The sequence below is a fragment of the Danio aesculapii genome, chromosome 14, assembly GCF_903798145.1.
Source record: "Danio aesculapii chromosome 14, fDanAes4.1, whole genome shotgun sequence".
Lineage (NCBI taxonomy): Eukaryota > Metazoa > Chordata > Actinopteri > Cypriniformes > Danionidae > Danio > Danio aesculapii.
This window is the reverse complement of record NC_079448.1, coordinates 34,484,953-34,610,356: the sequence shown is the minus strand read 5'-3', so window position 1 is coordinate 34,610,356 and position 125,404 is coordinate 34,484,953. Positions and strand designations below refer to the sequence as shown.

The following is a 125,404-nucleotide window of genomic DNA, read 5'->3' as shown; positions in this document are numbered from 1 at the left end:
CAGTTATTTGCATATTTTAAAGTGAGTTGAGCTGCTTGGTTTATTGTGAATGCGTCCATTTTATGTACCAGGCCAGTGCTTAAAAACATGCCTTCACCTCCATGCAGACAATACACTTTTGTTTGTTTGTTTGTTTGTTTTTTAGAGAGAGAGAAGTTACTAAATGAATCACACTGCACTGACAGATAACACTTGTGTTTCCTGCTTATCAGAGCTTGTTTTCTCCCATTGATCATGCTGGGTCTGTAATGTGCTGTAATCCGGGTTATGCTTCTGTTTATTGGCATCTGTTGGTGCAGTGTGACTTGTCCTTAATGATGGTCAAATCAGAGCTGTGGCTCTGGTAAATATTAAAGCCTGCCCTCTAGTGGTTTGGAGGACATGCGATCTTCTTTCTTCGCTTTTGAATACATTCCATTACAATCTACGTGCCATAATTTCAGTCACTTTTTAGAATATAATTGTTTTTGTAATTCTATTTGACATATTTATTGTACCTATTGTTGTTCTACTCACAGATGCTCTATTTTTGTCAGAGGTATTTCATTCTCTTTTTTTAATTGTGAATCATTATCAGCTTGTGCCAATTGTTTTGTTGTTTTGCCTGTGCAATCCGCTGTTGAACAGATTGGGTTTCTGTCTGCCTGAGCAGACCCTGTAGACCAGCAGCTCTGGGCTCGTTCTCTGATCAGAGATCATCTTGTAATATATGGTGTGAATGCAGCTGAAATCTGCATCCCTTTAATATGAATGATCTGTTACTCTGTTTGCTTCTAGTCCAAAATGGGTGTTAAAAAGCCAATGTCTGGCGTTTTTCTTGATTATGTTTCTCTTAAACGATGCCATATGAAAGATGCCCCATTCCAGCTTCAGCTATATCTTCAAGTGTGCGTGTGTGTGTGGATTATCTAAGGGGAAGTGGTGTGTGTTAGACCTCTGACTGTGTCATGATGCTAAGCATCTTAAGCTCAGCTCTCAATCTTGGGCTGAGTTTAATCCAGCTGTATCACAGCCTTGCGTACCGCCAGGCCTTCTTTTCATTTCTGATTGTGAATCAGCTTTCCAAAGGAAATGTATCAGAGCTCTGGAATGGATATATTTGCTTGTCAGCTAGACGGGTGTCCGGTTGGAGAGGTGCTTCAGTGTGAACATTAATCCAACATGAGCCTTTTTTCATTTTTGTCAGTGCATGTGTGACCACTAATGCCACCACTGGATTGAACCCTGGTGAGCTCATACACACATTCTACATCACATCTTCATGCGTTTGCTCAGTTCAGGAGGGGGAAACAGAACTTGCCTGCAATGTTTGAAATTTCCAAACAGACCTTTAAATTACTTCAGAGATGCTATTTTCAAAGCTTATGATAATTCTTGGATTCTCATGTTGCCTGAAAAAAAAAAATCTATATAAATATTTGATTGTATTTTTAATGAAACTTTTTGAGGCACTTTTTATAAGAAAAAGAAAATGACTATTTAAAAAAAGCTATGAAAGGCGGCCTGAATGTGGAGCGTGAGACAGGGCTGAGGTGTGAGGTGAATCAGGCATCATCACAGTCAGCCCTCCTCCCTCCATCATGTCCCTCAGGCTCCAGCTGATCTGAATGTACCTCTCAAGACCAGTCTGTTTCAAACATGTTTTCTTTAATAAAAGCTGTTTTAAAAGAAGACTTTTGTGTGTTGAATCTTTATCTTATTTGTCTCTAAGATGACAGTTGTTGTTTGTAATTTGTGTTTGTGTAATTATGTGTGCGTGTGTGTGTGTGTGAGAGAGAGTGAGTGTGCATGCATGTGTAAATACATGTAAATATATTTTTTTAACATACCTTTATGTGTCTGTGCATGTGTACATTTGTATTTGTGCCTGGTCGTAATGCAAAAACAAGATATGAAAAATATTTGCTTATGTGCATCAAACTTTTCAGCAGTACATATTATTTATACTATCATTAAAATAAATAATATAATGAAACAATTTGAACTCAAATCTATGAATTTCCTATACCTTTGTCTAAATACTTGTATAATAATAATAATAATAATAGTTACAGTATAATATAACAATGTTCATAACAATAATTGAATTTAATAATAACAATAGTAACCGTGTAGGATGAATATAATAATTATTTGTATATATTATAAAATATAATTGATGGTGATGATGATGTTGATAATATTTTTGTATTATGCAGTATAATTATTAGTTAAAGGTAGGCCCACACGGAATCTGTGTGCACAAAATTCTGCAGATTTCCTCAGATTTTTAGCCCATCATTAATTCTGTTTATTTACTTAAGTAACTGTGTGTAAATCTATATTTATTCAGTTTTTAAACTAATTACAGTAATATTATTGACTAATATGAAAATGTTCATCTGATTTATGTACAATGCGGTTTGTACAGTGATATAATATTTTCTGTCTTTTAGTAGTAAATCATATAAGAGACTTGCTCTATTTACCAATTAAAGTGGATCTAATTGAATTTGAATTTTAAACATTAATTAAAATTTAAAACGGAATTACTTTTTATTTCATAAATTAAGGTCTTAGTTATGATACTCCTAAAATAATTCTGCAGAAATCTGCAGATTTTCACCAAAATTCTCTGCAGAAATAGCAAAAAACGTCCGCAGACTCCGTCTGGCCCTAGTTAAAGGGCACCTATGATGAAAATCAGCTTTTGTAAGCTGTTTGGATAGAACTGCGTAGGTAAAGTGTGTCCACATATCATATTGGGGTAATATGAAGACAAACAGTCTCTTTTTTTTTCTTTTTTTTTCTGATGTTAAAATGGGATTCAAATACCTCCCGTTTTGAGGCCCACTGTAACGTGACATAGTAGTGCAGTTTCCCCACCCACTGAATTTATTCACGTCGCGTTTTAACATGTCTTCGTAATAACGCATATTATAATCATATCAAGACAGGACGTGCGCAAAGCAACCGGGATTAACAGATCTGTTCAGCTCGCTGTGATCATCAATCATCATCAAATGTGATCAAGAATGAGTTTTACAAGTTTAAAACGTTTTTAAATCAGTGCATGTTTGTAATGAATTACAGCAATTTTACTGTCTTTATCACTCTAGCCGCATGTCAGTACAGTTATAAAAGAAGATGCTTCAATCCCGGTTTGTGGACGTTAAATCAGGTTTATTTTGTACAGTAACATAACGGATATCCATACAGCAGTGAATAATAACGTGTATCCTGTCACATTTGCCGTGCAAAAACAGTGCAAAGTTAAACACGCATACTGTGTGCGTGTTTTTGTCCCCACTTTGTGTGATTGTGTGTGACTCATCATTGCAGAAAGGCTTGAATTAACTTCACAACAAATACATCAAATAATCATTAGGAAAGTTCTTACTGTAGTATTTCTCACAAATGTTACGTGAGATCTGCTTCCTTCATGTCTGTCACTGTGCTGTTTATCTGTCGTACTCAGATAAACAGGTAATCAGCTGTAGATTGAGCACACTCTGACAGGCACGTGAGAACTAGCATTAAAGGCACAGACAACAAAAACAGCTACATTGTGTTCAGAGCAGAAGATTCCAATATTCTGAAAGGTTTAATAAATAATTTAATGAGTGTTTTGAGATGAAACTTTACAGACACATTCTGGAGACACAAAAAAACTTACTATTCTTGGATAGTCCTTTACTTAGCTATACTTGGATAGTCCTTTACTTTTACCTACAATTTTGTTGTTCATGTGTGAAAGTTGAATTCAATGACAAATTTGTATAAAATAATACTGTTGTTAATGTATTTTATTTATTTTAAAATTAAAAGTAGTCCATTTTATGTTATTTGTGCTATATTTGACCAACAATTGCAGAGCATGTGCATACTGTATGTCCCATATGTAATTTAAAACCACTAGTGTGAGAAGGACATGAGATGTGGTTGTGGAAGCATAAATAGTCTGATCTCTGATAACAATGCCTCTTATTCATGCAGCAGTTTGTCTTTGCGCAATTTTCCCACGCGTCATACTTTTCTGTATTCCGAACAATGAAACTCCTCAGTCTAGGAAGAGAAAATAGTTTTGCTGTCAATAGTGATATTCAGAACAGCTTGCCTTTCTCTCTTTCTGTTTCTGTCTCTCTCTCTGTGTGTGAGTGTGTTTGTAAGAGCGAGTAAGCCTGAATCTGGGTGTAATACAGCAGGCAGAGATCCTTTACAGCAGTGAAAAGAGAAGCCACTCCCCTTGACCAATGAAAAACCTGGAAATCAGCAGGAGGCTTGCCCTCAACTCCACACTGGAGAAAGTCAATGGGGAGGGAGTTGGCAGAGTGTCAATAGTCAGTCTAACAGCGATGCAGATCTGACGCACTCCAACTCAGGAGTTAGTGTGTTTTCAGACCGTCAGCACTGTGGACAGGAAACCCTTTTAATCCCATTCACTTTGTGTGTGTGTGTGTGCTTTTTGTAAGCTGAGATGTGATGTTGCAGTGGCACCTGGAGCTGCGGCAGACTGATCTTTCCGGATAGCGGTTTTCCTCCAGCGTTTGGAGTTTGCGGATGCACTTGCTCCTGCTCAAGGTGACTGAAGCGAATCCTCATTTGGGATCTGTGGATGTTGTCCACAATGAATTCTGGGTGGAGTAGTGGGATGTGAAGGCCTGGACGGGCTCAGAGTCGAGTCACTCCTCTCTCCGGGAACAGCCAGGGAATGGGCTCAGCCTCTCCTCCGGAGCCCCAAAAAGACATGGAGGGCTATTATAACCTTTTGCAGGCAGGCTCAGAGCTAGAGAGCACACTGCAACGTGAGTATTTTAATAAGCTCTTTTCTATAAGAAATGCCTGTTTTCAGGATGTTCACTGGTGGTTTGTGTGGTATTGCAAGGATTATGTGTGCTATTTATAACTTGATGGAGTTTTAGCCATAACCTAGATTTGATATTTGATAATCTGGTTGAATGGACGTGCAGGAGGTCTGTAATGTATTGCAAAGGACTTCTAGAAGCATATTCCACATGGATAAATATTTTATTGGGAACACTTTACTATAAGGTCTTATTATTGATGCTGATTAAATGATTATTATTTTTGTAAATTATGGTTTGGGGTCCCTCATATTTTTGCAAGAAAACTGCAATGCAAAAAAAGCTTTAAAATTGAGAAAAAAACACAAGTAAAACAATGCTATACAATACTGCTATGTTTAAAATCTATAGAAAACAACAAAGGGATCAGTTAATTAAATAGAAAATAGCAAAACTGTCAAACGTTTTGCTAAAATGATTAAATAAATGGATATTAAAGAAATGTATTTGTTTAAAAAGCAATAAAATAGTCTAACTATTGCAAATCACTAAAAAAAGATTCAAAAGTATGCAAATTGTGATTAAAACACACAAAAAAGAGTTAATATTTTTATTTTCTATATATATATATATATATATATATATATATATATATATATATATATATATATAATGTTGTTCTTCTAAACCAGCAGCGGCATTCTTCAAAAGTTCTTGTTTCTTGTTTAACAGAAGAAGAAAAAGAAAAACTTTGGAACAGCTTGAGTATTAAATTGGTTGAGAATTTTCTTTTTTTGGTGAACTGTTCCTTTAACTAGAGTTAACAAATACATTTGACATTGATTAACTTTATCTAAGATTTTAAAAATACTGTAGAAGAATTTTTCATCGTTGATTGATGTTAACACGTATTGCTACACTGCTCTCTGTAATACTTGATTCTGATTGGCCAATCACAACATTTCAAGGTGTGTTATTGCCAGAACTTTATTCTGTGAGAACAACTGACTGAATATACATTATCACTTGCTTAAAGGTATAGTCCACCCAAAAATGGAAATTCCATGATATTTTACCCAGCCTCCACTTGTTTGAATTCGGTCTTGGTTGGTTTCTTCTGTTGAACAAAAAAGATGATATTTTGAAGAATGTTGGAAACTGGTAACCTAGTTTCCATAATATTGACTTCCACAGTGTTTTGCCTACTACTGTATGAATGGCCACTAGTTACCAAGATTCTTCAAAATATATTGTCTTTTGTATTAAAACTGTAAATAAATAATAGGTTTGGTTTTTAAACAATAGATTTTTGTGTTAAAATAAATTTTAGATAAAAGGTTTGATTTTCAAATAACAGTTTTTTTTTTGTTCAAAAAATTTGAAATGACAAAATTTTGTGTTCAAAAGATATTAAATAATAGGTTTCTGTGTTAAAAAATTAAATAACTGGTTTTTATATTTGAAAAATATTAAATAATAGGTTTGTTTTTCAAATAAGTTGTGTTAAAAAATTTAATAATAGGTTTTTGTATTCAAAAAAAGAAAGATTTTAAGGTTTTTATTATTTAAAATATTAAATAAAGGTTTGGTTTTCAAATAATAGGTTTTTGTGTTCAGAAAATATTAAATAATAGTTATAGCTTTTTGTGTTAAATAATAATAATAATAATAATAATAGGCTTAGAACCAGTTTAAATTTTAATTTAAAGATAAAACTGTGCACTACACAAATACTTATCCATACAGAATTCCAACATATGGTTCCTGAATTAATCTCCATTTAATTTTCAATATTAAGAGCATTTTGAAGGACAGATACAGTAAGCTGTTTGTTTATAATCACACACTGTGAATTTGGGCCAGCGGCGAGATTAAAGGATGAAAATAGAAGTCCTGTCCATATTACAAACTGGGTTTCGAGACGCAGTTTAGTAGATCACCTGTTTTCAACCCCATGTCCTGCTCCTTTGCCTCTGTTTAGCATTAAGCCCACCGAATATTCTTCAGACAGTGACTCAGCATCTTCATTTTTAGCTGGCGTGTCTTTCCTCAGGCCACAGTTAAAAGCATTTAAAGGTGTGTTTGAGTCACTCTGCTGTGTGTTATGTAATATTTACTGCTTGACTTCACAATGCTTGGGTTTCCTCAGAGTGATTGTTGTAGGATTATTGGCAGTGTATCTCAGGTTGTTGGCGTAGGGTGGTTTTTATGTGAGTGTGTGCTGTTTGTTATGTTGTAATGATGCACTGTAATACGAGCAGCTCCTCTCAGGCTGATCCAGGTTTACAATGATAACGTTCTGACGCATTGTGAACACTACAGAGAACACCCATGCTTGAGGTTACTGAAGAAACTGTTCCTCACTTTATTTGAATTGATGATTTTTTAATTTCAATACAAATAAAGGGACAGTTCACTTTACTGAAGCAAATGATTAATTGGTATGTGGTTGCAAACAATTTAAATGGGCTGAATTTAAAAAAACTAATAAAATTTAGTATGTTTAACTTAATTTGTTTGTTTAAATTTAGCCCATATTAATTGTTTGCAACCACTTACCTTACAAATTTTAGTAAATCCATTGAATGAAATTTTTACAGTGTACAGAAATATGATATTGCTCTTAATTTGCTCCATCCAAGATATATTGTCTTCAGTAGAATAATAAAGAAGATTTTTAGCAAGAAGGGTGGTCTTTGATGATTCATAAAATGGAAGATAATGCTGGTCAAGGAAAAAAAACGATGCAGAACAAAAACAGATATGCAGTTTAATGACACTAAATAGGTTGTTTTCAATCACGTGGTTCTGGCGATGCACGAAATTCAGATGGAGGGCAGGAAGTAAAAAGATGAATGGGAGACATAGAGGAATGTCCATATTTTTGTGATTTATACCATATTTCAAAGGAGATATAAATAGAAAATAAGCACATATGTTGGGCATGATCTTTATATCATAAAGAGGGCCGGGTTTTCTACTGAACAAATATTATATTTGACTGTCATCAAGGTGGTAGATACTGTATAAGCTGTTACGTTACATGAAAAAATACAATGGTAAATACTATAGTGTTTGGAAGCATACTATAGATAGCTACTTTAATTAAACTGTCACAGTAATTATAGCTGTGGGACAACACGACTGTGTTATAAACAAATTATTCAATATGCTTCAGTTTTCTACATTATTAATTATTTATTTTTGTAACGGCAAAAAACTGCTCCACAATAATAACTTTATCTAATTTTGTCATAAGAGTTGCATTTCTTTTTTGTTTTGTCGACTTAACCATCAACATGCATCACTGCTGCGCTTCTCGATGTTCACGTTGCGGTTGTTTGTTCTGCTGAAACGCCAGTAAAGACATGGATTATTGCAAAAAACAAAACGGAGATTTCATTGCATCATTTACAGTACATGGCAGGGTGCGTTATTTATATTCTCCTGGATTTTGTAGAAGTGTGGTGGTGTATGTATCAGATTTTTATATAACACGTTAACAAATAATACACATAACTAGGCCTGTGTTTAATCTTTATTAGTGCTGTCAAATGAATTATCGTGTTCAAAAAGTTTGCACACATGGATGTATTGAAAAAACGTCTATTACATGCCTTTTCTTTCATTTTTAAGCCAGTTTCTTGAACTTTCGTACTTTTATAAGCTAAAACTTTTGGAAGTCTAAAAAAGCTGATCAGCATTTCTTATTTTGGTCGATTTAAACAATTATAAACAACACAAAACAGAAACATTTTGATGTTCTGATAGTGATTCCTATGTAGAAGAATCACTTCCTGCCCTCCATCTGAATTTTGCACATCATCAGTGACGTCATGTAAAAACAACCTATAAGCATTGAATCATTGGAGATTTCATATTCGCTTTAAGCAAATGGAAATCAATCAGGTGAAGAAATAAATTCACGGTTTATAAATGTTGAAATTCAATCCATCGTATTGACGTCCTGCTTGACACTTATGCCCAGGGCTTGACATTAACTTTTTTGATCACAAGCCACTGTGGCTAGTAGTTTTCCAACATTACTAGCCACTTGCCATTTTCACTAGCCAGAATTTATTGTTGGGAAAATATATTTTATACACATTAATATGACTTTGGCATGCTAAAATGACTTGATTGAGATTTTGCATTATCTCCACATGCCTCCTCATTCATTTCACTTTTTGTGTGTCGTATATGAGCTTGCTCAATCATGAGCAAATGGGTCATGGTTTCATATTATTACAATTTGTTTTTATTTCACATAATTTTCAGAGCTCAAAATGAAGGATTTACCAAATTTATCTCTGACCACACCAAACATAAACAATTAACTATTTCTTAGCCACAAATTGACGCTGCTTACAATAAGTCAACTCTGGAAATCTGTGCAGTAAGACTGTGGGTGCATGTTCATCACTTTTTTGTCTAGTCTATTTGAAAGATAACCGATTGCATCAGTTGTGTTTATAGAAACAGTTGCTTCACGCAAAGAAACGGGAGCGTGCACGCGGTTTAAACAGTCGCGCGCATCATCTCAGCTCACAAGTGATCATCCTCTCATTCGGTATTCACCTGCTTTCTATTGCTCGCGCAAACTCAATTAATTTTGTCAGTCGAGTCAGGGGTGTTGCTCGGGTTGTTGTTAGATCGGATATGGTTGCAGCCGGAAGTTAACGAGAATTATTTATATTATTTATTAAATTTCCCATTAATTGTATTTTATTAACGTCTACCCCCACCCTAACCCTAAACCCTAAACTTCCGGCCGGCCGCGTATCCTATCTAGACTTTACCCGTTGCTCGCTGCAGAAATTGGGAATTTCTCAACTTTTCATGCACCAACAGAATGGTCAGCCTGTCAGACAGTAGCCGATTGTGAACTTATTTTATTGGCTGTTGCTACTATAACGATCACATCAGCCCCAACTTCAGACACACCCTCCGTCAAGCATTGACACTGAAGCCCAGTGTAAATTGGGCATTATTGTTCATTTTCTCCATCTTCTGCTTCATCTTAAATTAGATGTCACTTGAAAGCTTATCTGTATCCACTTTAAAGGCACTTTATCGTGCCCCATTTTACAAGATGTAAAATAATGTTCCTAAAGTGTGTATGGGAAAGTATCCGCTTGAAATATCCCACAAATAATCTTTTATAACTGTTTGAAACTGTCCCTTTTAGGCTTTGATCCAAATTATGCTGTTGACTGTCGCTTTGAATTTACATGAGATTGTGCTCTTTTCAAAAAAGGGCGGAGCTACAAATGCATGTGTGTCAGCATGGTGGCAGATGGTGGCAAAACGAGACTGAAGTCCTATGCTAAAAAGGGAGAGATCGTCACTGATGGGCGGGGCTTTCCCTCTCTGATGACATGTACAAAGGGAGAATGTCAATCAAAGTGTTTCTGAAGAAAAAATTAACCAATACATTTTTATTATTAGAAGCTGGTTATATTTACAGACGGATGCCACAAAATTGTGTTTAAACCCCATATAAAAGCAATTTTTGTATAATAGGTCCCCTTTAAAGCCTGTCAGTGAGCTCCTCCCTCTTGTGGGCAGTGCCATATTACAATATTTAAAATGCTGTATTACAATCAAAACCTTTTCCAATCCTGAAAAATCATGTATCATCAAAGAGGTTTGTCAGTCACAGTTGCAAATTTTGAAGAAAAAAAATAATCAAATGAATAAAAGCAAAAAAATGGGGTGATCAGAAGAAAAAAAATCAATTTATTTCTTTGCTATTTTTTTATTGTGCAAAACATGAATCTCACATGAACCTCATTTTTTAACAAGGATAGTTTTACATTTGGAGCATGACTTTATTATTAACTATGAATATGTGCTTTATTATGATTTCATAATGGCTAATTATAGAGCATAACTATTAATTTCTGAGCTCAGCCTTATTAGATAAAATGACTTTCAGTTCTTTTGAATGGAAGTTCCTAGAAGTGTTAACGTTCTTATTTGCTTATTACTGGTGTCGTCGTTGCTGATTGGACAAACAGCAGGCAACCTTTCTGCATCTTGTCATCTATAAAAAAATGCTGCCACAGTGTTTAGCTGTTTTAACCCTCATAAGATGCACAAAGGCAAGAAAACAAAGACATGTACAAATGAATGAAAACAATGATACAGTAAATATCATTTATCTTTCTTACTTTTCTTTCTCAAAATGCAATGCTGTTGCATTTCCTGTTACTGACATGACATGGTGAACCTTGCTGCTCAGTTTCTAATGTTGCCAAATGTCAGGCAACAACAAGCAAATGCTGCTCCATTTCACCGTACAAACTTCAGCATTACAATGAGGGGTTAACACCATAAACGTGGCTTTCAAATTACAGGTATGAAAGCTGTTTTTACCCAAGGTGAAAAGCGGTGTTTAGATTAATGATAACTCGGGGTTAAGCACAGTGTGAAAAGCATATCTGTGTATTTAATTCTCAGGAATGAATTCTGACACACTGACTGTACCGTATGTTTATCTATTCATATTGTATGAAATACCCTTACTTACAGTAAATATGGCTTTAAAGTTTTAGATTTCAAAACTATAACCTAATGTTAATCAAAAACATTGATTTAGTAGCTATTTAATCGCTTTAGGGAAAACACAGATTAAATACACTCACCGGCCACTTTATTAGGTACACCTTACTAGTACCGGGTTGGACCCCCTTTTGCCTTCAGAACTGTTGTGATCCTTTGTGGCATAGAATTCACAAGGTACTGGAAATATTCCTCAGAGATTTTGGTCCATATTGACATGATGGCAACACAAAGTTGCTGCAGTTTGTTGGCTGCACATCCATTATGCGAATCTCCACCACATCCCAAAGGTGCTCTATTGGATTGAGATCTGGTGACTGTGCAGGCCATTTGAGTACAGTGAACTCATTGTCATGTTCAAGAAACCAGTCTGAGATGATTTGCGCTTTATGATATGGCACCTAATCCTCCTGGAAGTAGTTATCAGAAGATGGGTACACTGTGGTCATAAAGGGATGGACATGGTCAGCAACAATACTTAGATAGGCTGTGGCATTGACACGATGCTCAGTTGGTACTAATGGGCCCAAAGTGTGCCAAGAAAATATCTTCCACACCATTACACCACCACCACCAGCCTGAATCGTTGATACGAGGCAGGATGGATCCATGTTTCCATTTTGTTGACTCCAAATACTGACCCTACTATCTGAATGTGGCAGCAGAAATCGAGACTCATCAGACCAGACAACGTTTTTCCAATCTTCTATTGTCCAATTTTGGTGAGCCTGTGCAAATAGTAGCCTCTGCTTCCTGTTCTTAGCTGACAGGAGTGGCACCCGGTGTGGTCTTCTACTGCTGTAGTTCATCCACCTCAAGGTTCAATGTGTTGTGCATTCAGAGATGCTCTTCTGCATACCTCAGTTATAACGAATGGTTATTTGAGTTACTGTTGACTTTCTATCAGCTGGAACCAGTCTGGCCATTCTCCACTGACCTCTGGCATCAACAAGGCATTTGCGCCCACATAACTGCCGCTTAATAGATATTTTCTTTTTTTCAGGCCATTCTCTGTAAACCCTAGAGATGGTTGTGCGTGAAAATCCCAGTAAATCAATAGTTTATGAAATACCAGCCTGTTGCACATGCCACGTTTAAAGTCACTTAAATCACCTTTCTTCCCCATTCTGATGTTTGGTTTGAGCAGATCGTCTTGACCATGTCTACATGCCTAAGTGCATTGACTTGCTGCCATGTGATTGGTTGATTAGAAGTTTGAGTTAGCGAGCAGTTGGACAGTGTACCTAATAAAATGGCCGGTGAGTGTTTCAAACGTATGCAAACCAATAATGCTTGATCAACTAGATGTTGTGTTTATGTGAGTTTTACTGACGTGATTTTTAAAATTTACATAGATTTTTTGACAACCAAAACAGCTGTCTTTATTTTAAACACAACTTGTTTTGATTGAAAGATGGAATTAATTTATCCTGCTCAGTACTACAATACACTAACTGTAATACAAGTGTACAAACTTTATCCTCCTGACGTTAAAACCTATTTATTTAGTAAAAATGTCTATTGTTCCTCAAAAAGGGTGAAATTTGTGTAAACATTCAAAATTATAAATTTTTTACTTTGTTTTTTTTTACTAGTATTTTTTGTGTGATTTCATTTATTTCACTATCTAAAATTCCACCCTGAACCTGAATTTGAGAAAAGTTAAGACAAACTCGTGAATCTCTCAAGTCTGGGATCAGTTCATGTGTATCTGCTAATGCAGTGCAGGTTTATTGTTTATTTAGTGAGAAGCTCTCAGACTGGGTTGACATGGACACAGAAGATTGTGTTTGTTTTACACAGAGTGATTTCTCTGATCATTTCCACAGAGGAGTGTAGGGTGTGTTTTCTCTGTGTGTTGTTTTAGCAGGGCGATGCTGCCTAAAGTTAATAATATAAGGGCAGCAGAGGCCCTGAAAAACATCATGTGCAAATATACAGTGCTCATGTTATTTGTGACTTTGCTTACTGAATGATTTTTTTGTTTTGTTTTTAAGTTTTGTAGTAATAAGAATAATGTTTTTGCTATTTAGATAGGAATAAGTCTAGTAATGTATACATATATTTATTAAAAAAAAAAATAATTATAACTAAATATGAAAATAAATCCATCATAATGTTTCATCATCATTCAGTGTAGCAGATACATTTATTTAAAAAATTTAAAATCCTATTTGTTTTTTACTTTTTCAAACCTGCATTTAATAAAATATTTAAAAGAAAAAAGGGATCATATTACATTTTAATAAATTTTCAATTATTTCAAATTTTTTGCTGACAACATATGGGTAAAATCTAGTGATTTGAAGGATAATGGAAAAGTATAAAAATTAAGTCTTTAATTTTATTTTGTGGCTGAAATGTGATCATTTAATGTCATTGAATGATGATTGTTTTAAATAGATGTTTTGTAATAGAAATAAACTATTGTTACACTGATTAGCATTTTAGTATTTATAGCAAAAGTGTGTATGATAGTCATTAAATTTTACTCACAGAATGTATTTGTGCATGCATAAACGCATGCATACATATTTAATGGTACAATTTGATACAAGAAGATTTTTTAAATAATTATATGAACTGCTAATGTACTTGCATAGATGTACTCTGCACAAAGCTTAAGCTATATATTTATTATTATATTAATATTATTATTATTATTACTACTACTACTACTGCTACACTCAAAAAAAACTTATTTGAGTGCTAGTTCAAACTACTTATTTAGAATGAGCTGAAACAACACAATTCTTTTTTTTTAATAAATATTTTTGGGGGTCTTCACCTTTAATTGATAGGACAGTAGAGATTATAGACAGGAAAGCGGGGGGAGCAGAGAAAAGGGAAGGATCGGCATAGGACATCGAGGCGGGAATCAAACTCTGGTTGCTGTGAATACAGTAGTGCCATGTGTCATGTAACATGTAACTAACCACTACATGTAGTCATGTAACTAACCACTACACCATTGACGCAAATGAAACAACACAATTCTTGAGAGTTTGTTGGGACAACCTAATTGTTTTGTGTTCAATCCACTTAAATTTGTAAAAAATAGTAAGCTAACTTAATTCCTTCGTTTTGTCCCAACACAAATGGATTGTGTGGAACCCCGGATTTTTTTACAGTGTAGCCTACTACAGGACAATTTGTATCCTTCAACATTGTAAAAACTCCTGGGTTTCACACAATCGATTTGTGTTGGGACAACATGAACGAATTAAGTTAACTTATTCGTTTTTTTTCAAGTGTAAGTGGCTTGAACATAAAACAATTAAGTTGTCCCAGCAAAATCTCAAGAATCGTGTTGTCTCAGCTCATTTTAAATAAATAGTTTGAACAAGCAACAAAACATATTTTGAGTAAAAAGGTAGAAATGTGAAACATCCTTTGTTGCGTTCAAGTTTGAAAACAACTATCTTGTTTAAATGCATCCACTCCATACTTAAGCTACTGAGTCTGTCTTGAGTTCTATTAAATATTCAGTTCTCACTTCATTCATCTCTGCCTAACCTGTTGGAAACTCATTAAACATTAACCACGGCATTCATTTCCTATTATAATAGGTCATATAGCTAGCATTTTCTTGTATAAAACAATTGCTAGCATTCTGCTAGACAGGACTCGATATTTAGGATGAATTACATGTTTTGTAATCAATAAATGCTACAGTATATCTCACAGGAAGCCTTGGTCAAAAAAAGAAGAGGAACTTCAATGTAACTTGATAGAAACCTAAAATAATCAATTAGCTCTCCGGCGTATTGCATTACTCTCTGCAGAACGCGTTTGTTTTTCTTTACTGCAGGAAGTGTTCATGGTAAAGCCACCGGAGATGTTGGTCTGTGTGTAATTTGAACACATCCGCTATTGTCAACCTCCATTTTCAGTGTATTGTATCCTGAGATGAGGCTCAGAGGAAACCAAACCATCTTCTTGAGTCCACACTGATGGTTCTTCACACATTAATACATTAATCTGACTGCTACTGTAACTACAAGTGTTACCAATTTCACTGTAATGCGTTAACCGTCTGTATTTTATAAAGCACCGCAGTTTATTGTAGTTTTGATATGAGAACACTAGGTGGTGCTGTTCCTGAAGTTTCACACACGTATGGCTTTGCTGCTGTGTTATTTATGTGTGGCTCTTCATTGTCTCCTCAGAGGTTACAGTATCTGTGAGTCTGCAGGAGGTCGCCGGATACATTGAGAAACAAGTGGCCTATTTATCAGGTGGGGTTTTCAGTTTCTGTTTACTAGATGTGAAAGAAAGGTGGCATAATATGGATAATTCACCAATAAATGTAAAATTTGCTGTTAAAAGAACTACTCACCCTCTCGACATTCTAGAAGTTGGCGACTTTTTTGCCTTAAAAATTTTTTTAAAGCATTGTTCACCCCAAAATGAAAATATAATCAAAATATCTATTTTTGTAGTCAAAAGAAGAAACCAACTCAGACAAGTTTGTGACAAGTGAAGATTGAATAACTGATAGAATACTCTTCAGTTTTGGGTGAAAAAAATATATATACTGTATATAACACGCACATCCTGACAATAAATTGAGGTCTTATGAAGGGAATTGGTCCTTCTATGCAAGAAACTGTATATTGTTTTTTAACAGATCTTCATACCCTTAATGCATACCATCAGTAAATGGACTTGAGTATATAAACAGCAGTCTCAAGCTTCCTATTGCATGACTAAGTGGCCATTTCTATGGCTTCTTTCAATTCCAGTGCGCTTCTTTCCAATGTTTCTTAATGTAAACACACGCTAGACAGACATGTGTGACAATTACGCTCATGTCTCGTGTTTTTTAAGCATGTCTCGTGTTTTTTAGATGCCGTGTCAAGTTAAAAGAACTTCAACTTTTACACACAGCTCCTTTCCGGGGTGACACTAGCAATTATGGACCCTATTTAAAAGAACATTTGGGTTTGTGCCCCCTGCTAGTACTGGTAATACTAATAAAGTAGACCTGAGGCCTTCAAAGTGTGTGGGCCCTTAGAATTTTCCTAACTTACCCCCGCTTAGTGGTGCCACTGCCAGTCATTAATGTGAGTTCCAAAGCTCACATTTGGACTTTGGAAATGCCCCGCCCCCTTCAAGACCTTCTCATTTGCTTTTCATTTGATGGTCTTGATTTCAACCACTCACACTGGTATAGCTGAGGTAAAAACAAAACTCTATTGGCTGTTTTTTTTAAAGAGGACTATCTATTCTGTCTCACCTCTTTTAATTTTTCAGTTGAGATTATATCCAACATTGAATAAAGAATTTCAAAGCACTTCACGAGTCCTTTAAGCTTTCTAATTTCTATTCATTCATGTTAGCACAGCCTTGTAAATAATGCTCTTCTTTATAGTTTCTTGTCCAAGCTGATTGTTCCACTTCATTATGCCTGAATGTATTATCAAGAGCAACGGGTATTATTATCTTCTTTTTTTTTATTTCCAAAGTAGCCATTGACTCTTGAAAATCTTCTTAATGTTATACACCTCGGCTGACATGATGTGTAATTTTACAACAAATTTTCATATTAGTTTGAACTGTCCCTCTAATGGCTCGTCTCAACATGTTCAACAATCATCATGGGCATGAGAATAAGTCTGAAGAAGTGAGAGACTGATAATTTGCTGTGTTTGTGTGAATTGCAGGGGGACGTGGTGAGGACTCAAGTGTCATCATCACTCTCCCAGAATGCTCGGCTTTCAGTGACATTCCTGAAGAAGCGCTGGCCAAAGTTCTTTCATACCTCACACTGATCCCGAGGTCTGTGTCTAAAATATGCAATCCTCTCCATCTGACTGCATTGCAGCACAGCGACAGTTCTTTATGTATTCTCTTCACATAAAGCTTTGCTACGGCCCTTACACAAATTGAGCTATTCAAATGAATGTACAGTATCGCCATGTGCAATGCAGAAAATAGAGATATGCAATGTATGTACACTACTGGTCAAAAGCTTTGGGTCAGTTTTTTTTTTTTCATGTTTTTTTTTTTTCAAGAAAATTATTTCTGTTCATCAAGGTAGCATTAATTAAATGTAAAAAAAAAAAGAAGTTAAATTGTTAAATACTTCAATTCATTAATTACTTATTGTATGTAGTTTCTAATGAAATTATTAGTCCAATCATTATTGCTTTTATTACTATTACCAATAATAATAATAATAAAAATAATAATAATGATATAACAATAATAACAATAATAACAATAATTAATATTAGATTGATTTCTAAAGGATCATGTAACTCTGAAGACTGGTGTAATGAAGCTGAAAATTCATCATTAAAATCACTGGAATAAATGATTAAATTTAATGATAAACTAATTTTTAACAGTTCTTTTAGTGCAATAATATTTTACAATTTGTACTGTATTTTTGATCAAATATATGCAGCCTTTGTGAGCAGGAGAAGCTTATTTTAAAACATTTAAAAATCCTACTGACCCTAAACTTTTGATCTGGGGTGTATGAAAACATGCAAGAAAGAAGTTCACTTATCCCTCCATACAATACAAACAAAAATTCACATTTATTGTCCAGTAAGAGTAAAACTAGTTACTTTGATACATGATGCATTTCACATGTTTTCAGAGCACGACAACCTGGTGTCAAATTTATCATCATTTTAGACAGAAGATTGGATACTTGGACATCAATCAAAACAGCACTGGCAAGGATTGCGGTGAGAGAAAATATTTTTGATTAATAATCATTTTTATTATTGAAGGAAAGATTCCATTGTTCTATTTAATAAGTGTGCACTTGAATGTAATAGGAAATTAATTTATTATGAATATTAATTCATATATGGATCAGAGAAGGAGGAAGTTTTGTGTGTGTCTGTGCGTGCGTGTGTATTTACATACAGTTACATGCATGTGTTAGAATTATCTGTTAGAATTTAATTTTACACTTTAATTGCACTTTTGATGCATGATTAATGATCATTCTGCAATGATTATTTAAAAAGTTTAATTATAATTAAAGATTAATTTTGATTTGTACTGATCCCAAGTTTAAGATTAACTCCAGTTGACTTGAACAAAATGTACTTTGTATTAGAAGTACAGAATCTGTGGAGCTTTTTAAAAACATAATGACCTTGACACATCAGCATGCCATTTATATTTGCATCCTTCTATTAGAATAAAACATGCGCTACAATTTGAAAGCCCCATAATTTAATTTAATTAAACAAAAAGTTTAAAGTTTTCAATTTTAATTTAGAAAGTGAAAATAATTGCAGTGGATACGTTCAAATCATTTATGAAATGCATTAACAGTGTACATTTGTATAGCCTAATTGAACACTTGACCCTCCTCTTGAGTCCTTTGGGGGCTTCAGTGTTGACCGCGTGCTGAACGTCGCTGTCCGCGGTGCTGAAGTCAATCACCGCAGTTCAGAACAGCATGTACTCACAGCCCAGTCTTCTGAGCTTCAACCTGAATAAATAACTGAATGCGGCACCTCTGACTGAAGATGGCCGGTTTTAAAGCAGCTCGCAGATCAGTGTGTGAAACCCGAGCCCAGTGCCTGAGTTTGCACAAACCATGCGCAGGTTTGTACACGATGACGCTCTTGAGGCGAGAGAGCGGTGAAGAGACCGCAGGACAGATGAATCCCGCAGACCGGCCACTGCACCGGCCACCCGGCTGCCACAGCAGGATGGGCGAGGTCTTAAAGCAGCCTCATAATAAAACGCCGATAACTATGAGCGAGCGAAACTACCGGCGAGGACTCCCGAGGATCCGCCGCTCCACGGTAATGTTTGCGAGTGAGGAGTTTGACTGAAGTTTGGCTGAGCTCAATGCGGCAGCGGTACTGCGGCGCGACGGGCGGCTTTAGCTTAGTCATTCCACCTGGGAACAGCCAGACAAGGCGGTGTTTATTCACATAATCTTTAAAGTTGTGCTTTGTGATGAATGTAAGCGATTTCCGAGTCGATATTTTTCACTGGAGATGTTTTGTTTACAAACACGTAAGGACGAGTCAATGTCATGTGTGGCGTTCTTTCTGAGCCGGGCTAAAATATCGCAATGTCTGTCGAGTTTCTGTTTGATGAGGTAATAACTAGGCTTGTCAGACAGGTTTTGTTTTAAATGCTTGACCTGCTATTTAGTTAATGTCTGCTTTGACGATCGATTATCTGGGCACGTACAGGCGCCGTCATCCGGAGCAGTTAAGCTGGCGCTTTTAACGTGTTAACTAGTTTTAGTGACGTCTCGTCAGTTTGATTGACAGCTTGTCTCCACAGACTCATTCTCAGATCTATCTATCTATCTATCTATCTATCTATCTATCTATCTATCTATCTATCTATCTATCTATCTATCTATCTATCTATCTATCTATCTATCTATCTATCTATCTATCTATCTATCTTTAATCGACTTTATTGAAATCTAAGTTTCAAACTAATAAGCCGAAAACATTCCATGAACACTTCAAATGCTGTAATTAAAAATGAATGAACTAACGATTATTATATTTAAGTTTTACTATAATTACAATTACAAAAACAATTACATTTGTGCAGTCATCTGTAGTCTTCAGCCTCGCTAAAATAGTACAGCTTAGTTTTGCAGGCTAAAAACTGTATGGCATATTTAATCATAATTTTATGGAATAAAGTGTAATTCACATACAGTGTTCAGCATATATAAGTACACCCCTCACAAATCCATCTTTTAAATTAATATTGTTTTCATAGGAGGCTATACAATATTATATTTGTGCATATTCATTAGATTAGTTAGTACTGAAGCCAAATCTGGAGCTTATCTAACAAAATAACTTACGATAACAGTCCAAAAACTAGTACACCCAAATTTATATGTTATAGAAAAATATTAAATACAAATTAAAAAACAGGAAAAATCAAGAGAAGCAAAAAAAAAAAAAAAAAAGTAAAAGTTTTGTTGAAATTTTGTAGGTTTTGTTTTTTTTTCAATATTTTGCTTGAATTTAATTGTATTATCTTTCAATTTCTCAGTATGTTTGGTGGCTAAAATATTACTTGAATAAAAAAATCTGTTTTATTTAAATGCACTAAATACATTGCCTATATTCACTGAAAAATTGATAAAAATATTCATTTCCAAGATGCAAAGTGTACTCAATTATGCTGAGCACTGTATTTGCTTTTAAGTTACACTTTTTTAAAAAGTCTTAACATAATTGCAGACTTGAGGCATTTAAACTTTATAGGCTATTATTTTTCAGTTTTTGATTTTAATCAATCATTTTCGTCCAGTAAGTGCTGAAATGGTTTATGTCATTTGTTACTTATTATAATTTTATATTCTATAAACTTATATTTATTTTCTTTTATAGTAAGGTTCCATTTTTCTAACATTCTTTAACTATACCAATGTAAATGAACTAACATTAACATACTTATTATATATACTTATTATATAAAAAGTAATATATACATTTTGTACTATTTATGATGTAATAAACGATAGAGTAAATACTGGATACTTATTATAGAATATTTCATTATTAATAGAAGTAGTATTAGCATAACAACTATATAGCATTTATTATTTTTATTAATGTTAGTGTCATCAACATTAAGTAATATATTAAAACTTACAGTTGCATTTGTTAACATTAATGACTGTTATGTAATATGATTAAACATTTTCAAGAATTTTATATTAATCAAAGAAAACTGAAAATTTCCCCTCAACATAATAATCATAATAAAAATATCAGAATATTACAATAATCGCTGAAGGATCATGTGACTGGAGTAACGATACAAAAAAATCAGCTTTGAATTGATTTACGTTTTAAAATAAAGTAAATAGAGGCTTGATGAGCAGAATAGACTTAAAAAAAAACATTAAACATCTCTCTCTGTGAGTGTGTGTGTTTGTGTGTGTGTGGGATAATTTTTTACAGTGAAGGGTTAAACTTGAGGAAATGGATAATATAAAAACCTTTTCTATGTTGCATTTCTCATGTTTTGAGGGCTAAGCATGTCTCTATATGCCTCTAATTCAGTCTGTATTAGTATTTATATGTCTCTGTCTTAGGCCTCATTTCCTGGAAACCTGCATTTGGTCTTGGTGTTGAGACCGACCAGCTTCTTCCAGCGCACCGTCACAGACCTTGGCTTCCGCTTTAGTCAAGAGGACTTCATGCTCAAAATGCCTGTAGGACTCATTGCAGACCCTCATTTTTTGTTATTGGTGATGTTTCTGAACTTCATTACCACCCCTGACCTGCATGCTTGTCTTTTCAGGTGGTGATGCTGAGCTCAGTCACAGATCTACTGCGGTACATTGATGAAAACCAGCTGACCTCAGAGTTTGGAGGGACTCTTGACTACTGCCACAGCGACTGGATCGTCCTGAGAACAGTAAATACAGCAATGGCATTATAGAAGTACACAGAAACATCACATTATACTGAAGACTGTGCTTTTGCTCTTTACAGGCTATTGAGAGTTTTGCAGTTATGGTTAAGGACATTGCTCAGATGCTGCAGGCGTTTGGTACAGAACTGGCCGAAACACAGTTATCAGAAGAGTGCAGTGCTATTGAGTTCCTCTTGCTATCCCACACTGAGAAATACAGGAGGCTTAAGGTAATTTAATGGCTGTGCATTTGCAATTTTAACGCTCAACAGTTACTGGCCACATTATTAGGTACAGCTTGTTAGAAACTTGCTTTAACTTTTTTTTAGCAAAGTTCTGGAAACATTTTTCAAAAATGTAATGGGCTTACATGGACGCAGAGAAATCTTCAGATTTTTTTACTTTTGTAATTGTGTATATTCATTCATTCATTTTCCTTTGGCTTAGTCCCTTTAGTCATCAGGGGTTGCCACAGCGGAATGAACAGCCAACTATTACAGCATATGTTTTACACAGCGAATGCCCTTCCAGCCGCAACCCAATACTGGGAAACTCCCATACACTTTCACATTCACACACATTCATACACAACAGCCAATTTAGTTCATACAATTCACCTACAGATATGACTACTGAGAACGCGCGAGTGTTTTAAAGAGAAATCGCACACCTCCGCAGTAAAGTGCGTGAATCCGCAACATGGTCTAACCAAGCGGCAACCTCCCGCTCTCCCTCGGGAAGCCAATACGGAAGTAACTGAAACTGCAATTCATCAAAATTCCGCTAGTCCTGGCTCCATAATAGAGCAAATTGCAATTGAGCCCACTGTTAGAATGGCCAACTTTACAGCAGAATAAATGGTGTTTACAGCCTGGTACAAAGAACGATTTTGGTTCATATAGCTATTATTACCCTCTATGACAACTGTGAGGGGGTGAATTTTTTTATAACTCATCCATTTCCTTTATATTAGGTTTGCATAATTAAGGGCGTGGCCACTTGAGTGACAGCTAGGTCTCGCTGGTCGCCGTCACTTCACCTTAGCTGAATCCGGCAGATTAGCCACTGATCTCTGCATATTCATCGTATTTTTGTGTTGTTTTATGTGGCTTTACACAGTCAGCTGCCTTTTGGACTTATTTCTTACAATTATCCGATGATATGGGATGCTGTGTGCACTTAATTGTGCTCATAAACCATTCATGTGGCCTCCGTTTCCCATGTGAGTAAAGTTATATACTTGTATATAGATCATTTATCATTAATATTTTTCTTTAGACCCGTAAAGCACTCCAGAATGTGACAGATTGGTTAGTTGTAGGCTATAGAAAAGTCATCTGAAGCGTTGTTATACAGTGTTATGCTGGAGTTCATCAATAGTCTTGCATTTACTAACACACACTATATCTGAAGTGTTTGGAAGTAATTCGCGTTTTCCTCCTGTAGAAAAACGTCATAAGAACAATGTTTAGTGGCTCAATGTATTACAACAGTGTTTTTAAAAGTCAAAACACTTTATTGATATAGTGTACAGCCAAGCACATGTGGTCAGAACACAAACGAGTCGCAGGTAATAAAGTATCAAGCGTTTCTCCCAAGGTAAAGTCTGTCTGCCAGGTCTAAGCAAAGTGCCAGCAGGTGTCTGTAGCTCCGCTCACTCTTCGCCTCTTTGCCCTTGTTTGGTATCCCGCCGTGGGTGCGATGACGCGCGAACAAAATGGCGATGGTTGGCCGCGCCTACTTGTAGCTTCTTTTGCAGTGTTCAGAAACCTATGGGGGACGTCACGGATACTACGTCCATATATTTTACAGTCTATGGGTCTAACACAAGAAATACATGGCCAGCAGGGGGCAGTTATGACATGGTGAGCATACTGAACTGATACAGTATACTGAGCACGTGAGCTACCTGTAAACGGTGTGAAAACGGCATTTTTTAGGCAGCTGTGCGTGTTTACTTATACTATATAGTTTAACTGTTAAAATGCCAATTTTGGAGTGTCTATTTAGGCTAAGTGCTGATAGCGCACCTCTTTGGAATAAGCTAGTCGAATGCTTTCGCCATCCGCACAGTTTGATCAACAGAGACAAGAAAAGCAAAGAGCACTGCTAACAACAGAGTGAGTAGCTTAGCTCGTAAAGCACATGACAACACAATTTAAGGCCTTTGATCATGACTCTGTTCGCATCTGGCGAACATGTTTTTTATTTTTCCCCACTACATATCAGATTGGACATACAGTTATTTTTAATAGAAAAGAAATATTTTTGTTGAAAAATTTAAATAAAATATATAAAATGAGATACAAAGTCACAAGAATAAAGTAACCAAATTATAGCCTCAAAAACACTGACGTGTTTAAAATTACACTTTATTACAATTTATATTGAATATAAATATATTATATTAATTATATAATATATATTGTATAATATTAAATTACAAATAAAAATAAAAGGACAAATTAGGACCTTTTGGCCGTATATCTGTATAGCACATGCCTTTGGACTGTTGGGGAAACCCGAGCACTCAGAGAAAACCCACGCGAACACGGGAAGAACATGCAAACTCTACAAAATGCCAACTCGCCCAGCCTTGCTGTGAGGTGACAGAGCTAACCACTGAGCCACCATGCCTCTTTTTCAGTAATATTATTGTATAATGTGCAGTTATTCAGATTATAAACAATACAATTTGTAAAGCAAAATTTTCTGTATTGTGTATAGTTGATGTATTATATGAGACCTGCTAAAGTTTTAGTTTACTGTGAGACCTGCTGTAGTTTTTGTTTACGATGAGACCTGCTGTAGTTTTTGTTTACTATGAGACCTGCTATAGCGACGTGGTTCTTATTGGATTTTGATTGTATTTATTTGTTATTTATGTGTTAATATATAAATCTTCAGATTTCTGGTAGATTTAAAGCATTTTTACCCAATGAATTGCTATTCACCTTTTTAGAATATTTTCTGAAAACCCTACAGATGGTAATGTGTGAAAATTACAGCTGATTAGTAGTTTCTGAAATATTCTGTATGTGTACAGTATGTACATTTACATGTGTAAATGCTTTTGTGTTTTTGTACACAGGGTAACACTTCTTGAAAGTACTTAAAGGGCACCTAGGTTAGCCGTTTTTCCAGATTTAATATAAGTGTTTTGCGTCTCCAGAATGTGTCTTTCATGGCACTACATATGCTGGGGTATGAATTACAAATGAATGATGCTTTAAACGGTCCTTGAATCTGCTGTTTGTGAAAACGTGGGAACAATATGTGTGTATGAAATGTTCTAATGTTAAGAGATCTTCAATTTTTTTGGTGAGTGTTGGTATGTACAGTATGTATGTTGTTATGCGTGGTATCTGTGCAAACCAAATTTCCTAAGTGGTGAGATAAAACAAAAAGAAAAGAAAAAAATTCCTGTTTACATGTATTTTAGAATGTACTTTATCCATGTGACAGCATGCTGAATTCTCTCATTACTGCAGTGCTCAGTCGTTCAGAAACCATAGCATTCAAAAATATGTATTATGATCACCAACAACAACAATATGTATGTTTAATAATAATATAGTTACATTTATAATTGTTTTCCATTTTGAAGGATGCCATCAGGTCTGTGATGAGGGAAGGCCGGCAGCTGCTCTCTAACCTGGAGACCTCAAGGAAAGAGGGGGACGTGGACACACGCTGGGACATCACACAGGACTGGGACACCATGCAGAGGTGAAGAGCTTCACAAAAACACACATTACATGATTATATCCTAAAAGGAGATTCCTAATGTACCTGTTTGTGTGTGTGTGTGTGTGTGTGTGTGTGTGTTTGTTTGTTTGTTTGTGTGTGTGTATTCCTGCAGGCTGCTGGCTCAGCTCACTGATATGGAGATTGCTTTTGACGGCTTCTTTGATAAACACCACCTCAAACTGCAGCAGTATTTACAGCTGCTGCGATACGAGCACAGTTTTCAGGAGGTGAGCTGCTTTTCTGGTTCCACCTTTGAAAACTGGCTGCTGAGGCAGAACTTTGGCTTACAAACATATGCTAATGCACAGTCAGTGCTGGCATTTGATCAGGAATGAATCTGATTATACCCACATCTGCTGATTCATTTTAATCTGTCAAGGCAGGAAGTAAATTTGCATTATATTTACATTTGATCATTTAATGTGTGACTTTTAGACTAGCTTTTCAACTAATTCATATTTTTAATTTTGCCATTGTATGCCAGTAATACTGCTTATACAGTTGAAGTCAGAATTATTAGGCCCCCTTTGATTTTTTTTTTCTTCTTTTTAAAATATTTCCCAAATAATGTTTAACAGAGCAAGGAAATTTTAACAGTATGTCTGATAATATTTTTTCTTCTGGAGAAAGTCTTATTTGTTTTATTTCGGCTAGAATAAAAGCAGTTTTTAATTTTTTAAAATCCATATTAGGGTCAAAATTATTAGCCCCTTTAAGCTAATTTTTTTTCCAATTGTCTACAAAACAAACCATCATTATACAATAACTTGCCTAATTACCCTAACCTGCCTACTGACCTAATTAACCTAGTTAAGTCTTTAAATGTCACTTTAAGCTGTATAGAAGTGTCTTGAAAAAACCTAGTAAAATATTATTTACTGTCATCATGACAAAGATAAAATAAATCAGTTATTAGAGATGAGTTATTAAAATTATTATTTTTAAAAATGTGCTGAAAAAAAATCTTCTCTCTGTTAAGCAGAAATTAGGGAAAAAACAAACACGGGGGCTAATAATTCTGACTTCCACTGAATGTCTGAATAACACCTTACAAAAAAGTCTCACTATTCAGTTTTAATTTATTAATTTATTAGCCATCATTCTCAAGGGAATTTTTGAGTCCAAGAACATCAATATCGAAATAAAAACCTCCATTACCTGCTCTACTTGTAATGTGTTCTATATGTTAAAATGTCCGTGCCAAAATATATATACAGTACAGGGAAGTCATCACGTTAGTTGCGAATTAGTGAGCGTAAATCAAGTATACAACCACAAGATATAACTTTGGCAATAGCAAGACATTTTATAGATTTCGGACACGACATTAAACAACTAGAATGTAGGAAGTATTTGAGGAAGTATTTGAGTCACATAGAGGAGATATCTGAATAAAAGATTATTACAAAGAGAAGCTGAATTCTGGATTCATAAATTAAAATCACTTACACCAAGAGGAATAAATGAGGAATTGGACCTTTCTGTGTTTCTTTAATGGTTTGTTGTTTATCTATAATATTGTGAATCATGGGTTTGAAGTATGTAATGATACAAATAATGAGATGAAAATGTATTTTTAATGTGTCTGACTGTCGGAATTTCATTGCGTTGACGTACACATGAATAAGTGATTGATGGTAATATGCTATTTTCCTGTGCAATGGAGGTGCTTTTAAATGTGAAGGAAAATATTTCTTTTGTGGTTAGTTGCAGTATATTGAAACAAAAATGAGATTGTTTTTAACTATTGAGTGGTCGTCTAACTAATGACGCAATATAATTGACTGTGGGATAAAAGGCTGGTGTGAGAGGATTGTGTCACGCACTGAGGAAGGCATTGTGCCAAAACATCTGTGTTTTGTATCCCCTAAGAATGTAAAACAAAGCTATACAAAGTAATTATTTATTCAGAGCAAATCATGACGTTCAGAATAATATCATTAACAAGGAGCAATACTGTTGATTTTAGCTAAGAGTAGCTTGTTAACCCTTGGATTTGGATAACCCCAAATTATGTCAAAAATGGTGGCAATGCTATTTTTTTAACTATTATAATCGTAATCATGCATTTTATGAAATATTTAGTTACAAATCCATGAATGCTCTACTTTCGTATTAATTTCTACAGTGAAAATAAAGGTTATTTACAGGATTTACAAATATAAACAGTGTTGCAATAGCTTATTTCATTGAATGTAGCTTTCCCAACATTCTCTCTGCATCAGATGGAGTGCTCTTTAGAGAAATTAAGAGCACAGGAAAGGAAGATCAGCATTATAGGAGAATCCCTGAACCAAACAGAACATTCGGTCAGAGAGCTGGACGGTCTGGACAAACGTGCGCAGGTAGATGCGTTACTCTTCTATTTTCGTGGTGTACAGTGTATCGAGTAAACAGATGCCTCTGACAGCAGCGTGTTTGTTTTTCAGGAGGAGATGAGTCGAGCTCAGGTTCTCATCCTGCACGGGCATCAGCTGGCTGCTGGACACCACTATGCCATGGCTCTGATCATCCAGCGTTGTAATGAACTCAGACATCAGTGTGACACCCTCACCTCCGCACTCAGCACTAAACGCAGCTCTCTGACACAAGCTCAGACTCTATTGCATCGTCTAGAAGAGGTCAGACTACGCGTTCACTCATTCACTTATAAAGTGTATTTAATGAAATACTATTTAAACCTTTTATTTATTTGAAAACTAATATTATAGGCGATGCAGTGGGACAGTAGGTAGTGCTGTCGCCTCACAGCAAGAAGGTCGCTGGTTCGAGCCTCATCTGGTTCATTCCGCTGTGGTGACCCCAGATTAATAAAGGGACTAAGCCGAAAAAAAAATGGATGAATGAATAATATTATAAAATATTTTTACAATTTAAATGTTTTCTATTTTAATGCTTTAAAATGTCATTTATTAGAAATCATCAGTGTATTGGTCACCAATATTTATAGACATATTTTTGATGAAATTGAAAACATCTGAATAATGACAAAAGTCCAGCCATTTTAAAGGGGAAGTTCACCCAAAATGGAAAATGCTGTCATTGTTTACCTTGTATTTGTTCCAAACCTGTTTTATGTTCTTTCTTTCTTCCGTTGAATAAAAAAGAGATATTTCGAAGAAAGTTGTAATCCTGTAACCATTGACTGCCATGGTATTTGTTTTTCCTACTATGGGTAACAGGTTTCAGCTTTACTCAAAATATCTTCCTTTGTGTAAATAATGAGTAAAGTTTTCTTTTTGGGTTAACTATCCCTTTAAAAATGAACTTTGTGAACGGGCCCGTAGCCAGCCTGGTGTAAGGGGTGGTTCTTTTTTCTCAAAATGTTGACGTTTTTGCAGTTATACACCTCATTTTCTATTTGATTATGAGATTTAAATACAGCATTTTAGTGACATTTTAAGCACTATTCTGAATTCGCTTGTCGGATGGTGATCATAACCACACTTTTTGACTATTTAAGCCAAAATAGTATTCAAATCAATTTTAATATGCTACGCTTTTGGTGCTTTACAGCTTTTTATTGGTCATTTTTTTGTTTAAAGAATAATTTTTTACATTTAAATTTTTTTTTTTTTCAATAATACAGTATCGAAAGATGACTTCTCTTAAGTCAGATTGTATGTGTTCTTGCACAGCTGGATGTTGGACTCATGAAAAATTTAGTTAGCATTGGCCAAAACTGTCACACTGAAGCGACAGCCAACAGAGGATTCTGCTTGATCTTAAAGTCTTTATCGATAAGTTATTTTTACCATGATGGCATTGCAGTCGCAATAGTACAAATGAGCTCATTTCTGAAAATTTCTGGACCTTTGTCAGTAAGAGGTGGGTCTTCCGAAAGTACTGAGTTTTATTATCTCTGCTGCATAACCCAATGCTTTTCTGTTTGTAAAATAAATAACTCAATATTTTCCTAAACAAAAAATAAAGCCGTTCAAAATATATGACACAATAAAACAGCTAGTATACTGTACATTCATAGATCTATTTTTGATATTTGGTTATTTAAATCGATTTTAATGAAAAACGTTCAAAAATGTAACAAATATTGCTATTGAAACAGCAAATAGTTGTTTATTAAAATACATTATTTGTATTGACTAAAAATTTGATATAAACATGGAATCTTTAAACTGTATTCCTGATTTGGCGAAGCTGAATTTTCAGCAGTTGTTTCTTTAGCATTCAGTGTCACATGGTTCTTCAGAAATCATTATAATAGGCTGATTTGGTGTTTCTTACTATGGGCCTTATCAAACACCCAGCACAATAAGGCGCAAGACGTGCTTGCCGTGAGTTGTTGCTATTTTCAGACAAGCGCAAACCTAATTATTACATTTTGTGCCACATTATTTTTTAATAGCAAATCCATTTGCGCCCCTTTGTGATCTCATGTGTGTGCCGATCTATAATAGAGGTGTGCAAAGGCACATTGCTGTCATGTTGCTATTTTTAGCAACAAATAAACTAAACCGTATAAATAAACTAAAATAAACCGCGCCATTGACCAACTGAAATCTATTTTTTTACATAAATATAAAAACCACTACCTCCATGCTTTCTTCATGTCGGATTTTTTTTTTTTCAGTTTATTGATGACAATTTGCATTTTTATTATAATGTTATTATTATTACCAGTATTATTTATTATATGCATATTTATATTTGTTTTAATAAAAATAAGTTTAGATTTGTCCACCTGTCAGGTTTTGGAGACGTATGCGTCACTATATGGGGCATAAGAATAGGACGTGTGTTTGGATATTACACACTTTGTTATTATTGTTCATTTATTAATTTGCTGGAAATTAGAACTGAATTTAGAAATAGTTTTGAAACAAATCTTTGCCCTAAACAAATTAAATTAAATATGTAGGCTAATAGATGTCTTCAGTGGAGTGAGTTTCCAGTTTCCTCATCCACAAAAGTAAAGGAGTAAAGTAAAGAGTACAAGTAAAGAGGCCGAATGAAGGGTGCTCTGATGCTGCAGATGGTCTGTTTAACTGTTTTCTTGCTAGTGAAACGTTAAGTTTTTCCACTTACACTTAAGTCTGCTATGTAAATAGCAAATGGCGCAATGCAACTGACTCTTAAAGCGAATGGGAGATGAGACTCTGATTGGTTTAATGCACGTTTTGCTTAAAACACACCCATAACTCATTAAGAGAATAAGCACAACCCTGTTAGACCATTCTCCAGGGCGCATAGTGTATTTTTCCATCCTTAAATTATTGAAAGTGGATTCGGACATGCCCTTAATGCTTTTGTGCCACTTGCTTTAGACTTTGCACCTAGATTGTTAAATTAGCTTTTTTGCTGAATTGAAATTTCAAAAGAACAGTGTTTTATATAAACCTTCTCCAATATTATATCCGTACTCAATCTTTTGCTCAACATGTTCTTGCAGAATTTCAAATAAAACTAATAGAAAAATAGAAATAATATTAAAAAAATAAATAAATCAATAAAAACTTGAACCCAAACTTTAAAAGTTATTATTGAAAATTGACATTATTCCAGTATTACATTATCTATGTATCTTCATGGTTATTTGCTTGCAGGCTCAGCGATGGTGTGATGATGGGGCGTATTTGTTGGCCAATCAGCAGGTAGAGAAATGCCAGTGTAAAGAGGGTGTGCAGACAGCTCTGCGAGATATTGAGAAGTTCCAGGAGGCGGCGCCACCGCTTCTCACTGCTGGCTCTGATGTGCTCTTTCTCGAATATGAGTCTGTGCTCACTCCTTATCTACAGGTGAACACTGACAGACTGCAAAAATGACACACAAACCGCATATTGGCCCCTGTTATACACTAAACTCAATGCAACCCCAGGCGCGATGCAAGGGTGGTGCTTCGGCCAGTTATAATTTTCACATCGTGCACTACTATGTCCAAACAGCAAACAGACTTGTGCTCATGCGGTATGTGCTCCCATGAGCAGCGGGCCTGAAAATGAGGTGTGTTTAGCAGATTTTTGGTGCATTTCTGTTTTGAGGCAACTGAACTAGACTGTACCATTGACCAACTGAAACATGGTCTGAAGTAAATGGTGCATATTTTAGGTTGTTTAAGTATTTTGCTCCTATAGACGAGTCCACTATGTGCATACACTCTGCTTAATACAAAAACAGGACACGCGGTTCATAATGCCTAAATGTTAGTTAGTTAGTCTTTATTCATTTCCTGAAGGCAATTTGGTTGAAGCATAAAAGCACATCATTGTTAATACTCAAACCCATTATACAATAAAAATCCACTCTAGATTTAAAAACATTACCACCGAGGGGATAAATGAACGTTTGAACTGATTTGTTTTACTTATAGGAGTTTTGTATCAAATACCAGGGGAGAGAAGGTCAATCTTGTGGGTTATAGGGTGGGAATCATCTGAAAGAATACTCTGAGCTTTACCCAAAATTTGTCTATGGTATAACTGAGCCATAGTCATTTGTTTTTTTTCTTCCTTTTATTTTTTCTCCTAGGTTCACAATTCTCTCCAAACATCCATTAATTTTTACACTTAAAGAATTGAACCAACAAAGCAATTCTCTATTCTTAATTCTCTGTGTGTCTTTGATGTGTTTCAGGCTCATATAGAGAAGACGTTTCAAAAGTACAGCTCCGTGCAGGCTTTGATTCAGTCCAGACAGATCTGCCTGAAGAAAATGGCCGACAAACACATTCGGCCAATCCAACTGGTGGCGCCTCGACCAGAGAACCCACCACGCTCAAAATCTCCCCTCTTCTCCCCTAAGCATGGTACGTGCCAGTACAGGACTACTTTAATTATAGATCTAATTATCCTCACTGTTTTGCACACCTCAGTCTTATAAATAGTTAATGCTTCTTCACCAAATTCTCTTATGCGCATCACTTTTGCTACAGTATAAATGTATAGTAACTCGTACACTATAAAGAAGCTGTCAACATGCAGATCAAAGCTTCACTTCTGTAACATGAAGATGGTGAGAAATCTGCAGTGGAGATCAAAATTAGAGAGCAGACCGTTTTCTTTATTTCGAGGTTCAAGCTTAGTCATATTTGAAGCTATCCTGACAGTTTTTTTTTACTTTATATGATAGGTTATATTGTGAAGCGCATAATTAAAAATCTGAAATTTGAAAACTGCGGCATGGTGGCTCAGTGGTTAGCACTGTCACCTCACAGCAAGAAGGTCGCTGGTTTGAGTCTCGGCTTGGCCAGTTGGCATTTCTGTGTGGAGTTTGGATGTTCTCCATCTTCCTCCAGTTTCCTCCACAGTAGAAAGATATGTGCTATAGGTCAATTGGGTAAACAAAATTGGCCATAGTGTATGAGTGTGTGTTTGTGTGAATGTAAATGGGTGTTTCCCAGTACTGGGTTGCGGCTGGAAGGGTATCCACTGTGTAAAGCATAGATTGGAATAGCTGGCGGTTCATTCTTCTGTGGCGACCACAGATAAATAAAGGACTAAGTCGAAGGAAAATGAATGATGTTTGAAAACTCTGCTTAAAATTAGAGAAGATTTTCAGATTCTCCTAGTTCTTGGTGTTCCCTGGTGGTAAATTTATTAATTATCTGACAAACCCTATTTAACAGACGATTTTAGTCAAATTAATGCCTTTATGTAAATTAGAAAGTACTATTTCTTGTGTTTTAATGCCAACTTTTCTGATTAGATAATGGCGGCCCTTCTGAATTTTTTTATGTGATCAGTATTAAGCAGGACAGTATGCTTCATCAGTGACTAAGGCAGCTGATGTTGCTGAATATCTAACTCATCCATTTAGTTGAATATGAATGGAATAATGGGAGAGAGAATGACATCTGAAGCTCATGTGTTCAGTATTTTTGAGAGAGCTCTTAAAGATCAAGGACTGAAGCTATAGAGACACGCGGAGCTCACCTGACAGACTGTGATCTTCAGCGCAGCAGGATAACAGCCATCAGAAATCACCTGACAGGAGCGCTACTGTAAAGATGGATCTGAATCTGAAACGGGGGCTTTAGAGAGGAATTTATTCACTTACAGTGGTTGTAATCCGGTGGTGTCTTCTGAATGACTTACAAAGTCAGAGCATGCTGAAAATCATAGCATTTGTTGATGTATTTCTAGTGGTGTGTGATATAGATTGTGCATAGCATTGTAGATAGGTTTGTCATTGGTTTAATTTTAGTAATGCCATTTATAAAGAGAAGAACAGCTTCTTGTCAATGTTTGACAATTTTTGGTTGTACAGTATGTAACTTTTCTTTTTGTTTTTAAAACAGATTTTAATTCTGGTTTAAAGTTCACATTCGACCTCCCACTGCCAGGCAAAAGAACATCAAGGAAAAGCCCAAATTCTAGGAAGGTAAAAAATACAACTTATTCAATCATTCTTCTTATACAGAGTTTGAAAATTCTTGTAATACTGATAATTTACTGCAAGTAAAAAAATATACAGGTGAAGTCAGAATTATTAGCCCCCCTGTTTATTTTTCTCCCAATTTCTGTTTAACGGAGAGAAGATTTTTTCAACACATTTCTAAACATAATAGTTTTAATAACTCATTTCTAAAAGCTGATTTATTTGATCTTTGCCTTGATGACAGTAAATAATATTTGACTAGATATTTTTCAAGACACTTTTATACAGTTTAGAGTTACACTTAAAGGCTTATGTAGGTTAATAAGGTTAACTAGGCAGGTTAGGGTAATTAGGCAAGGTATTATATAGCGATGGTTTGTTCTGTAGACTATCGAGAGAAAAAAAATAGCTTAAAGGGGCTAATAATTTTGACCTTAAAATTGTTCATAAAAAATTTAAAACTGTTTTTATTCTAGCCGAAATAAAACCAATAAGACTTTCTCCAGAAGAAAAAATATTATCAGACATACTGTGAAAATTTCCTTGCTCTGTTAAACATAATTTGGGAAATATTTAAAAAAGAAAAAAATCAAAGGGGGGCGAATAATTCTGACTTCAACTGTTTATATAATTATTATGTGGATGTTTCTATGATATGGAGGTGTCTATGATCCTGTGCATTTTAAAAGATGCATTTTCACTTGTGAGCTTTTTATAAATCAAGTCAAAAGAATTATTTCATTCTGAAATCATGTCACATCTTAAGGAATTTATGTGGTGGAAATGATGGTGATGGTCGTGCCCTCTAACCCTGCTTTGCAGATTAATTTTGTATTTTGTAACATAAATATAATTCATCACAGTTGAGTCTGAATTAATGTTTAACAAATCAAAAACCTAACATTTTAATGATGTTTACTGAAATATAGTGATTTATTTCTTACACCTGACCTTCTAAGAATGTTTTAATGTGATCTTAAATACAAAAACATTCAATTTAAAGTGTGTTGTTATTATGTTACAAGTGATAAAAGTTGAGTATAGTTATAATTATGGCTGCACAACAACTTTTGAGGATCGATATTGCTATCTGTGTAACTGCAAGTCACATTGCAGGATTAGATTGTTTATTAAAGATTAAAAGATGAAGAAATTATTATTTTTGTATTATTTATACAATTATGACCATGTTATGTTATATTTGATTGTGCGATTTCTGTGCTTGAATACTGTTAGAATTCCTGGAAAATTATAAAGGCCTGTTTTTTTTTTTTGATAAATTCTGTATATTTTATGTATATTGTATGTATAATTATGTATATTATAATTTATCCAGATGCGCTGTATAGAAACATACTTGATCATCCAAACCAATCTAAATGAGTGGAACCTTTCCAAATAGAGCTATTCAATTCATCTAGTAAAATTATATTTATATCTCAACATATATCACAGTTAAGCAAAATATCACAATGTCAGATTTTTGCAATATCATTCAGCCAGAGTTATCACTAACTATGGTAGTTTTAAGTAATATATCCAGTTACTTTTTTTTAGATACACTTATAGTAATTTGATTGTTTTGAGCATTTATTATGCCGATATAATTTTTATTTCATATTTGATCTTTTATACTTAAACACTAAAAATGTTTTTTTTTTTTTTTAATATTCCTGAAATCAGTTTATTTAAATTTAAGTTCAAGTAAAATACGCTGTTTTAATTCAATTAACATTTATTTCAAGTGCACTAATATATAGGTAAATCTTTTATTTTGTCACAATTCACAGTATTAACGAACCATTAACTCACAATACTATTGTAATAAACTACTAATTAGCTGTTTATTAATAGTTAGTAAATTGGGTTTAGGATTAGGCATGCAGAATAAGATCATGCATTATAACCACTAATTAACAGTTAATATCTAAATATTAGGCAGGTAAAAAGCCAATAGTAAATGGCATGAATTATGACCCAAACTAAAGTGTTACCATAACATACAGTATGATTAATAAGCCTATACTATACTATACCATACCATACTATACTATACTATACTATACTATACTATGCTATGCTATGCTATTCTATGCTATGCTATGCTATGCTATGCTATACTATACTACACTACAGGTATGTGCCAAAAAATTAGAATATCAAGGGAAACTCCAATAATTTCAATAATTTGTTTCAAAAAGTGAAACTTGTGTGTTATATTAGTTCACTACACACAAAGTGAAATATTTCAAGCCTTCATTTGATTCAATTTTAATGATTATGGATTAAAGATGAAAAAAAACCAAATCCAGTATTTCACAAAATTAGAATATTTCTTGTGACCAATAAAAAAGGATCTTGGAACACATGTTGGCCTTCTGAAAAGTGTGTTAATGTACTGTACTATGTCCTCAGTACTTTGTCGGCCCTTCTTTTGCACTAATTACAGCATCAAGGCGCTGTGGCATGGAGGCGATCAGCCCTTGACACAGTTGAGGTGTTATGGAAGCCCAAGTTGCATTGATATCGGCCTTCAGCTCATCTGCATTTTCCGGGTCTCTGTTCCCTCATATTCCTCTTGACAATATCCCATAGATTTTCTTTTCCACCTTATGGAGGGTTCCAACAATAGTCTTCTGCACAACCGTCAAGTCAGCATTCCTACTAAGCCAGACTGAGACAATTTCAAGGCTTTGTATTAATTAGTAGACTAGATTGAGACACAGAGAGCCTACAGAGTTGAACTTTGTCATCATCTTCTAATTTTGTGAAATACTGGATTTGGGTTTTTTTCATCTTTAATCCATAATCATTAAAATTGAATCAAATGAAGGCTTGAAATATTTCCCTTTGTGTGTAGTGAACAAATATAACACACAGGTTTCACTTTTTAAACACAAATTATTGAAATAAATAGACTTTCCATCGATTTTCTAATTTTTTGGCACACACCTGTATACTATACTTTACTATACTTTACTATACTATACTATACTATACTATACTATACTATACTATACTATACTATACTATACTATAGTTTGGTTTTCATACTGAAAGAATGATGTAGAAATGACAAGCACAGTTTGTAGGAATTGATTGAATCATTTGCCACTTTAAAAGGGAATCCTGCGTTGTGTTTTAGATTGAGGTGATTCACAACTATCAGCGGTCCAGCTCTCTCCCCTACAGTATAGATGGAGAAGACGGCAGTGACCTGCTGAAACGGTGAGTCTTCTGCCTGACACTGTCTGTTCAGATGAAGCACTCATGTGTCTGATGAGTCTGTGAATGTGTGCGACTGCAGACACGTGATGAAGGAGCTGATTGAGACTGAGAGGATCTATGTGGAGGAGCTGCTAGCAGTGCTGCTGGTAAGATCACCCTCATTCTTCTCAGTCCAGCAGTCACAGAGGTCTTGATTACTGATGCACCGTTCTTCATATTTCATCACTGCTTGTGATTGCTGATTTTTATTTTCTAAGCAATTGGCCAATTCGGATTAAAATATGTAAAATTCGGATTCCAAGTTCAGATTTTTTTTTATTTATCACGGGCGTACATGGTGCACTCTTTGCTGTGTGGTTTTTGTTGAGTGATTTTTCATCAGGAGAAGCACATGGAAATCATTGATGCTCATATGGTTGTGTATTATCTCGAGAGCAAATGCTTGAAGACTTAATAGGGCATTCATTTTCAAAAATGTACATTTATACATGTTATTCTGGTTTTAATTCTGTGACTATTTATTGGCCTTTTGTTTGTTAACTCTGTACAGTAGGTTACATTTTTTTAACAGTTAATCAGTTAAATAATTAAAGCTAATTTAATAACTGTAAAAGTATTTATTAATCGTAGGTGATGTTAACGTATTAGTCAACACCTAATAACCCAGTAGTCATAATCTTTTTATTAAAAGGTGTTAATAACTGGTACAATTTAGTTGCATTTTTTACATTAACTTTAACACATAATTATAATATGGTTATACTGTATCTCCCTGTTTATTAACTAATGTTAACTAAACTAATGTTTACTAATGTGACTATTGTAAACTGTAGGAATATTTTACAGTTTGAACCTAAAAATGACCAATCTGTCAGATGAAGAAGAGCCGGAGTCAGAAATTCAAATAAACCAAGATTACTGAAGATAGTTTGCAGTTTCATCAGCAGAAGCCAGCTTCAACACTTGCAATGAGTTTGTAGGCTGCTCTGCTTACAATCACAAAATCAACAACAATTATACTCTTACACAGGGGTGGACTTAACTAATAAGCGAGGTAAGCAGCCGCTTAGGGCCCTGGGGAATTAGGGGGCCCTGACCAATGCCAAGAAGCCTATAATAATCATGTTGCTCTTTTATAAATGTTCTAGCATATGTTGTAAAATCTGTCTATAACCATTAAGATTCTAATGTTATTACTTCTTGATAATAACAATGAATAGTGGAACATTTCTTCTGTAGTGCACATGCGAATTTAAAATCTAACCACAAATATGGCTAGTTAACTGTACATAGTAAGTTTGTCAACTTCTTTTTTTATTTGTGAATTTATTGTATTTAATTTTACATTAAGAAAATAATGGTTACACTTGAAATATATTTTTTTAACATGCAGTTTGTTTTCAAACCCCTGAAAGATAATGTTTTGAGTTTCAATGCTTGTGCCCCATACCTAGAATTGCTTAGGGCCTCCAAATAACTGAGTCCGTCCCTGCTCTTATATAACGTCATTAACTACATCTTAGATATAGGTGTTTTAACCTGAATGGTTAGAACACAGATAGACTTCGAAAATTTCCACGTGGGTGCTATAGAAAATAGGCTGTTTAGAGCTGACCCCAGACCTGTGAAAGGATCCACAATCAAATAGAACACACACACTCAAAGTACAATATGTTTCTTTCCCAATATTGAGTGTGCTCTCAGCCGTCTTTATCAAAACTGGTTAAAAGCTGGGATAGTCTTCATTCAGACCGCTAAATTCTTACTACACAAAGTCTATGTTTAATAAAAAGGAAAATCACTTTAAACAGAATTAACACATAATAATAACATCAAACTTGCTTTAGACAGTATTAACACATAGAAATACACATAGGAAAGCAGCTGTTTTAAATCATCAAGCCCTGCAGTTCCACTCAAGAGGTCGGCGTGACTATTGACTAGGTTTGGTGGCTCCTGAAAATAGAGTTACAAAGAGACAGGCATATGCACTGAACATTCTTATTTTAAGCAATGTGTAACTTTATTCATTAGTCAAAATCATTTAAAGATTAAATACTGATTCAAATAATCATTTTAATAAAGTAATGAGAAAAGGGATAATGAGAAAAAGATAAACGTTGATCCTTGCTGAGACGGATTGGAAGACAGAAATCCGAATGCATCAAATGTTTTTCTTATTGTACTTCATTATCCTTTTGCAATTTAATTTGTAAAAAGGATTTATTTTCTCTGAAACTGGACAGTAAACCAATGTACTAAGTTGTTTTTTTTTATTTATACCCATTAAAGTAAACTTTTTTGCAGTTTAGGTCAATATCATAATAATAATATAAAATCATATATATATATATATATATATATATATATATATATATATATATATATATATATATATATATATATATAATAAAAGCTTCATCAATTAATCGTAAAATGAAAAATGAATACTTGCTGAAGCCTACTTGTGACCTGTGCATGGACACACTTTCTTCTGAACAGAGAAAGAATTTGCACAGAGTAAGTGTAACCCCGCCAGTCCTACACCACCCAACCCGCTCTGAGCTGGGATAGAACCGGCGACCTTCCGCAAGGGAGTCGGTTGCTCTAACACGGAGGTTAAAGACCATGGCCTATAGCATCTGTTATTAGAGCACCTTTAGAGGTCAGAGGAGTGAGTTTTACCTGCACAGCACTTACTAGCTGACTTCTGTTACATAAACCCGCATTTAAAGTCAGAAAGTTAGAATTGAGAACACGAACAGGGTGTTTATTTGTTTTATCACAAACCGAACTTTCTGCAGTGATTCATGATTTCATCCACACAAATATATTAGCTTGGACAGATGTTTTTAATGTTAGTTAATGTATTTAAAATCATAATGATTGATTAGCTTTGTAAAATTATATCATAATATATTATAATAATACAAAAAAAATTTTACAAAATAAAAACAGCAAGCTGAAAAAAAGCTAATTCACTCTCTGGCAATAGATTTTCGAAATCCAACCAAATAATCAACACCTAAGATAAAACCAGCAGACACACAATTTGATTGAATGAAGCCCATCTATAGTAAATAAATATTTTCACAGATTTTTTTTCAAGTAAAACTCCAATTGATCATTTAAACATGAGTCACAATATAATGAAATCGGCCCCAACCCATTCCCCCAAGGTTGAATCAGTACAATATTTTTATTTTAAGGTGACCTATTATGCCCCTTTGTACAAGAGGTAAAATAAGTATCTGATAAAATACGTCTTAAAGTGTGCATGTGAAGTTTCAGCTCAAAATACAACACAGATCATTTTTCCTAATTTTTTAAACTGCCCTTTTAGGCTATGACCCAAATTGTGCTGTTGCTTTAAACTCAAATGAGATTGTGCTCCCAGCCAGAGGGCAGAGCTACAAACGCATGTTCATCAGTGAGATCAACACTAATCGGCGGTACTTTCTCCCTCAGATGACATGTAGAAAGGGAAAATGTCAATCAAAGTGTTTCTGCAGACTATTTATGAAGTGTGATTATATAAAATAGAATAAATATATATTTTTTACTATTAGAGGCTGGCTATAATCACACACTGTTCCCACACAACTGTTTAAATGCCTTATAAAAGTGATTTGTTTGCATAATAGTGACAAAATATGGTGACACCCTTTGTCACCCTTTAATGGTGACAAAATCACTGATTTGTGTATGTATGGACTTATTAAAGTCAATATTTGTTCAGTACAGTAAAGTATAGTTTAATATGTCTGCTGTCAGTCTTCAGTGTTCTGTAGTATAAAATCATTGCAGGGCAGTTTGCATGCAAGTCCACAACAGGGGTTGGAAAAATTAAAACAAATAAAGTGTTGCTGTTTGATCAATCTGATCAATAACTGCGTCTTTAGAATTGATGCTTTGCATTTGTTTACAACTTTTAACGTCATCAAATTATTCTTGTATTAAATATGCCTTTGGTAAATAATCTATTGTTTCCTGGATGTCTTCAAATCAGTGTAAATCATTTTTCTCTCTCTCAAATTATCTCGTCTGTATTCTCAGGGCTACAGGGCTGAAATGGACAATCCGTCTCTTGCTCCGCTTTTGCCAACAACTCTTCGCAACAAGAGAGATGTGCTGTTCGGAAACTTGCCTGATATCTACAACTTCCACAGCAGGCAAGGCCACACACAGAGAACTTTAGAACAGCAGGAGTGAAATATAAACAGCAGCTTCAGACCACAATAATGATTCTGTTTCCTCTGAGATAAAGCAGCTAAATCCATTTCTGACTTCAAGACACCTTCATGAAACATCTTTTTTTAATAAAACTTATCGGTTTATGCAGCTGTGTTTGTCAGTGGCTCTGAAACCTGTCGTGCCTGCTGGGTCTTCAGCCCTGGGTAAGGCAGATTGCCAAATTGGTTGACTGCAGGAAGCCGTTACGCCAATTAAAGCACTTTAATTACAGCTAAATGGCTGTTGGTCAAATAAGGATTTGATTAAGCCAATGAGAGCTCAGCTGGAAGGGAGAGTGTCAGGCTGATAGACAGCTGCGTGACCTCTCATTGACTGTCAGTCAGTTTTATCTACTGCTGAGACTAAAACAGGCCTGGTACGACTGAGAAATAAAGGAACTAGAATAGTTGTTAGTCTGTTCATGCATGCTTGATATTAGGAATATGAAATGTAGTGCATACTAAAGTAATGCACACTACATATGTAGTGCGGAGTAATTGAATGCATGCTTATTGGAGCACATAATGGATATTATACATTTTTTAGTATAGTTCTTTTTTGACAAATGGGTCAAATCTAGTGGTTCTTCTGTGGAGAGAGGAGAACCTTACAGAACGACAACTATCTGTGTTGCAATCCTGAATGAAAACCTGCTTCAGAGTGCTCTTGACCTCAGACTGGGGCAACGGTTCATCTTCCAGCAGGACAATGACCCAAAGCACACTGCTAAAATATCAGTGGAGTGGCTTCACAACAACTCGGTGAGGCTTAAAATCCTATTGAACATCTCTGGAGAGATCTGAAAATTGCTGTACATCGTCACTTCTCATCCAACCTGATAGAGCTTGAGAGGTACTGCAAAGAGGAATGGGCAAAAATTCCCAAAGACAGGTGTGCCAAGCTTGTAGCATTATATTCAAAATGTGCTGCATATGCTGCCAAAGGTGCATCAAAAAAAGTATTAAGCAAAGTCTGTCATAGCCTGTAATAATATTATCAGATTTCTACTTTAAATAAATGTTGTTGTTTTTTTTGTCTTTGTATTCATCAAAGGATCCTGGACAAATCTATGTAGCACAACCAGTTTCAAAAATGAAAAAGTTTATTCAGCAACAATTTAGCATTTTAGACGATTTCTAAAGGATCATGTTATACTGAAATAGAGGCTGCTGAAAATGGATTTTATTTTATTTTTTAGATTGTAATAATATTTCACAGTGTTTCTGCTTCACTGTGTCAATGCAAATAAATGCAGACTTTTAACACAAGAAAAAGGCAAACAAATGTATGAAAACATAAAATAAAATGTTAAAACTAGCATATTACATGAAATAGAGTTGAGTTTTAATCAGCTTCCCCAACATGTTCTCTGTCCTCCAGTGTTTTCCTGCAGGATTTGGAGAGCTGTCTGGAGAGTCCAGAGGCAGTAGGGGCCTGTTTTCTGGAACGGGTGAGACAACTTTAAAACAGCACATGAGCCTCATTTTAGCACAGTAAATAGATTTCTCATGTCTCTTTAGTTAGAAAAAAGAGTCCTAACAGAACATGTGTATTTCTAGAAAGACCATTTCCATTTGTATGAATGCTACTGTCAAAACAAACCTCGATCAGAGTCCTTATGGAGGCAGTTCTCAGACTGTCCTTTCTTTCAGGTATTAAAAACCACCTCGGTCTATTAAAACACCTGCTCTACACTGACATACATTTAGCAAAAAATTAAAAAAGTGTTCTGTGTGTTTCAGGAGTGCCAAAAGAAGCTAGAACACAAACTTGCTCTTGACTCTTACCTGCTTAAACCAGTCCAACGCCTTACAAAATATCAGCTCCTATTGAAGGTAAGAGATTCAGATAAAATACAGTTTGGCATTTAGGCTGTTTTTAATACAGCATTCTTTGATGCCAAGTTTATTTGATCAGAAAATCTTTCATGAAAACCTGGTATTGGATACAAGCCATGCCATGGGATAAAAAAAAAATCTCATCTCATAATATTTTATAAATGTGTGTTATAAACTTTCCATTCAAATTAAGATGAACATTAATAATTAAGCAAACCGCTATTGTTAAACAAACCGAGATGTACACTCAGAATGCTTGAAATATATTCAGATTTTCAAAATGTCGAAATCCAAGCTGTGTGATTTTTAGATCTGAATAGGAAGATTCAAAATGAACTCTGAGGAACTGCGAGATATGAATTCAGAATACTAAGAATGCACTTCTGAAAAATCTTAATTCTGTGATTTAACTCTGAACACAAAATTCTTCAGAAAGATTTCAGAATTGTGTGACTGTTGAAAACAATGGGATGTATGCACATCATAGGCTCTTTTTTAATGATATAGGTGCATAGTCTAAAGCGCATGGTGCAAAAGCATTAAGGGTGTGTCTGAGTCCATTTTTGCTATTTAAAGGATGGAAAAATACACTCTGCACCCTGGTGCATGGTCTAACAGGGTTGTGCTTAATCTCCTAATGAGTTATGGGTTGGTTTTGAGCATAATGTGCAATAAAACAATCAGAGTCTCGTCTCCCATTCCCTTTAAGAGTCAGTTGTGTCGCTCCATGCTATTTACATGGCGGACTTTGTAAGTGAAAAAACCTAAATGCTTCACTTGCGAAGAATGAGCCTCCTTCATTCAGCCTTTTTACTTTCTCTTTACTTTTCTTTTTACTCTTTAATTTAATGCTTTACTTTTGTGGGTAAGGAAACAGTGGAAACTCACTCCACTGAAGACATCCTTTAGTCTACATATTTAAATTTCAGTTGTTAAGCGCAAAGATTTGTTTCAAAACTATTTCTAAATTCAGTTCTAATTTCCAAACAATTAACAAAAAAAAAAAACAATAATAATGAAGTGTGTTAAAATAAACGAGTTATATCCAAACACACGTCCTATTCTGTCCAATATGGTGATGCAGACGTCTCCAAAACCTGACAGGTGGACAACTGAACTTTTTTTTTTTTTTTTGAAAAAACTTTTTATTTTAAATATTGTCATACAAATTGTCAAAGGTTTAAATTTTCAGTTTAGCTTAAAAAAAAAAAAGAAAAAAAAAAAAAAAAATATATATATATATATATATATATATATATATATATATACACATATATATATATATACACATATATATATATATACACATATATAATAATAATAAATAAATAAATAATGAAAATACAGCCACCATTAAACTTCTGTTAATGTTTTCAATTTTGTAAGGTTCGTTTTACAGCGTCGATAATGTAATTTAATTAAAATATATTGACTTAAATAGACAGTTAAATGGACATTCATTTAGCTGTTCAGGTGTAAAACGAGATGAAAGAACACAATCATCATCAGGAAAATTTTGTGGTGATATAAAAGTCTATATTTTAAAGACATGGAGTGGAACAATAGAATTTAATTCTGTGCTTCTTGTCCAGTCTGTGATCCACTTCATATTGTATATCATTCAGTCAGTGCATGGATTTTTAAAGAAACCAGATCTTAAACACTGTGATTTTGTAATAAAATGACTGTTCACCTGAAGCCCTGGAGCTGGCTGACTGAAAATTAAAAGTCCCTATACATATAGCCTATTCTAAGTAAGCAATTAAAAATGTTTGATCTATATTAATTCAAAGAAAAGTATTCAAAAATGTGCAATTTAAATTTAGAACGTCATATAATTGTAGTCCATACAGAGTTTTTTTTGTGATATTTTTGTCCAGTAATTCAGATGAATTTGTGATTGTTCTTACAGGAGCTCCTGAAGTACAGCTCAGGCTGTGAGCGAGTTTCTGAGCTGCAGGGGGCGCTAGAAGCCATGCTGGATCTGCTCAAGTCGGTCAATGATTCAATGCACCAGATTGCCATCACCGGATACGAGGTGACATTTTTACCAGCTTAAAGTGAGTGTGTGCGAATAGAAGTGTCTCTGCTAGTGTAAGTGCATAGTTAACATGCTGTGTGTTTCAGGGGGATCTCAGTGATCTGGGCCGAGTGCTGATGCAGGGCTCCTTCAGTGTGTGGATCAGTCATAAGAAGGGCCCAACCCGTGTGAAGGAGATGGCCCGCTTTAAGCCAATGCAGAGACACCTGTTTCTGCATGAGCACGCTCTCCTCTTCTGCAAGCGGAGAGAGGAACACGGAGAAAATGCTGACAAAACGCCTTCCTACAGCTTCAAGCACTGTCTGAAGGTAAAGCGGAGCTCCTGCTGTGAGAACATATGCACTGTCGAGGCATCGCTGTATGTCAGCATGTTTGCTTATCATAACATTCCTTACTTGACGGTAAAATGTGCAGTATGTCACAGCACATGAAATGGTTATAAAGAAAGTAGCTGAATCTTGTCTGTGAATAAAAAAAACACCTTTTTATGCCTGCAGATGAGTGCGGTTGGCATTACGGAGAACGTCAAAGGAGACGTGAAGAAGTTTGAGATCTGGTACAGTGGCAGAGAGGAAGTCTATGTGATACAGGTACAGAATGAGGGTTTAAAATCTCTCTGAATAGCATCAATGTGCTAGTCTTATAGTTATCTTTAAACTAGTGTGCTCCAAAGTGAGCTTTTAGAAGGCAAAATCATTCAAAACATACAGTTTATGTGAAATTTTACTTCTTTTTCATTCATTTCCCAAGTGATGTTTGACAAAACAAGAAAATTCTCATAGTATTTCCTAAAAATTATTTTGAAATTATTTTTTCTTTTAGTTATATGTGGAATAAAAGCAGTTTTTAGATTAAAAACAATCATTTTAATGTCATTATTATGTGCACCCATAATAATTAGGTTTTTCCATTGGCTACAGAACAAATGCTTCTGTCCAGCGACTTCTCTAATTATCCTTATTTGCCTTTAAATTATACATTCACTTGAATATTAAGATCTTACATAATAACCAGTAAAATATTGTTTACTGTCATGATGGCAGAGAAAGTAAATTAGTTATTTGAAATAAGATATTAGTTATTATGTTTAAACATCTGTTTTCTTAGTTGAACATCGCTTGGGAAATATTTTTTAAAGAATTACAGTTAACACTAATAGCTACACACAATGAATCATCTGTTAAACATTAGCAAATAGTGAATTCATTATCTGTTAAGCATTGTCTATATTAATGGACGTTAGTAAGCAGTTTCTAAATACAGATACAAATGCTGTATTCTTGACTTATGAGCACATTTATGATTTTTCATGACTAAATCAAGTATCGCATACAAATCATTTGTATTTAAGAGTAGTCAATGGTTTTTAAGATCATTCAGAATGAAATAGTAAATTATTATTAAGCTATTCAAATCAACATTTATATCTTATTATTCAGACATACAGTATATTAACAGTTACTTTGTATGTTAATAAATGCTATATTAACTTAACTTTATCCAATTTTGTTATCTAAAGTGAGGACTATTTATGTGGTATAAATCCCAAATAAATGACAATTGTAAACTTAGTATGAAATGAACAGTAAATGTTTGAAATCTTATATAAAAAGTCAAATTACTGTAAAGTTTAAACATCGCCGACTAACAGGAGTGTTAAAATATGACATAAAATTGAATAAAACTAATAATTTAATGATGTATTATGATAACATTTCAAAGTTATTTAGCAAAGTGTAAACTGTACTGTAATTCTACGTATTTTAGATAAGGTTGCAAAGATTTGTTGTTCTGTTTATTTGTGTATGTTCAAATGAATAGAAATGAATAAAGTCATTTATTTTCTGTTTTACAGGTTTAGAATATAACAGAATATATTAGAATAGTCCTCACTTTAGGTCACAAAACTGGATTTTAAGTTAATAAGAATTTAATTTAATGAAGCATTTATTAACATACAAATTATCTATTAATAAATGCCTGAATAATAAAATACATAAATGTTGATTGTACAAGTTTATTAATAATTTACTTGCACATTCTGAATATTATTTAAAAAACCAGCAACTTCTCTCAAATAATTGGTTTGTAAATAATGCCATACTTAATTTAGTAATGAAAAAATAATAATTAAAGTATGAAAATGCAATCATTAAGCACATTATACTGTATATGGGCTTATAAGTGAAGAATAGAGCATTTGTATTTGCAGTTATAAACTGCTTACTCACATCTCTTAATATAGAGTTAATGCTTAACAGATAATAAATTTGCTATTTTGCTGTTTGCTAATGTTTAATGAATGATTCATAGTGTGTAGTTATTAAAGTGTTACCGACTTACAATCTAATAATTTGGATTTCAACTTTAAATTTCCCACCTTCTACTAATACGAATCAACCATTTTTATGACATCACACTTCATCAGATCTTCTGACCAATCATATGCTTTGTAATATTTTGTCATACTGAGGATTCATCTAAACACTTGCAAATATGAGACAATAATAACTGTTGTTGATCAGAACTCCATAGTTATTAATTATTAGTCATAACAATGAGGGGGGACCACAAAAATTTGGGATGCTTGCATACACGGATTTGCAGTTTCCATTTTTCATATAGTTAATAGCATATCCTGCGTTATATTTACAATTCAGACATGGCACTATGTATGGAGTGGTTCATACGAACAAAATATATGGGTCCCAATAAAATTCTACACTGAATGTTGTGTCTTACAACGTGTTGAGAAACATTTTAACTTTACAAATGCATCCATTTTATATACATTTTAAAGAGGGAGAGTCTATTCAGTATTTCCCACCCTTTTAGTTTTTAGTTGAATTTGAAGTTGAAGCTGCATAAATTAGGGGACCTTAAAGTGGTAAAATAAATGCAACAGCATTAAATTATCCATCAAATTTCATTACCCGATTATGATGCTAACCATGAGAATTATGATCTTGTGATTCATAAACAAGAACAAAAGACGAATTACAGAATGGGCAGTAACCATGATTAACGTTTTGTACATACTGTATGCAGTTGAAGTCAGAATTATAAGCCCCCCTTTCTTTTTTAATTATTTTCCAAATTATGTTCAACAGAGCAGGGAAATTTTCACAGTATGTCTGATAATATTTTTTCTTCTAGAGAAAATTTAATTTGTTTTAGTTTGGCTAAAATAATTTATAAAAGAAAATAAGTTTTTAATTTTCTAAAAAAAAACATTTTAAGGTCAATATTATTAGCCCCTTTAAGCTAAATCAGTTATTAGAAATGCGTTATTAAAACTATTATGTTTAGAAATGTTTTGAAAAAATCTCTCCGTTAAGCAGAAATTGGGGAAAAAAATAAACAGGGGGGGCTAATAATTCTGACTTGACTGTACGTACCATTATTTTGCAAAAACTTCTTATAGGCACCCACCGTGGAGGTAAAGATCGCCTGGCTGAATGAGATCAGAAAGATCCTGACCAACCAGCAGAAACAGCTCAAAGGTCTCAACACATCACATTTCCTGTAATTAAACATCACTACATTTTCTCCACAAGTGCTGTGAGTGATACGTGATGTTCTGTCATTCAGAAGAGCTGTGTCTTTCGACTGCAGTGTCCGAGCAAATGCAGATGCAGATTTCTCCTCCGTTGTCTGTCAGGTAAGATTCCACCAGTGTCCACCATCTCTAATCCCTGATCATATCCATCCTCCACACACACACACTTTCTCTCTCTTCTCCACCCTCTGGCTTAGACCAGCTTCTGCTGCTTTCAGCTCTGTTAGATCTCTCACAAAACACTTCCTTCCCAAAAACCCTGCCCATAGATTTAGTTGCCCCCTCCCCTGCTTCAGCAATGCATAAGATGTGTAAGCAGAGTTAAAATGAACTGTTTATCTGCCTTATAGACACATTCTATACATTTTAGATTGTGTTTATTTTTAGAATACAAATTTAAAATACAATAAGCATCAGCTGTATGTAAAGTCAGCCATTTGATTTTTGACTAAATGGATGAGTTTGATAAGCTATTTAATATCTATGATTAATAAAGAAAAGCTTATTAATGGGATACTTTAAGGATATTTAGTTATCTTCTGAAAAATAATATTTTTAGTCTCAGTTTTTATATCTTGGCCATATTTTACTTCTGTGCATTTGCATTTAATAAAAGGAAATACAGTATTTATTTAAACATTACTCATTTTATATTGAAATGAAATATTGAATACTGATTATTTGTCACTCTAACGTCCCTATGTACAAGAATCAGCTGTATACAAAGTAACCGATATTAGGTTTTGGACACAAAAAGCATTAAATTACTTTATCTTTGGTAATGAAACATACAGCACCCTAAAATGTTTACGTGTTAAAAGAAAGTTTGTTAAAAAACAAATCAAATTGGAAACATTTCTTGTGTTACAGGTGTGCAAAATAGTCTTTCCAAAATCTTTCAATTATTTATGTTATTGCTGGCATGCAATGCAACAAAGTCTACCAATTTCAGTTAAAGACCTGCCAATCTCTGCATAAAAATAAGATGATAACGCCTTTTTAACCCCACTGTAACTTACTTGCAAATCTCTTGAAAATGTCACATTGACACCTTCAATAGTGAATATAAATCCATGACATCTGATTTCATTATTATTGTAATTAATGTTTATATTTGGCTTTGATCAGAAGCATATTAACTAGCTAATACTAAGCAAAATTCTTATAATAATATAATAATAATAATAATAAGCAAAGTTTCTGATTTATTGCATTGCATTTGTTGTGTGTGTGTATATATATATATATATACTGTATATATATATATATATATATATATATATATATATATATATATATATATATATATATATATATATATATATATATATATATATATATATATATATATATACACACACACACATTTGAAGTCAGAATTATTAGACCCCCTTTGAATTTTTTTTCTTTTTTTAAATATTTCCCAAATGACGTTTAACAGAGCAAGGAAATTTTCACAGAATGTCTGATCATATTTTTTCATCTGGAGAAAGTCTTACTTGTTTTATTTTGGATATTTTGCATCATTATACAATAACTTGCCTAATTACCCTAACCTGCCTAGTTAACCTAATTAACCTAGTTAAGCCTTTAAATGTCACTTTAAGCTGTATAGAAGTGTCTTAAAATATCAAGTTAAATATTATTTAATGTCATCATGGCAAAGATAAAATAAATCAGTTATTAGAGTTGAGTTATTAAAACTATTATGTTTAGAAATGTGTTGAAAAAAATCTGCTCTGTTAAACAGAAATTGGGGAGAAAACAAACAAACAGGGGGGCTAATAATTCTGACTTTAACCATATACATATAAGCTATTCAAAGGTTTGGGGTCAACTCAATACTTTCAGCAAGACCACATTACATTTATATGACAATAAAGACAGTACAGTATAATACTACAACATTTCAGTTCATTTCAGTTTTTTTTTCTTTTAAACTTTCTATTGCTTAAAGAATTCTGCAAAAAAAAAATAATAATAATAAATAAATATTAGTCAATCAGTCAAGGCTTCCCCAAAATAGATTGCAGCACATGGCATCGTTCATAATAAAGTTACCTCGTTGCCTAGTCTTCACTTTAAAAATATATATATTTTTGCCACTCATTTGGCTGATGGTTTATTTTGGACCTCATGTTTAATCTTGACATATTTTTTGTATTTTGTATATTTCCATACATTGAACCTATACACATTCAAGATTGTTGAATTCCCATTTGATCAAATCCTAAGTATATGCCAAATATCTGCTGCTGATGGTGATGATGATTCAGGGGATAAAGCCGCTGTGTGTGGTTGCCTGTCCTCCCACAGGGCCGTGCGGCCATCGTCCCGTGGTGTTCTTAAGGGCTGCCTGCCCCGTCTGGACCTTGTGTCCCTGTCGGGTGGCGTGTGTGTGTGCCTTCGCGCTCGGAGCCCATGCCTCACTCGCCCCTCCAAGCGACAATGACGCTCAGTGGTAAAGCAGGCGGGACGGGAAACTGGGCGCTCCGATATTGTCACATACAGGGCTGCTCCGGCCATACTTTAACCACCATCGCCGTCCCCTTCATACACACCTGCTCATCACTAAAACAGACAGATGCTTTGTCAGTCCCAGGGACGGTTCTAGGGACCCCCCTAATTTTGGGATTATGGATTAACGTCAACGCTTTAACAAAAACTGCATGTATTGCGTATGGACCCCATCTTATCCACTAGCTGTTAGTGGTATATTTTAGCACACATCAGATGTGTCTGTCTTCTGTATGCATAGACAGCAAAAGAGATATGAACTTTGACTTATTTATGTTTTGGCAGATCTTGGTGGAAAGAAAATGCAAAAAAGTCCATAATAAGCAAAAATAAATCCCAAAGCATTATAAAAACTATTCCAAAATATGGCGACCTGCCAATGACCGCTCAAATAAATTCAATAACAGACCAGTTATATATTAACTTTAAACCAGGCCCATAGTCACTTATAAGCAGACATGGCAACACTGTGCAATCCATGATGCATTGTTTTTGTTGTTGTTGTTGTTGTTGTCATGTTCAAATTCAACAACAAAGTGCTTGGAGCTGTAATATCAAATTGGTAAAAACAAAACATGCAAATACCAAACATCCAAGACAGTTACCACGGTAACATTTAGAGCCATGTCCTGTATTCTATTCTGGCTATTTAAATGCTTTATATAAAGCATATATAGTGTATATATATATATATATATATATATATATATATATATATATATATATATATATATATATATATATATATATATATATATATATATATATATATATATATATATATATATATATATATATACATTTATACAGTGTTCAGTTGTATACAGTGTATTAAATACAGAACATTTATAGTATATAAACTTTATCGTGTTAATTACTTAAACCAGTGTTTCTCAACCACATTCCTGGAAGACCACCAGCTCAGCACATTTTCGAGGTCTCCTGAACCAAACACACCTGATTTAGACCACCAGCTTATTAGCAGAGTCTGAAAGAACTGTAATTAGGGATGTTTTTTTGCCCTCGAGTCCGAGTCATTTGATTTTGAGTATCTGCCGAGACCAAAACACGATTCGATACTTCTATAATACATAAATAAAAGAATAAAGAAGAGCGAAGAAACAGATCCAGCATGTTCCTTATTTTTTATTGAATTCACCTTATTTTAACATTCAACAACTCCGTTAACAAACAGAGCACTTCTGTGAGGTAGCTTGAACAATCAAGTAATAAATAACACCAATTCTTCACTTTTGGACTTCAGTGCAACAGTAAATATAAAAAAAATCTAATACAAAAACAAATAGCACCTCAACTTAAAATACCCGGCAGGCAATTCAAAGTTTACATATCTCACAGTTTGCTATGTCAATGTTGTCGTCATCAACTTTATAATGCCTCCAGACCGCAGATATACACGCGCTTACAGCTTCAAGCTGCTTCCTTGTTCTACTGACATTTAACCAATAGCGTCTCTGCAACAAAGTGATGTCATGCCGCACACGTTGCTGTTTCTGTGTGAAGTCAAGAAAGAGGTATAATTCTGTGCAACTGCATAACTATAGAGGTGTTAAAAAATAATGAGAATATATATATATATATATATATATATATATATATATATATATATATATATATATATATATATATATATATATATATATATATATAAAATACAGTATACATTCACCGGCCACTTTATTATTCCAACTGCTTGTTAACGCAAGTTTCTAATCAGTCAATCATGCGGCAGCAACTCAATGCATTATTTAGGCATGTAGACATGGTCAAGGCAATCTGCTGCAGTTCAAACAAAGCATCGGAATGGGGAAGAAAGGTGATTTAAGTGACTATGAGGCTGATCTAAGTATTTCAGAAACTGCTGATATACTGGGATTTTCACACACAACCATCTCTATAGGGTTTATAAAAAATAAAAGGAGAAAATTTCCAGCAGCAGTTCTGTGGGCCGTAAGAGCCTTGTTGATGCCAGAGGTCAAAGGAGAATGGCCGGACTGGTTCGAGCTGATAGAAAGACAACAGTAACTCAAATAACCACTTACAACCGAGGTATGCAGATGATCATCTCTGAACGCACTACACTACTTTCAGCAGGATAACACGCCATGTCATGAAGTGCAAATTATCTCAAATTGGTTTCTTGAACATGACAATGAGTTCACTGTACTCAAATGGCCTCCACAGTCACCAGAGCTCAATCCAATGGAGCACCTTTGGGATGTGGTGAAACCAGTGATTTGCATCATGGATGTGCAGCTGACAAATCTGCAGCAACTACGTGATGCTATCATGTCAATATGGACCAAAATCTCTGAGGAATATTTCCAGTACCTTGCTGAATCTATGCAATGAAGGATTGAGGCAGTTCTGAAGGCAAAATAGGGTCTAACACTGGGTTAGACCCTATTTTAAACTTAATAATTTAATACTTAACTTATTACTTAATAAAGTGGCCGGTGAGTGTGTGTGTGTGTGTATATATATATATATATATATATATATATATATATATATATATATATATATATATATGCATATATATATATATATATATATGCATATACATATATATATATATATATATATATATATATATATACATACACATATATATATATACATATACATATATACATATACATATATATACATATACATATACATATATATATATATATATATATATATATATATATATATATATATATATATATATATATATATATATATATATATATACATATATACATATATACATACATACACATACATACATACTCGAGTCGGCAGGTAACATTTGATTCCGATCAAGTCTAAAACCGTGTGATCAGGCCCGATTTACGATCATGTGATCGGATCTAGACATCCCTACCTGTAATGGATGTGACAGAGAAAGGAGACATCCAAAACATGCAGTGTTGGTGGGCCTCCATGAAAGTGGTTGAGAAACACTGACATAAACTATCCAAATTTCTGCTTATATTAGACATGTGTTTTAATAGCAATTTAAGACTATGTATATACAGTAATGATAACTATGCAAACTTTGCTAATAATTAAAGAATTTGCTATTAGAGAATGTTTTATTAATTATAATAAAAATATGTTTCATATTCTGTATTTATACTTGGATGTTTTACTTTGTCTTCTGGAGGGAGCAGAGTTACAGTGAATGATTTGCATTGAATGGTCCTGAATGAATAATATGAAGATGATATAAATGTTAAAGTGTCACCCCTAAAAATACAAGTGGCCCCTGCGTTACTGTGGTCTAGAACCGCCACTGGCCAGTCCATCTCTGCATCTGTTTTGCATGACAAGCAAACAAGAAGATTTTGGTTTGACTCCATTATTTTGGCTTTTTGGGCAGGCCTCTTTTTAGATCATGTCAAGTGGTGCTAACCAGCTCGGCCTGTTCAGTCATACTGTATCCTGACAAATCGAGACCTCCTTATGTTCGCTCCATTCACTTATCAGCACGTCTGTTATGAAAGAGTCACAAATTTGCTGCCATCTGTCCATATCTGCCAGCTTCTTACATGGTTTGTGCTGAGCTGATGGCTGGTTTGGCTCCTGTTTCATGCTTAAAGAGATGGTGTGAGTGTGTGTGAATGAATTGTTTATTTACTTCATTCTACGCTCTTGTGCCACAGCAAACAGCAAAGAGCGTCAGTGAGCTCCGATGGGACTGAGTCGGGCCACAGCAGTCCAGATGCATTCAGCTGCTCCAGCCAGCAGCAGCGCAACAGACGCAGTACGTGTTACACACAAACACCTGCAAATTCAGAGATCAGTGTGTTAGGTCAACATAATGCATGAGGTGTCACTTTTTTTTTGGAAATAGGCTCATATTTCCATGTACCCTAGAGTTAAACAGTTGTGTTTGACCATTTTTAATCCATTCAGCCAATTCACAGGTCTGGTGGGAGCACTTTTAGCTTAGCTTAACATAAATCATTGAAATGGATTAGACCATTAGCATCTTTTTTTTTTTTTTTTTTAGATTTATTTTTGGCCTTTTCGTCTATATTAGATAGGACAGTAATGAGACAGGAAGAGAAGTTGGAAAGAGAGAGGGAGGGGTAGAGTTGGGAAATGTCCACAGATTCGATCTTGGGATGCCCTGACGGGCTACTGCACCATATGTCAGCGCGCTAACCACTAGGCAATAGCGCAGACAGACCATTAGCATCTTGCTAAAAAAAAAATAAAAAAAATCAATCATTACAAAATGTAATAATCAAAGGACTTCCGCACCGATATAACTTTACTATCTTTTCTTTTTTCATTATTTAGGAAGAGTATGATATCAAAATACATTTACTTTCACCCTTCAACTTGTGGGACCATTTGCGGTTACATATTTAAACCACAATATTATAATCTAAACATAAAGCAATCGTGACAAACCATATATCATGTTTTTGGTGATTTTTGATTGAGTTATTTATCATTTCATTCATTTTTAAATTTATCATTATCATTTAAAGCAAGGATACTCAGTAGTAAATTAGTTAGTTGTAAAGCATTACTTTGCTACAGAAATCCACACATAAACTAAATTTGAAGGTGTTTTTAGAGGCTAAATTCAAATATTGTCAAAAGTATGAAAATTATGGTTTATAATCATGAACAGGATTCAAAACATGCTCAGAAATCAGGGACACCCTTATATGGTCACCAATTTAAACTGAAAGTCATCTGGTGGTCATATCTGGTACTGCCGCCAAACTAAATATTACTGAAAGCTTATTTTTTGAGATATCAACTTTAAATTTGGAATATAAATTGTTCAGATATTTATCTTTTTTTCTGCTTTTTTATTTTTTGTTTATGTTATAGATTTTTTTTTTATTGTTTTAGTTTTTTTTTTTTTTTTTTTTTGTTATTTTCCTAAATATAAAGACACATAACCTTTGTTTTATTTAAATTATTTAACTTTTTCACTTCAGCTTTTTCAATCTAGCAAGTGTCTTCTTTAAAATGTAACCAAGCTTAAATCTATGCACCAAATCGTTGCAGATCGTCAGTCATTTAAGTTGTCTATGTTCAAAAAGTGGGAGCGAGTTAAGGGGTTGTGATACTGCCTATTTAACATAACCTTGAGACACACTTGCTACTCTAAAACATTATATCTGTCACTACAGTCTTCTAGCTGAAACTCAGAATCCACACATATAGTATACTACCATAAAAAGAAAGCTTAAATCATACAGTAAATGAAACGTTTGTGGTATGTTTGTAGGCTGGCCAGGCGCACCTTATTCTGTAGATATCTGTGAAGGTCTGGAGGACTGGAGTGGAGCAAACAGCCTCTCGAACCCGTCTGACACTGAGGAGGAGGACGCTGTTCATCTGGTGAGAGCTGAACATCCCACAAACACACCACTTATAACAGTTATAGAGTTATCTAATGTAGGATGACACACTTTTTTATAGCTTTCACTATAGTTTGTCTGTTTGTTTTAGGTTCCAGGCAGATACAAGGTGTTCATGGACTGGAGGAATAACGGGCTGGACAACTTGATGATTAAGTGTGGTGATGTCATACAACTGCAGCATGAGGAAGACCATGGCCAGTGGTGAGTGATGTGTCCTGGGGAAGACTTTTTGTATTTTTTATTTTCATCTGCTGCCCAGATTGAAATGTACATGTATAACCATTCCAGTTACATACCTTAGAATTCACTAAGCATATGTTTGAATCAAGTATTTAATGTTTTTCCCGTATAAAGGTCTGATAACATTGATTTTAAATTTCAAATAGAAATATTGTCATTTAGATTCTTTTCTTTTAATGAATGTTGGACAAAAAAAACAAATATTTTCATAAAATCATGCTTATTCACCAAATATCAATTATTAGTTTGATCATATTTTTATCAATATCATTTTACAGTATATCAAAAGGATTTTTTCTGACATTGGTATTTTGTTGTCTAAATATTTATGTAAACATGTCATCCTTTTTGTTATGACAAAAATGCTCTAAATATTAAAGTTTTGTTTTATTTCTAAAGAAAAGTCATCAGTATGAAAAATTTTCAATATTTATCATTGATCAAATTGTTTATCAGTGTTGTTGTTGTTGTTATCTGTGTGTTTTTCATATAATGCATGTTTATTAAGAAGCAGTTATGAATGTAAATGATAAACGGAATATTTATTACCTATGTTGTCATATATATAGTCAATGCTGCTGATATGGCATAAATAAATAAATAAATAAATAAATAAATAAATAAATAAATAAATAAATAAATAAATAAATAAATAAATAAATGAATGAATGAATGAATGAATGAAAAAATAAATATCAGTTGTTTTAGAGCTATGGTTGAAAGGTGTTTAAGAAATAGTTTTTACATCAGATTTTTAACAGCATATTGATTATTAATAAAGTCAGGAAAGGTTTAAATATTGAGCTGTTTACATTAATCTTAGGATTTAAAAGCCAACTTACATGACTCTCGAGCACTGTTCCTCATGAGCATTTGAGTGTACTGTTAAAATCTAGCCTAGTGTGCCATCTGTTCTTTAAAACTCGTAGATATACAGTTGAAGTCAGAATTATTAGCCCCCCTGAATTATTAGCCATCCGGTTTACTCCCCCCCCCCCCCCCCCCCCCCAATTTCCCCCCAAAAACTTGTATTATTATCGGCTAAGTGAACGTTAGTTTTTTAAAAGTAATTTATAATGAGGGTCAGAGAGAATCTGATATTTTGATCTTTCTGCGCAGAATTTTGTAAAAAAAAATCTGCAGATTTATGCTGAATCATTTTGGGAGTATCAAAACTAAAAACTTAATATATGAATAAAATACCTTTTTAACTTTTATTTAATGTTTACAATATAAATCCAATTAGATCCACTTATTTGGTAAACAAAGCAAGTCTCTAATATAATACATCTACTAAAAGACTGAAAATATTACTTTACAAACTGTATTGCAAATAAATTATATGAAAATTTTCATATTAGTCAACAATATTTATGAAATTAATTTAAAAACTGAATAAATATACATTTACTCAAGTAAATAAATAGACTCAATGATGGGCTAAAAATCTGTGGAAATCTGTGGATTTCTGCATGTGCAGATTCCGTGTGGGCCTACTTACAGTATAAGGGTGCCTGATAACATAACATAATAGTGCCTGCACCTCAATGTTCATACATTCCACCATAAATTATTGAATATTAAAAATGCTATATACCATTTAGATCAGAAAGGTGAATATGTACATTGAGGCGCAGGGATATGGATGGTTTACACAAATCATTCATTCGCAAATGAATCGCTCCTCCGTTACACTTAAAAGTAAAAGGGGGTGTGTTTCTGGATGTGGATTACATCAAATTTAACAGGGAGGCAGGATAATACATTTCCATGCACACAAACACATGCTTTTTGTCGGCAATGACCCTGCTGTCACTTATCCATCAATGTAGAAATGTAAAATTATAATTTTCATAATTTAAAAAAATATTTGCCACTGGGAAAACTCTCGATCATAGATATATGTACAGTTGAAGTCAGAATTATTAGCCCCCCTGTTTATTTTTTTCCCTAAATTCTGTTTAACGGAGTGAAGATTTTTTTCAACACATTTCTAAACATAACAGTTTTAATAACTCATCTCTAATAACTGATTTATTTTATCTTTTCCATGATGACAGTAAATAATATTTGACTAGATATTTTTCAAGACACTTCTATACAGCTTAAAGTGGCATGTAAAGGCTTAACTAGGTTAATTATTTTAACTAGGCAGGTTAGGGTAATTAGGCAAGATACTGTACAATGATGTTTTTTTCTGTAGACTACCAAAAAAAAATTTGCTTAAAGGGGCTAATAATAGTTTTTAAAAAATTAAGATTTTAGGCTTTTATTCTTGCCAGAGTAATACAAATATTCTTTTCTCCAGAAGAATAAATATTATCAGACATACTGTAAAAATTTTCTTGCTCTGTTAAACATAATTTGGGAAATATTTAGAAAAGAAAAACAAATTCAAAGGGGGGCTAATAATTCTGACTTCAACTGTAAATATCTATGGCTCCATAGTGTCATTACACCTTGATTTCACATTCATTTCAAAGGAGTGCTACCCTGTACCAAAATGGCAGCTCTATTGACACATTCCCTTCAATAGACAACAATGGCCTAGGTGCCATCTAGTGTATATATTTATGTTAAAAACTAAGCTCAAAATCAATTCAAGAGAGAATACAGACGCATTTGGAAACCTCGGAATCGAGGTTGAATCAGTTACAGAACAGAACTATAAATTGTAAATCCAAAGAAATTGGTCTTTTAAATGGTGTTTAAATTATTTGCATCGCTTTAAAAATAATATATGTATGTGGCATCAGATAGCGGTTCAATGTGAATCTGTATCATTTTCAACTATCACAGGCTAGTGAAGAATCTGAGTCGTAGACAGGAAGGCCGTGTCCCTACACCTAACCTGCAGTGCATCTTGGGAGAAAGCATGAAGAATCACTCCAGCCGGCTTGGAGGTCAGTCAATTTAGACGTCGTCTGTCTATTTATAGACGAATTACCCACCTACGTCACACGGGTCCCCAATTGCAAAAAAAGACTGGCTGCAATAGCAAACATGTCGTGTTGTGGGGTAGGATACCGAATTCGAAAGTCCAAAAATAAAAAAGTTATTTTTTACAGTCTATGGTCGCAATCCCAAGGTTCATTGCGATCCCAAGGTCCACTGCGGTTTTCCACGCGGTAAGTAAAAAGTAAACAAATAAAGACGATTTGTTGATTTAGATAAGTGGTTTGTTTAGAACTTTTATAAAAGCAGGGAAGTTATCTCCTGATGCATTAAATGACTGCAGACTTGATATAAATAAAGCATGTACTGCAAACTAGCGATGTTATCTAATTACATCTAAGTTCATTTATTAAAAAATAATTTTCCCACATATAGTCGTGCATAGCTCAGAACAATATAGTTATACATTTGAAGATGAGGAGCAGTGTTACCAGATTGTTGTTTTCCACAATAGTAATCGTCCAAAATCTAAATAAATTATGCAATAAATATTACCTCTAATAATACAATTGTATTCATAACTACATCAATATTAAAGCAAATCAAGTGTTTCTCTTAAGTTTAAAGGCTACATTGTAACTGCAATTATTTTTCATGCCTTAAAACAGACACACACACAAACACATTATATATAATGCCCCCCTTTGCTTTTTTTTTCTTTTATGAATATTTCCCAAATGATGTTTAACAGAGCAAGGAAATTTTCACAGTATGTCTGATAATATTTTTTCTTCTGGAGAAAGTCTTATTTGTTTTATTTCGGCTAGAATAAAAGCAATTTTAATTTTTTTAAAAACCATTTTCACCTCTTAGGGCTTAGTGGCCACATACATGGACAGCACATTTTAGCTGTTATGTCTTATGTTTTATATTTTGTTACAGACATACAGTGTCATACTGCAACTGTTTTGCAGCATATGAAATGTCCCAAACACTATTTTAACTGTCCAAAAAGGGCAAAAAAATGTTTTTACTGATAGTCAAAGCATGTTCAAAAATATGTGTGTATGTGTTATTAATGCATTAAAAAGGCAAGAAAAAAACTGCAGTGTTCAAGGCAGAAATAAGAGTTTTTCATTCTATTACACAAAGGTGACTTTATTGTGTTTTATATAAATTCGGACATATTCCACATATATGGACATACTTTTCTCTAAAAGTACATCATTTAAAAAGTTGGTACTTAGGTTTTATTCTAATCAGGTTCCAATAAGCCAAAAAAAAATAATAAAATAAAGAGAAATAAAAAATGCGTGTAAAAAAAACAGCTTGGGCCTTAAGAGGTTAAGGTCAAAATTTTTAGCTACTTTAAGCTATATTTTTTCGATAGTCTACAGAACAAACCATCATTATACAAAAACTTGCCTAATTACCCTAACCTGCCTAGTTAACCTAGTTAAGCCTTTAAATGTCACTTGCAGCTGTATAGAAGTGTCTTGAAGAATATCTAGTGTAATATTATTTACTGTCATCATGGCAAAGATAAATAAATCAGTTATTAGAGATGAGTTATTAAAACTATTATGATTAGAAATGTGTTGAGAAAATCTGCTCTCCGTTAAACAGAAATTGGGGTAAAAATAATCAGGGGGGCTAATAATTCTGACTTCAACTGTATATATGTGTGTGTGTGTGTGAGTGAGTGAGTGAGTGAGTGTGGTGAGTGACTGAGTGAGTGAGATAAGCCTGTTGAGAAAAGAAGGCTGGACAATTGCAGGGCATGTAATTGATTATGCCCTTATTACAGTAGGTAAAAATGCAACTTTTCATTATTCAAAGCATAACATAAGCTCAAGTTTAACATAAACTGATGTATTTCACATAATATCATACACTATTACCAGTATAATTTGGCCTTTAACAATTTATTTAATAAAAGAAAGAATCTATCATCTCTAAATTGTGGTAAAGAGACGCAACAAGCTGTCAAATACTTCTCAAATATTATGTTAGTCATGATGTTAATGGTAAAACTCAAGGATTACCTTGCACCTTCTCAGAAATTTACCATTGATCATATGTATTACAAGAGGCAGGGTTTTTTTAATGCAAGAAATGCTTTTTAAATCAATCTTAAACAGATTAAGGCTAATTTTGGACTACACTTAAATTACATTACAATTGCTTAAAGCAGTACTGATGTATCTAGTAGTTTAGTGGGTTTAACTAATGTCACATCTGTTTTTATTCATTTCAGATGCAGAACCTTTAGACACTGGATTAATGTTCTGGATTAAGTCCAATGTATTTATTGGAAAACAGTAGAGAAATCTGCAAATAAGTGGGTTGCAGACATAATTATTTATCTGTCTTCCATACATGTAGCAAAAGAATGCAGAGGCCATATGAATTCATCTTGACTAAGGGTAAGGTTTTTCAGAATTAATCATTATTTAAAATGATTGTATTTTCTTTGTTAATATGTGCAGATTTGAAAAGAATGTACTTTCTTTTAATAAAGAACTCTTCACAGCACTGCATCTGAACAGTCACAACCTCACAGAGCAGCACAACACCCCACTCAGGATCAGTGTTATGGTGCCATTTTGAAGCTGGAACCTCATCTTGTGTACAGAAAAAGTAGAGTAAAAAATTCACTGGTTGTCTTGTATTGTGTGGTAAGTCATAGTTTTTTATTTGTTTAATTTCATTGCAACACTAAGTAGTCCATTCTGTGGCCAATATGATATATAGGGCATAAAATAGGACTGATCTGATCATTGTTTTGATTTCTAATTAAGTACTCAAGGGGCTACACATGTAGCTGAAGTTAGCATCATTGAGTAGGACATTTCTTTCAGTATACTCTTAAAGAGATAGTTCACCCAAAAATGAAATGAAAACTCTGTCATTAATGACTCATCCTTCACTTGTTCCAAATGTGTCTGAGTTGCTTTCTTCAGTTAAACACAAAAAATATAGATTTTAAAGAAAGTTGAAAATCTGTAAACATTGACTTCCATAGTATATTTTTTACTCCTATGTATGTCAATGGTTTCAGGTTTTCAGCTTTCTTCAAAAAACTTCCTTCATGTTCCACACAAAGAAACTTGGAAGTTTTATAATAAAGGTTTACAACCACTTGAGGGAGAGTAAGTAGTGAACTATTCCTTTAACCAAATCTAGTTGACTTTACTAGAAAATTGTATAGAAACTCATTGCCTTAAACCCCTTACATTATATGCAAGATAAAACTTAACAGCCCTACTTAAATTAAAATGTTACTGTAAGTCCGATAAGATTGTAAATGTTGTAAGTTAATTCAAGTATGGCTGTTTAGTTTCCCTTGTATAAAAACACAAGTGGTTTAAGGCAACAGGTTTCTATGCAGTTTTCTAATAAAGTCAATTAGGTTGGGCTAAGACTGTAATGGGTTACAGTAATAGCAGTGAATCATGCAGCTATAACATAAATGTTTAGCCATGTAAAGTAATAACTTGTCATAATTTAGCAATATTATTAGGGTGGAGCACTGTATGCTGTTGTAGTTTTCATATAATTGATGAGTCAAAGAGTGTGTTTTAAATAGCAAGAAGTGATCAGTGCAGTCACTATCTTCATCTCTGAGTCTGTAGGACTGTCAGATCTGCTTGGGATACATGAAAACATGCTGAAAATGTTAAACTTATTCAAGCAGTTAATTCAAGAGTGCCAGATTTAATGACACTTTACAGATATAAATAAATATCACTGAACTTTCTAAATGAAACCTAACAATCATCTTGATTCTTTGTTCTTTAATGATATTGTGCACTTCTGATACTTTACAGTGGCAAAACCTGGGATAACACATGGGAGCCTTCCAGGAATTTCCGACACTTTACACCCAAGTCTCCTCATGCCAACCGGTTTGCAATATGACAGTCTAGTCACCATAAACACCTGGACTCGCCAAGCACACATTGGTTCTCAGTGTTTTGTAAAAATGTTGCTGTTCTTCAGTAAGTACTTGAATATGTTTTTGAAAAGTGTTATAGCTTTTAGGTACTTTTGCTGTTAAGTTCAGAAAGTTGTCATTATAAACATTTTTGTATTTGTCATGAACTTGACTTGCTGTTGTGAAAGTTTGTTATAATGGCATTTCCAAAGGCATCATTTGAAAAGATTTTTTGCAGTGCAGTTTTACTTGAGCTTCACATACCAGATGTATGACATGAATAAATATCACAAAATAAATAAATATAATAATAATAATACAAAATATACATTTCCTTCAATTATAATTGTTTTTAACCATTTGCATATATATGTATGTAATAAAATTGCAATAAAACTGTTATAAAATATATTTTTGGTGTTTGCATGTTTGTGTGATTTTTTTTTTTTTTTTTTTTTGTGGTATTATAAATAAATTATAAATGTTTCATTAAAAATGTATTGTCTTTATTTGCATACTCATTTACAACACTATTTTTACTATTTAATGGGCACAATATTTGTCCTTGAAGTTTGACATATTTATATTTGGATGCCTATAGGATGCAGGGTCAATTTACAGGAAATGCTGAACTATATTTGTTTTCAAACATGACATTTATTATTTTATTATTCATTTCAAATGTATGCCTATGATCTGGTTTCACTGTGATCATTTTGCACATCAGGTTACACCCACAAAGGAATCTCGCTGTAAATATACATTTGTATTTTAATAAGACATAATGTTTAATATGTAATATTAATATGAATTTTAATATTTAAATCCTTAATTTATAATCTCCCTTCAGCCGAAATACCAAATAGAGACAACAAGTGTGACGTAGATTGCGACGTTGTGATTGGGCTAACTTTAAAGCCAAATTAAAGGATGCTTCGTGTTGCTAACTATGTTTTGCTAACTTTGCCACTTTACTAACAGTGTCCTTTATCAATGAGGTATCGCCATGTTTCAAATAGTTACCGATTAACCAAGATCGTAACCCTAAACCTAACCCTAATTACACATTTCAATGAACTACAATTTGCAGCGCCATGTTGTTCCCGTCCCATCTATAGAGTGACAAAGACTTGTGGGTAATGTAGTTTAAAATATTTTTGTAATAAAATGGAATAAATACGATCTTTAATGAACATAGGACTATCTATATAAGGTCATTGTCCATATATTTATGACATATGTGAAAGCCAGACATAAATTTGTTGTTTTACAATGAGTGTTTTTTTAAACAGCTTTTATTGACTTTCAGTATATATCTGATAACTATGTCCAATATTATTTATTGAATATAGCATAAGTAATAGTGTTGTGGTTTTCCCTTATATATTCTAATTTGACTTCGAGTTAGAGATGTTTGAAATGTGAATAATTTTTTCTTTTTCCATGGGGCTCTACACATCCCCTGGGAGTAGAAAGGCAGTAAAACCTATGTAGATGTATCATCTTCAACATGAATAAGACATTGTTATTGTCACATGTACAGTTGTGTTAAAAAATAAGCTGTACAACATCAGTATACTCTTAAATCACTAGTTATTAGCAATAGTGATTAATATTCATCACAAATTATATGAGTAATTGGTTAATTCACTGGTGTTCTGAATAATATGTGTGGATTTTATGACACTGGATTAATCATGGAAAAGAAGTTTCATTAATGGTCATCATGTGGTTTAATTGTTTCTACTTTATTTGAAATATGGATAAGTTATATTAAAATATGTAAATGTTTATAAATGTAACCTTTTAAAGACTTTTTGTATTTGTTTTGAAAAAAACTCTTTATCTGAATATTTTTACTTTCTAAATCTTCAACTTGTTTGTGTAACAGTATGTTTGATGACAATGTATGAACTTATGTATTTAATCCAGGAAATAATGATTCCACATAATGTCTTTGTCCTGCATGTGTCCCTATAATAATAATCTTTAAACAGTTTTCAGTTATTACAGCATACTACACACTAAGATACTGACAAACGTGGCCTTTGTTATCTTTCTTCAGCCAAGGACTGAAGTCTAAAATAAAAATTTCCCCTTTACCATACCATATTTATTCAAATTAGTATTACACCATGCAACTTACTGTGTCTTGTGGTGAAACTCAATCTGGATAATTTTGTAGACACTGCATTTAATTATTGTTTTTATCACGGGTTAATTTGCTAATTATTTTCTTTATTAATCAAATGATTTGTAAGAATTTCTGCATTGTAAAAATCATGAAAATAGTAAGAAATGAGGTTACAATGACGAAAAGAAATCTTTACAAATGCTGTGAATAGTTCAAACCTCCAAATGATTATAACACATAGCCATTAACCAACAAAATAAAAATGCAAACCTTCAGATGATCTAAACTAAAAGTAAAATAATTTTGTGCTGTACTTATATGTGAGTATAAGCTATTGAGATGATTATGTCTACCAAAAAATCATATTTTATAGATTTTCTGTTAGTTTTGAAAATGTTTTAATTGGCATCATTTGATTTTTTATTTTTTTTTTTTTTTGCATTCAATAGAACATTGTACAAATAGTTTTTTTATTTTATATTATTATTTTAATTTTCAACAGAACAACAGTGGTACTGGTATCTTGTAACAATATGTACAGCAGTTTTTGTTGGACATTCTAACAAATGCATGCAAATGCAACAAAGCAAAGACAAAAATAAAAGGAGATAAAACAAATTTAGAAAGACATATTGTCACCTTAGAGTTATAAGGTTCTATCTGACATGTTTGTCAAAATTGGGTTATTGACATATTCTTATTAAATGACAACTTATTAACTTTATGGGATGTTTTTTGTATGTTGTAAGTTTAAATTTTAAGACTTTTTATTTAAACAAATGTTACACACATACTGTTTGCTATGAAATGCAAAAACTTTGAAGCTCAACATCTCAAAATCATTCAGAACGCAGATAGAACCTTATAATTCCAAGGTGAAGAAATAGTCATGGAGTACCCTCAAGAAAAATCCAGAAGGAGGACCAAATGCGCCAGAACACATCAGATCTTTGATGTAAATCATAGGTAAATTTTTCAAGTGGTAGAAGTCTGGTTGCCTGACTCAGCCACATATTGACTGGAGGTATCTGAGCAGTTGACCATAATAATAATAATAAATAATAATAATAATAATAATAATAATATATAATTTTTTGGCCAAGTATATGCAAAAATTCAATACACATTCTTCATCATAGAATTCATATTTTAAAAGCTCTCAATGTCAGTTAATGTATTTATTTTATTTTCATATAGAGTACCTCAAATCTATACATGTTGTAAGCAGTTAGGCGTTCAATAATGCTCCAAATTAACACCACTGATTGATTTAAGAGGCATGCATACATACTGTACATGTATATGTATTTGAAAAAAAAGAGACAACAATTTGGTTATAGATTATGAAATTCAGATTTTATTACATGCTTTAGATTCAGTGTTAAGGTCATCGTCTTCTTTCTTTACAGTAAAAGAAAATCTGTAGTCAATGTCATATTCATCAGTTGGAGCTTTATTTAAAAAATGTATGTTCTCTGCTCCGGCCAAAACATGCAGGTACCTTGCAGGTCTCTAGCTTGCACCCTCGTGTCGTAGTTTTTTTTTTCTCAGTTATTTTGTTGCTTTCTGAGAATGATGATCCACAGACCTTTTAACCCCTCTTCGTTTAGGCCACATGTCGTATCTTAAAAGAAGAACACAACCACATTAAAATGTATTAACATCCTTTGGACTGGGTAGCCTTATGCTTATGTTTGTGCTAAATAATACAAATACATACTTTTCAGTAGCACACAAGCAGGACAGTTCTCTGAAGGAACCAGGATGAGTTGAAAGGTATTTGGTATTTATAATGGTTGGCCATCTCTGCCACAAGAATCCTCTGTTCTCTTGAAGAGTCCTTACTAGCAGGATAATGTTGAACGCCCTTCTCGTTGTTGTTAGATCGACAGTGTCTGAAATGTATTCATAAGAAGTTGTCTCACATGGATTATACATCAACTTTTAAAGAATCAAAACTGACAGAAGTCTAGTGTACATACCATGCTATAAGGCGAAGACATCACATCACTTCTGTTTTTTGTTGTCTTTGCTTCTGCTAGTGAAAATACAAAACAATAATAGTAACACTTACAATTATTCATGACTATATGTAATATTAATAATAATTTCCTCACCGTCTGCCCACTTCTCTACATCATAAACCAAAGTCTTCCAATTGGTTTCCGGTCACTGCCAGTTTCATGGATTCTGTTTTGCAACTTGCATTGCAGAGCTGTTGTGGTCTACAGTAAGAAATCAAAAATCATAATACTATTCAAATAGGTTACTGAACATCTAAAACAAACTCTACTGGATGTCTTTACCTTCTGATATCAACAGGTCAGCGAGATGGGCAAATAGTTGAACATCTGCTAATTCCAGCACATGACCATGAGAGTTACAGTAGCATGTCTGGTCACTGCAATCCAAGAGAGGAAACATTGCACTGTTCCAACCTCCTTCCCAACAGTTAAACCACACCTATCCTGGTATGCCAATATCCTGGAAAGCAATAACAAAATTTTGGCATTAGTTTAAGATGCTCATATAGTTCACCAATCTCACATTAAAACTCATGTGCTTTGGCATGGAACACCAAAATGAAGGACTTAAAGAGGGTGCTGGAACTTTGGACAGCTTTTTGCAACTCTTTGGAGGTAGTGTCATTAGTTAATGTAGTCCACAAATCTTCCTGTCAAGAACAAGTACATGACAGTTTATATCTTCTAATCTAATTTTACTAGGTGAACATCAAAGAGCTGTTTTCTTGTTAATTTAGTTTCAACAAATACAGTTTAAAGTACTAGTACATCCTTCTTGCAAATACTATCCACCTTGTATTGCACAGACTCCCACTCAAGAATATCTAAGAAAAATGTCTGCTGAGATCTTGGCAGTCTATTAAAAATAATTATACCAACATCTTTTCCACCTACAATGGAAAGAATATAAAAATATTTTATGATATCAATTAATTACTTGCATGACCAAATCTGAGATAAAAAGGCCATCATTATGCCTTAGTTTAAATAAAACCAAAATTTCACTCTAGCCCACTGTCACCTAGGTCTACAGATACAGGGACTAATGGAAACAATGAAGTACACACCAACAGTCACTGGAGCAAGGCCCTCTCACAGTTGGGACGATTGGAGTTCCTATGAGCTGTACAAGATTAAAACAACAGAAAATTAACATTAATAACATTTCAACTTATCCCAAGACTAGTAGACAAGCAGCATAAGCAGACTTCTAATTTCCTGGACTCCAATGTGGACAGCCGAATCAGTTTATGGTCTATAAGGTGTCATACAAATCAGACAAAACACTTTCTGTAAAATAAAAAAAAAGGTGGGCCACTAATCAACACATAGAACAAATTGTTTTAAACAGTTAAGCCACTATATTTTGTGAGCTTATACTGTAGTTTAATGTTTTTCATAAACAATAGTAAGAATAAAACTTATGCGTCTCTTTCCGTTAATACAATAGTAGTGGAAGAATAAATGCATGTAAATTTTATCTCATACAATCATATATGCCTAAACATTGCAGATATTTAATATACATGGAATGAAAAACTAACCCTTTATTGATTCCAGATTGGTCTTGCTTTAGATGAAACGTTTGAAATGAGTTATAAGGTAAAGTTGCGTTTTATATTCAGACATTCATTCAGTGACAACTTTGACACACTCCTCTATATTGTTTACCACGCACTTGATATTCGGTTGAAAAACCTGCAGTGTGACTTGTGAAACAACATTAACACTGTTTATTTGACTGTGAACAATGTTGTACTTTGATAGTCATTGGCTGCTAATATGATTTCGGTATTTAGAGTTCGCAACTTTTATGAAATTATATTATTAAGGAGAAAGTCAGATTGTGCTATTATAAAACCAACTTTACCTCTATGTGTAAGTTCACATACCCTGGCGTACAGGTGCAGTTCGCTGTCAGAATGCAGTTGTTTTTCTTGTTGATGATTACCTTGTACAGTTCCGTCTTCTTTCCTTGTCTTTGGCTAGGCAGAACCTCGGTTTTAGCACTACATAGATTTGAATCTGGTAATCTTGGAACATTATTTCTTGTACGTGACCACACAGAAACAACATTGTTGGCATCCAAAAACTTGTAGGCCTTTAACTTCTCTCTTGTAAAATCACTTGGAGCTTCAATGAGATTATATATTTGGGGCTGGATGCTTGGTCATTTCATTGTATCCAATTTTCATTGGGAGGGTGCTATCGCAAATGGACCTGTCGGATGAACGCCGCTCACTTTAACGTTAATTTTGTCGAATCACTGTGCTTATCCTGGTTGACGAGCTGTTATAATATGCTGAAAGCATTATGTAAATAATATATATAATATTTAATCAATATATCTTATTTCTAAGACAACAACAAACTCTGTACCGCATCAGATGTTATTCTCTCGCTGTAAATGCTAGTGCTTCCGTTTGTTTTCTGCCATCTCCCTGTGCGCGCATGCTGAATGTTTACAAACATGGTAATTCGTCTATAGAGTTTCCACCAAGTATAATAAGTTTACCATATCTCCTCTGCAGATCAAGGGATTCGTAAGGCGAGGAAGCTCAGTTCACCATGAAGGAATCAGCCTGCTCTGATGTGACCACATGGATTCAGACTTGACCAGCAGGATAGTATCCCAACGTTCTCCTCAATGCACAACACAACTCATTTTTTTACATCAAACAAGAGATCTCCAGCCTTTGAGCAAACCCAGAGAGCGCTTTTAAACATTCATCCTCTGCCCAAACACACTTCAGTCCTCCTGACTAGGTGGAGTCTGGAACATTCTGACTTCCACTACAGTTTTACTGAATCAAGACCCAACAAAGCCACTTCTAATTGGAAGCTTTTTGCGGTTAAACCTCCTGGAAGACCTATAAAAAACTGGTTTGTGAACCGTGTGCGTTTGTGCTGTTATTTATCTTGTACTGTCGTCTTATTTATCCTCGTTGAACAAACGAAGCTCTTGCTGAGAGCTTCGATGCCAAATATGCAGTGCCATAATGCCTGTTTCCTCCCTTTTATTTAATGCAGATTTGCTCAGTAGTGCATTAGTTACCTCAGAAAAGCACTTTATTCAGGTCACACGGATTTGTGTGTCTTTTGTTGTCTCTCTTACAGCTTTAAACCGGGTTGAATTTTGCATGATTCTTACCTCTCTCTTATTTAGTCCGATTCTCTTGTGAGGCACTTTATATGCAGAATCTCCTCTGCCAGCTTGAAGACCTGAGGGTCGTCATGTGAAGTGTTGATTTTTGGAGCCACAAATAAGATTCATGAGGGGCCGCCTGTGTGTTTCTTCGTGTGCGACTGGGAAATCAGAGCTGGTTTCTTTATTAAGGGAAATCATAAGGCATTTATTAAATATACCCACTTTTTTGAATGCTTAATGAAATAAAAATAAGTTAATTCAATATTAATTGCAGACTTACATGAGTTTACTGTGTAAAATCAGTGCTGAGTTTCGAGGGCCGACTTTGATATCGCAGCGTTTGAAGTGGAAATGAGGCGTGTGGAGCAGCAGGAGACGCTGTGAAGAACATTTATCTCTTATGTTGTTCAATTCGCTATCAACTTTTTCCTTTCCAGCACGAAGCTTCAGCCAGAATCAAGCCACGTAATGGACATGTGTGTGTAATGTCTGCTCTTCAAACATCTGAGACTGGAGTGAAGCAGCATCATCAGGTTTTTTGTCTTGTATATCATGTTCGTGCTCCTTTTTTTATTGAAAATTCATTTAAATTATTACACTGCACTTGGATTTAATGCTCATATTTCCGCTAATATTCCAATAGTTTTGATAAATCTAATGGCATTTAGTTGATTTTTTATTTTGTTTTATTTAATTTTAGTATTTTTGGGGGAATAACAAAGAATGTACCTGTATATATTGTTGTACTGTTGTATTGATGATGTGTGTATTGAAATGTGTACAGCTCATTGAAAAAGAATACATTTTTAATAAAACATTAGTTATTAAATTACACCTTACTAGTACTGGGTTGGGTTGGACCCCCTTTTGCCTTCAGAACTGCCTTAATCTTTTGTGGCATAGATTCAACAAGGTACTAGAAATATTCCTCAGCTAATTTTTGGTTTCATATTGATATGATAGCATCACGCAGTTGATGCGAATCTCCCGTTCCACCACATCCCAAAGGTGCTCTATTGGATTGAGTTCTGGTGACTGTGGGGCCATTTGAGTACAGTGAACTCATTGTCATATTCAAGAAACCCGTCTGAGATGATTCACGCTTTATGACATGGCATGTTATCCTCCTGGAAGTAGCCATCAGAAGATGGGGACACTGGTCATAAAGGGATGGACATGGTCAGCAACAATACTCAGGTAGGCTGTGGCGTTGACACGATGCTCAAATGGTACTAATTGTCATGGTTTATGGGTCTGTGTGTTCTTTCTGTATGTTACAGTATGTGTCATGCCATGTGTGTTGTCGTGTGTGAGGGTGTGTGTTTGTTTACCTTTTTGTGCTGACAGCGTGCTCTCGAATCAGCTGACTTAATCAGCGTCCTCCAGCTGATCCCTGTTTCACTGGTTATATATATTCAGTCTGTGGTTACTGCTGGTTATCAGACCGTTGTTTGTCCTTGTTCCTGTCTGTTTGTCTCTCAGAATTCTCCGCTGTCTGTTCATCGGATGATGACTTCGTTTGGCCAGTTGGCACTCTTTGTTTTTGACTTTGCTGTTTTCATTGTCTTCGGCTTCCAGCCATTTTGTATCCTTTAATACATATATTTTCTGTTCATGAAATAAATAATTACTCACTATTGGATCCTCTCTGTCTGGTGTCGTGACCGAACAGACTGATCAATCATGGATCCAGCGAGTATCCCCAGCCTGGCTGAGTTTGTAACACACACCCTTGCACACGCCAACACGCATGGGATGACACAGCATACAGAAAGAACACACAAAACCATAAACCGTGACACTTTTTCTGCTGCTGTAGCCCATTCGCCTCAAGGTTCGATGTGTTGTGCGTTTAGAGATGCTCTTCTGCATACCTCGGTTATTACTGTTGCCTTTCTATCAGCTCAAACCATTCTGGCCATTCTCCTCTGGCATTAACAAGGCATTTGCGCCCACAGAACTGTCGCTCACTGGATATTTTCTCTTTTTCGAACCATTCTCTGTAAACCCTTGAGATGGTTGTCCGTGAAAATCCCAGTAGATGAGCAGTTTCTGAAATACTCAGACCAGTCCGTCTGGCACCAACAACCGTGCCATGTTCAAAGTCACTTAAAGCAGCAGATCGTCTTGACCATGTTTACATGCCTATATAACCTATATATTTATATATAATATTTATATCTATATATATATATATATATATATATATATATATATATAGAGAGAGAGAGAGAGAGAGAGAGAGAGAGAGAGAGAGAGAGAGAGAGAGAGAGAGGATATATATATATATAATTTAGAATTATTCTTTCAGCATTAATTCCAAATAGAAATACTAGAATGTTTTTAATTGTCGCTTTTGAACAGTTTTCTGTATTCTTCTTGCTGAAATGAGGTTTTAATGTCTTTTTACTCAGCAATTTATTACTATTAAAATCCTACTAACCCCTCACACTTACTGTTATTAGAAGCAAACAGTTTAGAATTGCACATCCTCATGCTAAACAGGGATTGTGTTATTATCTCTCTGATGATGAAAGCGTGTTTGACGGGTGAGATGTGAATGATCTGCTGTCTCCAGTGTTTCTGGGTAAGATGCAGAGATTTTCAGAAGTAGGGCACGAGTCTTTTTAAGAACGAACGCCGCTGAAATGTTAAGTAGGCTTCTCGCGTCAGATATTTTCGGTTCTCCCTCCTCCACTTTTCCATGTGAAGGCGGTGGAGGTTCAAAGCTTGAGGGGAGACGATTCATTTTCCTGCTGTCTGAACGAGAGATTGAGTTCTCAGTCAAGATCCTCCTAGCAGCTTCTAAGCATGTAGCATGCCAGTACATGGCTAAATAACATGCTAGCTTTCAGTAGACCACAGGAGAAATTGTACTTGTTTTCTGATGAGTATAATTATGGATTTTTAAATATTCTTATGGGAGAGTGAAGACAGTAAGTGCTCAATTGATGGAATATTGACTTTGAAGTTTGTTCACTACATGGATGCATAACATAACAACAAATATATTTTCCTGAAAATCACAATAATACTGTATTAAAGAATAGAACAAGCCACAAGCCCACAAATATAGCAGTGATTCAGTGTTTTCACGACGTTCATCAACCAGCCATAGGCTACTGTAACTGGAGACACGGATGTCAACAATGCCACAGAATTTTTAACATGACTTACAGTTCAATATCAAAAATATAAAAGGTGTGTATGTATAATGAGACACTGAACCTGATCAGTAGGTTCTCCTCAAGTCATTTTCCTCAAATTTTGAGCTTTAAATTAAGATATTTAGCATTAGAGTTCGTTGGAAATATAGCATATTTAACACACAGAATTATTTACTTCAATTTAATAACTGTAAAAACTGAAAAGGTGTGTAACAAATACTGTGCCTTTAAGACATAGCGTTTATGGAAATACTGATATTATGTAATAATTCTGCCTGACAATTCAAGCGCAATATCACTACAAAATTAAAAGTATTTGGTATTGCAGACAGTCATTCCAATATAAAGAAATACAGTAACACTTTACTTGAAGAGGAGTTCATTAGACTATAATGAAACCTTTATAATCATCTCATGTCAATGAGATTTTATGCATGTTTATGACAACTGTTATTAAGGTTATTTTGCTCAGTTATGTAATTTTAAAAGATGGCGTTCTTTGTTATGACAACTTGACATAAACAAATACATCACAACTGGTCTTTATTTTTTATGACATTACCAGGACAACCTAACTTGTCATAAATCTGTCATCAACATGATTGTCATGAGGCATTATAATTGTCATGAATATTATTAATCACTTTTTTCAGTGGAGCAAGCTATCATTAAAATTGTTTTGTGACATTTTGACTAATTCAGCTTGTCCGACTGTAGTTGAGGTAAAAAAAAAAAAAAAAAAAAAAAAAAAAAAATATATATATATATATATATATATATATATATATATATATATATATATATATATATATTAATGATGCTGTTATAAAATTCCTGACAAATTTACAGAATCCCCACGGGGTCTTAAAATGTATTAATTTCACTGAAACATTATCTTGTAGGTCTGAAATCATTTTAAACGGGTCTATTTTCCTCTGTCCCAGTAAAGCTACTCAATCAGGATGACAACCATCCAATCACCAACAATATGTTTCAGTAAAACCTTTTAGTATTTAAGTTTTTATTATTGCAAAGAGATACAATTTACAATAACTCAATTTCTCTAAATTAAATTCCCTATTTAGGGAAAGAAAACTAAAAACAATTGCATAATTCCTTATTATAATAACAGAGCAACATATCATGTTTCATGAAACACTAAAAGCCAACGAATATATATTTTTGATTATTTATGTAATTGTCTCCAAATGCTAATGCTTAATAAATGATTATAGTGTGTAGTTATAATGTGTTAGTTTTCTTGTTTTGACGCATTAAAATGTCGCTTAGAAATAATTACTTTTTTGTGGCAACTGACCAGGCCATTAGAAATAATCATTAGTGTTTAGTCCTGTATAATTCTAAAATTTAATTCCTAAGAGTCCTATAAAGTCTTAAATTTGACTTGATTAAACCTGCAGAAACCCTGATTCATAATGGCCTTTTGAGAATCATGTTTATGACAGATTTATGACAAGTTTTATTGTCTTGATAATGTTAACTTGTCATAAAAAGGACAAAAATAGGTTGTGATGTATTTGCTTGTCAAACAACCACAGCACCCTTATACGAACATGTCAAATCCACACAGAATGGCCTTAAGATCCAGCCTAGATTCGAACCAGCAACCTTCTTGCTGTGAGGCAACAGTGCTAGCCACTGAGCAACTGTGCCACCCCTACAATGTTAAAATGGAGTTACCTGGAAGCAATTAAATTTATTTGACTTTATTAGACCAAGATTAACTTTCTTGTTCAAGATTGACCATGTGTGCAGTTATAATAAAACGGACTTCTTTAAAGCTCACTGGTCTATGTCAGTTAGCAGGGCTCCTGTAGTAACCCCCATCATGTGCTGTATCCACCGGTAGTAGTTGCCAACCTGTGTATACACACCATACTTCCCTTTCTTGGCACACTCCTCTCCCCAGCTGATGATGCCAGTGAGGAACCAAGTGCTGTGGTAGCGCATAGCATGAGGTCCTCCGCTGTCCCCCTGACACGCGTCTTTAGGAGAGTCCGAGTGACCCGCACAGAACATGAAGTGTGTGATTGGGTCACTGCTGCTTTCCTTACACACTGTTCTGCCCACATAAGGCAGCTCAACCTTCTGTAAAGTCGCTGCACTTCGGCCCTGGAAGCGCACACGACCCCAACCGCTGACTGTGGCCAGAGATCCAGACTGCAGCAAGGTGTTGGAGAAGACCATGGGCCCCAGGCAGATGGGACGCACTGTAGGGGTTAACCGAATGGGGGAGCGGAGCCGCAGCAAAGCGATGTCGTGATTGAAAAGGCTGACTTTGGAGTTGTAGCGAGGGTGTGAGATTAATTTGATGACGTCCACATTCTGTTCTGTGCCTTCAATCTTGGAGACATCATGCTCACCTGTAAAACATGATTGCTTAGAATTTGATAATAACTGTTCGTGGGTCAGTAAATATTTCTAAACAAAGTTGTGTAATATTTTTGAAAGTTATATTCATCAAGGTTCTGTTGCATATACAGTGCCCAGCATATATGAGTGCACCCCTCACCCCAAATCCATCTTTTGAATGAATATTTTTAATAGGATGCTATACACTATCATTGTCGTCTATCCAAGTTTTAGGAACAACAAATAACTTCTAGTTGATTATTTTATTTCAGAAGTGGCTTATATGAAAGGCAAAGGCCTCTAGAGTACGCTTACTTCACCAAAATAAAATATGATCATGACTTGATTTTTAATTATTTAATTAGGACAGTAAGGTCTGACTTTGATTAGGTAAAAGTCTTACTCACTTAACAGAAATAATGTACAGAATATAATATAAAGTCATGGTGCAGTGGAAACAGAATTAATATTGTGTATGACTCCCATGAGCTTGGAGGACTGCAATCATCCATCTCTGCAATGACTCAAATAACTTATTAATAAAGTCATCTGGAATGACAAAGAAAGTGTTCTTGCAGGACTCCCAGAGTTCATCAAGATTCTTTGGATTCATCTTAAATGCCTCCTCCTTCATCTTACCCCAGACATGCTCAATAATGTTCATTAATGGTGAGTGGGCTGGCCAATCCTGGAGCACCTTGACCTTCTTTGCTTTCAGGAACTTTGATGTGGAGGTTGAAGTATGAGAAGCGCTATCCTGCTGAAGAATCTGTCTTGATAGCTCAGGCTGTTGATGTTGCCATCCACTCTGCAGATCTCTCGCACACCCCTATACTGAATGTAACCCCAAACTATGATTTTTCCTTCACCAAACTTGACTGATTTCTGTGAGAATCTTGAGTTCATGCCGGTTCCAATGATGATTGGTATGCAGTTCAACAGATGATCTATCAGAGAAATCTACCTTCTGCCACTTTTTCAAATGATCAATTAGAAGTCAAGTTATTATTTGCGAGACTTTTGTCAGGTAGTGTATAATATTATATTTATGCATGTACATTAGTTTTAGAGCAAATCTAGCAAAATAAATTATGATAATGGAACAAAGATTAGTACACCCAAATTTAAATGTTAGGGAGAATATTATATATACAGTTGAAGTCAGAATTATTAGCCCCCCTGAGTTATTAGCCGCCCTGTTTATTTTTTCCCCAATTTCTGTTTACCTGAGAGAAGATTGTTTCAACACATTTCTAAACATAATAGTTTTAACAACTCATTTCTAATAATTGATGTATTTAATCTTTGCCATGATGACAGTAAATAATATTTTACTAGATTTTTCCTGATACTTCTATACAGCTTAAAGTGACATTTAAAGGATTAACTAGGTTAATTAGGTTAACTAGGCAGGTTAGGGTAATTAGGCAAGTTATTGTATGATGGCATTGTTACTCCAGTTTCTTTGTTACATGATCCTTAAGAATAATCAATCTAATATGCTGATTTGTTGCTTGTGAAACAATAAGAGTTTATTGATTAAAATGATTCTAAGTAAAGTTATCTGTTACCTAATAATATTAATTGTATAGTGGCTGTAAAATGCTGTCATTCTGTTGTGCACTCGTGTAAAGTCCTTTAAAATGTTATGATCAAAAGATATTCCATATTATTTTTCTGTTTTATGCACATTTTGAATTGTGAATTACTTTATTTTATGTTGCTGTTAAAGACATTGTTCATAAACTGAACAGAAGATACACAAATGTCTATTGCATTTTCTGTTTTACCAACTCTGATGTAGAAGGATCCATTGTGGTTTCCCAGAAGGCAGTGGGCAGCAGTGATCACCCACAGCGGGTTGAGGATGGATCCTCCACAGAACACCTGCTGTGTTGAGCGCGACACCAGCGCCAGCTACAGATCAGCGGGCAACTGGGATAAATCACATGGTTTTGTGTGCATGGCCATATTGGGCTGTACTATATCTGATTCCATCGTTTAGTTTAAGACTAAGAGATTGTTTGATCAGAATAATTTGTCTGTTAAAATTCGTAGTCCTTACCTGCCAAGGGATTTCTCCAGGTAAGGCCGAATTGCCACCAACAATACGACTTTTTGGGCCACTTACTGTAGGAGCAGGAGATGTCAAATACTCCTCAAAGGCCCATTTTGGCAGTTTAGCACGAGACGGCGCGAGTTTCTCATTTTTGTCTTTGAAATTTGTAGGGTTTGTCAGATTGTTTGGTTTGGAAATGCTGGATGTGGATTTGATGGTCTTATTAGAAGACTGAGCTGATGTGTTCGTCACGGATGCTGTGCCAAAGGTCTTCACTGCAGGTTTAACCGTTTTGCCACATGGGAACTTCACTGGTAACAAAAACATTTTATTTGTATTAAATTGTTTCCAATAAGTTTTTAAGGGTCATGAAACACTAAATTGCGTTTTCTGACAGACAATGTTAAGGTTCATACATTTGAACAGTTGGAAAAACTTGACTAATGTGAATGTTTTTCCTAACACCATATTGTGTATTAACATGTATATCGCAATGAGTTGCGTGAATTTCATAAGCACAGTGTTAGCATAGCATCCCAGCAAGCACTTTTTGTTTTTAAAAGATGTCTAATAGGCGTCTAAACATAGTCGTCTTGGCTAAAATTTGGGCTGTCAGTGAAAATCTAACAGATGTCTAAGAATAGGTCAAAACTAAGATAGGCCAAGACTAGTCATCAAATAAACAGAAATGATTGACTACACATATAAAGTCTGTCTAATTTGAGGACTAGTCTAGTTTTGGGCTATTCTTAGATGTCTATTAGATTTTCACTGACAGCCCAAGTTTAGCCTTGTTTTAGCTAAGCTGTCTACGTTTAGATGTCTATTAGACACTGTCTAATAAACACAAAATTGTTTGCTGGGATAGAACTTTCATTCATTGATCCTAAGGCCTCTTAAGTTAGTAAGGTGAGCATGAAATTAAATACAGATTATGAATAGTGGTCATAATGTTTTCACATAAGTATCAGGTTTTTGAGTTCACTGTGTTCTGTTCATGCAGACAAAATTGTGTAGTTTTTAAGGTTATGCTGATTGTTTAATTTTAATATTTCATAGTTAAACTGTGATGGTAGTAATGCCACATTTTTGATTGTTTGTTTAAGTTTCATGTCATAGGGTTTAGAGGAAATATGGATATGCACATGCCTCAATGGGTCTGCCATCTTGAAACAGTCAATTCAGTCAGTCATCACTAGCAGTAAAAAACTGTTTTACAATATGGGTTAAAAAATAAATGGGCTCAGAAAAAAAATGATAACATTACATAACTGATTCCTTCTTTTTCTCCTGTATTGTGTTAGTTCAGTAAAAATAGATTGATGTTTTTAACTCGGAGAGAGTGAAAAGTAACCGAATCAGAGGGTTATTTTGTGTGTTCTGCCTTTTCTCTCTTCACTCTTTTACCCTGTACGTTTTTGAAACATTTTTCGGTAACATTTTAAAATAATGATCTTTTAATTAATGTAGTTATTTACAGCATTAACAAACAACTAGTAATACATTCATTACGTATGTTAAAATTATCGTTGTTAACATTAGTTAATGTTATTTAAGATAAACAACGTTGGTTCATGTTAATTCACATTGTATTAACTAACAAGCACCACTTTAGGTTCTAATAATGCATTAGTTGAACTATGATTACCAAATGCTATGCAAGATTATTCATACTTGGATAACGTTAGTAAATACGTAGTGATAAACATACATACATAAACTAATGCGAAATTATTCTAAAGTGTTACCCATTTTTCAGTAAAAATGTGGCGAGCAACTGTGCTGAAGCAGAGGGTTTCATGACCGTATAAAACAAAGGCCAATTGCTCAGATAAATCTGAAAACATCAGTCAAGATATAATCACCTGTTGGCTCACATGTAAGTCCATCTTCTGAGAGTTTGTATCCATATGCACACTGACACTCGGTCTTGTGAGACTCCAGGAGAACACAGAAATGCTCACAGCCCCCATTATCAACATCACACTTTTTGGTAGTCACTAGGAAACAGCAAAAGATTCAGGGACTCTTTGGCTTTCCATTTAAGTGCTCAAACTTGTGAATTTGAGAGAACTGATATCTTGTCTGACCTATTTCACAGTTTTTGCCAACAAAGCCTGGCAGACAGTTGCAGCTGTATGTGCCCATCTGGTCCTCACATGTGCCCTGGTTCTGACAGGGTGATGGTTTACACTGGTTCCCGTCTAACACATAGGATCATTTGTTAACAACTGTTAAGAAATAATGTATTATAGCTAAGATAATGTCTTTAAGGTTTTAAAGGATTCATGACATGACACTTTTTTTATCTTTTAGTGTTTATTAGCGGTGCTAATTATCTAAGAGTAATTTTGCTGATTATTTTTCAAACAAAGCTGAGTATAAAGGACAGTTCACCATGGATTTTTTTTTTTTTTGTTAAAATATGTAATAGTGAATTATCTTATCAGCTTCATAATTAACTGTAATCAACTACTTTTAATGCTTGTGTTTTTGAATGTGTTTATTTACTTGGCACAATTTACCATGCAATGACATAGCCAATCATATTCAGTGGCTGTTCACTGAAATGTTTAAAAAAATCTGTTTGAAAATGATTTTTTATTTTTTTTTTGCAAATGTATGGCTATTTGTTGTTCACAACAGACAGGTTTGTTGGGCTTCTACTGAACTAATTCAGGTTATTTTAAAACAGTCAGGTATAAAAAGTGTATTTGTGCAGAAAAATACATAACCAGTGATGCTATATTGAAATTACACAGTCACAGTGGGCAAAATAAAAAGACCTTTAATTCTGCCCACGTTCATGAACAACCACAAATGATGTAATTTAGTCGGCCTCCCTCCACTATCAAGATATACCTGTATAAATCATAATGATGATGTCATTTGCAGTACTTCATGGGAGTGTAGTTCTTTCTGAACCGAACATGTTAAAATAGTAATAAACAATAGGATGTTAATGGGATTGTTTACCCAAAATGAAAATTATACCATCATTTACTCATTCTCCACTTGTTCCAAACCTGTTTGAGGTTTTTTCCTGTTAAACACTTATTAAAATATACTGAACATTTTTGAAACAAGAAAAACAAAAAACAAAAACAGATATTTACTTATACAGTATGTTTTCTTCCTACTAAGCCTAAACTAATCATCTTGTTTAATCCCGCCCCTTTTTGCAGCGCCGTGCTACAGAGTTTCGCATGCTCAAACTATAGTGTGACCGCAGCTTTAGTTAGTGAAACTTCACTTATTTTTAAATATTTATATTTGTCTGATAATTAAAACATAACATTTCTATATTTCAGTTTCTGGCACAGTTCACCAATGAAATGAAAAAATAATCACCCTGAGGTGGTTTCAAATCTTAATCATTTTTGTTGTTGTTATTGAACACAATGTTGCAAACTGGTAGCCATTTTATATGAATATTAGGAGAAAAAAAATACTATGGAAGTCAAAAGGTGCTGGTTTCCAACATTCTTCAAACTTTAAAACAAGTAGCAATTGATAATTATTTTTGTATGTGAACTATCTCATTAACGAATACACTGATGTCCGTTCATTGGTCTAACATTTACCTTATCACAGAGATGTGTTTGTTCTCAGTAAATATCACAGTAAATAATTAAACAGGCTCACCAACATAACTTGCCCAAAACTCCATCTGCAAAAGAAAGACCAAACACACATAGTAGCTGTATTACACAATAATAGCAAACGCAGATTCATGACTTGTGTGTACTCACTGTCTTCTCGTCATTTTCGAAGGCTTCTCTGGCCTCCTCCAGGACACACTTCTCCTCTATACACTCCCTCTCCACATTTCCCGGCAGAAACTCCTCGAATAGCCATGTGTTCGCTCGTCTACGTCTCCACAACACACTGTCAGCTTTCTCTCCATCCAGGAACACTGAACCTAGGGCTGATGCAAAGTTTGAGAGGTACTGATTTTTACCAGAATATATGAAAGCTTACATGCAAATTTGATTATTAACCCTTATAAAACCATCAGTATATTCACTGTCAGCTTTTAGATGTCTGAGTATGAGATGGAAATGTATTTGTCTTACCTGCCTGTAGCAGGAGAAATGGGAAAAGAACAAGAATGAATGAAGCCATATGTCAAGCTAAATTCAGACCCTTATTATTATTCCACTGTGAGCTGATAAATAAACTGAGCAATGTACAAAGTACAGCTGTCTAACACGCTTTCACAAACACTACTGCCACAGGACTGTACTAGAGACAGAGGATTGAATGTAGACAACATAACATTTCATGATCTTGAATTGGATTTTCATGATATATGCCCTATGTAGGCGCCATCAGTTGTCTTTGTATAACAATGTCAAGTATATTGCATAATAAATTATTCATTCATTCATTTATTCATTCATTTTCCTTCAGCTTAGTTCCTTATTTTTCAGGGGTCACCACAGCGGAATGAACCGACGTCTAATAATTAATCTAATAATAATTAATGACAATAATAACACACAACACTGTATTAACTGCAAGTTAATTATGTTATTATACCATCCAACCTATACACAACTTTTTGGCTTGGTCCCTTTATTAATCTGGGGTCACCACAGCAGAATGAACCGCCAACTTATCCAGCATATGTTGTACGCAGCGGTTGCTCTTCCAGCTGCAACCCATCACTGGGAAACATCCATACACACTCATTCACACACATACACTACAGACAATTTAGCTTACCCAATTCACTTTGGGGGAAACCAGAGCACCCGGAGTAAACCCACACGAGAACATGCAAACTCCACACAGAAATGCAACTGACTTAGCCGAGGCTCGTAGCAGCGACCTTCTTAAAAGTCGTTGTTTTCTTCCTACTAAGCCCACCCTCCAACATTCTTCAGAGTATCTTGTTTTGTGTTCAAATTCAGAAATGTTTAGAACCACTTGCGAATTAGTAAATTATTTTCTTTTTGTGTGAACTATCCCTTTAAGTAGCCTTTAATCAGAAATGCCAACCGTCCCAGCCGAGGCTAGTACCAGCGACCTTCTTGATGTGAGGCCGTTGTGCTACTCACTGAGCCACCGTGATGCCCAAGTACAAAACTTTTGAATTTTTAATTTAATTGTCATGATTTGTAATTCTGGAGATTTTGCTTTTAAAAAAACATGAACAGATTTAAATTACTTACATTTTTGGTAACAACAATTAGCATGTAACATTCACATTATTGCATTTATGAATCATTTAATTTTTTAATAGTTCTATTTTACTATTTTAGTTAATATATTTTAGTAAATTATAACTTTTGTCTGTTTCAGAAGACATTTGGTTTTCAAGCATGTTAGGTCTGATGCATTTAATGTACTTTTTAGATTTTCATATTTTAGATATATTTTTTTACATTCACATTAGGCCTGCATGATATTGTAAAAAGCTGCTATTGCGATATTTAATTTTTCTGTGATCAGTATTGTGATATGAATACTGTTTCAGAAGATGGTTTGAATAGCTCTATTTGATGTTTTTCTGGGAAGTCTAACAGTATTCGGGGACAGAAATGAAATAATCACAATGCAAAAAAAAAAAAAAAAACTTTTGACTTGTTTCTAGTCCAAATATGAAAAAAATCTTAGACCAAGTAAAATATTGTTTAGTTTTCACCGTCAGAAGAAATAAGTGAAATTAAGATTTTCTTTTTTTTTTTTGCTTGTTAAGGAAATTATTTGCCTGTGGGGTAAGTGAAATAATTTTGTTTTTGATTTGAAATGTAGATATGTGGACTACAAACAAGACAAAAAATCTAAGTACGTCTGCGCCAATAGCCTAGTGGTTAAGTGCGCCAACATATAGCACCATGGTGCTCACTGCGACCCGAGTTTGATTCTTGGCTTGAGGTCCTATGCCGACCCTTCCCCTCTCTCTGCTCCCAATGCTTTCCTGTCTGTAACCTCCACTGTCCTTTCCAATTAAAGATGAAAACCCCCTAAAAAAATTCTAAGTAAGAAATGTTTTGCATGAATCATATAACTTCCATAAAAATACAGTGATTAAATAGTATTCTGTAGCTCCTGGTCAACTACAGTATAATTCAGACAGGACATTGCATATCTTGTGATGTGACTATTGCGGATGCACACATTGAGATATCGATGCTGAATCAATATATTGTGCAGCCCTAATTCATATATACTGTAAACACTATTATTCAGATCTAAAAAGATTGAATTATCATGATGGTTTGTAATTCTGGAGATTTTGCTTTAAAAAAACACGAACAATTGATATTTTAATTATTCCACTTTTTCATAACAACAATCAACATTTTAGATAATCAGTTTTATTACATGAAAAATGAATCATTAATTTATTAGTAGAGTTCTGCTTTACTTTTTTAGTTCATATATTTTAGTGAATCATAATTTTTGTGTTTCAGAAGACATTTGGATTTGAAAAATAATGTACATTAGAGTTGATGCACTTAATGTACTTTTCGATTTTCACATTTTAGATATTGTTTTTAACATTTATATATACTATTAACGCTGTCATTCAGATTTTAAAACATTGGTGTAAAATAAATATTCCAACTTCTAGTAAAAGTAAAAGGCAAATTTCAATAGCATTCCTCCGGCGCCTAGACTGCAGCTCTGCACAAGAAGTTTGGCCAGATGAAAAATGTTCGTGCCCAACTGAGCCTGGTTTCTGTCAAGGTTTTTCCCCTTCACTTTCATCAATTGGTGAAGTTTGTTTCTTGCCACTGGCTTGCTTGGTTTGTGACTTGTGGAGCTGCGCATCGATGGATTTGCTCTTTAATGTTGGGACTTTCAGCAGTGAAAATTAAACCACACTGAACTAAACTGTACTTCAACTCTGATAACTGGACTGACACAGTTTTAATTCACTAGAACTTCTATACTGAGCTGCTGTGACACATTCTACATTGTAAAAGTGCTATAGAAATAATTGAATTGATTTAATTTTTAGTTTGTGATATTTATAATATCTGATTTAATATTAGGCCAAATACTATTAATAAATTTGTCTAAAATATATATAATCTTTGTATTTTTGAAGGATTCTCAATGTCGAACAGTCTGTCATCATAAAGTTTTTAAACCTCCACCAGATGGTGCTGCAGCTCCAATGATCATTTCCCTTTAGAATCAGTTTAGCATTCACTGATTTCCTTTCACAAATAGAGATAAAGATGGCACTAGACTGCAATAAAACATGCAATACTTTTCAATCAGAAACCAGGCATTATCCTGCATATATTTCCTCCACAGATGGACCCATATCAGGGACTGTAGGAGGGTCTGAATCAGCGTGTTGGAGAACAGCCCGGTCCATGCTTCAGCTCCACTGTAAGTGCTCTTGGTTTCTCCTCTCCCCTTGGGGATCTGTTATCTTCTCAGATGGAGCTTTCTTATTGACTGTGGGCTTTTCGTTTTCATCCACCCATTACGGGGCTGAATTATTCATTCCGAAGTAATTAACACTGGCCATCAATCCCACTGTATGAGTGCCAATCAATCTGTAACGGAGAGTTTTCATTGCTGAGATGGGCTTTGGCTCGCAGCCTCTCAATGAGCAATCAACAGACTGTTATTGCAGCTATAGAGCGTGAGTTAAATGACTACATCACTCAAAACTTTTTTCATTACGGCACTTAATGCTTGGAAGAGCTTTACCCCCAGTTAGCCTTGAATTCGCAGCCATTTTTTAAAGGCAACATCATCGATCAGGTGAAGTTGACGTCTCTGAAGGCAAAGCTATATTTGGATCCAGACAGCACAAACAAAAAGTACAAAGGCATTGGAGTGTGGTGCTTAAAAATAAGATGACGCTCAGGAATACTTGGTTTTGATTGGTCGTTTGAAACTTTCACGTTCATGGCAATTTTGCATATCAGTCCATCTGTCTGTCTTACCAGTTTAGGCCTTAAAATGTAATACTTAAATCAAATTTAAAGAGCAAACTGGCTTGACGTCGTTTCAAACTAAATCAGGCCAAAACATTTATTTTATTTTTGTGAGTTATAGTGAGGATATTGCTGCAATGTTTGAATTGTTGCAAATTTTATGTTGTTGTGGACTGTTTTGCCTCAATAGATAGTTATAAAAAAAGTATATAAAGGTATTATTTCTGTTTATATTTTGAGGATAGTTCAACCCAAAAAAGTGAATGTTGGAATTCAGGAGACATTGACTTCTATAGTAATTTTTTCCTATTATACAGTACACTCACTAATCCTTCATGGTATACAGTCAACAAGGTACTGGAAATATTCCTCAGAGGTTTTGGTCCATATTGACATGATAGCATCACGCAGTTGCTGCAGATTTGTCTGCTGCACATCCATGATGCAAATTTCACCACATCCCAAAGGTGCAGTATCGGATTTAGATCTGGTAACTGTGGAGGCCATTTGAGTACAGTGAACTCAATGTCATGTTCAAGAAACCAGTCTGAGATGATTCGAGCTTTATGACATGGCACATTATCAAGCTGGACGTAGCCATCAGAAGATGGGGACACTGTGGTCAAAAAGGGATGGACATTGTCAGCAACAATACTCAGGTAGGCTGTGGCGTTGATACAATACTCAATTGGTACTAATGGGCCTAAAGTGTGCCAAGAAAATATCCCCCACACCATTACACCCCCACCTAAACCATTGATACAAGGCAGGATGGATCCATACTTTTATGTTGACACCAAATTCTGACCCTACCATTTGAATGTCACAGCAGAAATCGAGACTCATCAGACCAGGCAACGTTTATCCAATCTTCTATTGTCCAATTTTGGTGAGCCTGTGTGAATTGTAGCCTTAGTTTCCTGTTGTTAGCTGACAGGAGTGGCACCCCGTGTGGTCTTCTGCTGCTGTAGCCCATCCGCCTCAAGGTTGGACATGTTGTGCGTTCAGTGATGCTCTTCTGCATACCTCGGTTGTAATGAGTGGTTATTTGAGTTACTGTTGCCGTTCTATCAGCTCAAACCAGTCTGGCCATTCTCCTCTGACCTCAGGCATCAACAAGGCATTTGCACCCACAGAACTGCCGCTCACTGGTTATTTTCTCTGTTTCGGACCATTCTCTGTAAACCCTAGAGATGGTTGTAAGTGAAAACCCCAGTAGACCAGCAGTTTCTGAAATACTCAGACTGTGTATTCAGCTGTGTACCCAGCCTGTCTGGCACCAACAACCATGACATGTTCAAAGTCAATTAAATCACCTTTCTTCCCCATTCTGATGCTCGGTTTGAAGTGCAGCAGATCTTGACCATGTCGACATGCCTAAATGCATTGAGTTGCTGCCATGTCCTTGGCGAATTAGAAATTTGTTTTAATGAGCAGTTGGATAGGTGTACCTAATAAAGTGGCCGGTGAGTGTAGATGTCACTGGCTACTGGTTTCCAGCATTCTTAAAATTGTTCTCTTTTGTATTCAACACTTGAGAGAGAGTAGATTTATAGTTTTTGATTGAACTTTCCATTTAAGTGTTATAGTTTGATTGAGTGAACTCAAATCAGTATTTCACCTGCCTTTATATTTGGGGAATATTGCCATGCTTTTCATGTCAGGGTCCTGAATACCAATTCACAATTATTCTCATAGCCTTTTTTAATAGTGGGGTTCTACCCTAGTAGCCACACTTAGAGGGCTTGTTTTTGTACTTGACTTGTTTATTCACCTGATGAATATACTGCATATGGCCAAGTGCACATGAAGACCACAATTATGTCAACATATTTGGATTATGATAAGTACATAGTGAGGTGGAATTTTTTATTACCACAATTTAATCTTTGCACCTTAAAATACATTTCTAAATGTCAGTAGTATCTGGGCAGCAAATGACACGTTTTAATTGTGATGCTTTTAATTAAGGGACCCTATATTCAAGAATTTATGTGTGAACAGCCTATAATGAAACTTGAAAAAACAAAACGCTTTCTGACTTTTAAGATTGTCTATAAAAGCTTGCACACCAGTGGTGTCTAAACATGTTCCCATAGGAACTTTAGACTTACTACACTGTAAAAAAAAAGTGCGTAAACCCGTTGCCTTTTAAATGGGTTACTCACTTTAAGTAAATGAACTATGTGTATAAGTTCGAAAATAAAGTGAACTCTAAATTGTTTTTGCTGCCTATTAAACTACTTATTTAAAACGAGCTGAAACAATTCTTGAGTTTTTTTTTTCTGGGACAGCTTTATTGTTTCATGTTCAATCCACTAAAATTTTAATTCTTAATTGACTTGTATTGGGACAGCATGAAGGATTTGTGTGAACCCAGCATTTTTCACAGTGGAAAGTCAACTTAACAGAAGCACGTTACAGCATGTTTACTCACTTTTTAAAGTCAAATTGTTGCCTTTAAGGCAATGGGTTTATTCTCTTTTTTTAAGTAAAGCAACTAAAAATAGCTTTTTATAGTGTATAATTTCCAGGCAAGTGTGTTAGAGCTGTTATACATATCAATGTTTATACATAGTTCAAAATAATGCCAAAAGATATATAATGAAGTGTAAAATCAATATATTGTGCAAAGAAAAACGATGGCTTCCATCTTATACAGTAGTCTCCTCTGGATCTTGTGATTTCATGGCACAGGATTTCCAGGTATGCACTTAACATTAATTACCACTTCGAGGTGGTATAGAGATGGAGTGTGGATTTAGTGTGCATTAAGGACACTGAGCTTTGGCATTTTATAGGCACAGGACACAGTCTTTTGCACTTATTTCCTGATGAATGCACACATTCTTTAGTGACCAAAACCACAAGTGTGTATACTGGGACAGGCTCGGGTTGTTTGCACATCCACACTTTTATAGTTTATGTATTTGGACCAAGTGTTCAATAAGCATGAGGACAGAGAGGACGTGTAGAATATTTTCTTCTGTTGTAAAAATTCTTTTTTTTTTTTTGGGAACTTCATTTGCACATTTTTATCATCACTTTTCATGTTTAAAAATAAACTTCGAGATTATTGGTGTATCTGCAAAACAAAATGTGCTCTGTAGTGACAAATTATATGTTTATTTGCTATATATGAGATAAAGGTATAGTTCATTAAAAAAAAAAAATGGGAACTGTTACCATGAGTACCATGAGTTTTTTGAGTGACAGTTTGAGTTTTTGTTTACTTCCGTTTACCATGAAAGAAGATTGGAAACTGGTAATCATTGGCATTCATAAAGGAAAAACAAATACTATAGAAGTTAATGGTTACTGGTTTGCAAAATTCTTCAAAATATCTATAAAAACCATCATAAATAAAATGTAAAAAAAAAAAAAAAAACATCTTAAAATGATTGTAATGTTTCGGTCTGTTTCCCAGAAGCATCATAACTTAAGTTGCACTTGAAAATTGTAGATATTCGAGTACGCCTGAGTCATCATTAAAGCCCCACTTGGTTCACAATGGCAAGATGACAAATTTATGAGGTCACCTGCAAGACAATCCACAGATTACACCTTTAAATTCATTCAAGTGCAGCGTGATTATAACTAAACGTTTTGATTGTAATATATTATACACTTTTTCTAAATTCTTTTTAAAATTAAATTATAAATTAAAAGGACAGAAAACAAACAAAAATATACTAAAAAATGGGAATTATAGACAAACAAAAAAAAAAAAAAGTTGAGCATGACACCCATCCGAGTATTGGGAATTTCTTATGCATAACCTTATGTTCTTTAACCTTAAAATTTCAATAAATAAATACATCTTTTAACCATTTGGCCAGTGCCAGTCTGTAGGTAGGTGCATATTATGTGCATTTTTGAGAAATGCATGTTGAATTTCAACAAACATTCGTAACATTGTGCATACGGAACCCTCTTAAGAGCCAAGATGAATTGTTATTGGGAAACTCGACCCTGGTTTGGAACAAGTCAAGGCTAAGTAAACAATGACTACATTTTCAATCAACTATCCATTTAGTGTGCACTTGAAATGATATAGATATGCTTAACCTCAAGATTGGGGATTTTCCACTTTGTCCTTAAATGTGGGTATTGGCAAAGATCTTTGGTTTCAAAAAGTGGTTAAAACTACTTACCAGGGGTCGGATTTAAAAAAAACAACAATAAAAACATTCCTAAAAGTAAACGTCTACCATATTAATTTAATTAAGTAATGATTGTGGCTCATGTGATTTAAAGTGGTTCAATTAATTCAATGTCTAAGTTAAATAGTTAAATATGTTTAATTTGAGTTATTTACTGCATGGCCTGTTTGGTGTGATGTCTGATAACTATACATTACCCACTTACTTTGCTTGCTAGATGTGCAATTTTATTAAACTGGAAGAGCCCCCAGCCACGCTCGCATGTACAGTGGCTGAACAATGTTCTTTACTTTGTGAAACTAAAGAAGAGTAGATACTTCCTTCAAATACACAACAGACTGTTTGTTAAACTTTGGAAGCCCCTTTTTCTTACATTAAAACTCTCCAGCTGGATCTAGACTGATCACCCTTGCTAGCTCTTGACAATAATTATACATCAGTTTGTAATCTTTCATTACTTGAATTGTAAGATTGAGATTGTTGCATAAATGTAGACATCTGCCACCCATGTAGTTGTGTAATTGGGTTTTATTTTATTTTTTAATAAATTTTTTAATGGTTGTTTGATATGTTTGTAAAATGTCAAAATGTTAAATAAATAATGAATAAAAAAAACTTTTACTTACTGTTGCGCAGATTCTCCCATCAAGCAATTTTTTTTTTAGATTATAACTTTTGCGTGGGAAGTGACGCACATTTCTATCCCCGTTTTGTGCATACACCATGTTTATAAATAAGACCTCAGACCTTTTACTTTATGCTAACAAATAATGACAGTTAATGTTATGCCATCATCCTGATGGGTGAAAATATCACCCTGTCCATGTGCTTTGCGATAATGACAGGCTGAATGTACATTATCACTTTCCAGAAGCATACACTGTAATTTGAAGAAATGCACAGATTCTGTCATCATGTTATGAAGTATGGAGAGCATATAGTTTAACTTGACTGGACCGAGGCCAAAACTACATTGGGTCTTGGCCTGACAAACTGCAGGTTCTGACATATTGTTGTGGCATGATTGAAGGGCAGGATGGTGTGGTAATGTAAAGCATGTGGGATCTGAAGCTGATTTATAACTAAGCAGTGATTATAGCTATAGCTGATAGCTGTACCTATGTACCTAGCTGTACCTATGTACCTACCAGTAACTATAGCTGATTTCAGCAGTGATATGAGTCTGTCGGCCTGCCCTGTGCTGCTGGGAATTGGTGCCATCTCCAATTAGATTAGAGGCTACTGCAAAAGATCAGCCCACTCCGGCAGATAATAAAAATGTGACGCCTGTTTGGTGCAATCGATTATGGAGAGCATCTTCGCTCCGGGGAGGAAAGGAGATCGCAGAGGTCTCAGCCTTTTCAACTCCGCACAGACCCCAGTAGCTCATTAGAGTCTCTGAGCCATTTATACAAACTTATTTTTGGCCTCAGAAAGCACCTGACTGGGTGTAACGTAATGTGCAGACAGAAGTGCTGAAGAGAGAGAGAGAGAGGGACTTGAGGAGATGTGAATGTTGCAGTGTTAACTGTATTAGGAAATGATAACAGGTACAAGACTGCACTGTATTCAGAGATGCTTCGTGCTCATCATTTTATCACCCTCATGTTGTTCCAAGCATAAAGTCCAACAGAACCGCAAGTTGATAACACTTTAATATCACTCTGTTTTGTACTTTCAAAGAAAATTTATATTAATTAGGGGGTGGTGCTTTCTTTTTTGCACATCATTCCCTCATAGCAAACTAATGGTAAGGTGTGTAGAATATTGTGGCTGAAGCTTAAAACTCAACGCTGTCTCATTCTGAAAACGTAGCCCTATATACGTTACTGGAGATTACCAATTATGTAGACAGAAGTACGAATGACTGTATTTCATGTTTAAAACGAATACTACTGGGCGATATGATGCCGTTCCTTTTCACACTTACCAGCTGACCACTTACCTCCATGTGGACAGCTTGTCCAGTTAGCTCGCCATGTATGTCGGTGGACTTGAGATGCAGAGAGGAGCTGACCATGACGATGGGGTGAAGACTGTTTCTAGAAAGCGGGTAAGACAAAAACAGAAGCCAAAAATTGAAATAAACAAGTAAATAGCAAGTTGAGAATGTGGTAAAATCTGAAAACGTGGTAGAAATCAGGCGAGGGATTTTTTCTTGGTTACTTTTTAAAACTGTTGGTTGGGTTTAGGGAAGTGGGTGGTTAGGCTAATCTCTGCTTTTTAAAATACTATTGGTTGGGTTTAAAGAAAGAGGAGGGTGGGTCAGTCAATCGGTCGGTCAGTCATTCAGTCAGTCAGTCAGTCAGTTAGTCAGTCGACAGCGACCTCTAAAAGCGTCCACAACAGCCTCTGGTGGATTCACGAAAACAAAAACTGCAAAAAAAACATAGCTCCTGGGACGTATTTGGTGGTCTCCAGAAATGTATCAGAGAAGTAGTTTAACTTTAATTGATTTCTTTCATTGTAATAACATAAACATTGTAAATTTTAATTACACAGGCTTTAGGATGAACACAAAAAGAAATGTTAGGCATAAACGTTCAAACGTTTTTTTTTTTCAGTGCAATAATCGTGAATAGTGACTGATAAGCTCCCGAAATAAACACATGATATTATACAAGTGTTTTGTGTGTTAATAGATTTTGCATGTGATGAAATTCCATTGAAATCCTCTGCCTTATTGCAAAAAATCATTTGTTTGCATAAAACAGCACATACTGCCTCAAGACATGATAAATGTGATTGTTTCTTGTATCCTGTGGCCTTTAGATGCACCAGTATATATATAATGAGGCGACATGTTGGCTCATTGGTAAGCATTGTTGCCTCACAGCAAGAAGGTCGCTGGTTGCGAATCCCGGCTGGGCAAGTTGGCATTTCTTTGTGGAGTTTGTATGTTCTCCCTGTGTTGGCGTGGGTTTCCTTCATTTGCTATATATATGCACATATTTTAATTGCAGAGGTAAGACATTCCAAATAAATTTCAACTCGTTACAGGCTAATTATGACAACTGAAGATATTTTTGATTTCAGAGAGAAGTATTTTTTTCCTTTCTGTGTTGTTCTGTAAGTTTAGTTGATGGTTTACAAAATATCTTTAGTTTTTTTTAACAAGATTTTTTCAGTACTGACTCTTATTTTGATATTTAAATATGACAAAAAAAAAAAATAAAATGTCAATGTCAGTTGATCATTTAATTTTGGGAAAAGCAAAAATGGCCATTTATATCATCAGAAGAGAAACAATTGAGAAAAAGACTGAATGTAATGTTGAAAGTGTGTTTGCTGATTACATCAAGGCTTTTAATAGATTTAAATTTTTATAAAGCTATACTGTAGACTCGTTAAATGTTTTTGAAGGAATATGGTGTCATAGAAGTGCTTTGTGTTCTATTGTTAAAAATTTACTTTTGTTTTCACCTTTTTATGAATATTTTTTATAAATTGTAAAAAAAAAAAAAAGTTTTCTTGTGAGTAATATTTTTTTGTAATTTGACCACAATTTTTTTTGCAAATAGAATGATTTCTTTAGCTATGCTTTTTTTGTGGTTTTTCTTTTTGGCGAATCCATCAGAGGCCGCTGTGTACGCTTTTTCAGTTCTCAAATTTCTCTCTCGAGTGCTATTCATGCCTGCTGTTCTCACATAAATCCACCAGAGGTCGCTGTCGACTGACTAACTGACTAACTGACTGACTGACCAACTGACCGATTCCTGAACAATTGATTACAACATTGATTAGTTGGATTAGGTGTGTTTGATTAGGGTTGGAGCAAAACTGTGCAGAGCTGCGGCCCTCCAGGAATTGAGTTTGAGACCTATGATCCAGAGTAAGTATATTTGTCCGTCAATGTTGTATTTACTTAGAATCACATTGACACACTTAGAACCACAAACTGAGTTTAAGTTTCATATGAAATACTTCCTTACGTGAAAGTAATTATTCTCCAGAGACGGTGAGAGAGCAGGCCAGAGCACAGATGAACATCACAGTGAACAGTGAGTACAGAGAAACATCACGCCATCAGCAAACGCCACAGAGACGACTGACTGAGAAAGGTAGTAATTACTTCACTTTGCTTTGTACGTTTTAGGAAGAAAGAGTGGAAAAAATAAACTTTGCACCATCTCAGACGACTGCAGACAGACTAAGAATAGCAGGCTGTCTGAGAACCACCTTCCTATATCACGCGTGCACCGCAATCACTGTTTCTACGGTTAAAGGGATTAACAGTGACTCACCATGTAAGTCTGAACTGTTTTTCTACTCCTCTTAGAACACAGTAAGGTTGACATCAGTCAATCCACACCATGTGTTTACCCTGCTGTGGGTCCTGCAGGAACGTGGGAGCTTTTTGCGGGCGTGTTTTCAATCACAGAGGCATTATGAGCTAAAGCTATTATTTATGCTAATTACATATATTATTGATGAACCGCTTGTAGAAATTTCCCTCCTTTGGGTCGCGCACAAAGCTTTCGAGATTGATTGGACTTCTGAAGTGAGTCAGCTTATCGCAAAATTAGGAAATGAAAGTAAAAATTAAGCAATGAAATAATGGAGGATAAATAAAATAACCCTGCTGTTATTTTAGTGTTATTTAGGTTGCATTATATTATATCTTAAGGTTTTGAATTTGCACTTGTTTTCAGTTTATTTATTTTAAAATACATTTAGCTTAATTTTTATTTCAGTTTTAGTAGCTTTATTAGTTCAGCTTAAGGGTGCTTTCACACCTGTGGTACGGTTCATTTGGTCCAGACCAAGTGCAACAAAAGAGACATTGTAGCATTTTCTGCCGTTTTGGGTCATGTGACAAAATCCACATCACTCATTGGCCAGATGTTGTTGAACATATTTCCTAAACTGCTTTTCTATTGGTCAGAATTAACATGCGGGAAATTGCCAATGGAACAAGTACACAAACCGGCAGACACAAAATGTCGCTGCACTGGCTGATTGTATGCCTGGTCATAGAATACCATATAGTTTGTAAAGATCACTTTAGACAAACTATACATTTGGAGAATGAAGCGCAGCTGCGACTGGAAAACAATGTTTTATTGCATTGCAATCGGCGAAGGCGTTTGGAGGAGGTGTGAATTAATTTAGCTAAACTGCGACATGGTCATCTTCCAGAAATACTACCAACGATCCATCAGGTAACGTTTTTCCCTCTCTCTCTTTCTCTCTCTCTCTCTCTCTGTTTAAAACTGTTGGTAAAGCGCTGTCAACAAGTATTTTTCCTACACACCGACAGCGCATCGGACTATGTCAGCTGGATTGATCCAAAAGGCGCAGTACTTTTTGTGGTTGGGCCTGTTTTAGTGCGGATCATGTTCTCACCACAAACGAATCGCTCCAGGGTTCGTTTAAAAAGCGTACTGAGATCACCTCATCAAGTAGGTCTCGATACGCTTTTTTGGTCTGCTTTTGGTGCGCACTCGAGTGCAATTGCTACATTCACACCTGTCCAAACGAACCGCACCAGGAGGGAAAACGAACTCTAGTACGATTCAACCGAACTAAATAATGGGGGTGGGAAAGCCCTAAGGCTTTACATTTTTTGAGAGGTTCGCGTCAGCATAGGCGAAGGCTGTGCTTAGATCAGCCCTTACCTGTAGGTTTCAAACAAGACTGAAGGACTCAGTTGAATCAGGTGTGTTTAATTAGGGTTGGAACTAAACTTTGCTGAACTGCGGCCCTCCAGGAGTTCTAGACAATAAGGTTGCAATGGCTGCGCCTGCTCAACTTGAATAAAATTGTAAATAATTTTTTGCAAATAACTTTTAATTTGTTTCCCTTTAATTTCAGTTTTACATTGATAAAGTAGTTAAAGTTTCAGACAGCTAAATCTAAAATTAAATTTAAAAACAATTCCACCTAAAAGGATTGTGTTATTCATGACAGGCCAGTGGGTGGTGATGTAACTAAAGGAACCCTGTGTGTCTGTGCACATGTGGTCCTGTAGTCCACCATTGTTGTTTTAATTTTTAAAAACTCATGCAGAACTATATGCTACACATGCTAAAGACACCACAGTGTTCAGAAAATCATACTTTTGCAGTTCGTTCAGAGATGAAAATATTTTAAAGGGAAATCATCTTTTGTAAGCTGTTTGGAACTGCGTTTAGGTATATGTGTCTGCAGTCATATTAGGGTGATATAAAGACAATAAATGATTTTGATTATACATGATACCTACAGCAATTTCCCTTTATCCCTGAAAGTACATATACAATAAAAAGTGAACAAAAAAAGTAATTTTTCCATCTCCTCATTGTATATTCAATCATGTCAGTGACATAACATGCCTTTGGTGTGTTTAATCAGTTTGAATTACGACTGATGGCCATATGTCTAATTTCTCCCATGCTAGACATATGTGTCATGACATTGAAGGATTCTATTTATCTCCTAAAGGTGAGTGTGGGGCATTTACTGCTGCTGGCTCTGACATCTGTCTCCCTTTCCATCATTAAATCACACACCCAGACTCCCTTCCAGTGGGCGCAGTTATAAATGGAAGGACTGCAGGCTTGAAGGATCTGCCCATGCCTTATAGTCTCCTGGACGTGGCCATTGGCATTAATCTGGTATTTGTTGGAGTGCACCTCTGTTAATTAGCACAGTCATTCTGAGAGTCTGAAAGGGTAATGTTTCACACCCACGGCCCCTGCGCGCCACTCCAGCCCAGCCCAATCTAAGCCGCTGACATTTAAACAATCTGCTTGATATTTAGTTAGAGGATGAAAAGAAATAGCCACTTTATGTGGGCTCCAAACCTATAAACATGTTTCTTTGTTTCTCTCTGTTTGGAGGTGCAGACTAGCAGTTCTTCATTATATTGGAAATATCTCACTTGAGGAGTTTGTGGAGAGCAGATGCACCGGAGATGTCCTTTTTATAAAGGTGTCTGTCTGTGTCTGACACCGAGACTGACAGTAAGTGAAAAAACGCCCATAGACACTATTGAGAAATTATTCTTGAAGCCACACCTGGATAATCAACAAGCAACATTAAATAGGCATATGACTTCCTTTTAAACTGTAGAGCACAAGAATGACAAGATCATGTTGCTTTATTAATTCCTAGGTCCCACTTTATATTAAGTGGCCTTAATTAATATGTACTTACACTGAAATTAATAATTTTTTACAATGTACTTATTGTGTAAATATGTTTTTTACCATAGTACTTATGCTCGATTAAATACCTACATGTAATTAATTTCTGTAATTAGAGACCGAGCACCAACGGTTTATTATTTTTCTTCTTGAATCGCATTTTTGAGGGTCTAAACAGGCTCGAAAACTCACAAAACTTTGCACACACATCACAAGTGGCGAAAATTTACGTTTAATATGGGTTTCAGAGGAGGGCGTGGCAAAATGGCTCAACAGCGCCACCTATGCCCTTTTGACAAAGTAGCCCCTGAGCTACATTTCATGCACATTATAACTTTATAGCTAAAGTTGTTATAACTTAGGCATGCATTGTCTGATCTGCCTCAAAATCCACACATTCGATCATGACCTGAATACGTTGACATGCCAATATCCAGTTACAGTCATAGTGCCACCTGCTGGCAACAGGAATTGACATATTTTACACTGTAACAGACTCTTCCTAGACATTTTATCAGATCCAATCTAAGTTGCATCAGTCCTTTCCAAAGAAAAGATCTAGTGTTTTCATTACAGGGTGTGTACGTGGCAGACTGACAAAGTTCAGTGTTTCGCCATGAAAAAGGAAGTACTTACAATATTTCCAATCTGCCTGAAAATTACCTCGAAAACACTCCTGAAGATGTTTACATGCTAATACACAGTTACAGTCATAGCGCCACCTGCTGACAGAAGGAAGTTTGGCATAAATCTGTCATTTTTTAGGCTTTTTATATTTCATTCATTCATTCATTCATGTTCTTTTTGGCTTGGTCCCTTTATTAATCAGGGGTCGCCACAGTGGAATGAACAGTCAACTTATCCAGCGTATGTTTTACGCAGCAGAAGCCCTTCCAATCACAACCCAACACTGGGAAACACCCATACACTCTTGCATTTACACACATACACTACGGACAATTTAGCTTATTCAATTCACCTAAAGCACGTCTTTAGACTGTGGGGGAAACCGGAGCACCCGGAGTAAACCCACACCAACACGGCAAGAACATGCAAACTCCACATAAAAATGCCAACTCACCCAGCCGAGGCTTGACCCAGTGACCTTCTTGCTGTGAGGCGATCATGCTACCCACTGCACCAACTTGACGCCAGCTTTTTATATTTATCAGGTTAAATAATTATTGTCCACTGTTCTTTGTCATCCTAAGGCCATTTGGCGGTGGTGAGCCGGGGTGCAAGGTCCCTTTCATCGCTGCTTGCAGCTTTAATTTACATTTATAATTGCACTGTTAACCATCCCTTACACCTTAACCCACCCTTAAACCTACCCGTTCCATCAAACCTATCCCTAACCCTACCTGTATCCATCCTCAAGAGCACTAGCTGTCTTCTGCAAAACATTGAACACTTAAATGAACACTTTAAGTACATTGTATTTATATTTGTATGTAAACTTATGTACGTACATATTAGTTAAAGCCACTTAATTTAAAGTGGGATCATTCCTACAGTTAATTTGTTAGCCTTGCCTACATGTAAATAAATAAAAATGCCATCTAAATCCAAATTGTTGGCATTAGACTACTATTATTCGAGCACCACAATTAGCAGCTCGGTGATTTACATTGGAAACACTAATTCCTAGAATCAATGTCAGTACTGTCATGTAACACCCAATTCATGTTTCCAAACATCTTTAAATGAAAGACTAATGTTGGACTGTTTTGGGCAGATTATGTTCTTATATTGCACATAAAAATGTCCTTCTCATATTTAAAGTCTGCATGAACCAGTGCTTAATTTGAGCCAGATCTTGCTGGATTCTGTTCCGGAAAATGTCAGATATTTGCGTTTTATGTTCCGGTATTTGTGTTAATTGATCCGGCTGTAACTTGTGTGTGTGGTGAATACCTACAGTACGTGTGTGTGTGAGAGAGAGAGAGAGTAAATGAGTGCAAGGTTGTGTGAATTATGAGATTGCGCACACACATGACGTAGTCACCATGCCCAAGTTAAAGCAAAAGTCACATTTAACCATTGGCCCTCAACAATAATTTCAACCAATCAGCTTTCTTACGTTTACAATCACTCTCATTGGTTGGTGATTGTTTTGCGTGCAGTGAGAAGCAAAAATAAATAATGTAATAGTGGCCTACATAAATAATATTTGTATTTTCAAAATGGCAAAGAGGCAGTCAAATATATTTTACTTTTTTTAAACCACAATTAAATCTGATAATGAGCCTGATCTAAAGAGATCTCGTGAAGATGGATCAGGACAGCAGGAGACAAAAACAAAGTGATCTCAAGTCAGCCAGAAAACGTGACTGTGAGCTCTTCTTGAAGATTAGACAGAGTCATTTAATTAGATTTATTTTTTTCACTTGGCAAATATGGTGAACTGAATGTCAGTGGTGTTAACTTATAAACTGAATAGTGGTGGTTCATATGATTTGTGTTTGTACTGTAGCTATAAATACCATAAATACCTTAAGTTCGATATAACAGCCATCTTCGTTTTGAAGAATTCCCCCTTCCACCCCTACTCCTCCTCCTTTCCTAGATAGGTGGCATGGTGGCCCAGTGGTTAGCACTGTTGCCTTACAGCAAGAACGTCACTGATTCTAATCTTTACCAAGCAAGCCAACGTTTCTGTGCAAAGTTTACACGTTCTCCCCGTGCTCATGTGGGTTTCCCCAGGGTTCCCCGATTTCCTCCCACCATCCAAAATCATGCAACTTAAGTTAATTGATTAATCAAAATCGGCACCATAGACATGCTCCTTGTAAGTAGTTATCTCTTAAGAGCAGTCCCTATCAGTTAATTAGCTACTAAAGCAGAGGAGTTATCGAGATCTACCTGAGCTCAAACTCCCCTCTCGCCTTGCAAACGGGAGGGAGCCCCGGGCTCGAGGATCTTATGAGCTCAGGGCTTTCTCCAGGGACAGCATGCCAAACACGCTTTATAATCAATCATCAGCTAAGTGTGAACTCTTGAATTTACAAACCATACAGAATATAAAGTTCCTGCCAACTTAATCAAGTATTGTGATGTTTTTGGTATCATTTACTAAGGGCAAAGTTTAATTTTAGCTCTCTTTCTTTGCCTTCTCATGATCACGGCAAACAGTTGGAGAGAAGTGGTTACTAATATACTGCCCAAGCTGTCAAACTGACATCATCGTTGGTGGAAGTTGATTCCAGAGCAGAAGGACATTTGCAGGTTCTGATTAAAGATTACAGGCAAGCAAATGTATTTATTGTTAATTAACTTGTGTGGATTACTTGTTCATCTTAAAAAACAGCACTGTGAGCTTGTTGTGAGTTTGATTTCATGAGGACTTTAAAATGATATTCAGATTATTATTTCTCAGACCTCTGGGATCATCAAATGCCAAAACAAGACATTAATGCGTAGTTCATTCATTGTGATGAAGAAAAGTTCACATTGTGCCTAATAAAATATCACAGCACTATAGCAGAATTTTTCTTTTAGTTCCTTCCCTTGTGTGTTTTTCCAGCCCTTTTCAGCTTTGCTATTTGGCCTAGTCTTCTGGGGATCGGTCAGGCCAGAGCTTCTCAGTTCAGAAACACTCCAGGACAGAGATACAGTAAAGCCTAATGTTTACCCATGGAATCTTAAACAGACGTGTGCTCGAGGCCCTGCGGCAGAGATGGTGGAGTACAAAAGAGGAGAGAAGAGGGAAATAGAGAAAGGTAAGGAGCGATTGCTTTTCATCCCAAGGGATATTTCTTGTGTCAAGATCAGGATAACCCTGACTTTTCCTTTTGTCTTAAAATCTTAAAGGTATCACTAGCTTTTTGTGTGCATTTGAGTATTTGCATGACACCAGTGGACGAGACTAGTTGGATACCATGACAATGTTTTAATGCTTAATGCATATTTGATATTCAGAGGAGTGGTTCAAATGATATTGGTTTTGGTAAAAAAAAAAATCATCATTGATTGTGCTTACGGAGGTTCACAATTAGTGTTAAGTGTAATTATTTAAAAAGTAACTAGTTACTTTAATTAGATTACTTTTCTACAAAAAAACAAAGTAAGGGATTTCTGCAGATTTTTAGCTCATCATTGAGTCTATTTATTTACTTGTGTAAATGTGTGTACATTTATATTTATTCAGTTTTTACATTAATTTCAGTAATATAATTGACTAATATTAAAACGTTCCTATGATTTATTTACAATATAGTTTGTAAAGTAATATTTTCAGTCGTTTAGTAGATGTATCATATGAGAGACTTGCTTTTGTTTACTAAAAAAGTGGAACTAGTTGGATTTACGCTGTAAACATTAAATAAAAGTTAAAAATGTGTTTAAAAAAGTTTTTAGTTATTATACTCCCAAAATAATTATGCATAAATTCGCAGACTTTTTCAGTGGAAATAGCAAAAAATATCCGCAGACTCTGTCTGGCCCTACTTATAATGTACCTGCCCTAAAGACTGTACATACATTCATCAGTTCTGTTTAAAGGGCACATATGATGCAAAAGTAACTTTTGTAAGCAGTTTGGACAGCACTGTGTGTAAGTATAGTGTGTCCATAGTCATATTGGTGTGATAAAAACCCAACAAGTCTTTAAATACACCAAAATTAAGTTTTTTAAATTTACTGATGTTAAAATAGGATCCAAATCCCAGTGATTTTGAGGCCCACCGCTACGTGACGTAGGAGTGCAGTTCCCCGCCCACTGAATTGATTGACAGACGCCGTGTCTCCAGAATAACATGTATACACATGTCCACAGAACATTTTTTGCAAAGAAACAGGGATTAAAAATATATTACAACTCTCAGTGATCAGCAGCACCTCAAAAATGTATTTTATACGTTTAAAACATTTTTAAAACAGAGCATGTTTGTAATAAAGACAGTAAAATCACCATGTAATTCTTAACCGCTGTAATCACTACGGCCACATGGTGTCAGTAAACACGCCTATTCGCATATGTGTGTGTGTGTGTGTGTGTGTGTGTGTGTGTGTGTGTGTACATTTGTGTGTGACTCATCATTTCAAAAGGCTTGAATAGACTTCCACAAATACATAAAAAAACTTACCTGGTATTTTTGACTAGTGACCTTATTTCAACTTCATCCGTGTCGGTCTCTATCACTGACTGCTGTTTATCTGACGTAATGCATGATGAGAAGCAGACAAGCACGTCGGAGCAGTGGGTGGCAAGAAGCAGTTCACTTGGATTTAAAGCAAAGGCTACAAAACAGCTACAATGTCCTCAGACACCAAAATGGGCAGATTATACACCATATAATAAATAATCCGATGGGTGTTTTGAGCTGAAACTTTACAGACACCAAAGTCTTATCTTACATCTTGTAAAAGGGGTAAAATAGGTGCCCTTTAAATCAATACAGGGAAGCAGAGGAATTGTATTTTTTGTAATACTAAAATATTTTCAGATGTTGCATAATAATCGACTTTTTTAAACTAGAAGAATATTCGATTTGTCCAACAGTTGTGCATACTGTACAATAAGAATGAAATTAAATAAGACATTTGTTAATAAATGGCATTTATGAAATATGGTGCTATTAATTTGAAATGTTTTAAATTGATGCATATAATGTTTAACATTTTTAATGTAACAGCAGTAAAATGTGCTGTATGACTCAAATTTAAAGAATTAAACGTATACTGTAATACATGTTGTCTATGCATTGAGATTCAAATAAATTCTATCGAGAACTGAGTCAAGTACTTAAATTGCTTATCGAGTAATTAAGTTACCTTTGAGACAAAGTAATTAGAAAAGTAATTTAAATACATTAATGATGTAATTACTATTAGTAATTAATTACTTTTTTTGAAGTAACTTCCCCAATGCTGTTCACAATATCACATGGCCCCTATATAGGGCCAGAACTTGCACAGACCCAATGTAGTGATGCCTACGCATTTCCTTTCTTAACTGTTTGCGTATACCTTATTTAATATACATTTGGCATCAGCAACATGAAAGCATGGATTCATTCTGCCTTGTATTAACGGTTTAGGCTGGTTTAAGTTTAACAACTTTTTTAAACCCACCAGGGTGGTGGTGGTGGTGGTGAAATGATATGCGCACTTGGCACACTTTGAGCCCATAAGTACCAATTGAGCATTTTGTAAACCCCACAGCCTACTTCAATATTGTTGCTGACCATGTCCATCTCTTTATGACCACTGTGTACCCATCTTCTGATGGCTACTTCCAGTTGGATAATGTGCCATGTCATCAAGCGCAAATCATCTCAGACGGGTTTCTTGAACATGACAATGAGTTCACTGTACTCAAATGGTCTCCACAGTCACCAGAGCTCAACCCAATAGAGCATCTTTGGCATGTGGTGGAACAGGAGATTCGCATCATGGATGTGCAGCTGACAAATCTGCAACAACTGCGTGATGCTATCATGTCAATATGGACCAAAATCTCTGAGGAATATTTCCAGTACCTCGTTGAATCTATGCCATGAAGGATTAAGGCAGTTCTGAAGGCAAAAGTGAGTCCAACCGGGTAGTAATACCTAATAAAGTGGCCGGTGAATGTATAACTGACTTTAGGTATGCTACTTTTTTTTTTTTTTGCTCATCAGTCATAGTTTGCACAGCCAAATATACATAAACCAATGTTAACCTAAACAAACTTGTTTGAGTAATGACACTTTGGCTTGAAAATTCCATCATAAACCCAATGTAGTCAATTGTGCCAATTTTAGAAGGAGGAGATGACAGAATTGTGGTGTCGGGTCAAGGCCTTTGACCTCAATCCTAACAGTTGGCCGATTCTGTCAGGGGCCTGTCATTGCTAGCATATGTACACGATACAGCGCTGGAGAAAGAAAGCGCTGATGCAGCAAATATAGGGGAAATATCCTCTCTAAGGTACTTAATAAATACCTCTGTGGGGGGTAGGCAATTATCTACATTGCAAAGTCAGCCATATAACCCTCAGGTGCTCTTGGTGTGATTTCAAACTGTTTCATACTGATCATAAAAGAAAATTAATTACTCTGTAATCAGACTCACCCAGAGTGCCGGACATACCAATATTTACAAAATAGGCCTTGTAACTAAAAACCTCAGCATAACAGCAGTCCATAAATCACTTGCTCTTTATTCCTAAAACACTTTTTTTCCCTCTCTGTCCCAGAAAATTATTTTTAGAGCAATCCCTAAAGATCCTAAAAACTCTTCAAATGGCATATTTTCTCATTCATCGTCAGGTTTATATAACAAAAATATCCTATTTGATCGACCACCTCAACAAGCATGTATATTTGAGATCAGATGCTTGTGGACTTTAAAGCACTAAATTTAAAAATACTGAGATTGAACAAGACTTCAGTGATGAAGCAAAAACTTCTACAAACGTCACTCTTGAGTTTTATAAAGTGGCTTTGAAATGTGCGCCTCCTCAGAAAACAACTTTGAGGAAATGACTGCGACTGCGTCCCGGCTGTGGAAGTAAAGCTGCCATTAATGTCAGCCCATAACTGAGTGTTCACAGCTGAGCCTTTCTTCATGAACATTTGGATAATTGTTGCCCACGTAATACCATCGTTCCAACCATTCATCAGTAAAAGCAGTGCAAGGACACCTCTGGAAATCAAACACCCCTGACTTACCGCTTTGACATAATTCATGGTCTTTAATCTTAACGACTGTTATTTTAACAAGGTTGATTGAGTTGATGACTGAGTAGCACAATGGACAGAGTGGGAGAATCACATAGGAGATATACAGCAGGTAATACCTTAAGGTATCATAATTTGCATGTCATTTGATTTGAGGCAGCCATGGCCAATGGTTAGACAGTTGAACTTGTGATCCAAAGCTCGCTGGTTTGAGTCCTGGTATTGGAAGGGATTGTAGGTGTGGGGAGTGAATAACCAGCATTTTCTTCCACCCTCAATCCCACTGCTGAGTCCCTTGAGCAATGCGCCAACCCCCCAACTGTTCATGGTGTGTGTGTGAGTCGCTTTTGATAAAAGCGTCTGCAAAATGTTGAAGTTTGGAGTTACTGCTTTTAGGGGGATTTGGTAGAGGGAACTGCCTCACTGAAAAAAAAAATGAGGATGTAAAAGACACTTTGGGTAAACACATGAAATTAAAATAATTTTTTACTGTGTGTTAGTAGTAGTTGGTAAGTAGTTGGTGAAGAAACATAAACAAACATAATAATTGAGTAATTTTTCAATAGCATTTTTTCAAAGGTTTGCACTTTGAAAGCTGATTTAAAATGTTTACATTTTCACAGCATAGACTCATTCTGAAAACATAGCCCTATATACATTTCTGGAGATTGCGAATTATGTAGCCAGAGCTATGTATGGCTACATTCCATCTTTAAACGAACGCTACGGTTATGATGCCGTTCCTTTTATCACTTACCAGTTGACCGCTTAACTCCGTATGGACGGCTTTTCTGCTGCTACCAGTTTGTTCGTTAACTCGACATGTACATCGTCGAACTTTGTTTGTTTGTTTGATTGTTTGACTTTATTAATCCCAAAGGGTAATTCACATGTCACAGCAGAGCTCTCCACAAACCGGAGTTGACCGCGACAACAGGGTTTGAGTCCAGTGAAGAACAGTTCCAGAAAGCAGGTAAGACGAAAACTTAAAATACAAAAAAAACTAAAAGACAAAAAAAAAAAGCTAAAAAATAAAATAAACTAGTAAATAACAGGGTACGAATGTAGTAAAATCTGAAAATGTGGTAAAAATCAAGGCTTTTCTTTTTCTTGACTGCTTTTTAAAACACTGGTTTTAAAAAGCAACATTAACAGGTTTTAAAAAACAACATTGGTTGGGTTTAGGGAAGGAGGAGGGTGGGGGTATCGGTTGGTTGGTCAGTCAGTAAATCAGTCGATCGACAGCAGGCGTGAATGGCACTCGTGAGAGAAAATTGAGATCTAAAAAAGCGTACACGGTGGCCTCTGGTGGATTTGCGAAAACAAGAACTGCAAAAAAAACATAAAGTAAATACTTTAAGCGGTCTGTTTAATGCTTAATGTTATAATTTACACTAAAAATGCTGGGTGGCTTCAACCCAAACTCGAGCCTAAACAACCAATTGTTGGGCTCTTACATATTTTGCCCAAATTTGGGTTTAAACAACTCATTTTTTAATTAACATTTTATTTTTATAGATTTTATGATTAGGGTGGCACATTGGCTCAGTGGTTAGCACTGTCGCCTCACAGCAAGAAGGTTGCTGGTTTAAGTCCCAGTTGGGTCAGTTGGCAATTCTGTGTGGAGTTTGCACCTCCCTGTGTTTTTGTGGGTTTCCTCCAGGCTCTCCGGTTTCCCCCACAGTCCAAAGACATGCAGTATAGGTGAATTGGGTAAACTAAATTGGCAGTAGTGTGTGTGTGAGTGAGTGTGTATGGGTGTTTCCCAAAACTGGGTTGAGTCTAGAAGGGCATCCGCTGCGTAAAAACATACACTGGAATAGTTGTCCTGTTATTCCGCTGTGGTGACCTCTGAAATAGAGACTAAGGCAAAGGAAAATGAATGAATGAGGTTTTATGATTAGTGTAAAAATTCAAAATCAAAATGCTGCCTAAGCAAATCATATACCATGTGATGACAGAGTTGTAAATTTCTCTAAACTGACAAGCCAGTTGCAGAATAATGAGATTATTTTTCAGCCAGACGTTTTCATCATGCGATCCAACTGGTGACCTTTTCATTGATCAGGTCCACAATGACCTTCGCGACCTTTTGCATATTAATGGACATGGCGAATATTGATTCTCTGTTTGGAAATCTGTACCGCTCTTTAATGCAACCAGATCCAACATAGAAATTTCCTATGCATCGCTCAGTTCTCATGAATATAAATGAAGAAGGAGAAGGACATTAATCTATGCCGAAGTCCTGTACTGCAAGAATGTACACGCACAGAGACTGTACGCATGTCACTTTTGCATTGTGTGGATTGTGTCCAGACAAGGAGCTGACAGTTCAATGTACACCAAAGTTCCAAGTTTTCAGTACTGTACATTAAACTAAGCACTCATCTTTATGTATTATTTATATAAGCACATTTTGTTCAGCTTTAATGTTGGTGGTAGCAACGCATTATTTGTAAGAGGACAATGACAGACTTGAAAGGAGTAATTACAATGTGAGAACAAGAGACTTAGCTGTTTTGTAAATAATTTAAGCAGTTAGCTCCAGTAATACTGGTAACTGTCAACATTGTTGCACCATAAATTAGCATTTAAGCAAGCATCGACTGTTTAGTCAAATCATAATAGGTTTCTTTGGATGATGCCTTTTTTCTGGATTTCTTATTTGAAAGACTTTCTAAAAAGACAGACAAATGTATGAAACATGTAGAGATGTTTCAGAGGAACAGTGAAGGGCAAAGGAAGGTTAGCATAGCCTTCAGCTCTCTCTCATGCTGAGATGTGAGCTCTTGCCTGACAAAATGCAAACCCAGAAGACACTGTGCTCCGATAAAGCTCACTTTAACCCGCACATCTTGGATGGCCTCTTTTCTTGCCATCTTCTTGAAATCTCCAAGGTGACTTTGCAGATTGCAACCTCAAAATGCCATCATTATTTGTGGAAGAAAACTCTATATACAGTATGTTGGAGGTCATGCTGCTGTAAATATTTAAGTTTTTTCAGTCCAGCACTGTTAAATCAATTACAGCAAAAATACTGTATTTTATATGTACAGTGGTGGCGCAGTAGGTAGTGCTGTCGCCTCACAGCAAGAAGGTCGCTGGTTCGAGCCTCGGCTGGGTCGGTTGGCGTTCGTGTGGGTTTCCTCCGGGTGCTCCGGTTTCCCCCCCAGTCCAAAGACATGCGGTACAGGTGAATTGGGTAGGCTAAATTGTCCGTAGTGTATGAGTGTGAATGAGTGTGTATGATTGTTTCCCAAAGATGGGTTGTGGCTGGAAGGGCATCCACTGCGTAAAACATGTACTGGATAAGTTGGCGGTTCATTTCGCTGTGGTGACCCCGGATTAATAAAGGGACTTAGCTGAAAAGATAATGAATGAATGAACATATTTACAGCACAATTTATCTTGCTGTATATGTACATGCACAACTATCTCTAGGGTTTACAGAGAATGGTCTGAAAAAGAGAAAATATCCAGTGAGTGACAGTACTGTGGGCGCAAATGCCTTGTTAATGCCAGAGGTCAGAGGAGAATGGCCAGACTTGTTCAAGCTTATAGAAAGGCAACAGTTACTCAAATAACCACTTGTTACAACCGTCCAACCTTGAGGTGAATGGGCTACAGCAGCAAAAGACCACATCGGGTGCCACCTGTCAGCTAAGAATAGAAAACTGAGGCTACAGTTCACACAAGCTCACCAAAGTTGGACAATAGAAGATTGGATGAACATTGCCTGCTCTGATGAGTCTTGATATTTGCTGCCACATATATATATATGGTAGGGTCAGAATTTGACGTCAACCACCATGCATGCAACGACCCATCCTGCCTTGTATCAACAGTTCAGGCTAGTGGTGGTAGTGTAATGGTATGGGGGATATTTTCTTGGCACACTTTGGGCCCATTAGTACCAATTGAGCATCGTGTCAATGCCACAGCGTTCCTGAGTATTGTTGCTGACCCTTTATGACCACAGTGTACTCATCTTCTGATGGCTATTTCCAGCAGGATAACGCACCAGGTCATAAATTGCGAATCATCTTAGACTGGATTCTTGAACATGACAATGAGTTCACTGTACTCAAATGGCCTCCACAGTTACCTGAACTCAGTCCAATAGAGCACCTTTGGGATGTGGTGGAACAGGAGATTTGCATCATGGATGTGCAGGCAACAAATCTGCAACAACTGCGTGATGCTATCATGTCAATATGGACCAATATCTCATGAATATTTTCAATATCTTGTTGAATCTATGTCACGAAGGATTAAGGTAAAAGGGGGTCCAACCCGGTACTAGTAAGTTGTACCTAATAAAGTGGCCGGTGAGTGTATTTAAAGTATGATATGTATTTACTATAAAAATACTTTATTTTTCACAATGCAACTTTCAAATACTGTAACATACTGCATAACTGTCCTTCAGTAAATGCAGATCATATTTAAATACTGTCAAATTTACAAACAATAACTGAACCTTTACCTTTTCTCTATTGTTGGTTATGGTATTGCTATTTTAGAGGAGTCATAAATTATGTATAAACTGTTTTAAATGAATAAAGAAACGTGTAAGGAAGTTCAGAATACTTGCATTCTTTTTTGTGCATGAGATTTCTTAATTTATTATTTAAAAAATAAGAAACCACCATTGTCACTTTAAATCCCTGGACAGCATTTTAAGAAAGTCTGGTCAATGAAACTTTGAAAGGCGTCCAACTGTCCCTAAAAATAGCAAGTATGGATCTTGAAATGGATCGTCGCTTTCTGTTTCTTCCACTCTCAGTGCCGCAAAGGAGAACAATCCGTCAGGTGATAAACAGTTTGATGTCTGTCAACTCCGAATTAGCAGGGACAAAGACGAGCAGAATGTCAAAGTGAAGCCATTGAGGCTCAATTGGTGTCTAGCGGACAGAGAGTTTACAGTGCAGTAGCCTACGGAGATTACACTGTACACCGAGAGGAAGACTGGGACAGTTCAACATTTTATGCCTCTCTCCACAGTTTAAACAGGTAAGAAAATGCATGTTTTATTACACAGTATATGTCAAGACTACAATAAGTCATTGCGAAGTACTCTTTTTTTAAATATGCGTTCTTCAAAACTGCATTAATTACTTTGCTTTTTGTATAGTTTTCTGTTAAAGCAAAATTAGTAAGGTCAAATACTGAATATGATTGGTGTAATGTAACTTGAGCAGCTATTGTTTAGTGTGTTTAAACGAAATTTTATGCAGATATTATGCAGTTTTATCCTACTGTACTTCAGATAGTAAATGCGCTTCGGTTCAGTTTCTCGTTGTGGATATTATTAGGACAAGACCGCATTGTCCACTCCAGGGACTTTATTAAAGAAGTCTACAAAAATTATTCACAATCCGTGTTATGATCTGCTTAAATATTAGTATTTGTCTTAGTCTTAGTATTAGTCTTCCAGTGTATTTGATCTATTTTTTGGCGGATATACCGGGCTACTTTAATGTTTTATGACTGTGGATTTAGGGGGATTTTATTAGTCATTCATGTTGAGGCATTAAAAAGGATTTATACCATAACCGATTGATGGTGTTTCAACTTGGGGGCGGAGGAGATGGACGTGGGGGGTGTTTCAAACAGATACCCCTAGTGGCTAACATTAGAACACGCGCACAATATTCTAGGATGAATAAAACATTTTAATCTATATATTACTTAAAAAAAATTCTTGGCGAACTGTTTCCTGCAAGTATTGAATATACAGTGGTCAACATTTGAAGTGGGGAAAAAAAAAAATCAAAATTCAGAAGACAAGAATGTGTGTCGTTCAAAAAGATTTTGGACAAGTTTAATGTAAGATTTTGATCCACTTCAAATGTTCACTGCTGTATATCTGTCCATCATGAACCCTTTAATCCATTTTAATTATGAAAGGGTAGCCTGATTATTTTATATTTAGTTTTTAAATATACATTTAAAATGTCAGTAATATTTCCTAAATTAAATTAAAATGTATAATTTGAATTAAATTTTTCAAACTATTGTTTGAAAATGTTTAGTTACCTACTATTTGGTGTGTCCTACACATTTCATATCTATAAATTTAATCATATATACACACAAAAATCCTGTTTGACTTAAATTTTTAAGCTGAATCAAATTAACCTTATGAGTCCATTGAACTTATATCATGTTAAACTAACTTTAAAAAGCTTGCGTAACTTAAAAAATTGAGTTAGAACATTATTAACTGTTTAGTAAGTTACAAAAACTAAAACATGTCATGATTAATTGATCATGTAATTTTTTTACTGTAAAGATAAGACAATTTCCTCGGAAATACTATTTATTCAGTATATTTAATGGCAGCTATAACTTGTCACAATGTTTACGAGCGATTACAAAATTTAAACTATTTCATTTTGATGTCCAGAGGTTATATAAATAAATGTCCCGATTAATAAATAAGATTACAGATGCTTTCAATGGCTTGTAAAATGCATTTAATTTGTGAGATTGTTTAAATTTTAAGCATAGCTAAAATAATAAAAAATTCACGCATAAAATTTAATAAAGCCTTACTTTTAAAAAATCTACAAGCAACAATTTTATGGATGGCAGTGATTTCATTCCATCTGCATCTGATGTGATGATTCGGTTTTGACTCATAATATCCTGTTGCTCGCACTACAGCATGGCGTGTTTTACATCCACCCCAGCTTCTGCAAACGCTGGCAACAGGCTAGTGCATTTGTGAATATTCGAGCGTACAGTATCAAAAGGTGGTTCCTCAGGTTATTTCAGCGTTCGCGTCCACCGTGTCACCGCTGACGTCGGCTGACACTCGGTGGAAGCCCCTCTCCTTCCCTCGCGCTTTTTTGTTCTCCGGTTTGCTTCATTCGCGAGGGTTCGTCGTGTTTTCCTCTCCTCGAGCTTCATGCGGGAGCCGCTTTTCTATATCAATGTGCATTAATGTAGGAGACAACGTGGAAGAGATAAGGTGAGATAACCTTGTTGATAACAAAGAGCACTACGCGAAGGTCTGCGTTTGATTGTGACATTGGCGGACTTGTTACTACCACGCGCTTTGAAAACTCGACTACAGTTGTCTGCATGTGTAACTGCATGTTGATAGATGTCGATAGAAGGTACGAGAACCATCGCTTTCCTTATTGTGTATAAAAATCACGCACTTTTGTTTATTTTTAATGCATTTCTTGCAGAGCTCTTATCTCCTCACCTGGCACCTTTGTTTTGGATTTGCCAAGGATTTCCTAAAGCGGCAGTGGGCATACACGACTGAAGGATTTCGGGTTTTAGTCTAATTCGGGATCTATACATCCAAACTGGGATCTATGAGCGGAAAAGTGGCTAAGCCTAAAGAAGAAAAGGATGCTTCAAAGGGTAAGGAGAGTCTTAAACCGTCTCCGTTCATCACAGGTTTAAAGCGACCGTGCGCTCTCATTCATCTCCCACTCGTTGCATTGTTGCTCAATTTTGAAAACATAAAAGCAGTTATGGAAATTGGCCAATATCAATGTGAAAACGTTGGTCTAAGACAAACGTTTACGAGAAGACAAATTCAATATGTTATGAACGATTAACAAAAACTGCCACCTGATAAAGCCTGAAAATCAGCACAATCCCATTGAGTCTGTTCTGCAGAGATGAATTATTGGGCTGTCGCTTTAACGTTGCCTGCAATAAAACCAATGATTTTTCCCCTTTTATGTTTCCTTTTTTGCACGTTAAGGTAACTATTAAAATATTCATCGTATTGGCAACGATGTGCGCCGTGTGATGACGCTGAATCGTTTGTTTTGGGTAGCGACTGCGCAAATGACCTATTGCGTAAAATGCGCTTCTGCACGTCTCTGGAACAGCCGTGCTTCAGCGGGATGTAAACTGGCCGACCATTGCCATGGAGACAAAGGGGCTACAGGTTTACCAAAGAAGCCTCCTCGCGATTAATTGACGTGCTTGCTGTCTGTCTGCTAAGGGCTTTGCATTGCAGTTTACATCAACATGAATATGCTGTGGTCTTTTGTTCAGACTGATGAAAACCAATAGAATATAGTATAATGAAAGCAAACCTGATAGCAAGCAACTTCTAAAAGATATATTTTTGAATATTTTACTTTATTGTTTTTTTTGTCCTCAATAAAATATTATTATATAGTTTTAAATTATTTTATTGAATTATTTATTTATTTACTTATTTATCCATACCCGCAGCCAGCCTGGTAAAAGGGGTGGTTCTTTTTTCCTCAAAGAATGCGCCTCATTTATTATTTTACTATGAGGTTTAAATACCACATTTATAGCACTATTTTTAGCTGTACTGTCAGATGGTCATCATAACCACCCTTTTAGATGTACCAAAATATTTCCTAATAAATATTTAGAATGAAGAAATATGAATAAATACTTATTTTCAAAAAAATTTAATTAATTACATCATATATCATTAGAAAAAATAGGAATCTGTTCAGTTTTTTAATTAAAAACTGTAGCCTATTGTCATTTGTTAGCCAAATAACAAACTGGCCAGCACATTCAACTTTCCTCAGTCAGAATTTGGCCATTTGAATTAAAAAATAAATAAATAACTCACCCAGCTGCTTTTTGGTGCTTCACAACTTTTATTGATCAGTTTTTGTTTCAAGAATAGATTAAATTCAAAGATTTAGATTAAATGTTACTTATAAAATTTTGTCTCTATTTAAAAACAAAACAGTAGCAAAAGATGACACTTGGTCTTAAAGCCTTTTTCGATGTTTTTGTTTTCCCCAAAATTTATGATGGCATAGCAGACAATGGGACAAATTCTGTACTTTTGTCAGTGAGGGGTGGGTCCTTCGAACCACCCAAACCCCCCTGGCTGTTCGGGCCTGTTATCTGTGAAGCCTGCCTTTAGTCATTAAAGTGTGATTGGAAATATTAATGAGCAAATAATTTAATAAATCATTTTATTATGGATTTTTTTAAAAATAAAACAAGAAAATGAGTGAATCTAAAAAAGATAGATCTATTCTATACACTGCTTGTTCAAAGTAATTTAAAATGAGTTGAAACAACACAGTTCTTAAGTTTTTTTATCTTAATTGTTTTATGTTCAATCCACTTAAATTTGTAAAAATGATTAAGTTAACTTAATCGATTTGTGGTGTGGCAATATGAAGGAATTGTGTGGAAGCCTGCATTTATTACAGTGCATTTCTCTTTAGTAAGAAAACAATGAGCAGACATACAGTACAAACTTGGCATGTAGTTATGGAAATTCAGCATAATCTTTATATGTGTTTTTATAATTACAGTAAATGTTCAGAAGACATTTTGAGAACAGAGAACAGAGTTTATTTATTTGTTTGTTTTAAGCAACACTTTGTCAATGCATTGCAGATGACTCATTTTCTCAGCATGCAGGCTTTCATCTTATTTGTTTTGAGCTATTGTGAAACACATTGCAATGGCCAACTCAACATCATTAAAACTTTCCATTAACTTTAGTGTTTTCACCATCTCCTGTTACCTTTACCAAGTATTTAATATGTAAACTTTTAGCACTTTACATTGTTTTAGAATAGTGTACTTACTGTCCACTTAACTAAGAAAAACAACAACTATGTGGGCTAAGTTCAGGGGTAGATTTAGGGAGAGTAGTTAGTTATTACCCTGTTTATGTATTAATCATGATGTACGTAGTATGTATTGTGCATTATGTAACACTTTTAAAATTTCTGCTTTCTTTAAAAAAAGTTTACAATATTTTAATAGCATGTTATGGATCTCAAATGAGACATTGTGTATGAAAATGTATAGGCTGTTTTTATTTTTCAGTCATTTTTGCTGAGTAAATTAAAGGCTGTGATGTTTACATGAGCTCCCAAGAGCTTCTCTTCTATTCTCTGACAAATAAAATGAAAGCTAATCACATTCAATTATAATACTGAGAGTGTACTGTAAAGTCAGTGTGTCATGTAAAGAAAGTGGATTAAGTCAAACTTGTCCCTCAAAGCCAACACTATATAGTCTCTATAGTCTCAAATATACTTTAAATCAAACAGTCAATTACCTAATCTGTTTAAAGGACGCCAGTGAATGGCAAAGGTTGTGCAAAAACAAATACACATTGCTATGATTAGTTGTTTTCTACTGCTCATTTCTCACCATTGTGTGTTTTTCTTGTGTGCTAATTTAGTTAATAAGAGAAAAGTGAACTGCACGTAAACACTTTCAGCACTGTAAACAGTGTCTGAATGTTTTTGAAAGGAATAGTTCACCCTAAACTGAAAATTTACTCACCCCCATGTGCTTTAAAATCTGTTACAAAAGTGCTACAACTTTCTTTGTCCTATTTTACACACAATATATATTAAAGAATGTTGGATACCTGTAACCATCAACCTTCATAGTAGGAAAAACATGCTATGTAAGTCAGTGGTTACAGGTTTCAAACATTCTTCAATATATTTGTATCCAATAGAAGAAATGAACTAAAACTGGTTTGGAACAAGTAAAGAGTGAGTAAAAGGCAGAAATAACTATCTGATTAATCGTATATTGCTGCAAAGCTGATTTCAGTTTGGTGCATTAGGTATTAAATTTTATTAGTCTTCTGCACTTTACAGGTGCAATGCGAGCACAAGCAAGGCATTTTTTTCTTTAAAGCCACTGGTGTTGCTATTAATTGTTGTTTCTGAATTCTGCATATACTTTAGACACTAAAGGGTAATTTATTCTTTTTGATATAACCTATAAAACACTGCAGGCCAGTGGAGAATTAAGACACCAGGTTGATTATTTTTATTATAATCACACTTAATAAAAACAGTCTGAAGAAACGCTTTGACATTCTCCCTTTCTACATGTCATTGGAAGGGGGAAGCCCCTCCATTAGTGATGATTTCTCCCTCATTACAATAAGATATTAGTCTTGTTTTTGAATCAGCCACTATGCTGACACATAGGCATTTGTAGCTCCACCCTCTTTTGAAAAGTGCACATTTAAATTTAAAGCGACAGTCACCAAAATCACACAATTTGGATCAGAGCCTAAAAGGGGCAGTTTCTAAGAGTTATTAAATTATTTGTGGAGTATTGTGAGCCTAATATGTCCCCTTTAAGTCATTAATTTACAGGAACTAATATAGTTCCAAGACAGCAAGAACCGATTTTAAAAGAAAAGGAAAAGTGTATACCTTGAATGCAAATGAAAATCACTTTCAACTGTTAACTAATAGATACAATAGATGCCATTTAAACAGAACATGTCTTTGCATCTAAAAGCGCAAGACACTTCACTCAGGAAGGGTTTTTAAAAATCCATCCCTGGAGTAGAGCACCAGGGTATGTGGATTTATCCCATTTGAGCACCTGTGAATGGTAGCTCATAACCCTTGCCCCTTCTCCTGGTTCTTCTGATTGGTCCACTGCTTTGGAACTGACATTGATGAGTGGCGCTGCATGCAAAAGTTCTTTTTACTTGACACTGCCTTCATAAAACATGGCACTCATGTGCAAGGCACTGCAGAATACGTTATCATAGCACATTATGCACATCCATCAAGCATGTATTTAAATAAAAAAACAATGGAAAATAGCACACTGTACTGGAAAAACATGCTCTGTATGGATGGCTCCTTATGGTGTTCACATCAGTAATGCAAGATTGAGTCTGGCCTGACGTTTGCAAATATCCCATCCCTAAATATCAATTGTTTGAGGGATGTAATGACGAACCAAGAACTGGTTGAAAATGGATTCAAATATGAGATGATTCAAATTGGTTGAGATGCCAAACAAATCGTGAAACAATTAAAGTACTGAATATGAATGAATCTCTGAGGGGACCTGATAGTGTTTAGAAAAATTTACATGGCATTTTCTTTCCAGTAAACAATCCATTATAAAGTTCATACCATTCACAAGTACAGCACTGTTTGTTTACAGCGGTAACCCAGGAAACACTATATCACTGCTGTTCATAAGCACCAACTGCTGGCAGAGAGTCAATTTGCTTCTCATTCAGTTCGTCTGCTGTTTTCTTGAGATATGTTTTACGTAGTAAGCCAACAGTTCAAAACATTCGGTTTTTGCTTTGAATTTTAAAACTATACAACCTAATTTAGATTAAAAACTCCTTTTGCAGCATGTACAAGTACTGCATCTTGATTTGGTTGCCTATAATTTTAAGTGGAATGAGCTTTGTAACTTGTAACTGGTTTTTATTGTAACTTGTTTGATTTGTGCTTTGTTTTAAAATTTCACAACTTCTCAAATTGAATCGTGAGTTCAGTTGCATGCTTACTCTGACTACTTTCAGATTTTCTAGCCATATGTCTTATTTAGGGCTTGATAAATATCAGTCTAGCGCTGTACTGTAATTCAGGCCAGCGGTGTTGAATGCTCAAGGGCACATGACTACAGCTCACACTAATTAGCCTGAGGATGAATGCCACAGGCTCCGGACCAGCTGAGCAGGGCCTGCAAGTCTTTCATATTTTCTTGCAGATGAATTCATCTCCAGGGCAGATGCGGTGCCAAATCAATAGGCATCCAGAGCATAATTTAGAGAGGCTTCATTAATCACAAAGCAGCAGAAGCCTCTTTTTTTCTCATTTTATTTTTTTTTTGTGCCCCGCTCTGACACCTGCTCTAATCTTCCTGGCATAGCGGCACCCCGACTGCTGCAGAAACATTCACTGATGGTGTGACTGGAGGTGGAATAAACACAGGCTTCCTTGATCTGCTGGACTTATGACTTGTTTATAAAGGAATGCTTTGTACAGTGGCATGTTTCAGTAGGTTCAATGGTGGACGTAACATTAAAGAGGAGACTTTGAACTTTTTGTTTTTATGTTGCCACCCACATTTCATGCCTTAAATGAGAGGAAACATTGATACTTTGTAAATTAAACAGAAAAAAATGCATTACTTCGGCATTCTTGAATGAAAGAATTGCATAATATTGCAAAAGTACTGAGTAATAATATGTTAATCAGTTTAACAAACTGTTCTGTTCAAAAGTTTGGGGGTGATTGGATTTTTAAATACATTAATTCAAGTCAAGTCAAGCTTTATTGTCATTCCACTACATGTGTGGACACACAGAAGAACAAAATGTTGTGTCTCGCAGGACAACGGTGTTACATAAATTAATCATAAATACAAACACAACACTAGACTTAACAGCTATTTTAAAATAAACCTTTGCATAACTAACATATACTTTAAGATACTGAACTAAACACATAACACAGGCTATACTAGTACTTTTACATGAAACTGAACAATGTTGTGCATGATATCATGCAAGAGAGGTATTTAAGGTTTAATATTCTGCAAGAGTTATTAAAAGTTGAGGCAAGCAGTGCAACATGATTGTGGTACATTTAAAGTAAACATCATTTTCCTTATTGAGTTTCTGTAAGATGGAGTTTAGATAAAGTGTCAGGTGCATAAGAGAGAAGAGTGTTTCTACAGGTGGTTTGTCAAGCCCCACTCACCTGTATAAAGCACAATTTCAAATGCACAATGTTTCCAAGAGACATGGAGTGGTTAAGAAAGTGTCTATAGTGCAAATCTGCAACTGGTGCAAGAGCACCGTTTTGTGGGCCTTGAGAAGCCGCTGCATCTGGACGCGCCGCCATCTTGGATAAGGACCATAAAGTCCTTAAAATTAAGGTCTTTAAAATGATCAAATTCTCACCAAAGTTGCATTTGATAAATACAGTAATATTGTAAATTAATGTTGTTATTATTATTACAGTGTTTCCTTCCCCTTCTCTGTCTTTCCAACTTCGCTTTCTGTCCAATTCTGTCTTACCAGAGTAAAGACAAATAAATGTCAAAATCTTTTAAAAAATAATAGTCAATTTCAGCATCATTGTCTGTCACTTGACCCCATCAGTATTATTCTAATTACAATTTCATGGCCTGTAATGGGAGTTTTAATAATTAATTAATTAATTTAATTTCTTTCTTGCTTTATATATATATATATATATATATATATATATATATATATATATATATATATATATATATATATGCACTTGCTTCATTAATTAATAAATTTTTACTATTTATTTATTAATTACTGAGTAGAAATGTAACAAAAGAGCACAATGTAAGCTAAATAAATGAACAAATAACATTTAAAAAGCTGTAGAAACACAGATGATGTCCTAATAAATAAAGACCTTAACACAACACTGCTGTAATGTGAAGTGATGCTGGACAACGGAGTGAGGAACCTTTTGCAGGTTTTATTTAACAGAATGGTCAGGCAAGCAGTGGTCAATGCAGGAACAAACAGAAGTGTATAATAAATATTAACAGGCGATAGGTCAGAAGGCAGGAAGCATACAATGTAAACAAGCAAAACAAAGCAAGGTCTAAACACGGAAGGCAAGGGAAACCGCGTCGTAATGTTAATAACAGTATAACAAGACTCAGCAATAAGGTGTGTGTGTGCTGTGTTTATAGTCCTAGTAATCAGTTCATGAGCGGCTTCAGCTGTGAGTGTTTGCAATCAGACAGGATCTAGGCCAGGTGTATGAGTGCTGCATAACTGGACCTTGTAGTTCTTTTGCTGGCAGATTTGTAGTTCTATGCAATACTTTGTGTTTACCAGCAATCTGCACAGGCTGGATTGCTGGTGATCGTGACAACTGCAATATATGATTTCAAATATAAGTAATACACCTGTAAAAATCACCATGGAAAATTATTTCATAATAACTTAACACATTTGGCCATATTTTTGGGCATTTTGAAAGTGTAATAATGAATAATGTAATAGTGAATAATGTCTTTACTGATTAGTTTACGGTGTTTAATCTGAATAAAGCATCACTTTCTTTAAAAAAAAGAAATAATAATCCCAAACTTTATCCATCGACAAAACTTCAAATGTTTTTTCATTCATTAATAATCCTTCGGCTTAGTCTCTTCATTTATCAGGGGTCACCACAGCTGAATAAACCACCAAAGACTGTGGGGAAACCAGAGCACACGGAGGAAACCCACACAAACACAGGGAGAACATGCAAACTCCACACAGAAATGCCAACTGACCCAGCCAGGACTCGAACCAGCAACCTTCTTGCTGTGAGGTGATAGTGCTAACCACTGAGCCACCATGTTGCCCCCAAATGTAATTTATTACCTACCATTTGTTTAGTAAATGTTTGGTAAAGGCTGCATAAGGACAGTGTGATTTAGGACAGCGTTCCACACTGTAGTTTACATCTTCCTCAACACTGACAGAAATCTCAGCATGCAGCCCTAGAGCAAGACTCCATCTGCATTAGAGAGCTGTCACTCCGCATCGCGGCATCCTCTCTGAAATGTTTGGGAATGTCGTGGGCCTGTCTCTATAGCTGTTCCCTTCACCTCGTCAATGACGGCCGCGTCGGTGAAGCAGCACGATTAGTGCTTTCTGATCGGCCGACCGTTTCTCGCTTCAACGCCTTAGAAGACCCTAGTGCTTGTCAAAACAGCAGCCTGAAAACATGCCTGAGGAGAGAGGAGAATAATGCAAATTTGGCTTTTGTTTGTTTTGGAGAACAGTCATACCGTTTCAAGTCCCTCTCTTCACTTTTGTCAGCTTGCATAATAGTTAAAGGGGACATATCATCTGATTTTTTTTTTTTGTTTGTAAGAGCTGTAATCCGGTTCCCGGTGCATCTTCCAACTTTGAAACCATGAAAATAGAACAACCCTGTAACTTTAACTTTTTTCATGCAAACATTTGCAAGCCCTAGTGATGCATGTATGTATGAGATCATATTATGTATTGTCGCATGACTTTAAGGATTACTTGATTCTTATTGGCCAATCACAACATTCCAAGGTATGCCATTTTCCCAGATAACAATTGGTTGAAAATTGGTTGAAAACGAATAAAACCGACTCATCTGGGTACTTTGGATCTTCTTGACAGTTAGTGAATATTCATAAATATATTGTCTGTCAGTCTTCTGTTTTTGACTGTTTGATGCCATCTTGTGACTAAATAATAATACAGGTAGCTTAGTTTAGTTTTGGCCGATACAGCCATTTTTTTTCAGCAAACTTTACATTAAATAAAAAGTTAGCAAATTGTTACAGATCAAAGCTAAGCCTTTTTTTGTTTAGTTTTGTGACAAGTAGTGTAATAGACAGGATAATGAACATTTTAGCTATGTTTTTTTGCAGATTAAAGCCCAATGCAAAGCTTTTTACCAGCCTTACTTACCACCACCCCTAAATTTGAACATATACCCTAGTGTGGTCAAAGTATTGATGCTTCGATAAGTATTGATACTGGAATATTTAAAACGATACAATCTTGATTTTGGTTAGTATCGATAGCGGCTTCTCTCTCTCTCTCTTGACACACGAGGTGCATGTGGGGGCACTACAGTACACAGCCCCATCTCCTCGATATATATCCAGTGTCAAGTGGCAATACTGGTTTCCTCACAGTATTGAAAATGGTATGAAATATTGATATTTACCGATTTGAGAAATTCCAGTATTGTGACAATGTCATCACTGCAACAGTTGCCCTTTCTGCTTACTCACTGTGGTAGCTGGAGATTTACAATGTCTGTGCCAGAAGAACATTATAAATGTTCTGTTTTTGGATAAACCAATGAAAATTACAGTCTCGAAAGACTATTAACATTCAAGTTATTAAATATAATTTCTAAAGCAAATGTGCTAAAGAATGTTTGCACAAAATATTTTAGTCTAGACTAATTCACCTTGAGAGGCAGTCCAACAGTATTTCTGAAGAATGGGTCAAAAAATGTATATGCCACTTCATATTTTGTTAATGTTTGCAAATGTATTTTCTGAATATTCTTGTTAAAATATAGCTAATGTGGCTAAAGTTCATTTTCTTTGTCTATATTCATAGTTTGATCCCAAAACATACCGCTTACGAAAGTCAAGTTGAGCTTTATTGTCTCTCTGCTACATGTGTAGACATAAACAGGAACAACATGTTCTAGATAAAGACCACGGTTTTAGATAAAGAAACATAAATATAGGCACAACACTGAATGATTTTTTCAAACGTATGCATTGCTAATTTACTAAAGCAGTAAACTATACAGTATAAATAGTTATAATAGACTATATACATAACCTAAAACAGACTATACAAGTACTTTATGTAATTTGTTTTTATGTTACTGAGTCCTTGTAACATGGAATTAAAGAAAGTGTCTGGTGCATACAGAGAGAATAGTTTCTGATGTTCCTTATGTTTTCTGTTTAGATAAGAGAATTGTACTAATAGTTTAATATGTATTTTCAAAGGCCAGCACATTAGAAAAGAGCAGTAATCTAACAGTCAATGAGTTTAATCAATTTATTAAACAACAGCTACACTACCTGACAAAAGTCTTGTCATCAATCGCAGTTGTATGATCAACAAATAATAACTTGACTTCTAGTTGATCATTTGGAAAAGTGGCAGATGCATTTTCCGATGAATCATCTGTTAAATTGCATCCCAATCATCACAAATACAGCAAAAGCCCTATTGAACCCTCATGAACCCAAGATTCTCACAGAATGGCAACATCAACAGCTTAAGGTATCAATACATATGTGCTACCCATTACATTACAAACCACACGAGAGGGCAAATTTTTCAGCAGGATAGTATCTTCATAAAGTATCTTCATACTTTAGCCTCCACATCAAAGTTCCTGAAAGCGAAGAAGGTCAAGGTGCTCCAGGATTGGCCAGCCCAGTCACTTGACATAAGCATTATTGAGCATGTCTGGGGTAAGATGAAGGAGAAGACATTGAAGATGAAGAATCCAAAGACTCTTGATGAACTCTAGGAGTCCTACAAGAACGCTTTCTTTGCCATTCCACATGACTTTATTAATAAGTTATTTGAGTCATTGCAGAGATGTATGGATGCAGTCCTCCAAGCTCAGCTTAGTCTTACACAATATTAATTCTTTTCCCACTGCATAATCTAAATAAGTGTAATCTTGTGGCCTTTGCCTATTACATAAGCCACTATTGATACCAAGTGATCAACTAGAAGTCATGTTATTATTTGCTGTTCCTATAACTTGGATAGGTGACAAGACTTTTGTCAGGTAGTGTATATAAATGTATCCATGATTTTTATCCACAACTTAACATATCTAACATTTGGCTGAATGAGATTCACTTGTTTTGTTGTTTCTGGAGTGTCAGAATAAAAGGCTACTCCCTCTTCTGGAAAGCACACTGCAGTGTTTTTACTCACACTCAAAGTGAAGCTAATTTGACCCGTCATAACAAATAAGTTATTTTGATCTGAAACTTCAAAAACTGAATCTGGAGGCACCGGAGATATATTTAACATCTTATTAAGACTAGCATAATATGTCCCCTTTAACAGTTTTTTTAATGCTAAAGTGGGATAAATATTCATGCAGGAATTAATATTCAAGCAAGTCATGGTTATGTCACCTTCAAATGCAGAAGAGCACAAAGTAGCCTGGTGACGGATCTTAATTAAATGCTGTGACCTTAAAGTCTTCAAGTACCTGTGTTGATGTGAGTGAGCAGTAATCCAGAGCTAGGGAAGCCACTGAAGTCAAAGCTAACCTCTTAGTTCCTGGGGAAATCAGCTTTGCTTCAGATGGCAATTTCTAAATTATAGTTTGCACTGCTCAGATCAGAAGGTCACAGTCAAGGTCTCAGTCAGACGACCTGATTAACAGTGGCGTCATGTAAATAGACAGCCCAGCAAACAATTTTGTGTTTAATAGACGTCTAATAGACATCTAAATGTAAACAGCTTGGATAAAACAAGCCTAAATTTGAGCTGTCAGTGAAAGTCTTATAGACGTCTAAGAATAGCCCAAAAACAAGACTAGTCATCAAATAGACAGATTAGACAAACGTTATATGTGTAGTCAATCATTTCTGTCTATTTGATGACGAGTCTAGTTTTGGCCTATTCTTTGACATTTATTAGACAGCCCAAGTTTAGCCTTGTTTTAGCCAAGACAACTATATTTAGACGTCTATTAGACATCTTTTAAAAACAAAAGTTTGCTGGGAGAGCTTAAATACTGAAAATAAAAAAAAACCTATCATATTAAATATATATACATTGCTAGTGCCAAAGGTGCAAAAGCTGTCACTGGGACTGTAATCTTTCAAAATGTACTACTTTCAAGGTTTTAATATGCACCTTTAATGGGTACAAATGTGAAAGTGTACCATCCCAGTTACAGTTTTGCACCTATTTCCTCAGAGTGTACTATTTAAAAATGATTACAGCTCTGGCTTGTCCTAAGTTTGATTGTAAAACTGTGATTTAAAGAACACTTCATTATAAGAAGTAGTCTTTATTTTTATCCAACCCCATTTGCCTTTAAACATGGAGTTACGCTTTCGTTCACTGTTGAATTGTGTTTGGATAATTTAGACATTTTATTATAAGATGTTACGTCAATGAGTTCACGAAGAAGTTCAAGTCCATGAATAAAACAATTGATGAGAATGAAATGGCTGAGAGAGAAAAATAGAGAGAGGTAGTGACCCTAAATGGCCCATTGTTCTAAAGTTTTCATATTATGACTGATGTCAGCAGCGGCCCAGTGATGGTTGTAATGGGATTTATGCAGCAATGCATTTATAGGGATTAAAACCCAATCAGTCACTCAGTGTTGTGCATGTAGGCCACAACCACACATTCTCTAAATTGAGAATATTCAACCTCTTGGCCTTCCTCATCCAGTTCCTCTTCTCCATTTAGTTATAACAAAGCCTTTATTGTTGAGGATAATCTGCCATTTTGTATTTTTTTTTATCTGTATCTAGTGTTTTGATAGAGCACAGTATGTTGGGTATTATATTGGAATGTGTCATAATCTCTGAAATAATCATTCATAACGAGTCCTACTGATCTAGTTATTGGTATTATTTGTTGGATTCTTTC

General features: G+C 35.1%; 4 protein-coding genes and 3 long non-coding RNA genes across 15 annotated transcripts in view; 4 read left to right on the top strand and 3 right to left on the bottom strand.

Moving 5' to 3' along the window:
• atp11c (ATPase phospholipid transporting 11C) overlaps positions 1-1,671 on the top strand; it is a 129,280-nt gene extending 127,609 nt beyond the window's left edge. For both annotated transcript variants that reach the window (XM_056472579.1, XM_056472577.1), the window contains one exon: positions 1-1,671. This exon is cut by the window's left edge and continues 922 nt beyond it. The gene's annotated coding sequence lies outside the window, so the exon portion shown is untranslated.
• Positions 1,672-4,144: 2,473 nt separating this feature from the next.
• On the top strand, positions 4,145-71,848 carry mcf2a (MCF.2 cell line derived transforming sequence a). Of its 4 annotated transcripts, none has more exons than XM_056472122.1 (30): positions 4,145-4,784; positions 15,518-15,586; positions 17,015-17,129; positions 17,959-18,049; positions 21,412-21,531; positions 21,621-21,737; positions 21,815-21,964; positions 25,342-25,463; positions 25,597-25,711; positions 27,710-27,829; positions 27,914-28,105; positions 31,049-31,240; positions 32,076-32,247; positions 33,739-33,821; positions 36,964-37,046; positions 37,126-37,192; positions 41,103-41,218; positions 42,660-42,729; positions 42,839-42,931; positions 43,022-43,114; positions 45,030-45,155; positions 45,245-45,466; positions 45,656-45,748; positions 48,583-48,661; positions 48,753-48,819; positions 54,909-55,009; positions 56,501-56,613; positions 56,725-56,837; positions 59,676-59,779; positions 70,398-71,848. In XM_056472122.1, exons 1-30 carry the CDS (start codon positions 4,691-4,693, stop codon positions 70,436-70,438), a joined length of 3,333 nt encoding a protein of 1,110 aa, XP_056328097.1. In that variant the 5' UTR covers positions 4,145-4,690; the 3' UTR covers positions 70,439-71,848. The 4 variants fall into 4 exon arrangements, with proteins under 4 accessions (XP_056328097.1, XP_056328096.1, XP_056328099.1 ...); XM_056472121.1 differs by having other exon boundaries at positions 48,750-48,819; XM_056472124.1 differs by lacking the exons at positions 56,501-56,613; positions 56,725-56,837; positions 59,676-59,779; positions 70,398-71,848 and adding an exon at positions 51,034-51,178 and having other exon boundaries at positions 48,750-48,819; positions 54,909-54,983.
• Positions 59,939-62,359, top strand: LOC130240553 (uncharacterized). 2 transcript variants are annotated; one of them, XR_008838784.1, is made up of 3 exons: positions 59,939-60,004; positions 62,029-62,197; positions 62,293-62,359. It is a non-coding gene; the product is annotated as an uncharacterized LOC130240553 (long non-coding RNA). The 2 variants fall into 2 exon arrangements; XR_008838785.1 differs by having other exon boundaries at positions 62,305-62,345.
• On the bottom strand, positions 67,215-67,846 carry LOC130240551 (uncharacterized). The gene is made up of 3 exons (XR_008838780.1): positions 67,825-67,846; positions 67,563-67,737; positions 67,215-67,466 (listed from the first exon to the last, which is right to left on the bottom strand). It is a non-coding gene; the product is annotated as an uncharacterized LOC130240551 (long non-coding RNA).
• Positions 67,846-69,433, bottom strand: LOC130240552 (uncharacterized). 3 transcript variants are annotated; one of them, XR_008838783.1, is made up of 5 exons: positions 69,411-69,433; positions 68,934-68,989; positions 68,149-68,516; positions 67,960-68,067; positions 67,846-67,877 (listed from the first exon to the last, which is right to left on the bottom strand). It is a non-coding gene; the product is annotated as an uncharacterized LOC130240552 (long non-coding RNA). The 3 variants fall into 3 exon arrangements; XR_008838781.1 differs by having other exon boundaries at positions 67,846-67,880; positions 68,149-68,326; positions 69,411-69,426; XR_008838782.1 differs by having other exon boundaries at positions 68,149-68,326; positions 69,411-69,426.
• A 4,044-nt stretch (positions 71,849-75,892) lies between the features above and the next one.
• Positions 75,893-82,788, bottom strand: f9a (coagulation factor IXa). Its single transcript, XM_056472409.1, is given in 10 exon segments — positions 75,893-76,565; positions 78,345-78,471; positions 78,620-78,924; positions 80,479-80,496; positions 80,499-80,529; positions 80,531-80,613; positions 80,704-80,817; positions 82,259-82,283; positions 82,366-82,541; positions 82,690-82,788. Coding segments are annotated over 10 exon segments (1,509 nt in total). The 5' UTR covers positions 82,739-82,788; the 3' UTR covers positions 75,893-75,984.
• Positions 82,789-112,251: 29,463 nt separating this feature from the next.
• Positions 112,252-125,404, top strand: part of fgf13a (fibroblast growth factor 13a) — a 229,078-nt gene continuing 215,925 nt past the window's right edge. Inside the window, exons 1-2 of one of the 2 annotated variants that reach the window (XM_056472339.1) lie at positions 112,252-112,453; positions 112,677-112,857. In XM_056472339.1, coding sequence (XP_056328314.1) covers positions 112,809-112,857 — 49 coding nt within the window. In that variant the 5' untranslated portion in view covers positions 112,252-112,453; positions 112,677-112,808. Of the gene's footprint in view, positions 112,602-112,676; positions 112,858-125,404 lie in introns of both variants that reach the window. The other variant, XM_056472340.1, reaches the window with a different exon arrangement.

What these genes read in the sequence shown, in the direction of transcription:
- mcf2a (XM_056472121.1), top strand. Translation starts at nt 4,691, where the DNA reads ATGGGCTCAGCCTCTCCTCCGGAGCCCCAAAAAGACATGGAGGGCTAT. An exon ending in ACTGGATCGTCCTGAGAACA is followed by an intron (nt 21,738 to 21,814) that starts GTAAATACAGCA and finishes TGCTCTTTACAG; the next exon opens with GCTATTGAGAGTTTTGCAGT. An exon ending in GGGCCTGTTTTCTGGAACGG is followed by an intron (nt 42,730 to 42,838) that starts GTGAGACAACTT and finishes GTGTATTTCTAG; the next exon opens with AAAGACCATTTCCATTTGTA.